At 47.2% G+C, this 141,021-nt stretch overlaps 3 protein-coding genes and 1 pseudogene across 10 annotated transcripts; 3 read left to right on the top strand and 1 right to left on the bottom strand.

Annotated features, from left to right (window-relative positions):
- Positions 1-42,280: 42,280 nt before the first annotated feature.
- Larp1 (La ribonucleoprotein 1, translational regulator) lies at positions 42,281-89,573 on the top strand. The gene is made up of 19 exons (XM_075992530.1): positions 42,281-42,917; positions 71,103-71,164; positions 71,373-71,438; positions 72,484-72,658; positions 73,466-73,594; positions 73,671-73,877; positions 73,977-74,139; positions 75,572-75,716; positions 77,648-77,822; positions 77,928-78,097; positions 79,684-80,076; positions 80,981-81,104; positions 81,199-81,404; positions 81,790-81,896; positions 82,633-82,784; positions 84,152-84,296; positions 85,677-85,786; positions 85,893-86,020; positions 87,130-89,573. The coding sequence occupies exons 1-19, from the start codon at positions 42,563-42,565 to the stop codon at positions 87,334-87,336; spliced, it is 3,219 nt and encodes a 1,072-aa protein (XP_075848645.1). The 5' UTR covers positions 42,281-42,562; the 3' UTR covers positions 87,337-89,573.
- LOC142859419 (cytochrome c, somatic-like) lies at positions 60,690-61,228 on the top strand (annotated as a pseudogene).
- A 1,325-nt stretch (positions 89,574-90,898) lies between the features above and the next one.
- Faxdc2 (fatty acid hydroxylase domain containing 2) lies at positions 90,899-117,447 on the bottom strand. 2 transcript variants are annotated; one of them, XM_075992531.1, is made up of 9 exons: positions 117,301-117,447; positions 104,283-104,330; positions 101,766-101,857; positions 101,569-101,672; positions 99,006-99,127; positions 94,190-94,395; positions 93,682-93,787; positions 93,271-93,437; positions 90,899-92,427 (listed from the first exon to the last, which is right to left on the bottom strand). In XM_075992531.1, the coding sequence occupies exons 2-9, from the start codon at positions 104,328-104,330 to the stop codon at positions 92,235-92,237; spliced, it is 1,038 nt and encodes a 345-aa protein (XP_075848646.1). In that variant the 5' UTR covers positions 117,301-117,447; the 3' UTR covers positions 90,899-92,234. The 2 variants fall into 2 exon arrangements, with proteins under 2 accessions (XP_075848646.1, XP_075848647.1); XM_075992532.1 differs by having other exon boundaries at positions 94,190-94,296; positions 117,301-117,445.
- Positions 117,448-124,692: 7,245 nt separating this feature from the next.
- On the top strand, positions 124,693-139,602 carry Cnot8 (CCR4-NOT transcription complex subunit 8). Of its 7 annotated transcripts, none has more exons than XM_075992537.1 (8): positions 124,693-124,914; positions 125,774-125,966; positions 129,576-129,782; positions 131,409-131,602; positions 133,919-134,080; positions 135,149-135,293; positions 136,552-136,662; positions 138,404-139,602. In XM_075992537.1, the coding sequence occupies exons 3-8, from the start codon at positions 129,666-129,668 to the stop codon at positions 138,551-138,553; spliced, it is 879 nt and encodes a 292-aa protein (XP_075848652.1). In that variant the 5' UTR covers positions 124,693-124,914; positions 125,774-125,966; positions 129,576-129,665; the 3' UTR covers positions 138,554-139,602. The 7 variants fall into 7 exon arrangements, with proteins under 7 accessions (XP_075848652.1, XP_075848650.1, XP_075848654.1 ...); XM_075992535.1 differs by having other exon boundaries at positions 125,736-125,966; XM_075992539.1 differs by having other exon boundaries at positions 125,736-125,966; positions 129,571-129,782.
- The last annotated feature ends 1,419 nt before the right edge of the window (positions 139,603-141,021 follow it).

Below are 141,021 nucleotides of genomic sequence, written 5' to 3'. Positions count from 1 at the left end.
ATCAGGAGTTTATGGTTATTGACTACACGGTGAATTTGAGGCCAGCCTGGGCTATATGATACCCTATCTCAAACAAACAGCCACAAATTCCTGAGGCTCTATAGGAATAACTTCAGTAGATGCCAACAAGTTGACAGAGGGGAAAGATCTGAACTTGTATCAAAATACTGATGCTGAACGCTGGGCAATGGTGGCACATACCTGTAATTCCAGCACTTGGAAGGCAGAGGCAGGTGGATCTCAGTGGGTTCGAGGCCAGCCTGGTCTACAAAGCGAGTTCCAGGGCAGCCAGAGCAACAGAGCTCTTATACAAAGAAACTTTGTCTCGATAGGTAGATAGATAGACAGATAGATAGATGATAGATAGATAGATAGATAGATAGATAGATAGATAGATAGATAGATGAAAGAAAAGAAAAAGAAGTACATAGATATAGACATACCTGCAGGCAAAACACCCATATGATTAAAAACAAAAGTATTGATTCCGAGACCAGATGTATAGCTCAATAGTGTTTGCCCTGCAAACATGAGATCTAGGTCCAATCTTCAACCTTGAAAAAATAATGCTTTTATTTATTTTCTGAATGTGCATACGATCTCTCCTACCTTGTAGGTCCTAGGGATGGCACCAGGTTGTCAGGCATAGCAGCAGGGGCTTTTACTGGATGAGCCATCCTGCTCATCCCCAAAGACAATGTGACTTTTCTTTTTGTTCTGAAATAAGGGCTAATGTAGCCTGGGTGGCCTTGAGCTGGTGAAGTGAAGGGTGAGCCTGAAGCTCCAGTCCACACCTTCTAGCTCTGTACTGTCTGGGATCACAGACCTATTTGCCTCTACTCCCCCATTTTAAGCAGTGCTGGGGCTCAAACTTGAGGGCTGCTATGCTAGGCTGACCTTTGCTCACTGGGCTACATCCCCAGCCTGGTATTTTGTACTTTGAGACAGGGCCTCATTATGTTGCCCTAGCTGGTCTTGAACTCCCTATGTAGCCCAGGCAGTCCCTAAACTTTGTCTCTGCCTCTGGAGTACATAGATGACAGATATTAGCCGAACAGGCCTGGTGGGCGCTGCTTTTATTTTATTTTATGGTTACTTTTCCCTTTATCAATTCTATAGATTTTCTGCTTTTATTTATTTTTTTTTACATTTTATTAATTCTCTGTGGATTTTATATAATTTACCCCAATCCCACTCATCTCCATGTCCCTTAGGATCTGCCCTTGCAACCTCCCCCCAAAAGTTAAAAAAAAAAAAGTCTCATTGTGGAAGCTGCAGTGTGACAATGAGTCACACAGTGTGTGGTCCATACAGCTTTACTTGCAAGCGTTCATTGCAATGAGTCATCGGTCTGGTTCGAGGCCTCTGGCTTCTGCTACACTGTCAATACTGGATCCCCCTCTTGAATATCCTGTTGCTGCTCTGTGTGGCGGAGCTCCTAGGGCTTTTGGATCTGCAGGACCAGCCCCTTCAGGCACTCCAGCAGGAAACCGCATTTTAAATAAACCTCCTCTGAAACTGGAGAGATGGCTTTCTCTTACAACTTCCTGTAGTTCAAGCTTCGGGGTATCAGATATCCTCTTCTGGCCTCTGCAGGCACCTACACATATACACATAAATAAAAATAAAACAAAATTAATTAATTAAGTACTTGAGCCTGGTATGATGACACACACCTGTGATGGATCCCAGGTCTTGGGAGGCAGAAAAATGGCCATGAGTTTGAGCCCAGCCTGGGCTACAGACTTCCAAGCCAGTTTGGGACACGTAGAATGAGATCCTGTTTTAATAAATAAATAAGTAGCCAGGCAGTGGTGGCGCACGCCTTTAATCCCAGCACTCGGGAGGCAGAAGCATGTGGATCTCTGTGAGTTTGAGGCCAAACTACAGAGCAAGTTCCAGGACAGTCAGGACTACACAGAGAAACCCCGTCTCGAGAAACCAAATAAATAACTCGTGGACCCCGTGACACTGAGGGCCACTGTGAGAGCAGAGTGGGTAGAAGGACTTGAAGCATGTTCACTTTTGCTGGCAGGAAAAGAAGCGGTGGGGTGGGGGAGGGCAGTATGCTCGGCCATCCCAGAGATGGCTGCGCTGAAGGCGTTCATTCTTGCTGGGAACCACTCAGAGTGTGCGCAGCTGCTCCTGGCTCACCGGCTATGTTTCCATTGTCCACAGAGACAAGAGGCTTTGCGTTCAGAGGCCCAGCCCCGGCTTCACTAATCTAGATTGTTTTCAAAATACAACAGAGACACCATTTTGATACCTGTTGGTGAAGAATTCGATATGAAAGGACCCAAGAAAACCATGACTGTGTCTTGGTGATTTCGTGGTAGCTAAGCGTCCTCGAGAGGAGGAACAGTGTTTTCCGTTATATGAAAAACTAAAGCACCAGAATGTTTCCGCACATTTTCATTAATGAAGGGTCCACAGCCTCAGAAGACTGGCTCATTAGCATATCATTTACATTGTAGATTTGATCTCCCTTGTGGGCTTTTCTAGCTGATCATGGGAAGAAATACCCAAAAGGGATGGCTAGTCTACCATGATTTAAGAGAAAAAAAGGGCCAACTAACAAATAGCCCACCCACCCCATAAATATTCATAATTAAAAATAGCACAATGGAGAACCCTCCGGACTGCACCCCATCTCAGGGTGGCCCACCCCAGTCTTTCTGTGTGTGTGTGTATCTCTCTCTCTCTCTCTCTCTCTCTCTCTCTCTCTCTCTCTCTCTCTCAAGCATATTTGCATATGCAGATTTTCTTCCCTGGTACCTCTGTGCACCACATGCATGCAGTCCCCAAGGAGACCAGAAGAGGACATCAGATACCCTGGAACTGGAGTTACAAATGGTTGTGCATCACAGTGAGGGTGTAGGGGAATTGAGCTCAGGTCCTCTAGAAGAGTACCCAGTGCTTTTTTTTTTTTAAGATTCATTTATTTATTATGTATACAGTATTGTCAGTATTCTGTTTGCATGTGTGCCTGCAGGCCAGAAAAGGGCACCAGATCTCCTTACGGATGGTTGTGAGCCACCATGTGGTTGCTGGGAATTGAACTCAGGACCTTTGGAAGAGCAGGCAGTGCTCTTAACCACTGAGCCATTTTCCCAGCCCTACCCAGTGCTTTTAAGCCCTGAGCCATCTCTCCAGGCTCAGTCCAACCTCAATCTACAGTGCCTGCTTTGATGAATGAACTTCTGCTTAAGCTGTGTCTTTCGACGGAATTCTTTCCTTCAAGTACTGAGAGATATCTAGTAATAATGTGATACACAGGTTTATTTTCTCCTCCAGACTTAGGCCACTCTTTCATCTCATAAAACAAAGAGTCTTAGTCAGTGTCTTGTTGACATGAAGAGACACTATGACAACAGCAACTCTTATAAAGGAAAACCATTTAACTGGGGCTGGCTTGCAGTTCAGAGGTTTAGTCCATTGTCATCACGGCAGAAAACATGGCGGCGTGCAGGCAGACATGGTGCTGTAAAGTAGCCAAATCCAGATCCAGGGGCTGCTGGAAGGAAGAGACACTGAGCCTGGCTTGAGCTTTTAAAACCCCAAAGTCAAGGCAGGGTGGGGGTGGCGTACACCTTTAGTCCTAGCACTCAGGAGGCAGAGGCAGGCAGATTTCTGTGAGTTTCAGACCAGCCTGGTCTACAGAGCTAGCTCCAGGACAGCTAGGTACACAGAGAAACCCTGTCTCAAGAAAACAAAAAATGAAACCCAAAGCCAAACCCCCAGTGACACACTTTCTCCAACAACACCAGACCTATACTCTAACAAGGCCACACCTCCTAATCCCTTTCAAGTATCATCTCTCCCTAAGCAACCTGAATTTAAGTCTATGAGCTTATGGGGGCCATTCCTATTCAAACCACCACACAAAATGAGTCAGGGCTGGGGATGTGGCTCAGTTAACAGAGCGTTTGCCTACTATGCACAGAGCCACTACATAAGATAGGTGTAGTGTCAGAACTCAGAAGGAGGAGATGAGAGGGTTGTAAGCTGCCCAACCTGGGTCCTAGGAACCAAGTTCTAGTCCACTACATGGGCAGCAGGTGCCCTCACTGCTGAGTCACCTCTCCAGTCCTCCATATTGACTTTTAGCTGGCCCAGGACAGCAGCTAGTCCAAAACAGTAGCTTCGGATGTGATGACAATCTGGCTTTGGTGCATGCCACCTCGCTGTGCACCAGGGTTCATCCTGCTAATCCGATTGGCTAGTCCTGTGGCCCTTCCTCCCACCTGCATCTGTGGATGAGGAGAAGGAGTGGCTTCAAGCTTCCCAGAAGGTCTTTGGTCAAAAGCATACATGTTGTTGCGCTCCCCTACCAGAACCTCCAAGCAAGCACCCCAAGTAGTAGCCCCTGTAGGTTTTATTTAACAAAATCCAGACATGGAGGTTTGGGGTCAAAGAGTGTACCCAAATTGCCCTCTGAAGTTGTAGTTATTTATTCTCCCAGCAGCTGGGGACCCACACCCCATCCTTTCCCAAATTGAGATTTGTCGGAGCTAGCAGATGTTAGCAGTTAAATAAGTGTGAATGAAGTGGTATAAATATATCTAACTCCTCATAATAAAAACCATAACGGAGGGAGCTAGAGAAATCGTCCAGAGGTTAAGAGTACATTCTGCTCTTTCAGAAGACCCAAGCTCGATTTCTAGTTCTCACAACTGCCTCTGACTGCAGTTCCAAGAGATACGGTGCCTTTGGTCTTCGTGGTATTACTCATACTCGATTAAAACTAAATAAATCTTGCCAGATGTGGTGGCGCACGCCTTGAATCCTGGCACTTGGGAGGCAGAAGCAGGCAGATCTCTGTGCGTTTGACGTCGACCTGGTCTACGTAGAGAATTCCAGAATAGCCAGGGTTACATAGGGAGACCCTGAGCTTTTGAGATCCTTCAGTGGGTAAGGGCACCTGCTCCCTAGCCTGGCAACCTGAGTCGAATCCCCAGAAGTGGTGGGAGGAGAGAAGCAACTCCCACAGACTGTCCTCTGACCTCCTCATGGGTGCTGGGGCACCTACATGCATAAGGAATATTTTTTTCTTAAAAGAGAGAACTAGAAATTCCAAGAAAAATATTTTCATGTCTTACACAAGCTCATAAGAAAAGTGTCTATTCAAATGGTATGCACTGTGATATATTGACCATAGCTAATATAACTGTCTTCCATGGTTAGACATGACAGACTTTTCAAGAGATCAGAATCCTTCAATGTTTGTTGTTTTCTAGGGTAAATGACAATCTTGGGAAAGTGAACAAAGCTGTGTTTATTTAGGAAAAAATTATGAAAATTATGGACAAATGGTATATTTGATGTCTTCCAACCTGTTGCAGTAATCTTTCTTACTGTTGTCCGGATCCTCTTGACTCGCAATGAGCATGTCTTTCTGTCCCTTTGATGTGACTCTGGCTTCCTTGATTGTGTCGTGTGCTGTGGTTTTCTGCAGCAAAGGTAGAAGCAGCTATTTCTTTCTTCTCAGGCAGTCTGCTGTAGTGGAAAAAACGTGTTTGGAGGAGTGTGTGCAGGGAGGTGCTAACCACTCACGAAAGGGCAGGCAGTTAGGGAATACAGCTAGCTGGGACTCTGCTTTCTGATGCACAGGGACGTTTCTGTGTCCAGACACCCTGGGTGTAGCCTGGGGGAGGCCCTGAGGTGCAACAATAACTGCAATTTGGTGATGGAAGTTAAATGGCTCCTTTAAAGCCAAAGGCAAACTTATTTCATTTTTTTTTCCAAGACAGGATTTTTCTGTGTAATAGCCCTAGCTGTCCTAAAACTCGCTGTGTAGACCAGGCTGGCCTCGAACTCAGAGATCCACCTGCTTCTGCCTCTGGAGGGCTGGGACTAAAGGTGTGCACCACCATAGCCTGGCTAAGAACAAGGTTCTGAAAGCAAAAGTAAGAACTCAGTCAGAATGCACTGGTGCTGACCCTTGTGCGTTCTCTCTCTCTCTCTCTCTCTCTCTCTCTCTCTCTCTCTCTCTCTCATGTAGCCTTGGCTGGCCTGAACTCTGTTTTCTAGAATGAGAGATGTAAGCCACCAAGCCAGGTTTATGATTTGGCCTGGGTATAGTCCCATGCCCACTCTCCCTCCCCTCCCTTCTCCCTCCCTCCTCATGTCCTCCCTCCCTGCCTCCATCCCTCTCTCCCTTTCTTTTCTTTTTTCACGCTCTCTCTCTCTTTTTTCTTTTTTTCTTTCTTTCTTTCTTTTTTTTTTTGAGACAGGGTCTTACTGTGTAGACGTAACTGTTCTGGAACTTACTATGTAGACCAGGCCCATCTGTAATTCACAGAGATAGGACTTGCCTCTGCCTCTCAAGCGCTGGGATAAAAGGCTTGTGCTACCAGGCTGGGCTCAGTCTTCCTTTATTAATACATAAGGAAATGGTTTAAGAGGTGAGTGGGTCTGTGCAGGACTGTCTCCTGCAAGTGTCCCCTTCCCTCCCTTATCTCTGTGCGAGGGAGAGAAATGAGAGAAGCTGAAGCCAAGAGCTGACTAGCACTAGCAGCCCAACAATCCTGCCCCAGTAGGCACTGCCGCAGCCTCATGCCCCTCCCACTCACTGCACAAACCATCCAGGGCTGGGCAGTGAGATCAGCTGGGAGAGTGCTTGCCTAGCAATAGATGGAGATGCCCCGAGGTGACTCCCCAAGACCTCACAGTCAGCAAGGGAATGTGGCCCAGGGACACTACATGGGAAGCACAAGACAGGGCTGTATCCACAGTCTGCCCTACACTGTCTGCTTTCTTCTCTAGTATCCTGCAAACTGGGCAGACCATGTCAACTCCTACAGCTGAATTTTTACTTTATTTGTATGTGTATTTGTCTGTCTGTGGTGTATGCATATTCGGGAGATGCACTGAGTGCAGGTGTCTAGATTTTGTGAGTTCTGACCGCGGGTCCTCATGCATGCTCAGGGAGCACTTTACTCATTAAGCCATCTTCCCAGACTCAAGGTCTCTATTTCACCATCTGTATTAAGAACAGGGCAAGCTGGGCAGTGGTGGCACATGCCTGTAATCCCAGCACTTGGGAGGCAGAGGCAAATGAATTTCTGTGAGTTTGAGGTCACCCTGGTCTACACAGTGAGTTCCAGGACAGCCAGGGATATATAGAGAAACCCTACCTTGAAAAAACAAACAAAACAACAGGGCAATAGCCTGGGCTGTGGAACTCAGTGAAATCTTCCATCTGCTCAAAACACTGTAGTGTGAGCTGGTGTGTGTGTGTGTGTGTGTGTGTGTGTGTGTGTGTGTGTGTGTATGTGTGTGTGTGTACAGTGTTTGTGTTTGGAGGTGAATATTTTTGTGTGTGAGGGGTGAAGGGGTGTCTATATGTGGTGTGGGGGCTGCTTGTATGTGTACAATGTAAAAATGTGTGTGGAATAAGAAGTTTGAGTGTTTGTATGTGTAATGTGTATGCTTGAACCAGGGTCACACTGTAGCCCAGGCTGGCTTGGAACTCATTATGTAGCCCAGGCTGACCCTGAATTTGTGGTAGTCCTCCAGCACAACCTTCCAAATGCCGAGACTGTAGGCACATACTACATAAAAGATAGCAGAAATTTACACTCTCTTTTTGGGGGATTAGTGGAGACCAAATACAGGGCCTTGTACCTGTTGGTAAATGTTCTATCACTGAGATATCTGCCCAGTTTTCTGTTTGTTTTCTTAAGAGGTCTCATTAGGCCAAATCTAGCCTCAGACTCGTTATATAGGGGAAGATGACCTTGAATTTCTGACCCTCCTGCCTCTGCCTCCTGAGTGCTGGAATTACTGAGATCAACTCACAGCCTTCTGCCGATTCTTTGCCCCAGGTTGTTGCTCTGTTGGGGTAGCTGTGAGGAAGGAAATCTGTGGGGAAGGCAGAGCCTGTCAATTACTCCCTGGAGTCCTGCTCTGCCCCCACCTGCTCAGGTGAAGAGCTGGAGGAGCCCCATCAGCCAATGAGCTGAGGCAGTTCTCTTAAAGGCAACTGGCAGCTGGCAGCAAAAGCAGTGTGACAACTGGTGAGCGCCAACCATGCCAGGAGGCAGCTGTGAGAGCCAGGAGTAAGGCGCTGTGACCCCATCGTGACCCTAGGACCCATTTACTCCTAAACGCTACCCCTACCTCATCCAGGGCTGGTTTCCCAGGAGGATCTCCTGCCGAGTCTTGGCTACCTCCCAGGAAGGAAAAGCTGAGTGGCCTTGGCAGCTGCCCCAGAGAAGGAGTCCACAGGTGACGTGGAGGAGTCATTTCCCTGTCCTGAGCCCCTTCAGCAGCTCTGGTGAGTCCAGACCCCTGAGCTTTGTGAGCCTCAGGACCGCAGGGTTTGGTGGATGATCTCTGTCTGGGGACAGAAAGCTGCCCTGTGGCCTGGAGTCATTTCAGCTCTCTGAGCCTCTGTTCCAACCTGGGAAAGGAGGAGGTTTTGCAGGTTTTCCTCTGTTGAACCGTGTTTGGAACATCTTTCCTGCCAGCTGGTACCTGTCACATAGCTGGCTGTTGTTGGCCTTTCCACAGCAATTGCCGCTCTACAGTAGTAGCCAAAGTGTGTTTCTGGTCAGTCAGTGGGAACCCAGCACTGAGCTGATGCAAGGTTAGCCAAAAGTAAAGAAATGTGGCATTTTAGTTTGTCTTCAAGATCTTATCAGGGGTCAATATTTGATTTTTACTTGACCTTGTGAAATATGAGAAAGAGCACTGTGAGGTTTCAGAGTGGGGGCCATGGGCAGGAACCCCTAGATGAAACGCATACAGGGTTAAAGGACACGGGCAGAAATAGCTTGCCACGTTGAGCCCAGCGTTGGTGTCAAATGATGCTGTCTCAGATGTGAGGGTCAGGGTGCAGCTTTGCAGGTGGGAGGCTAGGGCTGAAAGCCTCCTGCATGGGTGTAAATTGCTCCTCGAGGCCCCATAGCAGTTCACCCAACTTCTGCCCGGGGAATTTGGATGGGTACAGTGAGGTCTCCCTCCAGCCTATGCTGAAGTGTGGCTCAGAGACGGGTGGGACAGGCGACGGTCCTCACCACACTGGTGCTGATCAGGTGCTCAGGGCACCCTCAGTGAGTGGCCTGGGACTTCAGGACGGCTATCTACAGTCTTTCTACCTCTGCACCCCCTGCCTCTGACCTTAGGCAAGCTGCCTACCTGCTCTGAGCTTCAGCTCTCCGTCTGCAAACGAGAACTGTAACTGAGCAATGCTTTATCTCCAGGTTTATTCCTAGAGCTAAATAAAACAGTATATTACATGGAGGGTTAAATCGCAGGAATTTGAGGAAGAGGCAGGTGAATCTCTGTGAGCTCGAGACCCGCCTAGTCTATAGAGTGAGTCCCAGGACTGGCTCCATAGCTACTGAGAAAATTTGTCTAAAAACAAATAAACAAAAATTGCAGAAATTTGAAGATAAAGATGCATTTTAGCCAGGCAGTGGTGGTGCATGCCCTTAATCCCTGCACTCGGGAGGCAGAGGCAGGTGAATCTCTGTGAGTTCGAGGCCAGCCTGGTCTACATAGTGTATTCCAGGACAGTCAGGATGGTTACACGGAGAAACTCTGTCTCAAAAAACAAACAAATAAACAAAAAAACAAAAAACAAGCAAACAAACAAAATAAAAAATAAAAAAGGGACCAGGTGCAATGCCACGTGCCTTCAGTCCTAGAAGAAGTAAGCAGATCTCTGTGAGTTCAATGCCAGCTTGATCTACACAGTGAGACACTAGAAAATAATAATAATAAATAAATAAATATGTTTTAGAGTTGAAGAACTCAAAGTCTACAGGATACACCTGTAGTCCCAGACCTTGGTAGGAAGCTCACAGTGAGCTAGAGGCGAGCTTGTCAAACCCTGCCTCAAAACCTAACACATACAAGGCAGGGGCTAGAGACATGGCACTCTCTATGATCACTAATAATTGTGTTGTAATTTGTGCCTGTGATCCCAGTAGGAGGGAAACGGAGGCAGAAAAATCGGCAGTTCAAGGCCAGTTCAAAGCTCCCTTCAAGACAAAATAAACAAACAACAACAACAACAAATAAGTAAATAAAACAAAGTGAACGATAAGAAACCCCCCTCTGTTCAGTCAGTTGAGTTTAGCTGCTTGTCCCCTCCTCTCCTCCCATTTCCCATGAGTCTCAAGGCATGCGGGTTCTGAAGCTGTGGTAGGAGGGTGAGGGACAGCTTCCAGACACAGAAGGAGCTGCCCGAACACACAGGAGCAAATGAACTTCCAGTGGAACATTCTCTGGCCCCTGTAGAGTCATGCTAGCTAGTCCCCTGTTCCAGACCTAAGCAACACTGTTGAGTTGCACCCTAGGGAAGGCTTTCAAACATCTTTGCTTGGTAACCATAGCCTTGGCATCCCAATAATCCTCCCAAGGGGGTGCAGAGCAGTGTGTGTGTGCGCGTGCATATGTGTGTGCGTGTGTGTGTACACACACACGCATGCACGTGCGAGACTGCAGTGAGTATTAAGATTAGAGTTTCAGGTGCATTGAGCAACCAAACCTTGAAAAAGGTTGGGAGAGTGTACACAAAGTCCTGAGTTCATGTTCATGCCCCATAAACTGGACATGGCGGTACACCCCTATAATCCCAGCACTGGGGAAGTGGAAGCAGGAGGATGCCAAGCTCAACTCCTTTTCAGCTGCCTAGAGAGTTTGAGCTGGGTGCTCTGTAGGGGCTGGGACTTCCCCCCCCTCCGCCCCCTCCCCTCGGAAGCTTGGAAGCGTACTTCAGGAGTGGCTGGGTTAGCTGGCACCTGCTGGGCTAGCCGTTGCACGTAGCGTTGAACTCAGAATAGCTCCAGTTCATGGTACTAGTTGCAACACTGAGGTTCAAGGAGTGGCCCAAGACGTAGTTGTGTGGAGGAGCACAGGCCTAGTGCAAGGGGACCCCTGGGTTCCATTCACAGCTAGGATTTTGTTGATTTTGTTTGCTTATTTGTTCAGAGACTGGTTATTGCTACGTACTTTGCAGCCCTCCACCCCCGTTTGAGACATCCTGAAAATTTTCAATAACTTAATTTTTTTTTTTTTTTTTTTTTTTTTTTAGTTTTTCATGACAAGATTTCACTGTGAAGCCCTGGCTGTCCTGGAACTCACTCTAGACCAGGCTGGCCTCAAACTCACAGAGATCCGACTGCCTCTGCCTCCCACGTGCTGGGATTAAAAATGTGCGCCATAACTGCCTGACTGCCTTCAACTTTTCTAAAGACAGAATTTCTTCATCTAGTCACTGTGTGTGCCACGGGCCTAGTCTATAGCTTCCAGAGAGTCTCCACGTCACTTTAGGAGCTGCTTCCTGCTCAGGTCCTCAGGCTGGAACCCTGAGTGCTTTATCCACCCAACCATCTCCCCAGCCCTGAGCTGCTGTTTTGAATAGGGCACGTGACCTCTACTTCCCTCCTGCTCCACCACTTCCTGCTGCCCCAGCCCCGGGGGTCTTTCTCATCTTGGGAACTCTCTGCCCCGCCCACTTTCTCATTTAGGGTTTTCTTCTCTTTGCTTCTGTGGTTACCCAGCTGCCATGTGGCGTTCTGGAGCCCCCAGGCACCATGCTGACTGAACTGGCTGTCTCGTCAGCTAGGGGATGCGACCTCTGGCCTCCGTTCTGACTTGGGCTGGCCGCACTCTGAAATAACTCTCTAGTGTTACCTTCGAGGCCTCTGCGTGCCAAGACTCAGCTACTGATCATTTTCTGGTGCTTTTGCTGTGCTGTCTGCCTAATGATCCTTGCCGTGTAGGTCTCCTGGGGCCAGGAAGGGGTCCCACGGAATACTAATGCTCAACATTTTGACCAGAGAGGCTGGCTTCCAATGGTCTCCCTCCATCTGTTTTAAGTGCCCTACACCACCCAGGAAAGGCTCCCCTTCATTCATATCCTAGACACCAACTCTCATTGAGTCTGCTGCAGGGTACATGAGAGAAAAATGTACAGGCTAGCAGAGAGTATTCTCAGTTTCTCCGCAGTACCCCACCAAACACATGTGCACACGCGCACACACACGGCCTTCTGGTTTTTTTTTTGTTGTTACATGGTTTCTTTGTATAGCTTTGGTACCTCTCCTGGAACTAGTTCTTGTGAACCACACTGGTCTCAAACTCACACAGATCCACCTGCCTCTGCCTCCTGAGTGCTGGGATTAAAGGTGTGCGCCACCACCACCCAGCTCCAGAACCTTCTAAATAGCTCTTCACACCTGTCTAGTATCATATTTGAGTTCTGAGATGTGATCTTTATAAATTTTTATTTATTATTATTACTGTGCATATGGTGAATGCGTGTGAGTGGGGGTACACACGTCGGAAGACACCTAACAAGCAAGAGTCAGTTCCCTATGTCCACCTTTGAGATCCAGGGGTCAAACTCAGGTCATCAGACTTGGCAGCAATCGCCTTGCCCGCTGAGCCATCTCAGCATCCCCTGAGAGCGTCTCTGTAGAGATCTACAGGGTCAGAAACAGACCTGTGGGTGGAATATAGATGTAGACCATCTGCGAATAACGCCAACAAGTCGTTTTCACTATGTATTCTTTCATTAAAAAAGCGAAACTTTAAAATGCTTATATATGTCTGTGTCTGTGAGGATGCTTGCACATGCGTAGGAATGTGTGTGAGTCTTCCCTCACTCTTCACCCATTCCTTTAGGGCAGAGTCTCCTCTCCCTGACCCTGGGGCTGGTTTTTTATCAGCAAGGCTGGAAGTCGGCAAACCTGCTCCTCCTCTCCCCACCCCCCAAGTTAGGTGCTGGAGTTACAGACACTCACAGAACATCCGCCTTGTTATATAGGTGCTAGGATCTGATCTCTGGTCGCCACAATTGTGTAACACACGCTCTTAACTGCTGAGACATCTCTCAGACCCTCTATTTGCCATTTCCAGTGGATTAGTCAGTAGGACTAAAAAAGAAAGAAAAAAAGAAAGAAAAGACTTCCAAAGCTTCAGATGAGTGTGGAACGATCGCTCTCTAAGATCTATTGGTGATGTCTGCTGCAGATAAGACTGAGGGAGTAACAGCGTGCGCGCCAGAAATGTGTCTTTGAGCCAGTCAGCTTTCTCCTTAGACTCCTGGAAACGGACCTGAGAAGGGGAAAGGTCTGGTCTGAAACTCAGCACCTAGCCAGGCAGAGTAGACTCAGAGGCAGGATCACACTTGACCTTGAAGTCATCCTTCCTCCCACGACAGTGACTTAGAGAAGAGAAATTAAGCCTGGGAAGGGAGATGCTGGAAGCCAGCCTGGGCCCCAGGAGCTCTGGGAAGCCTGGCTGAGGTGGGGGTGAGGAAGCCGGTTCCATGCCACCAGACAGCAATTTACCAGCCGGTCTCCTCGGCTTCTGCTCCACTTCTCAGAATCCCTTTGCTCCTGTCCCAATTTCCTGTGTCATTTTCTTTGGCTTGAGAGTGCACACTGGAGCAGTGGGACCTCAGGGGACCGGAGCCCTAAATACCCTCCTTTGGCAGCCTTCAACTGGTTCCCCAGCTCCCCTTTTTTAGGAAGAGATGACCCAAGACAGAGGGTTTTAACTATACCAATGCCATAGACACTTCTGGCAAACTGATGAGGTCTGTTCACCCTTTTGCAGCATGTTTTCAAATATGTAAAGTAAAACAGATTTGGTGACACAGGCTTGTGAGTCCAATATTTAGGACGTAGAAGCAGGTTCAAGGCCATGGTGCAGCAGGAGGAGACCCTGCCATAAAACAAACAAGACAAACCCTTCCCTGGTCCTGTGCTCCCCATTCACACAACATAAAATGAAGCTGAGGCCACAGAAGCAAAGGGGTTCCCGCTGCTTCCATTTGGCGGCACCGCTGGTCCAGGAAGAAAAGAAGGTGTAAGCATTGGGGAGGGCAACTTCCCCACACCCCATCCTGTGTCCACATCAGAGAAGCAGTCTTTCACAGCCAAGTTCAGGGTTAAGAGTCAGTATTTAAGCTCCTGGCTCTGGCTCTGCCTCAAGCTTCTCATCTGCGAAACAGATGATAACACTTGGTACTGAGGTGACAGGAAGAGAGGATGCTGTCAGTACCCTCCCGGCAGTCACCTGTGGTGCAGCCTGACCTACAGGTGCGTCAGCCGGTCATCCAGCTTGACACCTACCTTCTAGATGCCAACCTGCTGGGGACTTCCCAGACACCTCCTCTTGGCTGTCACCATGACATCATTGGACTAGCCACACCTCTGGTGGCATCCCCTTCTCTTTCTAAACAAGTGTTCATTTATGGACACGTGTATGCCTTGGTCTACGATGGGAGATCAGGGGACAACTTGCAAGACCCAGTTTGCTCCTTGCACCTTGGGAGTCCTGGGATTGAATTTAGGTCACCAGGCAGAGTAGGGCAGCCCACATTGCTACCCTACAGGCTCCCTATGTGTCTCCGGCATCTCTACTTCCTTGTGCACAGATGTGTACCTGAGTGAGTTCATGCCTTCATAGAGCCGTGGGCACCTTTGGCCTTGCCCTCTGTGCCTTCTATGTTACCCAGGACAATGGTACAACTCCAGGGAGCTAGGAGCAGAGGGATAATTCCAGAACCTGAGGTATTCCACCACCAGAAGCTGGTAGGAAGGAACGAGGAACAATTCAGGGAATTCAGCTGGGAAGGGAGGGGTGGGGTGAATCTGCACTTTGAGTCAGGAGGAGTCTTGGTTGGGTAGTCCCGGGTGGCTGTTAGTGACTGAAGATGGCCTTGAACTCCTGATCCTCTTGCCTCGTAGGTGTGTGCCCACGTCGTCCAGGGGTGGAACTCAGGACTTTGCGAGTGGTAGTCCAGTGCTCTATCAACTGAACTGTATCCCCAGGCCCTCTTTTTGCTCTTTGTTTTGAACTGATCCTTCTGCCTCCACTTGCAAGTGCTGGCATTGCAGGGTTGTAGGCATGTACCATCACAGTCAGGCAGTGGATGACCAGCCCACGGTTCACAAGCACGGCCAGGGAAAGACGCCCACTCTCGATGCTTTTTTTTTGTTGTTGGTGGTGGTTTTTTGTTTTTTCGAGACAGGGTTTCTCTGTGGCTTTGGAGCCTTTCCTGGAACTAGCTCTGTAGACCAGGCTGGTCTCAAACTCACAGAGATCCGCATGCCTCTGCCTCTGAGTGCTGGGATTAAAGGCGTGCACCACCATCGCCCAGCCCTCTAGATGCTTTTTTAGAAGTAGGTCAGGGGACACAGCACTGTCAAGTGGTGTAGGAGTCACAGACCCCCCCTGATTCCTAGAAGGTCGCTCAGCTGCATTTCAGGAAAGGAGAGTGGGGCCTGGAGCTAGAGAGTGACTTGCCTGAGGCCGCAGGTGAAGCTGAGGCCATCCTCTAGAACTAACACCTGATTTCCTCCTGCTCTTCTGCTCTGGCCTCCTGCCAGGAAACCGGTTCTCTGGTCTGGGACTGACTGACCCACAGTGAGTTAATGCAATGCCTCAGGGCGGTGCGAGTCCTGGGTCTCACCAGGGCTGTCACACTTTAACCTTAGAATCTAACTGGGGGACAGTGACAGGTTATAAATCTGCTGAAATATAGCGTCTTCCCAACATGATGATCAGGGGATTCCCTAGAGACACTGGAGGCCCAGCCTCACTCCAGATAATTCCCTCCAGGCCTCATGTGACTTCTATTCAGTGTGCACCGTGAAGAGGAAGGTGGGGAGGTAGACGTGTTTGTCCTCACCCAAATCGCAACACTTGAGTAGCTGAAGCAAGAAGATCACAAGGTCAACACCAGGACTGGCTTGTCTATGAGGGCAAATGTTAGGCCTGGAGGGACCAGTGAGATGGTTTAGTGGCTTGCTGACACACTTCCCTACCTGAGTTTGATCCCTGGCACCTACATACTCTTGCAAGTTGACCTTTGACCTCCACGTGTATTGCTTTGGCATTAAAGAACACACACACACAGCCGGGTGATGGTGGCGCACGCCTTTAATCCCAGCACTCGGGAGGCAGAGGCAGGCAGATCTCTGTGAGTTCGAGACCAGCCTGGTCTACAGAGCTAGTTCCAGGACAGGCTCCAAAGCAACAGAGAAACCCTGTCTCGAAAAACCAAAAAAAAAAAATAAAAATAAAAAATAAAAATAAAGAACACACACACACACACAAAATAAATAAAATGTAACTGAAATATAGGGTTGGGGAGGTGGTGCAGTTGGTAGAATACTTGCCCAGTATGCATGAAGTTTTAGGTTTGGTCCCCATCACCACACCATAAAATGGTTATGATGTCTACTGCTGGTAATTCCAGGCCTCCAGAAGATTAGGAGTTCAAGGTCAGACCAGGCAATCTAAAGGAAAATGAAGAACAAAAACAAGAATAATTTAGGAGGTAGGGAGGTGAATCAGGTGGTAAAAGTGCTTGCTGCTAAACTCAACGACCTGAGTTCGATCCTCAGGTCCTACAAGGTGGAAGAAGCAGACAGGTTATACATACATGTAGACTAATGTCTACATATGCACCATGATGTATACCCCCTGCTCTTGCATAAGACGTGGGTTCAGTACCCAGCACCCAACACGATGGTTTGTGGATCCAGCATGACCTGTTCTGATCACCAAGGGCATCAGGCATGTATGTGGTATATAGACCTACAGGCAAAACACTCATACACATAAAATAAATAAATCTTTTATTTAAAAAAATAAATAAACATTTTAATATGAGGCTGGAGAGATGGCTCAGCAGTTAAGAGTACTGACTGTTCTTCCAGAGGATGCAGGTTCAATTCCCAGCACCCACATGGCAGCTCACAATTGTCTATAACTCCTGTTCTAGGGGAGCTGACATCCTCACACAGATACACTACACATGCAGGCCAAACACTAATGCACTTGAAATTAAAAAACAAAAAGATTATTTGCTAGGTGGTGGTGCACACCTTTAATCCCAGCACTGGGAGTTTGAGGCCAGCCTGGTCTACACAGCAAATTCCAGGACAATCAGGGTTACCCAGGGAAACCCTCTTTCAAGGGGAGAAAAAAAATAAAAAAGATTTATATGTAAGCCCAAAGATGGCTTTCTCTGGACTCTGGGTTTAATTCCCCCATGCCACAGACATGTCTGGAGACCATCAGGGGAAGGAAACTGGGGTGTTCAAGCCACTACTAGCTGAGTCTTCCTTCACCTTGACTGTGGGTAGAGAGGTTTTTAGCAGGAGGAATGCAAGCAGGAAGGCCCTCAGAGGATCCTAAGCGGTGAGCACCACCCCACTCCTGCCCTCCAGCCCTGAGATTATCATCCAGACTGGAGCTGATAGTTTGTGTTGCTTAATTTTGAGTTTTTTGAGACCGGGTGTCCTGTGGTCCAGACTAGCTCTGCAGTCCTGACACCATGGCCTCCACCTCTGAATGATGAGATTATAAGCGTGCACTTTTACACTGGCCCAGGTTTCTTGAGCACTGCCTGAAGGGAACCATGAATCCTTTCCTGAAGCACAGGGTGGTAAGATCTTACTTGGGGCTGCAGAACCTCCACACGGCAGGTAGCAAACTTCAGTGAGGACTTTGCTGTGTTAATCCTCCTACGTGCAGGTCCAGTTCCTTCGCCAAGTACTCTCTCTATACACACTGCCTCCCCTTCTTCCCAGCGGCTCTCTCTAGAACAGCATCACCATTTCCACACCACTTCAGTGGTTCTGTAGTGTCAGAACAAACACGTCAGCTCAGGTCAGCCTGACGCTAGAGCCCAAGCTGCTGCTGCTTCTTCTTCTTCTTCTTCTTCTTCTTCTTCTTCTTCTTCTTCTTCTTCTTCTTCTTCTTCTTCTTCTTCTTCTTCTTCTTCTTCTTTTTTTTCAAGACAGGGTTTCTCTGTGGCTTTGGAGCCTGTCCTGGAAGTAGCTCTTGTAGACCAGGCTGGTCTCGAACTCACAGAGATCCACCTGCCTCTGCCTCCCGAGTGCTGGGATTAAAGGCGTGCGCCACCACCGCCTGGCTTCTCGTTTGTTTTGAGACAGGGTCTCACTATGCAGTAGCCCCTGGCTGGGCTGGAACTTGCTATGTAGACCAGGCTGGCCTCCAGTGCACAGAGATGTACTTTCCTTGTCTCCTGAGGGCTGATGATACCAAAGGCATGTGTCAACACTCGCAGCTCACACAGGGTCTTGAACTCCACATGAAGTTCACATGAAAGCGACCCCGAAATCCTGGTCTTCCTGCCTCCACCTCCCAGGCTTGGTCACTGATTTCTTAGTGGGTCTTTGGGAGGGGGCTTTCAGCTGTGTTCAGAAAAAGACTTCCTCTGTCTACAAGTGAAAAAAGTTTACAAACTGAAGACTTTTAGATAGGAAGGAGGCAGGCAGCTTCCCTGCACTGAAAACACAAAATACACGCAAGCCCAGCAAGCATTTTCCACTTCCAGTCCATCAGAAGATACTCGAGAACTACAAAAGAGGCCAAATGTGGAGCTTCAGGTCTGTAATCCCAAGCAGAAGTTGAAAGCTAGTCTGGGTAATTTAGTAGGTCCCTGTCTCAAAGTGACAGCTTGGAGAAATGGCTCGACCATTAAGAGCACTGGCTGCTCTTCCAAAGGACCCAGGTTCAATTCCCAGTACTTTTATAACTATCTGTAACTCTAGTTTCAGAGGATCCAGTACCCTATTCTGGTCTTCACAGGCACCAAGCATCTATGTGAACAGCAGGCATACAAGCAGGCAAAACGCCCATACTCATAAAATTGAATCTTAAAGTTGAAATTAAAAGAGGAAAAAGAGCCACACATGACAACTACCAAAACAAACAGATGAACAACAACAACAAAAACAATGCTAAAGTTTACATTACATTAATGACCTGAAAATCAGTAGGAAGAATTTAAGGTAAGGATGCTCCTGTAATCCCAGCATTTGGAGGGGGAGTCAGGGTGGAGGCAGGAAGATGGGGGCTCAAGGACAGCCTCAGCTACAAACAGGAGTTCTAGGCCATGCTGGGCTATGTAAGACCCCATCTTCACAGGAAGCAGAGGCTCAGCTGTTATGAGCATTGGCTGCTCTTCCAAAGGACCTGGGTTCAATTCCCAGTACCAACAAGGCAGCTCACAACTGTCTCAAAGTCCAACATCTGACCCTGTCACACACACATACATGCAGGCCAAACACCAATGCACATAAAATAAAAATAAATAAATAAATAAATAAAAATTACTAGTTGGGAAGTAGTGGTGCATGACTTTAATCCCAGCCCTTGGGAGGCGGAGACAGGCAGACTAATGTGAGTTCAAGGCCAGTCTGGTCTACAAAGTAAGTTCTAGAACAGCCAGGACTGTTACAACAGAGAAACCTTGTCTCAAAACAAAACTGTAGTGAGCCGGACAGGATCGCCATTACAAGATGGCGCCGACATCCTGTCTTGTTGGAAATAAACAACTCCATATTTGGCTATGCCTTTGAGAGCATGCACTTCCTGCATGCGCAGTGGATGAGGATCCTTGAGCCTATCCCAATGCGGTCTGGTGTCAGCTGTTGGTGGCAGCCAATCACAGGGCGACCCGTGTGCCAATTCCCTATTTAAGCAGCTGCCTCAGTGCCCTCAGCCTCTCTCACTTTTCCCCTTCGCTTCATGCTCTCTCTCCCCCTCGCTCCCTGCCCTTCCCTTCCTGCCCCTCTTGTTTCCTGCTCCCCATCAATCAAAGGCACTCCAGTAAAGCCTATTCTGAGTAGAATCCTGATGTGGTGGTCGTTCTTTCTTGCCGGTCGAGAGGTTCGCCACACAAAACAAAAAGAATTACTTTAGCTGAGCAGTGGTGGCCCATGCCTTTAATCCCAGGCACTCAGCAGGCAGAGGCAGGCATACTTCTGAGTTCCAGGCCAGCCTGGTCTGCAGAATGAGTTCCGGCACCACCAACACTACACAGAGAAACCCAGTTTCGGGAAAAGGGGAGGAAAAAAAGGGAATTACTCTAAACCCCAAGTAGAATAAATAAAAAGGAAACCAACCAAGGGTCTTGAAGCTAGCCTGGTCTACAGGAACTAGTTCCAGGACAGCCAGGGCTACACAGTGCTCTCTCAAAAGACCCGGTGATCCACACCTGTGATTCCAACACTTAGGAGGTGGAGACCAGAGGAACAAAGGTTCAGGGCCATCCTTGTAGGATAGTGAATTAGAGGCTAGCCTGGGCTACATAAAGTCTTGTCTCAGCAGTAAGTAGGTCTGTTTCAGCAGGTGTTTAGAACTGCTTGTCACCAAGACTGACAACCTGAGTTCAATTCCTGGAACCCATGTGGTGGAAGGAGAGAAGTGACTTTTTTTTTTTAAGTTATTTATTTATTATGTATACAGTGTTCTGTTTGTATATATGGCTGCAAGCCAGAAGAGAGAGCCAGATCTCATTATAGATGGTTGTGAGCCACCATGTGGTTGCTGGGAATTAAACTCAGAACCTCTGGAGGTGCAGTCAGTGCTCTTAACCTCTGAGCCATCTCTCCAGCCCCAAGAACTGACTCTTGCAAGTAGTCCTCTGATCTCCACATGCATGATGCAGCAACCAAACAACTGTAATTAAATAAATAAATAAAAATGGGCTGGAGAAACGGTTCAGTGGTTAATTGAGCCTGTAACTCCAGTTCCAGGGACATCTCTGGCCTCCACGGACACCGTCATTTACACGCACATGCCCACACATGTGCACAAACGTACACAGACTTAAAAATAAAAATAACCAGCCTGGCGGTGGTAGAGCACGCCTTTAATCCCAGCACTCGGGAGGCAGAGGCAGGCGGATCTCTGTGAGGCCAGCCTGGTCTACAAGAATTAGTTCCAGGGGGCTCTAAAGCTACAGAGAAACCCTGTCTTGAAAATCAAAAAAAAAAAAAAAGAGTCAGCTTTCACCCATAGTGCTGTTGTAGAATCTGTGTGCCCAAAGAGTCATACCCCAGAACTAGGATCTAGATCTTTCTGAATAACTCTGATTTGTGCTTCCCTTAAGGGCCAGAAGGGGTTGCCCTGGCACGCTGTAAGGCCAGTGGCACCTGGAAGGAAGCATCTCTTGGACATTGCTGCAAGTGTGTCCACTCAGGTGCCAGGGAAAGCCAGTCTTATAGAAACGACCCGATGGAGACTCAGTGGAGACACATCCCGCTTTGGAGGGACTCACGGGAAAGTGCTTCTGCTTGGCAGTCACACTGGTCACGGTGCCCTGGGAAACTGAACTAGAGAAGGCACCTGTTCTCCAGGACATGGGTAGAGGAGAGCTACCTACACAGCTAGGTGCTATCACCAAGGCAGCCTCTCCTATGACTACAACTTCTGCTCACCTGTGTGCCTTTCTCTAGGCTGTTCCCAGTAGCAGAATTACTGGGCTATGGGTCATTGTCAGGATATATTATGATCTTTTAAAAAAAATCGAAACAGAGGGCAGTGGTGGCTCATGCCTTTAATCTCAGCACTCAGGAGGCAGGAACAGGCAGAGTTCCAGGGCAGTCTGGTTTACAGAAGGAATTCCATGGCAGACAGGACTACACAGAGAAACCCCCCCCCTTTTTTTTTTTTTTTGATTTTTCGAGACAGGATTTCTTTGTAGCTTTGGAATATGTCCTGGAACTTGCTCTTGTAGACCAGGCTGGCCTGGAACTCACAGAGATCCGACTGCCTCTGCCTCCCAAGTGCTGGGATTAAAGGTGTGCACCACCACTGCCCGGCTAGAAGAAACCCTATCTCAAAACAAGGACTTTGCCGGGCGGTGGTGGCGCACGCCTTTAATCCCAGCACTTGGGAGGCAGAGGCAGGTGGATCTCTGTGAGTTCGAGACCAGCCTGGTCTACAAGAGCTAGTTCCAGGACAGGCTCCAAAACCACAGAGAAACCCTGTCTCGAAAAACCAAAAAAAAAAAAAAAAAATCAAAACAACAACATTAACAACAAAAAAGAGGCAAGAAATTGAAACACAGAGGCTGGAGAGATGGCTCAGCAGGTAAGAGCACTGGTTGCTCTTCCAGAGGACCTGGGTTCCATTCCCAGCAACCACGTGGTAGCTTACAACTGTCTGTAACTCCAGTTCCAGGGAATCTGACACGCTCACACAGATATACATGCAAGCAAAGCAAAATAAAGTAAATAAATCATTTAAAAATAGTTTTTAAAAGGCAAAATATAAAGCTGAGCATAGTGGTGCATTGTGTGAAAGAATTAAAAAAATCAACAGCATGTGTTTGTTCTTGGAATGAAAGACTTCAGATGAAGAAGAAAGCAGATATTAACGTGGTTGATGGATAAAGAAAACAGGAGTGACTTTTCCTCTTGACATTCTGTGTTTCCCAGAATTGTGTCGTAACTTTGTACTTTTTATAATAATCAAAAGAAACATTTAATCCTATTGATCTCCAGAGTCTCACTCAAATGCCACTTCCTTTCAAGTAGTCTTAGCAAAATCAGCTTGTGCAGTCTGCCAATGTCTTACTTCTTTTTGTATAATATTATTTATTATTATTGTTATTATTGAGGCAGGGTTCTTACTATACTGATGTGGCTCCCCTGGACCTCTCAGTATAGAACAGGCTGGCTTTGAACTCACAGAGACCTGCCTGCCTCTGTCTCCTGAGTGCTGGGATTAAAGATGTGTGCATCTAAGATCAACCTATTTTAATATTTTTAGACACAGTATTATTTATGTAGCCTGAGCTGGCTTGGAACTCAAATTCAGAATGCCCTTGAAGTTCTGATCCTCCTACTTCCCCCTCCTGAGTGCTGAGGTATAGATGTGTATCACTATGTCTGGTTTAGGTAGTACTAGGAGATTGAACCCAGGGCTTTGCTTGGGCTCGGTAAGCCTTTGACCAGCTGAGCCGCATCTGTATCTGGTCATACTGTTCCTTCTGTGCACCCCTGTACAAATCATGTTTCTGCAGGAACACAGCACCGTGCCTAGGAAAGATTTCTCAAACATCCCATTCCTCTCTTCTTATCCCACAGACATTTACTTTCTTCTTTTTTTCCTTCCTTCCTTGCTTGCTTCCTTTTTCTTTTCTTTTCTTTTTTCCTTTCCTTTTCAAGACAGGGTTTCTCTGTAGCTTTGGAGCCTGTCCTGGAACTTCCTTTCTTTTTTTGTTTTGTTGTTTTGTTTCGTTTTTCGAAGCAGGGTTTCTCTGTGTAGTCCTGGCTGTCCTAGAACTCGCTCTGTAGACCAGGCTGTTCTGGAACTCAGAGATGTGCCTGCCTCTGCCTCCCCACTGCTGGATTAAAGGTGTGCACTCCCCACCCCCACCTGGCAATGCTCCATTTTCTATAGAGTGGCAAAAATTTGAACCCAGATGGCAGTCTCCATTTTTGCTGTGAAAGCTGATGTTGAAAGTGTTTAAACAAGCTGACTGTCATTCAGAAAATGCTTCCAAGTGGCTCACATGAGAGGAATCTAGCGCACTTGTGGATTCTTCAAAAAAGGGTCAGTGTGGGGATTAATAGAAAAATATCAGCCAGGCTGTGGTGGCGCATGCCTTTAATCCCAGCACTCGGGAGGCAGAGGCAGGCAGATCTCTGTGAGTTCGAGGCCAGCCTGGTCTCAAAGAGCTAGTTCCAGGACAGGAACCAAAAGCTACGGAGAAACCCTGTCTGGAAAAATAAAAAAAAATAAAATAAAAATAAAAAAAAAAAGAAAGAAAAAAAAAAAAGAAAAATACCAGGGCACCTTGGTATTTCACCTTTATTTTTTTTTATTTTTTTTTTTTTGGTTTTTCGAGACAGGGTTTCTCTGTGGTTTTGGAGCCTGTCCTGGAACTAGCTCTTGTAGACCAGGCTGGGCTCGAACTCACAGAGATCCGCCTGCCTCTGCCTCCCAAGTGCTGGGATTGGTATTTCACCTTTAATTCCAGCATTCAAGAGGAGAGGCAAGCAGATTTCTGTGAGTTCAGGGCTAGATATGAAGACCCTGTCTGAGAGAGAGAGAGGAGAAAGAGAGGAAGAAAGGGATGGGGGGAAGAAAGAGAGAAAAATCAAGATCCAAAAACTGGGGAACTTTGATTTTGTGATATGGCCGTGTAACTTTAGTCAAGTGAAATTGCCTGTCTGAAAAGCCACTCTTCTGTCACACTGTAGGAACGAAAGTGAGCGAAGTCCAGGACAAATAATAGGATTTGATGTGATTGATGGGTCGGTATATCCATGATTATAGTTTTTTAATCTCTTCCTGAGGAGAGGGCAGTATACTCCTGTAACCCAAGAACTCAAGAAATGGAGGCAGGAGAATTAGAAATTCAAAGTCAGGTTGGAGAGGTGGTTTAATCTGTCCTGCTCTTGTAGGGGTTCCAGCACCCAACTCTGGCAGCTCACAATCAACTGTAACTCTTTCCAGGAAATTCAATGCACATACTCATACACATACATCTAATTAAAAATAAAGTCTGCCAGGAGGTGATGGTGCACACCTTTAATCCCAGCACTTTGGAGGCAGAGGCAGGCGAATCTCAGTGAGTTCAAGGCCAGCCTGGTCTATAGAGCTAGCAAGTTCCAGGACAGGCTCCAAAGCTACAGAGAAACTCTGTCTTGAAAAGTAAAAACAAAACAAAACGAAAGAAAGAAAGAAAGAAAGAAAGAAAGAAAGAAAGAAAGAAGGAAAGAAATATTTAAAAGAGCCAGACTTGGTGGCTCATGACTTTATTTTATTTATTTATTTTTTTTTTTGATTTTCAAGACAGGGTTTCTCTGTAGCTTTTTTGGTTCCTGCCCTGGAACTAGCTCTTCTAGACCAGGCTGGCCTCGAACTCACAGAGATCCGCCTGCCTCTGCCTCCCTGAGTGCTGGGATTAAAGGCGTGCGCCACCACGCCCGGCGGCTCACGACTTTAATACCATCATTTGGGAGACAGGCAGGCTCTTTGAATTTGAAGCCAGCCTGGCCTATATAAAATTCTAAACCAGCCAGGATAACATAGCGAGATTCTATCTCAAAATTAAATTAAAATTCAAAAAATTAAAAAGACGTTCAAGACCAACCTCTACTAAATAGTAAATTTGAGGCCAGTCTAGCTATATGTCACCCTGTCTCAAAAAAACCCAAACCAAAACAACAGATACCTAAGAGAAGTCCAGGTTCCCTGGGAAAGAATGCAGGGTTAGATTAGTAACTCCCAACAGGAATGGGGATTTAAAATTGATATTATGTTTATTTGACATTCATCGCTAACAAACTTCACTTTGAGGTCCTTTCCAAGCAGCCTGGGCTCAGAGTGCCCAGAATGAGACCCATTCCTGTGTCTAGCGACCATCAGATTCATCCCGCAGGCAATTCTCTTAATTCCAAAGGGGAGGAATTTTAATTATCTACTGAAACCATAGACTGTCTCCAGCAGTGCACGTGATAAATATTTAAATATTCCTCACATCTCTCAGAGCTCCTGAGAGAAAGAAATGTCTGTGAACAAAGTATTAATTACATACCCCAAATCATTCTTTTGAGATAAATTATACATCATAATTACCATACTTGACAGCCTTCCCTGACTGCATACTGCTCTACCCTCAAGTTGAGGCTGGTCCTGGTAGATGGGTGTAGCCACTGGCCCTGGTAGCCAGAGGAGGCACATGAGGTGAGTGTTCTGGGCACAGTCCCTCAGTCCAGAATTCTCAGCTTCCTGGGATGGTCTCACTCTTGGTTCTGTCTGAATCAACTTAAAATATTATGCAGTTTTAAATTCCTGGAGAGAAGCCAGGCATCGGTAGCACATGCCTTTGATATCAGCATTTGGGAGGCAGAGGCAGGGGGATCTCTGAATTTGAGTGCAGCCTGGTCTACAGGGCCAATTCTAGGACAGCCAGAGCTCACAGAGAAACCCTGTCTCAAAAAAAAAAAAAAAAGAAAAGAAAAGAAAAAGGAATAAAAAGGAAAAGAAAGAAAAAAAGAAAAAAGAAGAAAAGAAAAAAATTTAAACTTTAAAAAAGAGAAAGAAATGGAGGATTGGAGAAAGATATAGATAAAAGAATTTCCAGGAGAAAGTTGGTTGGCCTTGGTATTATTTATTGATCGGTATAACACATAAGATATATTTACATGCACTGTCAATCTGTGGCTGTTGAAAGGACCCATGGTCAGGAAGACAGGTAAGGACAGGGCTTTGGTGTGGTGGCACTGCCAGACTCACTAACATGGGCTTTGGGGTGTGATTGCTATGCCTTTGATCATGTATGTGAGTTTACACAAGCTGCTCATCCTCTCTCTTCTCATCTGCAGCATGGGTGTTGAGTGAGCCAGCTTCCCATAGCTGTGACCCAAAGACCTGAAAAAACAACTCAAGGAGAGGAATTGTGGATTCAAGCTGACACTTTCAGAGGCTTCAACCCATAGTCCTCAGCTCCACTGATTTAGGCCCATGCTGAGGCAGAACATTCTAGGAGCAGGAACTGAGACAGATGCTGCTCACCCCATGGCTAGCAGGGACAGGACCGGACATAACCTTCAAAGACTCACTAGGCTGGCCATCTCACCAGCCCATACCATTTATAATCTTGTTTTTTTTTTGTTTTTAGACAGGGCTTCACCACGTAGCTCTGGCTGTCCTTGGTCTTACTATGTAGATCAGGTTGACCTCACAGGGATCTGCCTGCCTCTGCCTCCTAAATGCTGGGATCCAAGGTGAATGACACCACACCTGGCCTCATTAGAATCTTAACATGGGCCTTTAGGAATAAGTTTTCAATTAAAAAGAAAATAAAACCTCAAAAATGGAAACTCTGCTAATTCAACTTTGTGGCTTTTGAGACAGGCTGAATGGGGGAGAGTGGAGGGAGTGTAAAGTTTCGTAGCTATTTCAATAAGTAGCAAGATATTTGTTCAGTCGGGCGGTGGTGGTGCACGCCTTTAATCCCAGCACTCGGGAGGCAGAGGCAGGCGGATCTCTGTGAGTTCGAGGCCAGCCTGGTCTACAAGAGCTAGTTCCAGGACAGGCCCCAAAGCTACAGAGAAACCCTGTCTCGAAAAAAAAAAAGAATACAGATGAACAAAACCAGCTGTCATTCCTAAACAGCCACCATACTTTCTGAGGTATTCCAGAGAAAACAATTCATAAACATTTGAACAGAAAGAAGATGATAAAGACTTGATCTTACCAATGAGGCTACAATGTAGTGAGCTGATTCTCAGTGAAAACAGCAATGTGGGTTTTGTTGTCCTTCGTAGTTGTTGTTGTTGTTGTTGTATTTTTGAAACAGAGTCTCGGCTGGCCTGCGATGGCACCACCCTTAATCTCAGTGTTCAGGAGGCAGAGGCAGGTGGATCTCTGTGGGTTTGAGGCCAGCCTGGTCTACAGGGCAAGTTCCAGGACAGCCAAGGCTGTTTACACAGAGAAACCCTGTCTCTAAAAGAAAAAGAAGCTCCAAAGCTACAGAGAAACCCTGTTTAAAAACCAAAAACCAAAACAAAAAGAAAAAGAAATGAGAGTCTCAAGTAGCCTAAGCTGGCTTTGAAAATCTGAACTCCTGCTATACCCTCCAAAGTGTTAAAATTACAGGTGTGCACCCCTATGCCTGAGTTATGGGGTGCTGGGGATGGAATCCAGGGCCTCGTTTATTTTAGTTTTATGTGTATGGTGTTTGTATGTCTGACCCTATGTAACCCGATACCAGTGGAGACTCAAAGGCTACGTTATAGCTCCTAGAAATGGTGTCACAAAGGGCAATGAGCTGCCATGGATCACTGATCATTTGATCATGAGTCAAACCCAGGTCAGCTGAAAGAGCAACCAGTTCTCTTAATCGTTGAACCATCTTTCCAGCCCCCCCCCAATTAATCTAAAAAAAAAAAAAGAAAGAAAAGTAATCTTTAGTTTGAAGATTGACAGCAGCAGGGGCTTCTCCAGTAGTGGGTCCATAGGACAGGACAGGAATTGAACAAAGGTCACGTGAAACCCTGAAATGACTGGAGCCCGGGCATCCTCCTGACATGTGCAGAGTGAAGTCACCTCACGTAGAACCTGCCAACAAATTTCTGAAAGAAGAAGGAAAAAAAAAAGGTCAATAAACAAAGATGGCAGACAGGTGCCAAACCAAGATTTATTCCTTGTAGGCTTGTAATCAAAGCAGATTGGGGCATGTTGGTGTACACCTTTATTTAATCCCTGCCCTAGGGAGGCAGAGGCAGGTGGATCTCTATGAGTTCAAGACCAGTCTGGTCTACATAGTGAGATTCAGGCAGTCAGAGCTGTGTAGTGAGCTGTTATTTCAAAGCAACAGCAGAAACACACACAACACAAACTCTACTCAATGTTTTTTGGCCAAAGTACTGAAAGGAATGAATATTCTTAGTGGATTAGCTTTGAGTTCACAGCAAGTTCCGAAAACATATGGCTTGCCAAGTAGTTTGTGTTTAGCTCTCCTTTTCTCTTTTTATTTAAAAGCAAACTTACATTTATTTATTTATTAAAGGGGATGGGCATGTGCATGAGCCACCCTCACATGTGGAGGTCAGTTCTCTCCTTCCTCGAAGGGACTGCCACAGATATCAAACCCTGGTCCTCAGGCTTGGTGGGAAGTCCCTTTCTTACCTGCGGAGCCACCTGGCCAGCCCCAGAATGGCTCTGTTGCTGTCTAAGGCTCTTGTGATGTGCTCACAACACCTGGGCTTCATGGAGGGAAGGCAGCCCTTGCATGTGTGTGGTGGTGTTCATTTCCAAAGCCTTCCTGTCCATTTTACACTAGATCTTCATGCTGGCTTTGTGCAGGAAGCAGACAGGGTTGCACCCACTTGCCCCGTCATTCCAGATGAGATGCTTGCCACTTTGAAAGAGGAAGTGAGGATGTGTTCAGGTTGAGGCTCCCACCCTGATGTCCAAACCTCAGCCCTGGGTGTTTGGGCTGGGCCCCACTTTCCCTTAACAGCCAACCAACCAATCCAGAAAACATCTGAATTCAAGACCTTCAAAGCAAGGGCACCATTCAACAGACAGCATCTAACGGGGAGACATTTCCTCCCCCTCTGTGTGTAAACACTGGTTAGTGTCTCAAGTGTCCCAATACCATTTTCTCTGCTTGACAGACAGGAAGCAGAGGCACAGAAAGGTCTAAGCCTTCCTGTTGGCTCTAGCTTATGCAGTATGTCAGCCTGCAGAGCTGGGATCCTACCTGGGCAGCCAGGCTGCATACCCAGGCCTGTCACCTTCATCCCACACTGCCCTGCCCTGCCTCTCTGTACCCTATGCCACTAATGAAAATCTTTCTAAAGAAACAGACAGGCAAATGACTAGGTCCCTGTCTGAGCACTTTGTGTTAAGAATATCATTAGACAGCTGGATTTAAGGCAGCAGAGGAGACCAAGTGACCCAAAGGAGGTCAAGTGACCCAAAGATTCCTTCTGATCTTGAGATGGCAGGATTTGAAGACTTCTTTTCAAGAGTCTAGCCTTAGCTGGATGTGTTGGCACGTACCTTTGATCCCAGAACTAATCTCTGAGTTCAAGGCTAGTCTGGTCTACATAGTGAGTTCTTTCTAGGCTAGCTACGAAGTAAGATCCTGTCTCCAAAAATAACAATGAAAAAGATTCTGGTCTTTTAACTGAGGAAGGTGACAGACAAGTCCATCTGTCCTGGGGCTTCCAAGGTTGAACACAACACGCCTTCCTCTTTGGCACCCGGCACTGGGTTCAGTGAAGAGGGTGTTAGGAGGGTAAGGAGGGCAGATGACCTTGCCCAAGAACTAAGGAAAAGGAAGGACAGTGCTAAATGACAGGATACTGAGGCAAGGCTTCAGAAATGCAATATGACTTGATTGCTTGTGGGCCTGAGGTCTAGGCCTGCCTCTCGGGGACAGCAGACAGCCCTGCACCCTCAGCGACATGAACATCAACTGTGTCGTTTCGTTTAAGGAGATGCAAAGGCCCGGAAACATGAGGCCACACAGCGTACATTCAGTACATTTACTGAGTACCTACTCTGCCTAGCTTGGCACTTGGGATGCTAAGGGAAGCATAGAGCATCCATAGCAAAGGAGTTCATGGTAGGAAGTCACACAAAGTTGCATTGTGATCTAGCTGTGGAGGACAAGGGGTATATCAGCCAAGCCGCTCTAGGGAGGGCTGTCTGAGAGGAGCACTTTAAGTTGAGAGTTGAAGGGGAGATAACAAGGGTACAGGGAGTGAGAACAAGCTGGGTTGAGCCTCCTGGAGCTAGACTGGTAGGGATAAGCCTCAGGAGAGAGAATCTAGAGCTGGCTGCAGTCCATGAGAGATCTGTTTGTTGTGGTAAGTTTTTTTTTCTCTCCTCCCCCCTCCCCGGCACCCTCTCCCTCTCAGACAAGGTTTCTATGTGCAGTTATGGAGCCTGTCCTGGTATTTGTAGACCAGGCTGGGCTTGAACTCACAGAGATCCACCTGCCTCTGCCTCCCAAGTGCTAGGATTAAAGGCGTGTGCCACCACTGCCAGGCTTGTTGTGTTTTTTTGTTTGTTTGTTTGTTTTTTGTGTGTACGCGTGTGGTTATTTTGAGACAAGGTCTGGTGTAGCCCAGGTTGGCCTCAAACCTGATTGATGTGTAGCTGATGGTGAGCTTAAGCTTCTGATCTTCCTGCCTTCACCTTCTGTGTACTGGGGCTCTAGGCTTCTGCCCGCAAGCCCAGGTCCTAGAGTCAGTTCTTATAATAGGATGCTGATAGAGGGCTTTTGTTCCAGACATGCACACTGGGCATTTGGAAGGCTGAGGCAGGAGGATCACTGTGAATTCAAAACTAACCAGAGTTAGATAGCATGGTCCTGTGTCCAAAAAACCAGAAGAGAAGGAAGAGTAGAAATTGAAAGCAGAAAGGGGAGAAGAGAAAGGAGGGAGGAGGAGGAGGGGAGGGAGAGGTGGGAGAGGAAGTGGAGGAGCACTCAAAGGGGAAAACAATGGTATACCAGTCCCAGCTACCCATGCAAATGAGCCTGACTTCACTCTGCTTTTGTAAGCAGGTCTCTGTGTGCTTTACCCAAGTGGTAATTAGGTCACTCATTCAATGGCAGTTCCTTCTTTCTCCATGTATCTGGGGTGGACATAGAGATCCAAGGACCCAGGAATGTGCAAGCTTGGTGACCTCATGCTATTCACAGGTGCAGGCTCTCAGGTGCACCACAAGCTCCCTTCCCCTCACTGGGATCAAAGGCCATCACCAGGAATGGCAAAGGGCTGCGCTCTATGCCAGAGTCGTGCTTAATATTATTCAGCCCTCAATCATCTGATGCCCCAGGTGTCAGATTCACTGGAAACTGCTGTTCAGGGTCTGCAAGCTAGCTGCCACCAAACCTGAGGACCCGAGTTCAATAAGCGTGGAAAGAAAGGAGAGAACAAAGTCGTGAAGGTCATCCTCTGTTTCCACACCCATGCCACAGTAGATGAATGCACACATGCACGCACTTGCACACACGCACCACGAAGTAAATAGATAAAATAGTAGGGTTGGAATGTATCTTAGTGGTGACCTAGCACAGACTACGTCTACTATGTCTAATCCCAAAGTGTCGTCTTCTTCTTCTTCTTCTCCTCCTCCTCCTCCTCTTCTTCCTCCTTCTCCTGCTCCTCCTTCTTTTTCTTTTCTTTTCTTTTCTTTTTTTTTCTTTTTTGAGACAGGGTTTCTCTGTGTAGCTCTGGCTGTCCTGGAACTTGCTCTGTAGACCAGGCTGGCCTCGAACTCACAGCTATCTGCCTGCCTCTGTCTCCCACTGCCCTTCCAAGTTTTTAAAAAAGGGAGAAACGACTCAGCGGCGAAGAGCACTGGCTGTTTTTCCAGAGGACCTGGGTTCATTTCCAGCACACACATGGTAGCTCATAACCATCTGTAACTCCTGCACCTCTCCTAACGTCTCAGACATCAGCCACACATATGTTACATAGACACACATGCAGTCAAAATATGTATCCACATACAATAAATATATCTTTAAAAAAGATTGCTAGGAAGGGTAGAAACTTCTAGAATATGTAGGCTGACGTTCAGATGAAGAAAAGGACTTTTTCTTCTGGATTTCACTGGAAGCAGCAACAGGAGTGAAGGGTGATGGCAGAGCTCTCTGCAGAGGAGAGGCTGGGTGAGGACCCGACCAGTGATTCCCAAAACAGGTTTCGGGGAACCCAGGAAGCCTGTTATAAGGTGTATGGCCTTGGGAAATGCTTCAGTCTCTACTTCTTAGGCACTCGCCATGGGTGTTAAAGGTTCTGGGACGTCCTACAGCAATCAACTCATTTTTATTTAGTTAATCCATGTATTTTGCAGTACCTCAGTTAACCCAAGGATTTGAGCATGCTAGGCACGTGCTCCACCACTGAGCTATCTACCTCACCCCCGTTCACCCCAAGTTTCTCCAGGTGGTCCAAAGATGGACTATATTGTCATGGTTCTTCACATTCTGTGTAATTAGGCTCCATCCTCAACATAAAAGCGCCCTTTCCCAGCCTCTGGCTCGCAGTGACAGAATAGATGTTAGTCGTTTATCCTGTTACGGTGCCTGACGTAGGCTTTCCACGTCATACTTGGGGCTGTGACTTGACCTCGTCCACGGCCTCACCCTGCCCTGCTGAGAGTCTCGAGAAGGAAGCTGACGATCACTCAGTCTGTTCACAGACTGATACTGACTGGACCTCCCGGACAGCACAGCTTACCCAAGATAAAGGACAACTCATATCTTCCCTCATCTCTACCAAGACAAAGGCCTAGGAAGCCTTGTCAGGGAAGCCCAGAGACATCCTTCAAGGATGTCAAGGTTTGGAGACAGATGCCCCTTTCCTCGGATACCCTTTAAGTTAAAACAAATCCTCCATTATTTCAAATTCTCTCTCAAGTCCAACTACTTTCCAGGAGGCTTCCCGGACTGCCTCTTTCCTGTCCTTGTCTCCTGGGGTCCTCACCACCCCCAGTTCAGTCTCCAAGGACTTATCTGTACTCCATGACTAAAAAGATGGGGTCATCAGGGATCTGAATGAGGGCAGTGGGCTGGGGTCACATCAGAGGAAAGCAAAACCAAAGGGTCACTGCTATGTGTTAGACCCATTGATACATATTTAAATTCAATTAAAAAATAGCCGAGCGGTGGTGGCACACCACCTTTAATTCCAGCACTTGAGAGCCAGAGGCAGGCGGATCTCTGTGAGTTCGAGACCAGCCTGGTCTACAAGAGCTAGTTCCAGGACAGGCTCCAAAACCACAGAGAAACCCTGTCTCGAAAAAAAAAAAATACCGGGTTGGGAAGTGGCTCCACAGGTAAAGATACTTGCTGGCAAGCCTCATGACTGGAGTTTTATCCCCAGGATCCACATGGCAGAGGAGAACTGAACCCTGCGGGTTGTCCTCTGAACCTCCACATGTGTTACGTGTGCAGCATGCTGCACAAGGCTGTATAGTAACACACACACATCACAATTCATTTTATTTTTATTTATGCATGTGTGTGTCTGCATGAGCACATATCCCATGTGTACAGTTGTCTGAGAAAGTTGGAGGAGGACTCTGGATTCCCTGGAACTGCAGTGACAGGTGGTCCTAATCCACACAATTGGAGTGCCAGGAACCAAACACAGGTCCGCTGCAAGAACAGCAAGAGCTTTTAGCTGCTGCTAAATGTAATTTTTTTTTTTTTTTTAGTTTTTTGAGACAGGGTTTCTCTGTAGCTTTGGAGCCTGTCCTGGCACTAGCTCTTGTAGACCAGGCTGGTCTAGAACTCACAGAGATCCACCTGCCTCTGCCTCCCGAGTGCTGGGATTAAAGGCGTGGCCACCACCGCCCCGCGTAAATGGAATTTTTAAAAGAAATTTAAAGTTGCCAGGCGGTGGTGGTTCACACCTTTAATCTGAGCACTTGGGAAACAGAGGCAGGTGGATCTCAGTGAGTTTGAGGCCTACAAAGCGAGTTCTAGGACAGCCCAAGCAATTACATGGAGAAACTCTGAATTGATTAACAAAACAAAACAAAAGAACCAAAAAAAATTATCACAAAAATATCTCTAAAATCTAAATATTGTGTGGGATCTGGTGTACAGCTGGGACACTCCAAGTCTTCCCATTCTTTGACGCCCTTCTTTTTTTTTCCTCCATTTTGCCACTTTCTTTTTCTATTTATTTATTTATTTATTTATTTATTTATTTATTTATTTATTTATCATGTATACAATATTCTGTCTGTGTGTATGCCTGCAGGCCAGAAGAGGGCACCAGACCCCATTACAGATGGTTGTGAGCCACCATGTGGTTGCTGGGAATTGAACTCAGGACCTTTGGAAGAGCAGGCAATGCTCTTAACCTCTGAGCCATCTCTCCAGCCCTCTTTTTCTATTTTTTTAAATGATTTATTTATTTTTACTTTTTGTGCATTAGTATTTTGCGAGGGTGTCAGAACCCCTGAAGGTAGAGTTACCGGCAGTTGTAAACTGCCATGTGGATGCTGGGAAGTGAACCCAGGTCCTCTGGAAGAACAGCTAGTGCTCTTAACTGCTGAAACATCTCTCTAGCCCCTCTTTTTCTATTTTTTAAAAATAATTTATTTAACTTTATTTTATGTGTATGAAGGTATCGGATGTCCTGGAACTGGAGTTACACACAGCAGTTGTGAGCTGCTATGTGGGAGCTGGAAATTGAACCTGGGTCCAGCCAGTGCTCTTTAACTGCTAAGCCATCTCTCCAGCCCCTCCTATCCTTCCCCCCTCCCTTATTCTTTTGTTTTGTTTTGTTTTTCTCATCTGCCTCTGCCTCCTGAGTGCTGGGATTAAAGGTATGCACCACCACCACCACCCAGCAAACATTATCAAACATTTCACAGTCAAGAAAACTGAGGCAGAGAGAGTCAAGGAAATCCGCTGGACTGGGAAACTCTTTCATAAATAGTGGTTCATCTTATCTTTTAAAAGGCAGAAAGGAGAGGCAAGTGGATCTTTGTGAGTTCGAGGCCAGCCTGGTCTACAGAGTGAGTTCCAGGACTTGAGGTTCAAAACTACAGAGAAACCCTGTCTCAAAAAACAAAAACTAAAGGATATTGTGCCAGGCAGTGGTGGCACATGATTTTAATTCCAGCATTCAGGAGGCATGGCAGAGGCAGAGGCAGATGGTTCTCTGAATTTGAGGCCATCCTATTCTACAGAGTGAGTTCCAAGACAGTCAGGGCTACACAGAGAAACCCTGTCTCAAAAAACAAGCAAAACAAAAAAACTGAAAAGACAAACAATAAAAATTAATCTTTTTCTGATAGTGGTGCTGCATGCCTTTAGTCCCAGCACTTGGGAAGCAGAGGCAGGCAGATCTCTGAGTTTGAGGCCAACCTGGTCTACAGAGCGAGTTCCAGGACAGCCAGAACTAGACAGAGAGGTAGCCCTGTCAATGGTTGAGATGGGAGAAAACAAAAAACTTCCTGAAGGTGGGATATGTGTGTACTGTACTTCTGAGGTTTAGCAGTGCCTGAAACATTTTAGATATTCAGTTACTATGTGTTAACCAAGGAAGCAGTGAGTAGCCCAGTGCTTTACCTTTCTATATTTGCTACAATTTTTTCTTTAAATTGTATTTACTTATCCTCCCCCCCTGGAGTGTGCATTTTCTTGAGGGTGCTACTGTGTACAGGTGGAGGTCAGAGGACAACTTGCAGGAGTCAGTTCCAGGGTGGAGCTCAGATCATCAGTCTTGGTAGCAAGCATCTTTATCTTCTGAGCCATCTCACTGCCCACATGTTTATTCTTATTATCATAATCATAATTGTACAAATGAATGGGGCCCACAGTGAACACATCCTGCCTAATCAATATCAGGTCTGCCCATTTTTCTACTCCCTCCTGCCACCTAGCCCCCTTCCCAGGCCCTAATAATATTACCCTGGCCTGCCATTAGGTTGTCTTCTCTCCTTTGAGTACTTGTTTTTCTGTTTCTCCATCATTTTCTAAATGTTGGTGTTTTGGTTTCACTTTGTTGATTCAGTGAGCGTATGTGTAGATGAACATGCCAGGGTGCACAGGTGTGAAGGTCAGGGAGCTACTTGCATGGAATCTGTTTCCTCTCTCCACCATATGGGATCTGGGGATTAAACTCAGGTTGACAAGCTTGGCGCCAAGCACCTTTACTCTCTGCCTCCCTGGCCCCGTTCTCATCATTTTCAAGCAGATGGCCATGTTTCGCTCCTTCTTGAGGCTGGATGATGGTCCATCGCGTTTCCGCGCATTTAGCCCACGCTCTCATCTGTTGATGGATACCTAGGCTGATCTAGATCTTGGCTCCTATCAATAGTGCTGCAGTGCACACAGGACACGCAGTAGTCCCTCTTGTCTGTGAACGTCATTTCCTGATACATACCCAGGAGTGTCATAGCGAGGTCATAACAGTAGCTCCATTTTCCTTTTCTGCCAGCTGACAGCCCACAGTGGCTACACTAATTCACACTCCCTCGGTAGTGCATAAGGTTCCTTTTTCTCCACATCCTTGCCAAAAAAGAAAATTATTTTTTCTTTTTGGATGAGAGCTTTCCTAACTCAGGTGGAGATGGAATTTCTTTGTCTTATCTTTTGTGTCTCCTTGTTGGCTCAAGACTGGTCTGCTGTTGCTGGAGGGTAGAGAGTGTGGGAGGAAGACAACAGGGTGCGGAGGGAGGAGGCCAGGGTCAGGCTGTGCTCGTGAGAACACTGAGGTGCTGTGCTGAGCAGAGGTGGGGCCTATCAAAGTCCAGCAGAGTCAGAGAGCAGCCTGAGGGAGGCTGTGTGGTGAACATCACACAAGTAGGCTGGCCAGTAGGAAGTCCCATCAGGAGGAGAGCCTGGGACAGCCAATGTAACTAAACTAACTAGTGTGGCCTAGCTTAAAGAAGCCCCGGATTCAAGCCCCATCACTGTATGAAGTATGAATGGTTATGGTGCTTGCTATATGACCATGACCGGCCCTCTGGAGGTAGAGGGAGATTAGAAATCGAAGGACATCTTCAGCTTTGTTGTGAGTTTTAAGCCTGCCTGGGATACCCGAGACCTGTCCTGAGACCACCAAGGAAGGCAGTGAGATGAGATGCAGGATGGAAGAGAGTTTACTTAAGTAGAATTGATGAGGTGAAAGTTGGCTGGTTCCCCGGGGCCAGACTGGGGACAAATGTGTGGAAATCTGGCCTTCTGTTAGAACCCTTCTCCCCTGCAAACCATCTCAGCCTTCCTTGGAGCCTCTTTTGTGTGTTACTGGGGGCGCATCATCGTACCTGATAAAAAAATAACGCAGTGGTGGCGCACGCCTTTCATCCCAGCACTCGGGAGGCAGAGGCAGGCAGATCTCTGTGAGTTCGAGGCCAGCCTGGTCTACAGAGCGAGTTCCAGGACAGGCTCTAAAGCTACATAGAAACCCTGTCTTGAAAAACAATAAATAAATAAATAATAAAAAATTAAAAAAAAAAGGTTGCCCTAGGATTAGGTGCAATGACAAAAGTGTCTCTTCCCCACCCCCTCCCACATGACAGGTCACAGAGTTGATCTCAGCTGAGCCTCTTCCCAGCAGCTGAAGTCATTGTATTGCACTTGCCAGAGAACTTGTGAGTCTTTGGGGATGGAAAATGCTCCCCAGCTGGCATTGTTTGTTCTGGCCAAGGTCTCTCCCCCTCTTTACCTTACCCCCCTCCCCCGACGTTGACATAGGCAGTACTCTACCCAAGAGCTACCAGAGGAATTGAGTGGCTCAGCGCAATTTCTTCCAGAAACCCAAGGTCCTTTGGAAAATTAAACTCGCACAGGAATAAAACCCTTTGTCTAAGGCCAGGTGTGGAGGTGCATACCTATAATCCTAGGACCCGGGAGGTAGAGACTGGAGGATTATAAATTTATTGTTGGGGCTGGAGAGATGGATCAGCAATTAAGAGCACTTGCTGCTCTTTCAGAGAACCTGGGTTAGTTCCTGGCATCTACATGGTGGCTTACAAGCATCTGTAACTCCAATTCCAGGGGATCTGACACACTCTTCTGGCCTCCACATGGTACACATATACATATAGGCAAGACAACCATATACAAATAGTCTGGTGGCGCACGCCTTTAAGCCCAGCTTTTGGGAGGCAGAAACGGACGGATCTCTAAGTTTGAGGCCAGGCTTTTCTAATTTGATAACAGCCAGGGCTAAAAAAACAACAGAGAGAGAGAGAGAGAGAGAGAGAGAGAGAGAGAGAAGAAAAAGAGAAAAAAAATCTACTAAATCAATCAGTCAGTCAATCAAACAAACAAAACCAACCCTCTTGTGTGAGCAACTGAATTGTGCGCTAAAGCACAGGTGGGGTCACTCCTCTTCCACTCCTCCCTTTCCCTAAAATAAGACAGCATGATGGTCCTGGATGGAGGGGGGATACCCAAAGGCTCCCATGGTTCCAGAGTAATTTCTGATCTTCCTGGCCTCATAACCTGAATGCTGAAATTACAGGCATGCAATAACATTCCTGGCTGTAAAACAAGTATCTATATTAATTATTTGGTCCTGTCTGATATTTAGAAAAAAATTTCTGTGATTAGAAAGCTGTAGTATGCCTGGGCGGTGGTGGCGCATGCCTTTAATCCCAGCACTTGGAGGCAGAGGCAGGCGGATCTCTGTGAGTTCGAGGCCAGCCTGGACTACAAGAGCTAGTTCCAGGACAGGCTCCAAAGCTAAAGAGAAACCCTGTCTCCCGAAAAACCACACACACACACACACACACACGCACACACACACACACACACACCAAAAAAAAAAAAGCGGTAGTATATCAGGAATCAGAAGTCTGAGCTGGGGATGTAGGCTCAGCAGTCAAAAACTGGGACTGGAAAGTTCAAGGCCTTGAGTTCAATCCTTAGCACTGTGAATAAAATAAAAAACCTCTGGAATCATTAGCCTGAATTTCTCAGTGGTATTGTGGTATAGCATGTGCTAAGCATCCAAGAAGAGACTGATATTCAATCTTCAGTACTAGGGAAAAAAAGCCTAATGTCTCCTGCATTATAACCCAACTCCTTGTTACAGCGTTAGACATATATATAAAATTTTGAGACAGGGTCTTGCTATTTAGTTCCAGCTAGCCTGGTACTCACTCTGTATGCCAGGCTAGCCTCAAACTCTCTGCTGCAATCCTCTTGCCTTGGCATCACAGGCATGTGCCACCACCCCTGACTTGCCCATTATTATATTGTTGTTATATGTTTATTGCTTTGTTTGTTTGTTTTTTTTTTTGAGATAGGGTTTCTCTGTGTAACAGTCCTGGCTGTCCTGGAACTCACTTTGTAGACCAGGCTGGCCTTGAACTCACAGAGATCTGCCTGCCTCTGATTTACAAGTGCTGGTGTATGCCACCACTGCCCAGCTTTCTTCTTATTTATTTTAAGATTCTGCTATTTATTTATTTATTATGTATACAATATTCTGTCTGCATGTATGCCTGAAGAGGGCACCAGACCTTGTTACAGATGGTTGTGAGCCACCATGTGGTTGCTGGGAATTGAACTCAGGACCTTCGGAAGAGCAGGCAATGCTCTTAACTGTTGAGCCATCTCTCCAGCCCTAAGATTCTGTTTTGCCAGTGTGGTGGCACACACTGGAGGCAGAGGCAGGAGGATCACAAGTTCAAGGCCAGCCTGGGCTACACATTTTTGAGCCAGGCCGTGGTGGTGCATGCCTGTAATACCAGCACTCAGGAGGCAGAGACAGCTGGATCTCTGTGAGTTTGAGGCCAGTCTGGTCTACAGAGTGAGTTCTGGGACAGCCAAGGCTACACAGAGAGACCCTGTCTCAAAAACAAACAATCAAAGAAAAAAAACAACAACAAAAAAACCCCCAAAAATCCCCAAAAGAACGAAACCATACAAACAAATAAAAAAAACCCAAATATTCTATTAAATACATTTTGCTTTGCCTTATAGTATGTTTGTGTAACAATGGGTGCCTGGTGCCCAAGGAGGACATCGGATTCCATGGAACTGCAGTCACAGATAGTTGTGAGCCACCTTATGGGTGCTGGGAACTGAACTTAGGTCCTTTGAAAGAGCAGCCAGTGCCCTTAACCACTGAGACTTTTCTCTAGCCCCAGCCTACATTTTCTTATTTATTTATTTATTTATTTATTTAATCAAGGCAGGGTTTCTTTGTGTAGCCCTGGCTGTCCTAGAACTCACTCTGTAGACTCAGAGATTCGCTTGCCTCTGCCTTCTGAGTGCTGGGATTAAGAGTGTGTGCCCGTCCTGCCCGGCTTCCCAGCCCTCCATTATTTTAATGTAGGAAAAACTAGATTTTGTTCTACCTTGGACTGACCTTGTGCCCTCGGATAAGTATCTTGATTTCTCTGAACTCCACTGACCTCATCTTCAAAACAAGAAGATGAAGCAACATTCAGTTTATTTTCCCAGGGCTAAGTATCTCTAGTTGAGGAAGAGTCCTAAAGGGTCTCTTAAATTCTGAGCACCCCCACCCCTGCTTTTCCCTGGCCCAGAGCAGGGCCCAGAGCAACCACCTCAGAGCCCCAGGTCCCACCCAGCAGGACCTGACCAGCTTTGTTGGCACTGACACAGATTGCTGGGTAGATAGGCCAGCTAGTCATGTGCGGCACAAAGTCCCGCTATGCCTAAATGTTATATGGGCGTACATCTCCCCTCTACAGGGAATTATATAAGAACTGTTCCATGCTAGATGTGCTGTGACGAGCCTTTAATCCTAGCAGTTGGGATGCAGAGGCAGGTGGATCTCTGTGAGTTCGAGGTCAGCCTGGTCTACAGAGTTTTAGGACAGTCGGAGCTACTAAGAGACCTTGTCATAAAAAGAGTTCAAAGTCATGACCCTGGGTCATGTGGCTAGTTTGAGGTCAGCCTAGATTATATGAGATTCTGTCTCAAAACAAAACATGACCACTAATGATAATTATGTCAATGCTGACAGTCCAGAGTAGGTCTAGTATAAATACCACGTTCAGAAAGTGTTTACCAAGAAGTCAGAGTGCATCCTGACGGAGGTGTGCATTGCTGTGTAACACGGGCCACAGTTCTCTAAAGTCCTGCTTCAGATCCCGAGTTCCTTTAAACCTTAGGTTTTTCGGCACCTCTTCAAGCACTAGCCTTAGTGTGTTTTATAATAGGGACTTCGGCTGTTTCACTGACCCCTTAAGTAAGGCATTAATTGCCCTTAATTTTCCTCTGAGCGGAGAGCTGTCCCAGGCTTTCAGGCCAGTGGCTGGAGTTGGAGCTGCACATCAGATCGCCATCAGTTCTTCTTCCAGTATTCCTGATGTCCATAACACCAAGGTTTCACCCCCGAGAGTCTTCAGGAAGCCTGGCCCTCCATCCAGGGGACCACTTGCCCCTTAGTCCTTCTTTTGGAGAGGCCAATCTTCCAGGTGAGTGTGGGACTCCTGGGAAGGCCTGCAGTCTTAATGTCCTCAGGTTTCTAGAACCAGTCCCAGAACTTCTCCCATTTCCAGTATTTTGGGATCTGAGTTGAAGGAAACCTCAACAACTAAAGAAGTCAATCTTGTCTTCTTCATTATCTCGTGTAGTGACTACTGGACAGCATTTGCATCTCGCGTTTACTGTGCCTCCCCCCACCTTACAGTGTAAACTCCGGGAGGGCAGGTGCATGTTAGCCTGGTTTATTGGCAGACCTTTCTAAGAACTTTGCAGGCCCCTAGAGCACGAAGTCAGTAAATATTTATTATACCGAATGACAGTGAAACTTAAAACCGCCTGGAATAAATGGTTCCTTCATTTTACAATAAAGAAATCGAGCCCCAGGAGGTGGACCTGACTACTGCAGATCAGATGTCCTAAACAGCAAAGGGGTCAGGGTTAGGATACAAATCTCAGAGCTCTCCGAGTCCCCCAACTGTCAGTTCAACTCCACCTGAAACAATTCTTTAGAAAAACACAAGTTACTTGAAAGAAAAGCCATTTCCTGCCCATAAAACACTGAGATTCGGGGGCCTGGATAGGGTGGGCACTACTGAATCCCGTTCTCTTTCCGAGGCGTTCGCTGCCTCTAAGGGGTAAGGACTCACTTGGACCCACTGCGGGTGTTCTGGCCAGGCAGCATTTGGGCCAAGGTCACTGGAGTGGGCCCAGGAGTCATGCACAGGGGACAGTCAGAGAACCCTTTGCAGCATTTGCCAAGTCAGGGCCGACGCATTAAAAGACCCCTTCCCTGGAGTCCCGCAACCCACGTCGCCAGCGTTGTCAGGCCGTCTGGCCGCGTGGCCAGGCCCCATGTGCTCCACCTGCGGTAGCTCTTGGGCGCTGGCCCTTTAAGGCTCCTCCCCCACCCCCGCCCTCCCGAGTTGCATCAGGCACGTGCTCGCCCCCGTCTGCTTGCCGCGCCGCAGGAATGGACGCCGGGGGGCGGGGACAGGGCGGGGTCTTCCGTCGTGCGCGCGCCCGCCCACCGCCGCGCCGTCCCCGCCCCTCGCGCGCCGCGTCCCGAGGCGCGCGCCCGCCCGCCGCCCGCCGCGGATCGCGTGGTCTGGCTCGGCTCTCCGCGCCGCTCCCCCCCGGGCCGTCCGCACCGCTGCAGCCCCCCGAGCCGCCCCGGGCCGGGGGCGGGGGGACGCAGGCCGGGGACCGAGACCAGCTAGGCCAGCTAGGCGCGCCGGAGCCCTCTGCTGCCCGGCGCGCCGCTCCGCGTTCGCCCGCGCCGCCCCGCGTCCGCGCGGCCCGGGCCCCGGCGCCCCGCCAGCGGCCTCGAGCGGGGCCCGCGGCGCGCCTGGCCGCTCCGCGCAGATGGCCACTCAGGTAGAGCCGCTGCTGCCGGCGGGTGCCTCTCTGCTGCAGGCCGACGAGCACGGCCTGACGAGGAAGAAGCCCGTGCCTGACGCCCAGGCCGAGCCGGGCCCGAGCGACGGCGGCGGCGAGCCCGACGGCAGCGTCCGCAGGCCAAGGCCCGCCTGCGCCAGGCCCAGCCGCGACGGCGCGGAGCGCGAGAGCCCGCGGCCACCCGCAGCCGCCGAAGCCCCAGCGGGAAGCGACGGCGAGGACGGCTGCCGGCGTGACTTCGTGGAGGCGCCGCCGCCCAAGGTGAACCCGTGGACGAAGCACGCGCCGCCGCCGGCCGCGGTGAACGGACAGCCGCCTCCAGGTGGGTCTGCTTGTCGCGGCACTGGCCCGCGCGGTGACGCGGGCGTTTCCCTCGGAGCGGGGCAGCAGCGGTTGGTGGCAACGGCGCGCCTCGGGCCTAGCTGGCTGGACCGTGCCGGGAGGGGCCGCTCGGTGTGCTCCCGGTTTGCCCTGTGTTCCCTATGCGTGCTGCCACCCCGGGAGTGCGTGTTCAGTAAACATGTGTCACGGCTCTGAGCAGAGCCCGGCTTTGAACTTAGCAACTTTGCGCCTCGGGGTGCCGGGTGAGGCGTGGGGAGTGAGGGCTCCGGCGTGCTTCGGAGCCGGTGGCGGCCTGCGGCGACGCGAGGGGCGTGTGTGGTGGCGAAGGAGTGGCCGGGCCGGTGCGGGGCGGGCGGGTGACAGTTGGGCGCCCTACGCCGCGCCGGGGCTGTTCGCTGCGCTCGCCGGCCTGGGCTGCGCGCGGGGCTCCCCTCCCCCTCCGAGTCCGGACGGGAGGTGACTAGGGAATCCCAACCGAGGGCGATCGGCTTGGTCAACGACGGGCACGCGCCTCGGGTGCAGCCTTAGGGGCACAGAGGATTTCCGCCTGTGTGTTCTCGGGTGCCTCGTAGTGAGCGTGGCCGTGGAGTTTGACCGTCCGAGTCCCAATACTTTATTTTTTTAAACTCCCTTACACCGTGGGCACCGAGGAAGTCGGAGATAGCCGCTTTCAGGTTCCAGAGTGCTGGAAAGTGCAGGTCTGTCCCTGGGGGAACTCGGCATAAGCCCATTCTCAGCAGCACGTTGGTTGCCCTTTCGATTTCTCGTAGGGTTGCTTCATTAGGAGGAGGGCACATGGGGTGGGGGGGTGCTGTAGTACTAGTGTTCTCTTCCTCTCCTTCCCTTCCAGAATCCTCTTATGCAAGGGGCAATGCTGAAACCTCCATTTTCTTTCAGATCCTCGCTCTCCACCCACAGAGTGGGGGAAACAACTTTTAAGACGCTCTTTGGTCCTGCCCCTCTTTAAACCCAGAGGTATAATCATCCTCTAGGGAGCCGCGCTCCTCAGAAGTTTAAATGAGGCTGTTCACTCAGGCCGCCGCTCTTAGCTACTGGTGAACCTGCCTTGTGGGTTTTAAATCAGCTGTGACATCAGGCAGGATTGGGTGCCTGAGCTGGCATTTTGTGTAAAGCCAAAGGCCCTTGATAGCTTGCGTCACTGGGGGTTATTGATCGTGGGAAGAAGACAGCTTGACTGGCATCTCAACTTTCCCTCCGGATAAAGCCAGACACGATTTAAGTGACCAAAGAACAAATTCTATGTAGGGTAGATAAGTTCTGTTCCTCTTCATATAGTTTATTTATTATTTTGGCTTTTTGAGACTGGGTTTTTTTGCCTAGTTCCGTCCCGGAACTTGCTCTGTAGACCATGCTGGCCTTGAACTCACTTGAATTCCGCCTGCTTTTGCCTCTGGAGTGCTGGGATTAAAGGCGTGCACCACCACCGCGGGCCTGTCCTGGTTTTGTTTGTTTTTTATTTTTTTTGGGGGGGGGATCTTAAAACAAGAGAGTGACTACCAGTTTGCTTAGGATCTTTGAAATAGTCTTTTGGCAGACTACCGGAATTAATCCAGTAGCTTCTGAGTTTAAGCTTGTTAAGGTCTTGATGCGTTGTAGAGTGAATTCTGTGATTGGGTTGTCTGCGGGTAAGGTTTGGTCGTGCCCTTATTTCGTCAGCCAATGGGATCTGTAGGTCCTTTTTCAGCCCTGGTTTTATTTGCGGACTGGACACTAGTGGAGTGACTGTGTGGTCTTGGGATTTTTGTGTTCTGTGATGCATATGTTCTTGGGAGTCTACAGAAATGAGTGTCTCATAAGCAAGCTAAGCTTTTCAAAGCTTGCTGCAAATGCCTATTTTTAGCTTCCTTTTGGCTCAGATACTGATGTTTTAGTTCTTCAGAGACACAAGCAGTACTAGTAATAAAATGTTTTACCATTTCTTTCCTCCCATGTGGAGTTCTCAATCTAGTTTAAACTTTCAAGTCCTAGGTTTGTAGTTTTTTGGGGGGATGGGTGAGGGCATGGTCTTAATGTAGCCTAAGGTGGCATAATACTTATTTAATCAAAGGTGGTCCTGACCTCCTTATTCTCCTGCCTCTGCTTTCCCATTCATGAGATTGCAGGTATATAACACCATTCCTGGCTTAGGTTTGTAGTTTTTGTTGTTTTTGAGACTGGTTTCTCTGTAACTGCCCTGGCTATCCTGGGACTCACTTTGTAGACCAAGATGGCCTTGAACTCACAGAGATTACCTGCCTCTGCCTCCTCAGTGCTGTGATTAAGGGTGTACGGCGGGTTTGTAATTTTAAATTTTGGGATTTGTCCTTTTGGACACCCTTCCTAACAGTATTATTTACATTCTTTTACCCTTATTCAAGCCACATACCCTCTGAGTCTGTAGAGTGCCTGTGCGGGGAAGAGACTGCACGTGTTCACAGCGCTATCTGTACCTTCCCCATTTGTATAACAGGTTAATTTATGATGTACCTTCCTCAAAGAGTAGTAGTGAGCATTCACTGATAACTGACACCTGTGCGTGATTTAGTCTAGAGCAGTGGTTCTCAGCCTTCTAATGCTGTGACCCTTTAATAGAGTTCCTCATGATGTGGTGACCCCCCACCCATAAAACTATTTTCGTTGTTAGTTCATTACTGGAATTTTATTACTGTTATGAGTTGTAATGTAAATATCTATGCTTTCCAGTGGTCTAAAGGGACCCATGTGTAAGGGTCCGTCGATCCCCAAAGGGGTCATGACCCACAGGTTCAGAACCATTGGCTTAGTTAGTGCCTCGGAGATTATAGGACCTCAGGAACTTTTCTCTGGATCTCCATCTTTATTTTTACTTTTTTTTTTTTTTAACTTGTTTACTTGTGAAAAGAAAGCAGTTGCTGGGTGGTGGTGGCACAAGCCTTTAATCCCAGCACCCCGGGAGGCAAAGGCAGGCGGATCTCTGAGTTCGAGGCCAGCCTGGTCTACAGGAGCTAGTTCCAGGACAGGCTCCAAAGCCAGAGAAACCCTGTCTTGAAAAACTAAAAAGAAAGAAAGGAAGAAAGAAAGCAGTTAAAGATGCACGTGTTTTGTTTTTGTGTATAGCTCAGCACCTCCACAAGAAACACGGATTGTTTTAAGGTTAACCTTTGAACTGGGCATGGTGGTTTGCACCTATCATCCCTCATCCGACAGAAGGAAGGATGGCTGACTGACCGTTCAGAGCAAGCTTCTGGAGACAATTATTTTTGGTTTTTCTAGCTAGGGTTTCTCTGTAGCTTTGGAGGCTGTCCAGAAACTCTGTAGACCAGGCTGGCCTTGAACTCTGGTGTTCGGCTTGCCTCCTGAGTGCTGGGGTCAATGGAGACACTATCTTTAAAAAAAAAAAAGTAAAATAACTTTTGACTCAGTGAGTTGATACACCCTTATAATAAAAATTCATGAGCATTTTTACCCTTTCTTGTTTTTGAATGCAAAGCATATGTATGAACAGCTTTTTTTTTTTAAAAAAAAACCAACAACTTGTTTTGTGTGATGGGGTGCTGGCATGGAGGTCAGGACATCTTACAGGAGTCTGTCCTCTCCTTCCACCATATATGGGTCCCGAGGACTAAATTCAGATTGTCATGCTAGTTTGCAAGTGCTTTTACCTGCTGAGCCATTTTGCCAGCCCGTGGTATCTATCCCTTCCTCTTTCCTCTCAGTAACAGCCGTGGCTATCCTGGAACTCACTTTGTAAACCAGGCGGGCCTGGATTTGGAGACCTGCTGGAATTAAAGGTGTGCCCCCACTGCACCTGACTAGTAACGAGTCTTAAAGGTTGGCCAGTCCCTCAAGGAAATGACTACTTTCATTGTTGTTTGTTTGTTTGTTTTTCAAGATAGTGTTTCTTTGTGTGGTCCTGGCTGTCTGGAAATTTACTTCGTAGACCTGGCTGACCTTGAACAGAATGAGATCCTCCTGCCTCTGCCTCCCAAGTGTGGAAAATCAAATTTTTATCCACTGCAAGCTTTAGTTAATTTGCATCTCCAAGACCCTGGAAATCACTCAACCACGCTCTCCCTTGTACAGCAAGCAGCCTGTGTGAGTTTGTTGTCTGTCTGCCTCTCACTGGTTATACTGAGAAAGCTTATACCTGAGCTAGGGATAGAGTCTGAGACTTAGCTGCTTCCTTTGTGTTGTATGAGGCTCTGAAATGGAACTGATGATTGCAGAGTCAGGGTTCCAAAGCCAGCTAACTCAAGGTGGGTCCTGCCCTGTCCCTGCTGCTAAACTAGTTGGTCATCACTAGTATCTTACAGCATCATTTAAGTCTTCACACTCTGGCTCTGGAAACTGGGTTCACACTTTTGGTTCCTAGCTGCATTTCTAACTTGCTGGGTAGGTAATCTTGGCATTGTGCACCTCTCTGAGTCACTAATAATTTACTCCTAAAGGAGCGTTTAAGAATTGAAGGTGGCAAATGTTTAAAAAGCTCTTAGCACATGTGCAGGGCACAGTGGAAACCCGTAAGTGTTGCATATAGTAAACACAGTTTAAAATTATATTTGTGGGGTCAGTGAAATTGCTCAGCAGATAACGGCACCTAGCACCTTCTACTAATCCTTATGGCTTGAGTTGAATCCTTGGGACTCACATAGTTGATACCTGCAAGTTGTACTCTGATCACACATTTATAAATAAAATAAGTATATACACTTGTGATAGTTTTCATCATGTACTTATCCTGCTTTCGATTGAGACCCAGTCACATAACCTATGGTCTCTGTCTTGTTTCTTCTATGCATTTAGATTAGACCTAAATGTTTTAAGGTTCTAGTGTTAAAACTGTTTTCCCTGCTAGAACCCTGAATCCACTCCCCACCAAAACAAAACTGAAGCAGAGTTTTTAAAGTGCATGTTTCCTCAAATCTACCCCAAGTGCTGGGATTAAAGTGTGGCCACTCAAGTTTATCCAGTGTTAAACAAGAAAGTCTGTTAAACAAATGTTTTTTATCAGTAAAGAGGTGGACTTTCAGAAGGAGGCTGTTAAAGATGAAAAGGTTGAAGTCCTGTCATGCATTGTGGTGAATCTTGTCTAGATTTTCATTTGAACAAACTGGGCCATGAGATGTTTTGAAGCAGGGTATGGTGGCTCATGTCTGCGCTCTCATCACAGGGATACTGAGGCAGTACGAGTTCTAGGTCAGCTTGGGCTGTCTCAAGCAAGCAAACTCCCACACAAGTCTTTTTGATAACAAATGGCAGATTTGATCATTATAGATTATATTAGGTTATCCTGTTTGGTTGAGGTCATATGTTCATTCCCTTGTTTTGAGTTTGGTTGTTTTTGCAAATGAACACCAAGAACAGTTTGTGTGAGGCTTAAGGCCTTTTCACACTGGCTTGTGTCACTTTTTCTTCTGAAGAGGAAGGCACTTTTATGATTCTTTGCAGGGGAGGGGAGCAACCTTCAAGCTACCTGCCCAGCAAGGACAGGTGATTGGGAGGTGGCTCTGGCTTTTGAGATGGGGTAGGGACAACTCTTGACTGTGAACCTCCTGAGAGACTTTGCAGATTTTTGTCTGGATCTGCAGTGGGTCCCAAGCCAGAGTCAGCATTTTATGCTGTTACTCAGCTTCCAGTCTTCTCTGGGAAACAAGCAGAGAGAGAAGGAGCAGTGCCTCAAACCACAAAGCCCTCTTAAAAATGGAGAGCTTGGCAGATTTGGGAGTGCCCCTGTTCACAAAATCCAAGAGGAGCTCAGAGGGGTAATTAGGTGTTGGTTGGCTCTGGAAGGGTTTCTTCAGTCAAGGCTCACAGACCTCTGTTGGCTGGCCTAGGATGATCTCAGAGAAGTGGCCAGGAACGAGAATGACCTTAACCTCTTGGGATTGAGGTTTTGATAACAGCTAATGAAGTGAAGGAAGAAGCTGAGGAAATTTAAAGTAGAACCTGGGCAGAGCCTTTTTTTCTTTTTTCTTTTCTTCTAGACAAGGTTTCTCTGTAGCTTTGGAATCTGTCCTGGAATTTGCTCACCACCCGGCTTATCAGAGGGTTCTAAGCAGGAGTAACAGAAGAGAGTTAAAGAGGCTGATGGGGCAACCTAAGAGAGAAATGATGTCCAGTTCATACACTCAACAGAGTGGAAAGAAATATCTAGACCTGAGGCCAGGCAGTGGTGGCGCATGCCTTTAATCCCAGTGCTCAGGAGGCAGAGACAGGTGGATCTCTGTGAGTTCGAGGCCAGCCTGGTTTACAGAGCGAGTTCCAAGACAGACTAGACTCCAAAAACTATAGAGAAACTGTTTCGAACCGGGCGGTGGTGGCGCATGCCTTTAATGCCAGCACTTGGGAGGCAGAGGCAGGCAGATCTCTGTGAGTTCAAGACCAGCCTGGTCTACAAGAGCTAGTTCCAGGACAGGCTCCAAACACACACACACATATACATACATATGAAAAAAATCTAGATCTGGAAGCAAATTTTAAGGTCCAAAAAGATAGCACTAGTGAATCAGATGTGCTTTGACAAACACAAGAGAGTGCAGGATGGCCTTAAGTTTCTCTGCACACTTAGGATAGTGTTCAATCTCTTGTGAGCCTGTTCTTCATATGGGAATTAGGGTAGCAGCACCTGCTGAGACTACATGGTGACTTCAAACAGAAAAATTATGCAGGTTGGCTACTGTAGGATGCAGGAGCCTCTGGTGGTCAATAACTATGTGTGCTCATAGTACCCTAGACTAAGATGAAGATGCTCACCACCTGGCCAGTTTTACACATTTCATCAGAAGGCCCTCTCCTGAGTTCAGTCAAAAGACAAAGGTGTCAGTCACATCAAGCCTGTCCTTGTTATTACATAGAAAACCCGCAGGGAGATATCTCAGGTCACCAGCCACAGAAGGCTGGCCATCTCGAAAGTCAACAACTCCTGGCTACTCACCCTCATTTAAGAAAGGCACGGAATACCCCATCCCCAAGTCCTCAATTTACACAAATCTGGTTGTGGAATGCATCTTCTGGCTGTGTGCCAATTACACCAGTGTAAGATGTTGATTCTGAAAATCAGGTTGATTCTCAGAATCTAGGAAGCACTGCATGAGTCCAAAGTGCATAAGGAATGAAGAGGCTAGGCAAGCTAGGGAAGGTATAGAAGACTCTGCCCAGTGGTGGCGGCGCACACCTTTAATCCCAGTACTAGGGTGGGAGAGGCAGGCAGATCTCTGTGAGTTCAAGGCTAGCCTGGTCAACAAGAGCTAGTTCCAGGACAGGCTCCAAAACCACAGAGAAACCCTGTCTCGAAAAACAAAACAAAATAAAAAAAAAAAGAACCCTCTGATAGCTTCTCAGAACAGGAGTCCTTAGTCCATCCTAAGATTTCCTGACTTGGGTCCCCAACCCAGTATGCTCCAAACACCACTTTCTTCCTTCCCAGCAGTGTTGGAAAGTGTTTGACATGCTTTTGGTTCTGGAATGCTCTGTCTCTGGATTGTTGTCATGATGAGGCCTTCCCAGACCACCCTGGATAGTCTAGAAACCCTGGCCCTGGACTGTATCCCATTCCTCTGACTCTGCTTTGTCCTTTTTAGCTTTGTCTCTACTTGGTCAAGGTGTCCCCAGTGCTTTAGCCAAGGCTGCTAAGTTGTAGTGGTAGTGGGCGATGAACACACACCGATGAGCAAGTAAATAAACTTCAAGTGTGAAGTGTTGAGGATACTATAGTGGATAGGAGGACATGTACCCAGAGTTCATTGTGCAGGAAAATGCCATGTGGGAAGAGTGCATGTGATGTAGCAGGGACATCCAGTGGAGTTCAGCTCAGAGTTGCTGGGGAGCAGGGTTGAACTGGCATAGAAAGGGTGAGTGGCTACTGAGAAGAGCCTTTGGTCACTTCGTTTTTGGTTGAGAGCAGGGTGGGGCTCGGGAACTGAGTTCTTGTGGTTGGAGTGTAGCCAGCTACTAGAAAGGTGGGCAGTCCTGCTTTATAGGAGTGCCAAGTTCCAATTTAAGTAGAGGACCATGGGGAACCTTACGGGATTTTGAGTGAAAAGTGATGTCAAATTTTTCCTTTTTACAAGATGATGACCTCTTACATTAAGATAAATGGTTTGGGTTTTCATATCTGATCTTTTGGGATAGAATTTCCAGGTTACAAAAAGGAGCCCCTATGTTACACTGCCCCTCAGTCACTTTGCAGCACAGCCCTGAACTTTTCCAGGTACATTTTCCTGCGTGTCTGAATTCAGCTGAATTAACACCTGTGCTCAGGAACAAGACGTTTGCATTTTCCTAGACTGGCTACTAAGTACCTTCCTGAAAAGGCTTACCTAAGGAGGTAGGCTTTGTTATGGTAGGTGTGCCCTGGCATTTGATTTTCCTCCTCCTCCTCTTTGAAGAGAATGGGGATTATTAAAATTGGAAGGGGATGCAGATATGGAGTACTCCATTACAGGGTCCTTCACGGGTTAGGCTGCTGTGGCACAGCATGACACTGGCACAACTTAGATCAGGTGTTTGGGCTTTGGGTTTCAGAGGGTTCAGTCTTGTGCTGCTGGCTGGGTTACTTTGGCCTGAGACAGGTTGAACATAGAGAACAGAAAGACTATATAGAGGAGGAGACTGTTCATCTCTTGGTGGACGTGGGAACAGTGAGGAAGGACTGGGCAAATAATCAATAACCTATGTCCAGCTAGGGCTCCACTTTTCCTAAGACATTTCTAAAATCTTAGGTAAAATTATTCCACCAGCTGAGGACCAACCCTTAACATGTGAGCCTCTGGGGGACATTGCATATTCAAACCATAGATAGCACCCACCTACTAGAACCACTAGAAGATGGGCTTCAGTGAGTGTGTCTGGAAGTTCTCCACAGGAACCTGGTTCAGAAACTGGGGTTTTACTCTTGAGGTCTTGAATTTGGCCTTTCATTTTGCTTAACAATGAGGATGAAGCCATTCTTTTTCATGGCCCAGCATCCTCTGTCCCTTGATCCCTAGGATTTGGAGCTGAGCATTAAAAGGGAGGTAATTCATGTCACATCCTCCAGCTAGTTTTTCTGACCCTGCCTTTTACTGACTTATTGTAGAGGCGGATTTAAGGACCTTGTAAGAAACCCAAATGGAGGTGCTCTCTCTCTCTCTTTCTGGGTGTGGATATGTGTGCTTACGTGTTTGTCTGCTGCCTGCCTGTCTTCCGTCCTGTGTTTGGAGGTTAGAAGACAACTTGCTGGAGTTGGTGCAGGTGCATGAGTGTCCCAGCAATCTAATTCAGTCCTCCTTTATGTGCTGAGCCAAATTGTGGCTCTTGGAGTTTTTAGTGGAAAACAAGCCTGGATGCTTTGTGGTAAAATTGTCCATTTAGTGCTTTTGTGTCTTTTCACAGCTTTGGATTTGTTGCAGATAGCTCTCCTTTCCTGTGTGTGACAAAAAGATCTATTGACATTAGCAACACAGCCTTGTTTTGGGATTAAGTCCTATCATCTCAGTGACTTCATGGTTAAGTTTTGGTGCAGGTGTTGTGGGAAGCATTGGTGGATTTTGGCTTGGTTAGTTGGTAACTTTGAACAGTGTCCCCAAGTGAACAGAGAAGGTGCTGAGTTCCTTGCCCAGTAGCATTTGAATAGTTTAGATGGTGATTTCTTGAGCAACCTGTAGCAATAAACTGGCAAAGTTCTAGTTTGTTGATTTAGAAAATTTTTAGACTGTTAGCTGCCACTCCCTCCCTTACAATTAAATAGTAAGCAAGATAAATTCACCACAGTGGGGCTTTTATTTGGAAAGAAAGAAGTCACAGGTAGGCTAGGTGTGGTGATACACATCTTTAATTCTGGTTCTAGAGATGGAGGTAGAGGGATTGTTCTGAGTTTAAGGCGGGCCTGAGATACTGCAGCAAGAACCAGGCTAGCTGCGACTGCAAGCCACACCAAAAACAAAAGGCTGGGCACAATCATTGCCTCCCAGCCCATGAAAGGCCAAGGTGGATGGATGGATGGGTCTCTGAGTTTGAGGTCAGCATGGTCTACATAGGGAGTTTCAGGCCAGTCAGAAACACATAGTGAGATTCTGTTTCAAAATATAAAAACAAGCCGGGCGGTGGTGGCGCATGCCTTTAATCCCAGCACTTGGGAGGCAGAGGCAGGCGGATCTCTGTGAGTTCGAGGCCAGCCTGGTCTACAGAGCTAGTTCCAAGACAGGCTCCAAAAACCACAGAGAAACCCTGTCTCGAAAAAACAAAACAAAAAAAACCCAAAAAAACAAAATATAAAAACAAGTCACAAAGTGTCTGTTTGCATCTACATCCTTGTGTCTGGCCTCCTGGCAGGTTTCAAGTGATTTGCTTTAAGAACAATTTAAAGAAATCATCCATATTTTAAAATTGGGGCAATTAGGCTGGGTGTGGTGGCTTACACACCTTTAATCCCAACACCCAAGAGGCAGAGGCAGGCAGATTTTTGTGAGTTTCAGGCTGGCTTGGTTAACATATAGTGAAGTGAGTTCCAAGACAGCCAAAGCTGTGTGAAGAGACCCACCTCCAAATGAGGGTGTGTGTGTGGGGGGGGGGAGAGTATGGGGAGGAGAGAGTATCTAAAAGTTTAGGGATTTCCAACTTTGCTTTAAAGAGAAAAGGCTGCATAAAACTTTGCTGAATTGCTTGAGAGTACTGGGTGAGGGTCTGGAGTTAAAGTGTGTTGCCACTGACAGTTGGTGGCCAAAGCACAGCCCCTCAGGACTACTGGCTAGTAGCTGTTTACATGCAGGGCCTTGAGTTTTCATCTTTCATCAGACTTTCTTCTAGCATAAAGCCTGTGGGACTGTGTTCTGATCAAGGTATAAGCTGAAGACTGGCCTTGTAGAATAGTTGAGGAGTTATTGGATGAAACTGGAAGACTCTTCAGAGGGAACTACTTAATCTCCTGAGGGAGAGTGAGGGAGTGTGGTAAGGACGAGATACCAAGAGCACTGCTGCCTGAGGCCCTGGAGCAAAGCTATGGATGAGCTTGCCAAGGAAACTGTTGTGTTAGCCCCAGCTAGCCTTTCCTTCTTTGCCCCTTCCTGTGGACTGGGTATAAATAACACCAATGGTTTCATTCTCTTAAAGCCCCTTCTACCCCAGTCATCTCATAGGTGTGAGGATGACTAAGCAGAACTTAACTACCACAATGGAAAGGGGAAAGAAAAATGCCAGGCAGAAGTCTTGTGCAGTGTCCTTTTGTTTGGAGAAGGGAGCCAAGGTTCCTTGGAGTATTTCTCTCTGGTCAGAGGCTTCTCCCAGGCAGTGCTGTCCTGTGCTCTATGTAGGGGAAGGGAAGGGAACAGGCAGGGACATTGGAAGATCAGCTGTGCATCTCACTGAGATACTTGGGTAACCTTACTGAACTTCCCCACTTCCTTTCCAGCTTCCTGTGAACGGGAGTTGTTAACCACAAGGTCTATCAAGGCTCTTTCCTATTCGGATTAATTTTCACTGTATCAATTGAGTCAGAAGTTAAGATCCGCCCGGGCGGTGGTGGTGCACGCCTTTAATCCCAGCACTCGGGAGGCAGATCTCTGAGTTCGAGGCCAGCCTGGTCTACAAAAGCTAGTTCCAGGACAGGAACCAAAAGCTACGGAGAAACCCTGTCTCGAAAATCCAAAAAAAAAAAAAAAGTTAAGATCCTGATTGTCGAGATTTCATTCAGAGAATCTCCTACTCAGACTGGACCAGCTTTCTTCCCTAGAGCTAGGCTAAAGCAATGGGACTCTAGGTATGTGGTCTAGGTCAAGACTTCTGGCTCATGCTGGGTAGGGTGAGCTCCCATAGGTGCTGAGTACTTAGCAAGCAGATAGACACTTCTTGGAAGGAATGTGAGGATTCCTACATCCTGTGTGTGGTTTAGATTGCTTCATTACTGAGATGTCCTCTTCTGGTCTGAATATGTAGAACGTAGGGTTGGTAGAATCTGGGGTCCAAGTGTCAGCCATCTCAGAACAGAGGTGGACTAGGACAGTGCTCAGGTTTATCCAAACAGAGCCCATGTCTTGAACCTGATCTTTATGTGACAGGAACTGCTTGGCTCTCACCAAGTTGAAAAGTCACATAGTCAGCCATTGGTTTGAACAGCCTACTAAGAGATAGGCCCTGGGCCTTCTCCTGGGCCCTAGAGAGAGCAGCCTGGCCTTATTGTTTACATTCCCATAGGGAAGCAGTGAACTAACTACCAATTATCTGTCCCTGCCTAACAAATCACCTCCCAAAATAGCAGCTTAAAGAAACTGCCATCTTGAGGGTGTGTGTGCAGTCCTGTTATCCCAGCTACTTTGGAGGCAGTTTTGTAGAGAAGTACTGGGCAGTGACTAGGGGCAGGCATTGTTAAGGTGTTGGCATGATCAGAGTGATCATTCTAGCCAGAGAAACTGCACTCGGTTTCCCTCAAGGACAGAGATGGCTTGTGTAGAAGAGGAGGGCTCAGATGTTTAGGGGACTCTGCATTCTGTTGTGGACGCTAGAGAGCAATGACACTGGCAGTGACATGCTTTAAGATTCCTCAGGTTGGGGCTGGAGAGATGGCTCAGTGGTTGAGAGCATTGCCTGCTCTTCCAGAGGTCCTGAGTTCAATTCCCAGCAACCACGTGGTGGCTCACAACCATCTGTAATGGGGTCTGGTGCCCTCTTCTGGCCTGCAGGCATACACACAGACAGAATACTTGTATACATAATAAATAAATAAATATTTTAAAAAAAGATTCCTCAGGTTAATAAGCTGCATGGTGGTGGCACACAGGTTTAATCCCAGCGCTTGTGAGGCAGAGGCAGGTAGATGTTGTTGCATTTAAGATGAGGCCAGCCAGAGGAACTCTGTCTTGAAAAGCAGCAACAAAATGCTCAAAGATTCCTCAGGTTTGGGGAGAATGGGGTGGGGAGCAAGATGGAAGCAGAAAGGCCTACAGCAAACTTGTGCAAGACAGCAGTAGACATGAAGGAAATAAAGGCATAGCTACTTGCTGGAGATTTCTTGTTCCCTCAGTTAGACACATTTTGATACCTAGTAGCATAAATGATCCAGAAAATGATTGAGCCAAAATTCCAAGATGGTAAGGGTTAAAGGTTGTTTTTAGTTGCGTTGTTTCTTAGGGATTTTAAGCAGTCCAGAAGGTTGTTTTGTTTTGATCTAAAACAGGACTTTAAATCATGGTATTCAAGTAAGATTTCAATACAAAAATTTCCTTTGCCTTCTGTCAGAGCAGAATGTAGGCAATGTCTTTGTTTATACCTGTAGATCTGCTTTCCTAGGAAATGTGGGGCTGGAGAGAGGGCTCGACTTAGTTAATAGCACTTGCCGTTCTTTCAGAGTACTTCAATTCTGTTCCCAAAACTTATGTGGGGTGGCTCTAGTGTCCTCCTGGTCTCTGCGGGTACTGCACTTACAAGTGCATACACACGCACACAGCGCCATACATATAATTAAAAAGAAAATCTTTTGTTTTTTTGAGACAGGGTTTTTCTGCATGGCCCTATCTATGTCCTGGAATTGCACTCTGTAGACTTGGCTGGCCTTGGAACTCACAGAGACCTACCTCTGCCTTCCTAGTTCTGGAATAAAAGGCACCTGCCACCACTGGAGATCTCGTGACTACAATCTTTGGCTTCATCTGCTCTAGTATCTGATCAAGTTGGGGGCCCAGTGAAGCTCTGTGCCCTTAAAACACTCTAGGCAGCTGGAAAGTATAGAGTCTGTCCTCTTGCTTTCCTTTCCAGAGATATTGCAAGAGAAACCCCTATCAGAGGGATGTTTTCATTCCAGCACTGGGGGAGCTGAGAAGGAAAGGAATCTAAGGCCAGCCTTGACTGCACAACAGGTTTGGAGGCCAGTCTGGCCTACATGAGATGGCCATGCTGGACCTTACTGTGGGTTTTGACCAGCTGGATAAGACTTTTCATCAGTAGGTCTAGAGCAGGCTGAGAAAGCATGGAGAAGCCAGTTCTGACTTTGGTCTTTTTTTTTTCACAGTGGGTGTTGTATACAACACTTAGCCAAGCTGCTGTGCCTCTATTAGGTCTTAGCTCATTAGATCTGTCGCATGGGTGGCAAGGTTGCCTTATAGATTCTGGTTAAAGTGCTGGGATATGCTTACTTCTTACATGCTTATCAGAGTTCTGAATCTCCATCCCATTCATTTTTACCACAGTCATTTGGGGCCCAGTTCTGGGCATGATCCTTTTTTGTGAGAAAACGGACTGTCAAGATGATTCAGTGGTTACGAGCCCTGGCTGCTCTTATAGAGGTCCTGGGTTCATTTCCCAGAGCTCATGTGGCAGTTCACAACTGTCTGTATGTAACTCCAGTCCAGAGGACCTGCTATCTTCATAACAGACATACATGCAAGGAAAACATCAATGCACATAAAAAATAAGAATAAATCTTTAAAAGAAAAAAGAAAACGGAGCTCCTATGGGTTCAGAAATTAACTTAAGGTTGTGCAGTAGTAGTTAGTAGCTGAGATTTGCCTGTTAAACATTTACTCAAGTTACTACCTTACCTATTGCCTAGTCTGCATTCTCCCTAAGAGAAGAAAGAGAATGTGTGTTATATGTACATACATGCATATGCACAGAACTACAAAACTTAAGCTGTTTCTGGAAGGAGGGAGTCCCATTGCCCCTCTGGCAGGCTGGAAGCTGGGCTCTCTGGGCATAAGACTAGTGAGTGGGTTTGAGCCAAGTCTTGGGGACTTTGGATCCTGCCAGGGAGCCTTGACCCTTCTTCCCCTCAAGAAATGTTCTTTTAGTTACGTTAGGGCCTTACAGATCTGTTGGAAAGAGAGCTGATGACCTTGGGGATTTTTCAGGTCTGGCCTGAAGAGTAGGAAGGGTGGACTGGCTCTCCACAGGGTTTATGAAGTCCTCTGGGCCACCAACTATTATGTGCTGGGCCTTTTAGCCTTTTGAAGTGGAAAATTTGTTTAAATTACTCAGGCAATAACAATTCATCATCAAAAATGTCCAAAAGGAAAAACCTTGGCATTGTGTCCCACCAACCACCATGAGTACTAGTAAGCACTAATAGGATTACATCTTTCTCTAAATCTAAATAGTACTGCCTGCTAGAAATACAATACAGTGGACTGGGAATGTTACTCAATGTATAAGAGTGCTTGCTTAGCACGGATGAGGAAAGTTGTCTAGCTTCTAGCAGGCTTGGGAGAAGGAAGGCAGGAACTTTCAGTCAGTGCCAGACAGCTATAGAGGGAGGCACACACAACTGCTGCTTGTGGTCTTCACTCTCTTCCTGTCCCTTTTGGGACATGAGTCATGCTCAGAATTCACATGTGCACTTGTTCCTGCCCTGGCTGAGAGAACCCTGGCAGTATAGGCACACTTACCTTTGCTACAAGAACCAGTGTTCTTCCCCCTATACCTGCTGCCTTCTCAGAGTTCCCGTAGCCTGCCATTTGGTTTTGGAAGTAGCCATAGAAGAAATCAGTGGAGAGTAGGCCACTCTTTTGGTCTTGTCCAGGAAGTGTCTCCAAACTACCAGGACACCATTGGTAGATGCTGACCAACAGGGCTAGAGTGGGAGGGACTATGAGAGACTCCTTCACGGGCAGCTCTGCGCACTTCCGCCCAGCTTCCATGTGGAAGGCGTCCTCGTGTCAAGGTACACAGAAGCTAGTTTCCTTGTTGCTTTGTCCTCTCATTCCAAAGTGAAATGTTTTTTGGGCTGCCTCCAACGGTACTTTTGCCTGCTGCCAGACAGCTACCCCTTTGAAGGAGGCAGCTAGTTTGCCCTTGTAGTGACTGATACATGTGCAAGGATAGCATGAGTGCAGTGAGCAGTGTGCTTGCTGTTGGAGTTTTGCAGGGACAGCCTGTGAATTCTGTGCCCCGGGTGCCTTTGGATTGCATTGCTAAGTCAGGCTGTCTCTGCTCTGTTCCGTTCTACTACCCTGTCCATTTACAATGGACTGTGTGTCACCGTGTACTCTTCAGTCTGCTGCTGCCCCCACATGGATGCTGTGATGAAGGGCCTTTCTGGGGCAACTTTGGATCAGCCCTCAGGTGGAAAGGGTCAAGATTGCTGGTGACTGAGACTCTGCCAGCTAGGGAAGGCAGCCTTCTCCACACTTGACTCAAGCCCATTCTTTATTATCACCATCATGCTTGCTGCCATGAGCCAAGTCTGCAAGTTGGGAGGGATCTCCAGGGATCAAGAGGTGGCTTGCCTTGCATTCCTTGGAGTTCTGTTGTCCTGAGACAAGATGTTGCTCAAGGTGGCAGTGGCCTACCAGCTACAGTGTCCTGCTGGTAGCTGGAACAGGTATGAGCTAGGACAAATCAGTACCAAGTAGCTATCAGTCCACCATCAAGGTCTCCTTCAGAGAACTTGGATTGTGTTTTTGCATTTGTTCTTCCTGACTTGCCTTCATTTCTTGGGAAGAGCCCAGGCTTAAAGATTGTTTTAGGACAGAGTGGTCCCTGGATGGAGATAGTACTGATCCCACTGTCAGCCTTGTCATCTTATACCAGATCCTGTTTGTTGTGGTCTGGCCTTCACCGTTCCACAGCACATCATATGCACCCATAATTCATAGTTCATCCATTGCTGACTGGAATTGTAAGCACTCAGATTGGTTACTGTTGCCCTTCTGCCTATAATATAACAGGCACAGACCTCAGACTTTTCCTGAGCCTCTTGCTGCCTGAGATTCTGTATATCTCATGTACAGCACCAGGCAGTAGCATATGAGACAGTCACAAGTAGGCTAAAGAATAAAGTGCTGAGCACTAGGAGTGGGGATTGGCTGTTCATCATTGCTTTCCAGTGGCAGGATCCCAGGCCTGGGATCTGAAAATCAGTTTGCTGGAAACTGAACCCAGAACCTTAGGAGAATTGAGTGAGGGATTTATCACTGAGCCACATCCATGATCCAGTTCACTATTAAGACCAGTCAGGAAAGTCATGTCTCAGTTCTAGTGGGAAGGCAGCAGCTTATTCTAATGAGATAGATGGAGTGGTGGTGGGTTAGGAAGTGCTTATTAGCTCTGGTCATCAAAGGCCAGGAAAGGTAACTTGTTAGACATTTAGTTTTCCCCTTGGCCTAAATGCATATCCTGACTTTTCACCTTGCTTCCCCTTTCTGACATCCTTTTTGACATTTTGATCTGTGGGCTTTTTAGCTTCTTGCACCATCTGCCTCAATTCTGCTTCTGGAAGCAAAATTTTCTGGGGCTTTGGATTTTGCTTGAACCCAAGATATTGCTGTTTAGTAGGCCATGGGGCATTGCCTTTATTTATGATAACAAGAGCTTCAACTACCCCTCCACACATACATAGGTGAACCCTTTATTCATAGGGCTGACTGGTTGGTAAACTCTTTGTCCCTGGCTCTGTTTTCATCATTAAAACTTCCTGACCCCTCTCCTAATCACGTATGAACCCCTAGCAGGGCTGGAGGCCAGGCCCTTTTCTTTATGGAGGGAAGATTCCAGCATTGCAGACCTTCCTGGTTTTGGGGGGAGAGAACCTGTTTCTACCCCTCTTTGATCCTTTGACCACAGAAGTGCCATGGTTGCATTTCCACAACTGTGAGGTGAGGGTTTTCACTGTTTGCCTATCCTAAATTCAGATTTAACTGGACGTCTTGAGTTTCAGTGTACTGTCTGCCGGCCATGTCTGACTTCATGCTCATCATTGAGGTGTCTTTAGGACCCATCTTAGTCCATTGCTCCATGTTGAAGAGGAAATGTCATGGTGTTTAAGAATCCCTCCTTTAGAGAGCGGGACATCCGTCCTCGGGTCGCAGTGTTTGTGGTGTTGATCACCCGGGAGTGAATTAAAAATGGGTGATGTTGAGAAAGGCAAGAAGATTTTTGTTCAGAAGTGTGCCCAGTGCCACACTGTGGAAAAGGGAGACAAGCATAAGACTGGACCAAATCTTCGCGGTCTCTTTGGGAGGAAGACAGGTCAGGTGGCTGATTCTCATATACAGATGCCAACAAGAACAAAGGCATCACCTGGGGAGAGGATACCCTGATGGAGTGTTTGGAGAATCCCAAAAAGTACATCCCTGGTACAAAAACTATCTTCGCTGGAATTAAGAAGAAGGGAGAGCCGGGCGGTGATGGCACACACCTTTAATCCCAGCACTCTGAGTTCAAGGCCAGCCTGGTCTCTACGAGAGCTAGTTCTAGGACAGGCTCCAAAGCTACAGAGAAACCCTGTCTCAAACAAACAAACAAACAAACGAAAATGAAGAAGGGAGAAAGGGCAGACCTAATAGCTTATCTTAAAAAGGCTACTAATGAGTAATTCCACTGCCTTATTTATTACAAAACAAATGTCTCATGGCTTTTTAATGTGTTCCATAATTTAATTCATACCCCACAATTCAGATTATGAACGGCTAACAATGCTTTGTTGGACAGTCCTGATTAGGGAAAAATCATGAACGGCTAACAGTGTTTTGTTGGTTAGTCTTGACTAAGGAAAAGTGACTTGTAGAAAAGTGGATATGATCTTTTTAAAAGTAACGATTCCAGTTGCGTGATATTAAAGTTCTACTTTCCACAAGGATGGGAGTGACTCCTCAAACCTATTAAGTGGTTTTATAATTAAATTTATATAATTGGACATATGAATATGTTTAAAACACTGGGGAAATTCTGTCACCATCTCAGAAACGAGAAGACTCTCCTATGGTAAAGTTTGTACTCTCTGCTGTTACAGGCCATGGCTAAAAGGTCAGGAGGCAACTGTCTATTCTTGACTCAATGGTGTTGTTTTATTAGAATTCCCTAAGTCAAAGGATGCTGTCTTTTAATGTTGAAAGGCACTTACTGTGGTCTGTGTATAATATGCCAATTAAGGAATATTTAGCACATGCTATAGTTGATCTATTAAGTTAAAATGCCTTTAGAAACCAGCAGCTTAGACCTTACCTTTTAATTCTTTATTATCTAAAACTGAATTGTAATTCAGAATTGTCCTTAAACACCCTTTCAGAAACAAAACAAAACTGGAACTTCTATACATGTGTGATTGCTGGTGGCATTCTTTGTCAGCTTTTTATGGAAGGATTAAAATAAAGGAGATGTTTGCACAGTAATAAGGTTAAAAAGAAAAAGGGAATCCCTAATTTTTGGTCAGAATTCTGGTGCATGTGAGGAAGCAGATGGATAATAGAAACTCAGTCATTTGTGTGGGGAAAGCTGCTTCCTACCCTGTGAGCGGGAATGGGTGCACACAGTTTTTTGCTGGGGAGAGGATTGGCTTTGCCAAGTTGGAAAGCTCTACATTGGGAAGCTGCAATTTCATGTCCCAGGACCACTTCAACAGCAATTCACTGCTGATGTGGCCCTCAGGTTGCTTCCAAACCGCAGGCTCCCAGTATACAATGAATATTTTCCTCTTCAGTCCTGGCTAGGTTAGGTGTTATCAGTGTATCCACTCCCATAATCAGGACAGTAGAAAATAATTTCTTGTATAAACAGAAGCCTCTCCCAGTATCCAGCTGTTTGAGATTTTTGATTTAGGGCAGTAGAGGTGACACGAAGTTGTCATCTTTGGAGGCTAAGGCAGGGAGATTTGACAGCAGCCTGGGCTTTTTTTCTTTTCCCTTTATTATTAATTTATTTTTTATATGCATGAGGGTTCTGCCCACATGTATGTCAATGCCATCTGCATGCATTTTACTTTTGGTTTTTTGAGACAAGATTTCTCTGTTTAGCTCTGGCTGTCCTTGAACTTGTTCTATGGACCAGGTTGGCCTCAACTCAGATCCTCCCGCCTCTGCCTCCTAAGTTATGGGATTAAAGGTGTGCACCACCGCCACCACCCAGCTGCAGTCAGTGCCCTTGAACTGATAATCATCCCTCCATCCCCACCTGGACTTATTAGTTAGCCTGTTTCAAAGATGAACAACAACAAAAAAGTTTGTAGTACTGTAGGCGGTTGCTTATCACGACAGAAATTATCTGTGTTAGGGTAAGCATCATCTTGGGGACAGTGACAGTTGAATCCAGTTTGCAGCAGAGCACTCTTGTGTCTGAAGCAGAATGGGGCTTGGGAGTGACTTGGGAATCCAGAGGGCTGTAGCTTAATGGAAATGTTTTCAGGAATGAAATTTGAAGTTAAGAGTAGTGGTGCATGTCTTTGCCTTTGATCTCAGAACTCATGAGGTGGAGCTCTGACTTCCAGGCCAGTGAGGGCTATATAGTGAAAGGAATGAAATTTGACAGGTAGCACTCACCAGTAATTTTAGTAATTGAGAGATGGAGACAGAAGAATTGAGAGTTCAGACCAGCCTGAGCTACTTGAAACCCTGTCTCAAAAATCCTTCCTCAAATAAACAGTGACTTAACTAACAGTATCAGCCTGTGTAATTTTGCTGTTTGCTTGTTTAGGGGCTAAACCCCTCTTGGAGCATTAAGTCTGTGTTCAGGGCAAGGGAAGCACCCCAACCACAGGACTGGCAGTGGGTTATAGTACTGCCTGGGGGTACTTTCACGCTTTCCCACAGTTGGCCTTGGGTGCCTAGATTGATGTGAGAATCCAACTGCTTGGTCTCAATGGAGAGGGGAAACATAGGTTTACAGTGAGCTTTCAACACTAAGACTCTGGTTCTGGATGCTGGGGACCTGCGCTTGTAGAGCTCCCGGCAGTTCTCTGTAAGACACACGGCTAGCTTATGAGGCAAGATGTGCTTGGCAGAGACTACCTGCTAGTTGAGTGAGCTTCTCTGAACCTTGGTTTCCTTGTCATAATGATACCTGCTTTCTTGAGTGGTTGTGAGACATGAGTTAGCTGTGCACATACTAGAGTTTGGCATTTTTAGGGCGGGTTGAACTGGTGATGAGAAAGGTCTATCCCTCCTGAGTGAGATAGGTTCACAGATGCCAGCACTTGAGGGGTCATTGGGCACTTGGAATCCCCAACACCGTAGGCTGAGTTAGAACCTGATCTAGAATTGTTTACTACATAGCATCTTCCTGTTGGGTAGTGGTGGAGGAGGGGATTCTTAAGGCTTTTACATTAAGGCTTTACTATGGAGACCAAAGAATCACCCACTTTGCTTCAACATACTGTGTGTGAAAAGAAGTCTTTTCCCTCTGCTCAGCACTAGAAAGTGGCATCCTTTGGAAGAGAATCAGTGGCATCTCCTTAGAAGAAACCTACACAGTCTTTGCTTAAGTTAACACACAACTGAAGGTGGTAGTTGCTGATTTGACTAGAATCCAATAATCTCTTCAGAAAAGGCCAATCAGGGCGCTGGGATTTCAGCCCTTTATCAGGAACTGGTACCACCTGTGGGGGTGGCCATAGCCACTATTGAACTGCAAAGTCCCTGTCTGGACAGGAGTGGGAGCGCTGAATGCATGGGTTACCACAAGCTAACGTTAGTCTGTTGGGCTTGGCCAGGCTAGCAAACATCATGTAACTGCTGCCTAGACCCGCAGACTCATGCACTATAATACAAGGTGGGGGTGTTGGTCTACAACTTTCATTTCTGCAGGGTTTCAAGTGGTCTGATTTTCTGAAGTCTGCCCCCTCCTGCCCGCAGCCCCTCCTGTGTTTTATCTTCAGGCCTGGGGCCTGGGTAGGAAGGGTGGGTAGAGGGAGGCCTCTGAGAAATGACAGTCCAGGCCATAGAGAGCCCATACAAGGTATGGAGGCTACCTGTACATTCTTATTACTCTGTAGAGAAACTTCCTGTTGGGGTGTTGATGGAATTTGTAGGAATGGGACAAAGACTTGACCATCTCTAGGTTCTGACTCTTGACTACCTAGGCTGACCTGGGAAGGATAGACAGAAGTGGGTCACCTCCCTCCCTGTGGCTTTACTGACTCCCATAGTCAGGGCTCTTGGCAAGGGTGAGGCAGAACCCTGTGCTTTGGTCCAAGGTTTTGCTGAGGAGCCTTCCTGGAGCAAAGTTTGGTGGAGGACCTTGGGGAGGCTAGCAGATGATCAGGTCACTCACTGGCCCTCAAGGCCAGTGCCATTTGGTCTTCTCTGGCCCATAGCTTCGTTCCCACCTTTTCCTGGTGGTTAAGTCATGCTCTTTAATATCAGAATACGCACTCCAGGTCTTGTGGCTTGCTGACTCTGACTTTGGCAAACACTTGGTTTTTTGAGACAGGGTTTCTCTGTAGCTTTGGAGCCTGTCCTGGAACTAGCTCTTGTATTCACAAAGATCCACCTGGGATTAAAGGCATGCACCACCACTGCCCATCTGGCAAACACTTATACGCATATATCTTGATTTTCTTGTTCATGGGACCAGCAAAAGAAATGAATTTATCTTTATCTTAAAGGTTATGATACCCAGCTGGGGCAGTGGTGGTGCATGCATTTAATCCCAGTACTCAGGAGGCAGAGGTGTACGAGGCTACCCTGGTCTACATAGTAAGTTCTAGGACAGCCAGGGCTGTTACACAGAGGAACTAAAAAAAAAAAAGGTGTGAGGCCTATGTCATGTTTAACTGTAGCTATAATCATTAGCATCTCACACCTTGCTTGGGATGAGGTTTTTGTCTTTTTTGACTTTTCTCATGCCTGCAGAGCCCTATCAGCTTTTAGTGCAGCTGAGGAAGCTGCTGTTGCAGGGGTGACTGGCAGTGCTCTCAACAACTATGCTTCAGATAGAGTTAGTGCCTGGCCTTGGGCCCAGGGCCTCTGAGAGCCAGTAATAGCTAGGCTCAGGAACGCTCAGACTAAAGGCCAAAGGTTGGGACCAGAACTTCACAAGAGTCTGCTAGGGTCAGGCCTTGAGCTAGGTTCTATGCTTGCTGCTGCGAGAGTAACCTGGTTCTTGTACTCATCAGGAAACCTGTTGTCCGGAGAGACCACTAGGTAACTGGGTAGATAAATGTGTACTATGTCCTGAGAGCTCCTGGATTTACTCGGGTTCAATAAGACATTGGTTTTGGCCTGATAGGAGAGCTGGGTGTAAGGGTGGGATAGCTGGCTGGTTTGTGAATCTCAGCCTGTTAGGTATTGGTCTGTAAGATATAATAACCAGCACCAAGAAATCTTTGACCTCCCATTCTGGTTCCACACTGGCCAACTAATCCTTCCTGTAGACTTACCAACTAGCCCATCCCATTCCTCCACCCATACTGACCCATGGTTTCAATCCAGTATTTTTTTCCCCTACCCATTCCTTATGCCATGGCCAGACAGGGTTGGGTCACTATACCTTCACCATAAAACGTTAGTTACTTTACATGTGGTTGAACCAAGTCCTCGGTGTAACTCAGAAGGTGTTCCAGCCCCCGAGGATAGCCTGTGTTACAAAGTGTTGGTAGCTCTTAGGTTTTCTAGAACTGGACAATACAGAAAATACTTGGTAGTCTTTGTACCAGGTGTTCATGGGTTTAGCCCTTTTGCTGGTCCGGAGGGATTCCCTGAGGCCTGGACTTTTCTTCCCCTTCTTGAGTGAAAAATTGAATTTTGGAAATTTAACTGAAGGGGAACCCTAGGCCTTCTTCCTCTAGCAGAGCAGAGCTTTATGCCAGCTGTGGGGTAAGGAGCCGGGTTCCCTATCTTTTCTTATTTCAGCTGTAGGACTCAAGAGATTTTCTCCTTTCCTGGGGGAAACACCCTGGAGCCAAGTTATCTCTTGTCTGTGGGGTAGTGTGAGGATATTGGGGCCCGCTCCCCACAGGTCTCTTGCCTAGGGGACAGGATTGGGAATCTGATTTATAATCTGGGGTGGGAACTGAAGCATACTATTCTAGAGAGCTCCTGGAATGGTGGTCCTCCCTTTTGAGAGATGGCTTGGTGACCTTTTTTATTGCTGAAGGTGAAGATTATTATTAATAAATACTTCTTGGGGTGGGGATCAAATTGTTGAGTGTTCTAGGCATTCTTCTGTATGTGGTGACTTAAATGTTCCAGTGGGTCCTTTGACAAAAAAATACCATTTCACTTCTCATAGAGGAGGTCTAGACTCATGTGCAGAACTGTGTCCTCTGACTTTCCTTGCTGTTTGACTAAAGGGCCATGCACTGGGAAGTGGAGGCTCACAGATAGAACCCAGATCAGCCCTGCACTGTAAGCACCGTTCCTCCTCCCAGCCACTTGTCTTTTGTTTCTATTCTTCCTCTGAAATAATGGACTTTTCCTGTGCCCTCCACTCAAAAACAATCATCGTTTTTTAAAAATATTTATTTATTATGCATACAATATTCCGTCTGTGTGTATGTCTGCAGGCCAGAAGAGGGCACCAGACCTCATTACAGATGGTTGTGAGCCACCATGTGGTTGCCAGGAATTGAACTCAGGACCTTTGGAAGAGCAGGCAGTGCTTTTAACCACTGAGCCATCTCTCCAGCCCCCAAAAGCAATCATCTTAAAATAACTAAGTGAAAAGATTTTGCCGTGTGGATAGCTTTAGGAAATGATTCAGGTGCCCCCTTCCAAAAGTATACTATGGCTTGCAAAGGAATGTTGGTATTCTCTTGCTATTGTTTAGGGTGTTTGTTGTTGTTTTTATGTACTATTTGTTAAATATTTTAATCTTTTATTATGTATGTGTGTGTTCATTGCCCGTGGAGACCCAAAGTGGTTATTCAGTCTCCTGGGAATGGAGTTAAAGAGACAGTTTATTTTTTGAGCCTCCATATGGGTACTGGGAATTGAACCCAGGTCCTCTGGAAGATCAGCTGTTACTGTTAATCACTGAGCTCTCTTGAGCCCTTTATTATTTGTGTGAGCACAGCACACTTGTGAAGGTCAGTTGCAGTAAACTGTTCTCCTTCTTCAGTCCTTTGGGTCCACTGGGTGGTGGTGCTTTTAATCCTAGCAGAGGTAGGCAAACAGGCCAGCCTGTACCAGGGCTGTACAGAGAAACCCTGCCTCAAAAGACACCTCCCACCACCACCAGGAAAAAAAAATATGGGTCCTAGGGACCAAACTGAGGTGTCAGGTGTGGTAGTGAGCACCTTTACCCACTGAGCAGTCTGACTGACCAGCCTTGTGTGCTTTGTGTTTAACAACACATACATACCACTACTTCCCTAGAGTTGACTCGGTACTTGTCTGGACCTGGTCATCTGAGACAGAAGGTGTTCCCTGTAGCTTCTAATCATTGAGGAGGAAGCTGTGCTAGGGCCTGGGCCTACCATGTCACACTGACCCCTCTTCTCTGGTCCCAGACTATGTTAACTAGTTGGGAAAAATAGGGAAGAGCCGTAAATAACAAAGAAGGGGCCTTTTACTGGTAGTGGCTATCTGGGAACCCATGGGGTTCCTCATAGGTGGATAGGAGCCCTTGCAAGAAAATAAAGCCTTCTAGTCCTTAGCTGGTTCTATGAAAATCCTTTACATATTTCCTATCTGCAAACAGTGGGATCAGATCTGCCTTATAGAGCTCTTTTCTTGTATAAGTGACAGTGGTGTGTTCTGAACTTGGCTTGGTTTGGTGGTGGCAAGTGCAGGTTTTAGAAGGCAAAGATCGGAGAGCTGACTTGGCTTGATGCAGGATAACACAGTATCAGCATAAGCACAAAAAAGTTGTTTTTCATTGGAAATTATTTTAGGTGTCAAGTCCTGCTGGACCAGTATTTTGTCTGTCTTTGCCACCTAACCCCTGCACACATGTACATGCATACGTGCGTGCTTGTGTGCTTCTACACTGGGTGGCTAGGAGGGGGGCAAAGGATGATAAATGTATGATTGAGGTCAAATGCAATATTGCCTAGTTCTCTTTCCATTTCTCAAAGAGCACTGGTGGCAGCTCATGAGAACATTGCTGGATTTTCCCGGGTCTCATGCAGTTTCCCCTCCCCAACTCTGAGATTTGTTGGAGTCAGTCTTAGGCTCTAGTTAGGAGCAGGGGAAAAATAGGACACCATAGATCCTTTTGGTGAGCCTTCTGGGGACCGAACTTTCTAACAAACTTCAAATAAGACTGATTTAAGACTGTTCTGTGTGACCCGGGAAAATGTAAGATCACTTTTCCTCTTCCTTAGCCCTCAGACAGCAATGAGCAGAGTTCTTCAGGCATTCTCTCTGTACTGGAGACAGCTTGCAGTCTGTGATCTGGTTCTGCTGAGATCTCAGGGTGATCCCAGCAGTACTGCTCAGATTTGAGAGTTTTTGTTTGTTTGTTTGTTTTATTGTTTTAAATTAGGCAGTGGGGCATACATCTGGAATTTCACCACTTGGCAGTCTGGGGCAGGAGGATTGGTAGAACTTTGAGGCTGCTTTGGGCTGCATAGCAAGACCCTTCCTTTGAACAAACATTTATTTGCGGGAGCTCCACAGCATGCTTGTGGAAATCAGAAAACAGCTTGGAGTTAAGTTTTCATCTTCTGGGAAGGTACATTCACCCAGACCAAAAAACTTAAAAAGTGTCTTGAAAACTTTTGCCCCTTTTCAAATACATCTTCAGTCTACCTTATTCCTAGTCCTCATGTACTTCCTGTTAGGTAAACTTTGTCACTAGCCATGCCCAATAGCTGTTATCTCAGCTGTGACTCAGGTGGGCACTAGCCTGGCCTTGGACTGAAGCAGGTGAAGATCTTTTTTATTCTTTTTGTAACAGAGCCACTTTGTGTATCTTTGGCCATTCTAGAACTTGCTATCTAGACTAGACTGGCCTTAAATTCTGAGAAATCCTCCTGTATCTGTCTCTGAAGTGCTGACATTAAAGTCATATGTCACCACACGCAACACAGGTGAAGATGATGGGTAGCTTATCTGGGTCAACCTGTGGGTCACGGGACAGTGGTTTTCTTACAGTGGAGATTTTCTAGTATTCTGCTTCTAGTGCTAGAGAGTGAGAGTACTATGGGTTGGGTTCTACAACTCCAGCTACCAGAAGGCAAGTAGCTACCTACCATTAGGGACAGTGGCTCCAGTAATGGGCCAGAAGCCAGGAATTCATTGGCCTCACATTTAGGAATTGGGCAAGGACACTTTCTGCTCATTAAAGGACATGGTCTGATTTCTGTGCTTGGAGGCTGGCACAGTTCCTGACCTGGCATGGCAGAGGAGGTAAGTGGGTGAACAGAATCCCGTGGATCTCTAGAAGAAGGAGAGACAGGTACCCCTGGCTTTAAGAACTGTGTTGGGAAAGTGTGTGGGGTTGGGGGGGGGGGGGAGTGCGCGCGCAAACTAACCAGAGCCACTTCTTTAGAAAAGACATTGCACACTGTGTTCTTTAAAAGCAATCTTTGTCTTTGTAGATGTACTCTTCATTTTCTAACATACATCCTTCCAGAGTTTGCCCTGTGGGTGTATGAATGTACACATTCTTTTTTTTTTTAAGATTTATTTATTATGTACACAGTGTTCAGCCTCCATGTATGTCTGTAGACCAGAATAGGGCACCAGATCTCATTACAGATGGTTGTGAGCCACCATGTGGTTGCTGGGAATTGAACTCAGGACCTCCTGAAGAGCAGCCATTGCTCCTAACCTCTGAGCCATCTCTCCAGCCCCGAATGTATACATTCTTATCTCTTCTATAGAAAACATTATTTTGTGACTACCTTCTTTCATTGTGTCCATCTTCACATAATTGGAGACCATTATATTTTAATGACTGTTGTGAAGTAGACAGACCTAATTTGGCGATTTCAGTACTATTAGAGCTAAAATTGTGCATAGCCTTTTTGTCTCACTTGTATTGCTGGGGTTAAATTTAAAAGATGGAACTGGCTAGGCCTGATGGTGTGAGAGGGAGTCTCCGAGTTCAACAGCCTGGTCTGCATGGCAAGTTCCAAAGCAGTAAGAGATATACTATGAGATGCTGTCCAAATAGACATAACTGTAAAGTCAAAGTGGAGTATATGTTTTCTTTAGGGACAGAGAAGCTGGTTCTTGCCTCAACTATAGGTCAGTGAGGATAAAGTAGGCCTTGGTATGGCCCTGGATTTATTTATATGCCTTCAGCTTCCCTTTCTCTGTTCATGCAGAAATTTATAGAAGGTTTGATTTCTTTTCCTTACAGATTTTGCAATAGTTTTGGAGGCCTGAGTTAGAATGCAGATTTGGCCATGGGCCTCAAGCCACAGTTGGCATCTCATAAGAAATACAGACTTGGACTCTAAGGGCTTTCCCACCTCAGAGTAGGGCGCCCAGGGGCAGCAGAGCTTTCAGCACATGTTCTTGCCCTCTTCAATGGCTCCTCTGGGAACCTGCAGGTACATGATCGGATGGGCATGGTGGTGACACAGGCTCTAAACAGCTGTTTGCTTTCCTTGTTCCAACAGAACCTTCTGCTCCAGCCAAGGTAGTGAGGGCAGCTGCTCCTAAACAGCGCAAGGGCAGCAAGGTAAGGAGCAGGGTGAGTGATACTTTTGGGTGATTCCTCTTCTTGTTCTTGTAAGCACTTCTGGCCCGTCTTTCTGGGTACCTGTGCTTGGTGTCGTGAGTGTGCAAGATGAAGTGGTCCAAATCTCTCAGAGAAACTAGAGCTTGGGTGTGGGGCGAAATGACCTAGGCAGAGTAACTCTGGGGTCTTCATAGACTATGCCTTGCAGGTTGGTGACTTTGGAGATGCAATCAACTGGCCTACACCTGGAGAGATAGCCCACAAGAGTGTGCAGGTGAGTGTGGGGAGGGTCTGATGGACAGGTTCAGATGCTGTCTTTATAAACTCAGTTGGCGTTTGTCCAAGAGCCATAAGTCTTGCCTTTCTTGAGTTTTGAAGAGTAGTTGGCAGGATATTATAGTGTACCTCTGTAGTCCTAGCTACTCAAAAGAAGGATGACTGTTGGGCTAAGAGGTCAAGGCCAGTCTGGATTAACATAGGATCCACGCACACACCCTCCTTCCAATCCTATCTGAACAAACAAACGGAGACTGGTTATATATAAGGTGGGCAGCAGGAGAAATGGCTCAGCGGTTAGGGACATTGACCATTCTCCTAGAGGACCCAGGTTCAATTCCCAGCACACTCACATGACACCTCACAGCTGTCTATACAGTTCCAGGGGACTGGATACCCTTACACAGGCAAAACACCAATGCACATAAAAATGAATATTTTTAAAAAGTGGGCAGCATTCAAATAATTAGGAATGGTAATTCATCATGTGATCCTTTGCCTAGTTTCAGGATCTGCCAGGCACTGTTCATTTCCTCTTTGCCTTCCAGTGATCTGATCCCCAGAAGTTAGTAGTAGCTCTTGATGGTTCAGTAAGTTAGGAGACAGCTATTGTAGTTTTCTAAAGTCCATAATTTTCCATTACAGTGCCAGGATTTTCTGAGTGATGAGGGGATCAGATCAAGCATGGGCTCCAGATTGGGAAAGTATATTTAGCTCCTCTAGACCCAACTGAAGAGACTCTTGGTCAGTTCTGTTCCTCTCAGTACTTTTGTTCTGAGCTAGTGAGCACCTCAATGTGTCATATCCTTACTGTAAGGTGGTACAGACAAGCTAGGGTCAGCATCTCTTCCACCCCACAGATTTGGGTAGGCTAAAAAATGAATTGTTCCTCCTACTTCATGGTACATGTGGCCATGTCTTGTCATGAAAACTAGGCCTTGGAATGTATACAGTGTAGCCTACTGTAACACCTTCCCAGTGATGAGGTGTCCTCCTTCAGCCCAGGAGGCTCTAGTATTCACTCTCTCCCTTGCCTACTGCAGCCACAGTCCCACAAGCCTCAGCCTGCCCGTAAGCTACCACCCAAGAAAGACATGAAGGAGCAGGAGAAAGGAGATGGAAGTGATAGTAAGGAGAGTCCGAAAACAAAGTCAGATGAATCAGGGGAGGAAAAGAATGGGGATGACGACTGCCAGCGAGGCGGGCAGAAGAAGAAAGGTAAGTTCCTGCTTGGGCAGGACCTGGGAGCTGTGGCTTACAGAATCTTTAAATGACATAAGTCTGGGTGCTGCTGTGGAGGGTCTTGAGGCTGGGAGGTGACTCACTTCTTAGAACAGCTGTATTTCAAGCCTTGGTACATCTACTCTTAAGTGGACTTTTACATTGCTCTAAGAGTTTCTCAAGCTCGCTGAAATGATACAGGCTTGACTGCTTTTTCTCAGACCCACAGGCCAAACCTGACTCATTCTCACTTCAGTACAGCAACCTCTCTCCATCAAAGATGGCTCCTTGGCTCCTGCCCATTCCACCTAAACTGGTCCTTCACAGTTCTCACAGAGTGACATGACTCGTGTGTAAAGGGAGCCTGGAAAGTTAGTCCTTATTCTGTGCAGGCAGGTGTCTGGCTCCAGAAAGTGGTTCTTACACTGAGACCACTGGCCTCCTTATTTTATTTTTTTATTTTATTTTATTATATTTTTTTTTTTTTTGGTTTTTCGAGACAGGGTTTCTCTGTGGTTTTGGAGCCTGTCCTGGAACTAGCTTTTGTAGACCAGGCTGGTCTCGAACTCACAGAGATCCGCCTGCCTCTGCCTCCCAAGTGCTGGGATTAAAGGTGTGCGCCACTACTGCCCGGCCTGGCCTCCTTATTTTAGAGATTAAAAAGAGGCACACTGTTTGGAAAGAATGTGCCTATGGATACCAACCAGATGGATAGTTTGGGGCCAAAACTTTGGGGGAAGGGGAAAAAAAGCCATGTAGGAGGGGCCTGCCATGCCTCTCTCACATGCCCATGCTGTCCCTCAGGGAACAAACACAAGTGGGTTCCGTTGCAAATAGACATGAAGCCTGAAGTACCGAGAGAGAAATTGGCCTCACGTCCCACTCGTCCGCAGGAGCCAAGACACACACCTGCTAGCCGAGGGGAGATCAAAGGTATGCCCTGCCTGCTATGGAGAGCCTGCATGAGGAGGATACGCCCAGTTTCACCTTGTGTTCCTTCTCACCACAGGATCTGAACCTGTCACCTACATGCCTGTGTCTGTGGCCCCACCCACCCCAGCCTGGCAACCAGAGACCAAACCAGAGCCTGCCTGGCATGACCAGGATGAGACATCGAGTGTGAAGAGTGATGGGGCTGGCGGGGCACGGGCTTCCTTCCGTGGCCGTGGACGGGGGCGTGGTCGTGGACGGGGCCGAGGACGGGGTGGTACTCGAAGTACGTGAAGCCCCTTCGGGCTCTGGGATGTCCAAGGGAGTGCAGCAGGGGTAGTAGGCGGGAATCTTCTCTCTCTAATGATGCCCATTTCTCCTGTAGCCCACTTTGACTACCAGTTTGGCTACCGAAAATTTGATGGTACAGAGGGGCCCCGCACCCCCAAGTACATGAACAACATCACCTACTACTTTGACAATCTCAGCAGCACTGAGATTTACAATGTGGACCAGGAGCTGCTCAAGGACTATATCAAGCGCCAGATGTGAGTGTGGTGGCTCTTCTGGTCTATGCTGGAATGGGGCTCAGAACAGGGTCTAGTGAGTGATAGTTGTAGTAGCCCTATTTAAGCTGTGAAAGATTACTTTTCTGCTTTCACAAAATTCTGTTCATTACAGACATAAGACCATATTTACCTTAAGGAAAGTAGAGACTACCACTAACAGGTGAGCAGCCTGGTTCCCTTCTGTACTCCTCTAGTCACAAAACAGCCCATCAGCAGCATGGTGGATGCTAGCAAGCATGTTCTTATTTATTTATTTATTATGTATACAATATTCTGTCTGTGTGTATGCCAGAAGAGGGCACCAGATCTCATTACAGATGGTTGTGAGCCACCATGTGGTTGCTGGGAATTGAACTCAGGACCTTTGGAAGAGCAGGCAATGCCCTTAACCGCTGAGCCATCTCTCCAGCCCCAGCAAGCATGTTCTTTAACTGTCACTGTGGCCAGGCTCTTTGCCAAGTGATTGCAGCTATAACTTCTGCATGCTGGAGTCCTATGAACTCCTGTCCCTATTTTATAGGGGAACAGGCAGGCCAGTAATTCCTCCAAAGTCACAGTAAATAACAAAGCACAGGATTAAAGCTGTTTCTGTATAAATCTTTTGTGTCCCTATTCATACTAACATGCTGGCTCAGAACAGAGATCTTATACAGGCAAACAGGCAGTGTAGGGTTAGTGTTTTAGGGACAGAACAGTGCTGGTTGGAACTGAGTTTCAAAGGATTTGTTTGTTGGGTTCACCCTGTGGTAGCTGAAATACACAAAGGGTGATTTGGCTGGGCGGTAGTGGTATATGCCTTTAATTCCAGCACTTGGGAGGCAGAAGCAGGCATATCTTTGAGTTCAAGGCCAGCCTAGTTCCAGGACAGACTCCAAAGCTACAGAGAAACCGTGTGTGTGTGTGTGTGTGTGTGTGTGTGTGTGTGTGTGTGTGTGTGTGTGTGTGTGTGTGTGTGTGTAATTTGACTCAGAGAAACCGTGTGTGTGTGTGTGTGTGTGTGTGTGTGTGTGTGTGTGTGTGTGTAATTTGACTCAGAGTAGCAGGGCATCATTTCTTTTCAGCTCTACACTAGGGGTTCTCAATATGCCTCACGCTGCGACCCTTTAATAGAGTTTCTCATGGTGTGGTAACCCTCAACCATAAAATCATTTTTGTTGTTACTTCCTACGTGTAATTTTGCTACTGTTAGGAATCGTAATATAAATATCTGTTTTCTGATAGTCTTAGGTGACTCTTGTGAAAAGGTCAAGTTGTTTGATCCCCAAAGGGGTTGTGACTCACAGGTTGAGAGCCTCTGCTTTAAGCTGTACTGCAGGAAAGGAGTGAGAATGCCAGAGATGTGAGGTTGCTGGGGTGGGTAGGAAGCAGAGAAGGCCCATAGCCCTCAGTGATGCTTTTTCCCCCTACTTAGTGAATACTACTTCAGCGTGGACAATTTAGAACGAGACTTCTTCCTGAGACGGAAAATGGATGCTGATGGTTTCCTTCCCATCACCCTTATTGCTTCCTTTCACCGTGTACAGGCCCTAACCACTGACATTTCACTCATCTTTGCGGTATGTCTTCTCCCAGGGGTTAGGGTGGGAACATAAGGTTGTCCTGTGAGTCCTGAGTTGATGGGCTGAACTCTGGAAGAGTCCCTGCTAACTACATCTACTGAGTCCCAAGGGGCCAGCATGGGACAGTGAACACTTCACCAGCTACAGCACAAGTGAACGACAGCTGGTCTTGAATGCGTACCCCTCTTCTGCTTTCATTTATACCTTTCAGATCTTCCTAGAAAATCTAGCATTTCAATAGCCACAGTATCACTATCACACCCACAAATATTGACAATTATTTAATTACCAGAAACCTCGTTTTAGATTTTCCCTAATTGCTGCCAAACATTGTTAAAAATGATTTGTAGAGATCAGAGTCCAGATCAGATCTGTGTGTTCACTTGCATCTGTCTCTCAACCCTTTGGTTCTTCTCTTGCTCTTTATTTGTTGGGTAAATTAGTCCCTGTCTCCTATACAAGACTGCAGGTCCAGTGGCACAGAGGCATCATCCCACATACCCATCTGAGTCCTGAGTTTGGGTAGCTTCATGTTCTCTTCTAGAGACATGAGAATTGGGGTTTTAAATGACTAGTGTCTTCTTTTGGGTGGCATGTGACAGTCTATCTCCTGAGATAAAAACTGTTTTGGTTATCGCAGAGACAATTTCCTTAGGAGTTGCAAAGTAGCAGTATTCTAATCCTTTCAGTCAACCTTTGCTTACCTGATCCAAAGGAGGAGACACTTCGTATCCGTTAGTTGTTCACTTACCAAGAGGTAGCACAGGAAGGACAGATCTAGGAACAACTTATAGATCCTTCAAAGGTAACTGGTAACTTCAGGACTTTCTCTTTAGCACTGTATAAATTTTTTGTTTTTTTCTTTTTTTGGTTTTTGAGACAGGGTTTCTCTGTGGCTTTGAAGCATGTCCTGGAACTAGCTCTGTAGACCAGGCTGGCCTTGAAATCACAGAGATCTGCCTGCTTCTGCCTCTCAAGTGCTGTAATTAAAGGCCTGCACCACCACCGCCTGGCTTTTTTTGCAAGGAGTGGGGGAGGTAACTGCTTGCAATTATTTTCTGATACACAAACAGCATATGTCTATAACATATGGCTTTGTGTGTTTAGCTTTTTTGTCCTTGGCATAGATTTCTAGAAGTAGGGTAACTGATCCAAAGGTGAATGCAAACTAATTTTAAAGACACTGCATAACCCTTTCTAAAAGTGAATCCTGTGCATTCCCACCCACAGTATCTCTGTTCCTCTTCCCTAGACTGTAATGACAGTGTTACCACGTATTGAGTTTTCCCCTTCCTTCTTTCCCTTGACAGATTTCAAGAGTTCACATAGAAAATCTAAGCCAGGTGTGGTGGTACACACCTTTAGTGCCAGCACTTGAGAGGCAGAGACAGGAGAATCTCTTGAGTTTGATGCCACATTGATCTACAAATTGAGTTCCACGATAGTCTGGGTTGCACAGAGAAACCCTGTCTCAGAAAAAGAAAGAGAAGAAATGTAGTCTTCACTTTTGTACCCAGAGATAACAGCCCATAAGAATTTGCCCCGTGCCTCTTAACAACAGTTGTATTATATTGATCTCAGGTTTTCTCTAAATTCAAATGAAAGAATTCTTGTCTTAGGATTTAAATTGCCATCATGGTGGCAGGTGCTTTTACTGTGACAGTCACTGTGAACAGCCTTTGCCTACGTCTTAGACATTGGTCTCCTTTGGGCAGGTGTTGTCTGGATATCTGGACGTTAACTTTCAGACTTGTTGAATAACTTTGATTTTCATGTTTGTACCTTTTATGTGGCTGTCAGTCAGGGAAGATGTGGCCAGATATTTACTACTGCTGCTGGTCTAAATCAGGGGTTTAGGGACCTGGTTGTCTCCAGATCTCTATTTGCCCTAGGTGGTCCTCTTCAGTCCTATCGCTCCCCCTCTGCAGGCTCTAAAGGACAGCACGGTGGTAGAGATCGTTGAAGAGAAAGTTCGCAGGAGGGAACAACCTGAGAAGTGGCCACTTCCTGGTCCGCCAATAGTGGACTATTCACAAACAGATTTCTCTCAGCTTCTCAACTGTCCAGAGTTTGTTCCCCGTCAGCACTACCAGAAGGAGACTGGTAGGTGTCCCAGTGGGGGCTAGTTACCTTCTTACCCTCCAGTGTGGAGTCGCCGCAAGTCTGGAAAGGACTAGGATGATGAAGCCCTGCTTTTCCTCTCTCCAGAGTCAGCACCTGGCTCTCCCCGTGCTGTTACACCAGTGCCAACCAAAACAGAGGAGGTCAGCAACCTGAAGACTCTTCCCAAGGGCCTGTCTGCCAGCCTCCCAGACCTGGATTCTGAGAGCTGGATTGAAGTGAAGAAAAGGCCCCGTCCCTCCCCAGCACGTCCCAAGGTGGGTCAGGCCTGGCTTACTTCTGAGGGTCTAAACTGAAAACCTAGGTGCCCTGGATTTTCTGGTGTAGGAATACTGACACAGCCTGTTTCTATTCTTTGGGGACCTCTCTTAGATATCCACCTCAGTTCGTGTGTGACTTTCGACAGAATAAGACCACGCAGGTGTGACCTAGGCTTCTTGTTTGTAGCTATTCGTTTTTCATTTCCAGGGCCTTTTGCCCATATCTGTCTTTGGTCTTCTGTATGTAAGTCCCTCTGGCCTTAGAGTTCGTGGAGAGAAGTACAAGTCCTGCAGTGATGGCTAGTGACTTTGGGAAGTTGGTGCTTGTATCAAGGTCTCAGTTTCTGTCTTAAGATGAAGAAAGTCAGAGTCAACTACCCTAGAAAGAGGAAAGCAGTACGTGTGTTGACCACAGGGAGATCGCTGCCTTCTTTCCAGGCACCACATTTATTTCCTTTACTCTGCAATCTCAACTCCCTCTTTGGAGACCTTTGTTCTGGGCCTTGTAAAGTGGCCTCAGAGTTGACCTTGGACTTGTCTTCTATATAATTCTGTCCTTCTATATGTGCTTGCCACTATGTCTGGCTCCCTCATCTTCTTTCCTTCTCCTGTCTGCTCATTCTCAGACTTCTCACTGTTCTTAGCTTCAGCCAAGAGAAACATTGTTGAGTAGATAAGCACCTTCTGAGGTCCAGGCTCTGGATGGAAAGATGGGAGGGGGGTAACCCCATTCCTCCTGCATAGCATATCTTAAACCTTAAAAGACATGGTTTGGAGTTTCTGTGGGAAGTGCTTGGCCCATCAGAAAATTGCTTCTTGGATATGTACTGTGTGGGAGACCTACTTCTGGTGTCAGGTACAGTCTGTCACCACTGAAATGTTTCACCTTGCCTTTGGCACATGCTGTCTTTTCTGCATAGCCCACTCTGTTCCTGCCTGTATCCTCTAGTGGCCTGTTCCCGGAAGCTTTTCCTAACCACACTCCACTCTTTCTCGTTCAGCACCCTTCTTGTGCTTGCTAGACCTATTTAGAGCCTTTACTGAACTAATCTACAATGACTGCTGGTTCACTTTCTCCTGCTGAGCTGTGAAGTTCCTAAATACAAGGTCTTGCCCATACAGGCTTTCATACAGAGCCTGGTACTATTGGCTGGGTGCTCACTCATAACACCTTTGCTTATCTGCTGTGGCCGGGATCCAGTCTAAGTACTGAAACGAGGCTATTTACCTGACACTTCCTGTCTGCCAAGGTATTAAGTAGATATGATGGAAGAAGGTTCAGCTGTGTTTTGTGTCTGCTTCCAACAGTCAGTGTGTAGGTTATGAAGGTAAACAGAGACAATTGTTTATGAATGACTGTATAACTGAGTAGAGGAACTGGGCTCCTTTGGGGTGTTTCCTTCTCTGTGAAGCTGAATCCAGAAAGGGTACCTGTGATTTGCTGGTGTTGCCAAGGTTACAGTTGTGATGTTTCTGTACTGAGAGACCAGAGAGCCTCTTGGGTAGTTAGAAAATTTGGTCCAAAAGGCTCATTCATGTGTCAATCCCAGGTCATTCCACTTTGGTGTCTGTCTCTATTTCAGAAGTCAGAAGAGCCCAGATTTTCCCATCCAACTTCTCTGCCTCAGCACCTTCCCTCTCAACAGCTGATGTCAAAGGATCAGGATGAGCAAGAAGAACTAGACTTCCTGTTTGATGAGGAGATGGAGCAGATGGATGGGCGGAAGAATACCTTCACTGCCTGGTCCGATGAGGACTCTGATTATGAGATTGATGACCGGGATGTCAACAAGATACTCATTGTCACTCAAACACCACCTTACATGCGTCGGCATCCTGGGGGGGACCGCACAGGCAACCACACTTCTCGTGCCAAGATGAGTGCTGAGTTGGCCAAGGTCATTAATGATGGGCTCTTCTACTATGAGCAAGACCTATGGACTGAGAAGTTTGAGCCTGAGTATTCACAGATCAAGGTGAGACTCAAGCATAGCTTTGGACAAGGGCCTGAGGTTCTTGTAACATGGAGAAGAGGAAGGTTGATTGGCCATGTGACTTTGGGCAGGTACCTTCATTATAGCCTTTTGTCTTTATGTATGAGGGGAAGATTGATGATTGCTACTGTGACAAGAGGAAATATGTACGTGTACAGTGTAAACATAGAGGTGACTAACTGTCCTAGCTAACCATTCATTTTGATGTCACACGGTTGGCTAGGCTCTTGTGTAAGATAAAGTAAAAATTTCAATGTTAACTCTAGTCTTAAGTAATCAGACACATAAAAAAAATCTTTTTAGGCCAAGTGGTGGTGGTGTGCACCTTTAATTCCAGCACTTTGGGAGGCAGAGACAGATGGTTCTTTGTGAGTTTGAACCTGGTCTAAAGAACTGGTTCCATGACAGCCAAGGCTGTTATACAGAGAACCCCTGTCTCGGGGGGGCGGGGGGGGGGGGCGGGGGTGGTCTTTTTAGGAACACTTATTAGTGGAAAATGGAGAAAGAGAGGCTCTTGTGGAGGAGATATTTGTCAGTTTGGGAGTGGCTGTGTTTGGTACTGGGTGGGCCTAGTGGTGAGCTTGTGCAGTGAACAAGTAGTAATGTAGAGATGAATATCAGCTGGCACTGCCCACACAGTTGTAGGAAGACTCAGGAAGTGTAAGAGCAGTCTGATGTCTGGAGAGAGAAAAACGGTTAGCATTGACCTCTCTTAAATCAGTACCCTCGTGCCAAGGTACCTGGGCTGAGGGATGGTGATGGAGACTAGAATTCTGTGTATAGTCAGGGAAGCTATCCTCACCAGTTTTCTGCCAGTCTTGATTCTGAGCCAGCCAGAGCATCTTCCTGACTAACAACAGCTTCCCCATCTACCTTACATCTACAGCAAGAAGTCGAGAACTTCAAGAAAGTGAATATGATTAGTCGGGAGCAATTTGACACTCTGACCCCCGAACCCCCTGTGGATCCCAACCAGGAGGTTCCTCCTGGACCACCTCGGTTCCAACAAGGTGAGGGAAGGGCTCCTGAAGCCCAGTGTGAGTGAGAGGCAATAAGCCCTAGCCAGAGATTTCCTTGCACGTTGACCCTATTCTGCCTCTGCAGTTCCTACTGACGCCCTGGCCAACAAGCTGTTTGGTGCTCCTGAGCCCTCCACCATTGCCCGTTCTCTACCAACCACTGTCCCAGAGTCGCCAAACTACCGAAACGCCAGGACCCCACGCACACCCCGGACCCCTCAGCTCAAAGACTCTAGTCAGACATCACGGTTTTACCCAGTGGTGAAAGAAGGACGGACCCTAGATGCCAAGGTAGGTACTTCAGCTGGGTGGAGTCCTACCTGCTTTTCTGCCTTGTCTGAGCCAACAAAGGGCCAGGATCCCCACAGGCAGCATCCTCAGACTGAGAGCTCACAAAGTAAACTTGAGTATAGGCATGGTCTGCAGAGACTGAGGAGGGCAGACCAGATGCGAGGCCTCAGGAACGTCTCCCTGCTCTTCCATCTCACCCGTGAGATAATCAGAAAATGCTTTTGTAGTGTTGGGGTTATAGCCCTGTTTTAGTGCACAAAGCCTTGTGTTCAACCTCCAGTTGTACCAAAATAAGAAAATGCTTTTGTACTAAATACTAAGAACTGCTTCATGTATGTCATAGTCGTAGATGTGTAGATAACAGGTTCTGGTTTCATCTTTACAGATGCCTCGAAAAAGGAAGACAAGACACAGCTCGAACCCCCCCTTGGAAAGCCATGTGGGTTGGGTGATGGATTCCCGGGAGCACAGGCCCAGGACTGCTTCTATTAGGTACTATGGCCGGGCCAATCTGCCTGCCTGTGGGGCACTCACCACATGAATCTAAATCCACACAGCCATGTGGGAAGCGTAGCCCAAAGCCTGAGAACTGGAAGCTTCTTTACGTTTTGTTCTTTCATTTTATTTTAAGGTAGGGACTTAACTGTGCAGCCCTCACTGACCTGGAACTTAGTTATGTAGATCAGCCTGGCCTTGAGTTCATAGAGATCCACCTGCTCACAAGATTCTGCCTCTCTGTTGCTGAGATTAACGACATGGTATACCACCATAGACTACCACCATATCTGATTGTAAAGACACATTGTCATGACAAGACTGGGTACCGTCCCCAGCACCACAGTTCAGTGACTCAGCTACTCAGTGTGGGCTCAGGCACTTTTTAAATTTTCTTTTGCCAAATCTAAAAGTAAGGTCTGGAAGTCACCAGTCTGTGTGCTTGGCTTCCCACGGAGATGGTGGACACTAGACATAGGTGAGGAATTAAGGAAAGTATAATACTGTGAGGTCCTTGGCATTGATAGATCTCTGCCACCCCTGAACCAGTGTCCCAAGTCCTCTCAGAACCTCTCCCAAGGTAACTGTACAGAGTTAAAGCTGTAGGTTAAAGCTAGTACAGTACAAGACTGCGCCCTGGCTGGTAGGTCAGAAGGACCTCTCCTAAACTTAGGGGTGGGGCTGAGTGGGAAATTTCTGCCTGGTGGTGCCATCATTCTTGTGACTTCTATAGCTCCAGCCCTTCAGAAGGAACACCTGCAGTTGGCAGCTATGGCTGTACCCCCCAGTCATTACCCAAGTTCCAGCATCCTTCCCATGAGCTGCTCAAGGAAAATGGCTTCACACAACACGTCTACCACAAGTATCGGAGGCGCTGCCTTAATGGTAAGTCAGGGCTAGCCTAGCCCCTGGCAATGCTTAGGGACTGATCCAGTGCCCCAGAGTATAAAGGCTGAAAGGGCAGAGCAGGCAGCAGGCTACTTTGTCTTTTCTCCCTTCCCTCCCCTCCTCGCCTTGTTTTTGATGCTCATGATGTTTGTTCAGATCCTCTGCAGCTAGCCTATTGCTACATCTCACTCTAGGTAGAGGTTTTGTAGTATTTTTTTTTTTTAAATATTTTTTTGAGTCAGGATCCACCTATTTTTGAAGACCCTTCTCACTAGAACCTGAATCTCATAGATTTGACTATCCTGGCTGCCTGCTAATCTCTAGGGATCTGCCTGTGCATGTAGTTCAGACCAGTCTTTCTTTTTTTATGTCTTTATTTCTTTTTATCTTTATTCCTTTTTATTTTGTATGTATGAGTGTTTTTCCTGTATTATGTTTAAGGGTTGGATCCCCTGGAACTGGAGTTAAAGAGATTGGGAGACACATGTGGGTACTGGGATCAACACACAGTCCTCTGCAAGAACAGCCAGTGTTCCCAACCATTAAGCCATCTCTCTAGCTCCTGTATATTTTTTAAAATATATTTTTTATCTTTTTTTTTTAATTTCTTTTTTTAAAAATATATTTATTATGTATACAGTATTCTTGGTATTCTGCCTGCATGTGTGCCTGCAGGCCAGAAGAGGGTACCAGATCTCAATACAAGTGGTTCTGAGCCACCATATGGTTGCTGGAAACTGAACTCAGATCTTTGGAAGGGCAGGCAGTGCTCTTAACCACTGAGCCATCTCTCCAGCCCCCAAGCCAGTCTTTCTAACTAACTTGAACTGCTGCCTCCATCTCCCAAGTGCTGTATTTTATGTATACGAGTATTTTACACACATGTATGTCTGTAACATGGGCATACCTGGTGCATTTGGAGTCCAGAAGAGGGTGTTGAATCTCTTGGAACTAAAGTTACAGATGTTGTGAGCCACCATGTGAGTGCTGGGAACCACATTGAGGTCCTCTGCAAGAGCAGCCAATGCTCTTAACTGCTGAGCCATCTCTCCTATATGTATACTTTTATGTTAACATGTTCTACTTGTTAATACTAGTTTTACTTTGTTGAAAAGTGATTTGTGTAGCTGTGAGGCAGCAAAATAATTCTATGGTTGGGGTCACTACAACATGAAGAACTATATTAAAGGGTCGCAGCATTAGGAAGGTTGAGAGCCAGTGCTCAAAGTGATAGCAGGTGAGACTCAGAGCTTGGCAGATGACCAGGTCAGAGGCCAGTGCTGCCAAGGCCTGTGGAATAGGCAGTTCTGAGTGAACAAAGGGCAGTCTGGCCTGACTCTATCCTCTCCTGTCTTTCCCATCAGAGCGGAAGCGCTTGGGTATTGGCCAGTCTCAGGAGATGAACACCCTTTTCCGCTTTTGGTCGTTCTTCCTCCGAGATCACTTCAATAAAAAGATGTATGAGGAGTTCAAGCAGCTGGCACTGGAGGATGCCAAAGAAGGCTACCGGTGAGTGGGCCAGTGAGTCAGCTGCCAGAGCTGAAATTGGAAATTTAAAGATGAGCAAAGTATTTACATACTCGAATTTCAGAGCTTTAAAGGTTATGTGGTGTGTTTGTGTATACAGGTTTCCTTATTCTTTACCCCTTGGCTCCCTGCTTTCCTCAGTTTTGTCTTTATGCCACAAGCAAATCTATCTAAATGAGACCAGGGATGCCTTAGCACATAGGGTAGGCTCTTGACTCCTGCCAAAAGCAGAGGGTCCTCTACAGAGCACTGTGAAACACACAGTATTTGTAAATGTGACCAGTCATTCACTGAATTCCCCCCCCCCCCCAAGACAGAGTTTCTCTGTGTAGTCCTGTGACATGTGCCACACCACCCCCCCATTCAGTGAATTTCAGTGGGAACTTTTAATAATATAAGCCCACTGTAACAGTTACAGAGTTTTTCTGAACCACTTCTTTAGAAGTTTCTGTTTGGCTTAATAGTGCTTCTGTGAGTAAGCAGTTTCTTTGTGTCCCGGCAGCTACTCCCAAATAACCACTCAGAGACTTATTAAATGCTCAACCAATAGCCCAGGCTTGTTACTGTCTAACGGTTACATTTTAGATAAACCCATGTTTATTATCTACCCTCTGCCATGTGGTGGTACCTTCTTTCAACACCTTCATTTTGCTTCTCTCTGTGGCTGCTTACAACTCCTCAGACGCCGCCCTTCTTCCAGCATCCTCTATGTCTTGCTGTCCCACCTGTACTTCCTGCCTGGCTGCCGGCCAGTCAGCTCTTTTATTAAACCAGTCAGGCGGCACCTTGACAAAGACGCATCTTCTCAGTGTACAAAAAGGCTGTTCCATAATAACTTTCAACAGTTTTGTGTTCCTGTAAGATAGAATTCTGTATTTTTGTTCATTTCTTTGATATCACATTTCTAGCGGTAAACTTTCTGACTGAAGTAAATAAAGAAACCTGCTAATTGGTATGGGTCAGAGAGCTGGTACAGGGATGGGCACATGTTCCTGTGAACATATAGACAGGAAATAATTTTGACTTCGTGGGCTGTAAGTCTGTTGGGGCTACTCTTCCTGCTTTTGGAGCAGAAAGCAGTAGTTAAGAGACAGAGCAAGCAGGTCAATGTGAGTGTAGGATGTGGTGGGCAGAATTGGCTGAGCCTTGGCAGATTGAACACTGTGGCTCTTCAGGGCTGGTGTTAGTGCACTGCTGAAGGATTTTCTGTGGGCCTGCCATGTTTCCGGTCCAGGATAGTTCACTGTCGGAACTGTTCCAGAATTCCTTTGCTAGGCCAGCAAGGTGTGTGCTGTACCACCCCCCCACCCCCCATGCTACAGGGGTCATTGTGCCAAGCTCACTAGCTTTTGTCCTTTGCAGATACGGTTTGGAGTGCCTTTTTCGATATTACAGTTATGGTCTGGAGAAGAAGTTCCGACTGGACATATTCAAGGATTTCCAGGAGGAGACTGTGAAGGACTATGAGGCTGGTAAGAGTCTGTTAGAGCTGCGCAAGCCCTCCTGGGTCTTGTTGTGTTAAGGCCCCACCTCTCCCTTCATCTCAGCCCAGCTCCCCACCTCTGCCTTTCCTCACAGGCCAGCTCTATGGATTAGAGAAGTTCTGGGCCTTCCTGAAATATTCCAAAGCCAAAAATTTGGACATTGACCCCAAACTGCAAGAATACCTCGGCAAATTCCGACGTCTAGAAGACTTCCGAGTGGACGTGAGTGAAAGCTTCTCTTCTGGCTCCTAATTGTCCTGTAAAGAGCAGCGTCCCTCTTGTGAGGTCATGGTGAGAGTGGACAGCAGGTGCTCGCTAGAGTTGTTGGTTCCCAGCCTCCCTCCTGTTGTCCTTCCCTTCGTGTCACAGCCCACCTGCTTCCCAGGCCTGCTACTGCTAGCTTGTGTCAGGACCAGGACCAGCTACCCTGATAAAATGTACTTGTTCCTTCCTGGAAAAGTTCAGAAATTTGTAAATTAATATCCAATTCTCCATTGTTTGGAACAGTGCCTGAACAGTGCCATCCTGTGGTGAGTCTGGGTATTGCTTCCGAATATCAAAGCCTGTCTTAAAAGTCAGCTTAAGTGACTCATGATTGGTACCTGTGCTAAGGGGTGCTGGGGGTGTACCTCAGTGGTAAGGTACATGTTTAGCAGCATTCAAGGCCCTGGGTTGGCTGACCATCACCAAAGAAGACAGAAAAGACTTTAACCAAAGTTTATAATGTAGCACTCTCTGTTGTTCTCTTGAGAACTTTGAGCAGAAAGTGGTAGGTGTAAGTAAGTAGCAGCAATAGCCGTCAGTTATTTTTCAACTGATACTGTTTGCGGTGTTCAGACTAGTAAGCCCACTAGGCTTGTATTCTTACCCACTCTTTGGGGGAGGAGAGTATGTTCAGAGAACCTATAGGTAGCTGGGTACTTTTGGTGACCTTTAGTTAGGGCAGACAGTCTTCATTGTTGACTTGTGGGCTTAGTGAGGGCTGGAGTAAGACGGACCCAGTGTGTGTGGCCCTGTGGAGCCAGTACATGCGCCATGCCACATGCCACAGGTCATCTCCTAAGTAAGAGACCCTTCATAGAAGGGGACAAAACCTGGTCTTTAGAATGTAGGCCTAAGTATAGGAGGTCTTTGACAAATTACTTGATCTGTTTGGTCAGTTAACCTTATTTCTGGTAGTGTCAACATGAAAGGACAGGATGATCCCTACTTCATTTGTAAATCAAACCATTGTCTACATTTGGAGGTCCATGGAAAGGAGGCCTCTGATTGGTCCTGGAAAGTGGTGTGACTAGTACTCTCTCTGACCACTTGTGACTCCTCTATTACAGCCCCCCATGGGCGAGGAAGGCAACCACAAGCGACACCCAGTGGTAGCAGGAGGCAGCGGTGAGGGCAGGAAGCGGTGCCCTTCCCAGTCTTCCAGCAGGCCTGCCACTGGGATCTGCCAACCCCCTACGACACCTACTGGCCAGGCTACTCGGGAAGATGCCAAATGGACAAGCCAGCACTTGGACACACTGACTTTGGGAAAGTGAATGCCCAGAAGCCCCCTGGGGTTTGGGATAGAAGGGGTGGGGTGGGCGAGGATCCATGGGGGTGCCCAGTCCCAGGAGAGTGGACAGAGAAGGGACAGGCCTGGAGTTACTAAGATAGGCCTTTGCACTAAGTAGCTGTGTACACCATTTGGGCTATTAGTGGTGCCCCTGGGCAGGAGCCTCCAAGTCTCCCCTTCCCCTTTTGTCTCCATGACTTCCATCTTAACTTCTAAGGGGGGAGGGAAAGGGGGGAGATTTTTTATATATATATATATATATACATACATATATATATATCAAGTTTTAAATTATTGATAGTTTGTCTGGATTACCAAAATCACTCTTCAGCCCTTTCTTGCGGCTGTTAGCCGACCTGTGTCCCTGCCTCTTCCCGCTCCCCTCAAGCCAACTATGCAGCCCACCAGAAGGCTCTGGCGGTGCCCATGAGTCCCAGAAGCACCAACCCCTTGATCAACTGGGGTTTGCCATCACCGTGTCCCCTGCTGTTCCGCATACCCTTCTGCCACCTCTGGGGGAAGGAAACCAAAGGATCTCAGAGTGGGGGTCGGGGAGTTTTAGCCTCTCCTGCCCTCCCCCCCTCCCCAGCCCAGAGACGCTGCTCACACCAGAAGAGACTATTGAAAGATGATTTATTTTATTTTTCGTCTGATCTTTCCATCCTTGGGAAAACAGAAAAAAAAAAACAAAAAAAACAAAAACAACCCCAAACCAAAAAAACAAAAACAAAAAAAAGAAAAAAAAAAGAAAAAAATCGACCATAAAAAAATGACAAAAAAAAATCAGAGCCCACCTAATCCATAGAAAGTGATGTCTTTACCCCTCCTTGGAATTTTTCTTCTGTTCTGTTTTTGAAAATAATATTTTTTTAAAAGTTGCCTTATTGTGGAGCGGGAACCTGAACTAATGCCCAAATGCCTGTTTTCCTCCTCGAGCCTCCGAAGAGCTCCACCTGCCTGGGATGCCCCTGGGCTTGGACTAACTAGAATTTTCCTTGGGACTGAATTGCATGTACGGGGCCTCCCACCTGGAGGCAAGAGAGTTGGGGGCAGCTCAATCAGAGCTGTGCCCAGGACACTCCTGCTGTTTCATCGTCTCAAGCTGATGTCCTGTGTCTGCATAGGCTGTCCTTGTTCTGCTTGCTGTCGTCTGACCAGGCTCGCCCTGCCCTTCCTCGGAACCCCAAGGCCAAGTTTGCTTCAGACTGTCATAAACAGAGTTGATCTTGTCTGGCACACATTTGTCCTCAGCCTGAGTGTCTCCCCAACCACAGGGCAAGGAGGTGAGCGTCCACTGATGGCCACAACTTAGATCTGTGTCTGACCTCGAGGAGGTGTATCTCACAATGTGGAGAAAGGTGCCATTCTTCAAGGGTCTGGTGTGATCTTCCCATCTTAATACCCCACAACCCCCAGCAAGCCATCTCTACCCACCCTCTCACTGACCCTGCCTGAGATCAAGGGGTGAGAAGAACCGAGGGCTGGGGGATCCTGCCTTTTGGTGAAGTCCTGTGGCAGGAAGGTATATGCGGACATAGAGTATACCTGACTTCTCTTTTTAAGCCACCATCTGCCTGAGCTGCCCTGCACATGCTAGAAGAGTGGCCGGAGGCTGCTGCCATCAGGAGTCAGGGAGGGTGATGAAGAATACAAGCTGGGGGAGCTGAATGCTCACCCCCCACACTGGGATCCAGGCAGTGCTAGGGCGGGGGGTATATGTAATCTTGCTCAGTTACTGAAATTTGTGTGGTCCTCCTCGAGCTCCTCTGTTGTCCCAAAGGCTGGGACTAGGACACAGCATCCCAGGCTGGCAAGAGCTTGCCCTCTGTTTTTGGGTACCTTGTTGATTTAACTTGTGCCCTGGCCCACTCTGCCCTCCCGGTGCTTAGTATGTGCGAATCCCATGTCAGCTCCTGTGACTTAGTTGTCTCAAACGGTATAGGAACAGGATCTGCTAATGGGATCTGAGACCTTCCCCAAAGTCTGGTACCTGCCCTATGGTACACCTTCACCAAATAGTGGGCTTCCTTTCCTTTCCCCTTTCCTTTCTCTGCTCAGCCCTGTACTGTATCCAGTACCACAGAACCTCAGGGCTTTGAGGCCCAGGGTGGGGGAAAGTTGTTCCCATCTAGACTATCCAGGCTAGGTTTGCCATCTTCCGGATCCTCTCAGGCCCTCTGAGGGAGGAAGCCCCTTTGGGGCAGGAAGGCAAGGCTATCATCTCAACACAGGCTGAGGAGGGGTGGGAGTGAGTGAGTGAGTGTGTGTGTGTGTGTGTGTGTGTGTGTGTGTGTGTGTGTGTGTATGTATTTGTTGTGACATGTTAGGAGTTGACGTTGCAGAGTAGTTTACATCTTCACCTTCTGAAGACACTTGAATTTAGGACCGATGTATCTGTGACAAGTATTCCAGGAGTGGCAGGGGCCAGCAGAGCAAGCCACTTCCCCATCACCATCTTCCCATGGGATCCAAGACCTAAGAGAGGCAGCCTGCCAAACTGAACCTCCTTCATCCTCTGCCTGTACAGGGTTGGTCATTGGCCTGGGCCCAGGCAAGGGGCAGATTGTGTTCTGCCCTCTGAGCCTCAGAACAAATGCACTACTCGAAGAGAAGGCTGCATGGCCCTGCTCCAGCCTGGACCCGGGTTCAGACAGAGGTGCTGAGCCCCATGTCAGATTGTTAGATGTTTTTGTTCTGTTGCTCTTTCCCACTCCTTTCTGATGACATTTACAAAGGAAAGCAAGCTGCTTGGAGGGTCTGGAAGCAAGGGAAAGGGTGTGAAGATAAGGCTAATGGTGGAGTGTACCAGAGGCTTGGGTTACCTGGTCCTTTGGATGGGAGCCCCAGAATACCTCTCTTGTTAAAGGGCCCCTGGACTCTCCCCAGCCCCACTCTCTCCAGCTGTGGTGATGGCAGAGGCAGAAGAGAACTCTCAGCTCAGTTCTCACAGGAGAGGAAAACTCGTCATGGGCTTTTCAGAGAAGGTTCCACCTTACGCTCGTACATTGTCTTTACCATGTGCTAGGATATCACATTCAACAGGACAAAAAAAATGTAAAATACTTGAATGAGCTTGTATCATAACATTAATATTATTGAGAGTGTCTGCTTCCAAGGCTGAAGTGATTCATTCATTATTCTGGTCCTGCTCTAGTCCTTTGTAATTGGTGATAATTATTATGCTTTTCTTTTTAATACAAAAAAAATGTATAAAAATAAAAACTTGAAAAGGCAAAAAAAAAAAACTGGTTGGTCTCCCATCCGAAACACTGCTGTTGGGTGTCAGAGTGCAACCTGGTGTATGCCCCCAGGTAAGAAGCCCACACTATCTCTGCATGAGCATAGTTGTTGTTGTTTGTTTTTTAAAAGTTTCTTACTGTCCGGTGGGTGGGTGATAACTGCCACCAATGGCCTTCTGTAGATTGCCAGGTGAGCCATGCTCACCTCAGTCATTAGGGATGGCCTTGTCAGCTGGCTCCTCAGTTGTGGGGCTTTACTTTCTAGTGCTTTACAGTGTGTGTATGGGGAGGGGCCAACACAATCTGTTAGAGTTTTATAGAGACTTTATTTACATGCTTTGTCACGCTTTTATGAAGAATTTAAGACCTTATTCACCAATATTAGGCCTTATAGAGACAGGCCATGTACTCTTGACAGTACTTCATCATCTTCAATTTTTAATTGGCCCTGCCCCCTTGGATGATACTGCAGAGAGTATTGCTCATGAGAAAGGGAATGGCTGTCATCCAGCGATGGGGGTAAAGTGGAGGAGTGGGTTTGTATTTGAAGGAATCCAAGAGCACAGGTTACCAAGGCCAGAGGAGGCTGGGACTGCCGGCAAAGTGCTAGGTTGGCAGCTGACCCAGTCTTGTGTTGGCCTCAGCATCATGGGATGAAGCCCTGTTTTGGAGAACTGGCTTACCGGACATTGATGTTTTGCTGCGTTTGTCTAGGCTGGCTGTGAACTGGATCTCCAGAGCAGCTGTGAACTACAGTGCAAACCGCTGTACTGTGTTGTGTGGATTTTTTTTAAGGTATATTTAATCTACAATAAGGAGTCTTGACTAACCTTGAACTGAACATGTAGGACTGGCACAGTTGTGCAGAGATTTAACAAATGGTAATGGTGGCAGCCTTCCAGATCCACCTTAACAGTTGCCAAGTTCTTGGGATCCCAGGGTTCCCAGTGACGAGCTGTCAGGAGAAGAAACCCTGCTGCTATAGCTCACCGTTGATTTACCATTTAAAGATTGAACCGTGTGTTCTCAGGGTATTTGTTGGGGGGAGATTTTTGGGGGATTAGAGAGCACTGACTTGGGTCCTCTCCCACATGAGATCAGCCTCAGTTTAAAACAGGTTAAAGCACGGGCCAGGATGCACATCGCGTTGAGAAGCTCTTGTAGGCTGTTGTCCCTTCTAAGCAATTTGTATCTTTGGAGAGCAAAAGTATCTCAATGCTTTCATGGTGGGAAGCGGGGACCGCATCTAGCATATCAACGCATTTGACCTGTGACTACCAGGGTGCCCTGGCTTTGGGTATAAGAAAAGTTTTTTTAATTGGTAATCTTCCAGTCCTACTGTCAGCCCATTGTCCCCCGGGGGAGCCAAGTGTGGGAATTGGAGCAGAGGACCAAAGGAGACCACCAGGTTCTTGGTGACTTTCCTTTGACTGTCCTCCAACCCAAATAGCTATTTCTTTTTCCCTAAGTCAACTCCTGGGCCCTAGGTAACATGAGAAGTAGTTTGGGGGAAGCTCATATCCACCCTTTCATGGCCTTGTCCTGGCAGGAAGCTTGTATTTTTCCTGTACCTTAATGGTACAGTCCTTAGAGTATGGTAGCAAAAGGAGGCATCATGGCTCCCAGGCAGTCTCCACACCTTCTACTTGTGAGGGAACAGTTGGGATGGTCCAAGCAAACTCTCCATCTTCTTGGGAGGATCAGGGATGCTCTCTGAAAGTGGGGTGAAGCCCAGCAGGAGGACATGTCTCTCATAGGCCTTGGTCTGCTTAAAGATGATGTCAGTCCCATGCAGGTGATCCAGCACTCCCAGTACCCCATAGCACTGGTTGAACCTGAAGGAGGGAAGAGAATCTCCCATTTGAAACTGTTGGGAAGCTGTGCTTCTCTCAGCCCTCCTTTCCCATGCTTAGCATCACCATGTTGCCCAGCTGTAACAGTAGAGCCTGGAGCATTTGAAGTCTGTTGGAAGGTAGTTTAGGGTTTTGTTATTGTTCTTGAGACAGTTTCACCAAACTCAACTGAAATTCACTATGTGCAGCTGGCTTTAAACTGACACTATTTCTGCCTCAACTTCCTCAGTGCTAGGATTAAAGTTGTGAACCACTGTGTGATTATTTCTGAACTGGAGAACTGAACCCTGGGTCTTGCACATGCTAGGCAAGAGCCTGCCAGCCCTCTTCTGGGTATGATGCATGATTACTTAAAAAAAAAAAAAAACTCAAGCCAGGCTGTGGTGGCGCACGCCTTTAATCCCAGGACTTGAGAGGCAGAGGCAGGTGGATCTTGGTGAATTCAAGGCCAACCTGGTCTATAAGAGCTAGTTTCAGGACAGGCTCCAAAGCTACAGAGAAGCCCTGTCTCGAACCCTCACCCCCACCCTGACAAAAAGAAAAAAAACTCAAAACCAAGAAAAGAGCCCACATTCCATAAGTGTGCCGAGTTTTTAAGTACATAGGTTCTGAGATGATTTAAAGCTCGAGAGATTCAGCAAACCCAAAACCCAAATAATGGTTAACATGAACTGCAAGAAGAAACCTGATGTCAGGAAAAAAGATGGTGGCCCTACCTAGTCAGCATCTTCCTGTAGTCAGGTATACTCCCTGACTGGCTCACATTTAGATGGAGACAGCACTGCCCACAGAGACAAGAATTGAGAAAGGGTGCTGTTGGCTTACTTGAGATGGTGGTAGTCATGGAACTCAGGTGAAGGCAGGAAGGGCAGATGGTAACCACAGTGCGAGATAGTGGTGATGATGAGAGCAAGGGACAACCACACAGTGATGGAGGACAGATGAGAGCCCATTGCTAGTGGACCCACCATAACTGGCAACATGTTGGAAACCTGTAAGAAAAAGGATGGTCCTGGAGAGAGCCAGCTGGACGTTCACTCTGCCCTGATTAGATAGCTCAAGTTAGTTTCACTTCCTCTTCAGCAGAGTCAGTGTGTAAAAGGTTGTTGGGGAGAATAAGAACACAGTGGGCACCTGGCACAGCCAAGAGATGGCAGCTATTCAGTGGGAAGAAAAAAAATAAAAGGGCAGGGAACTACCAGCCTCCACTTCTGGGACTCCTGGGGCTGTATTTACCACATGTTCTATAGGGTGGGCATAAATCGAGATCACACCAATGGGTGCTGTCCATTCGTGATGTTTCTTGTGAATTTTCTTGTACAACGTTGGGTGGTGAAGGAGCCTGGAAAGATAATTTATAGTTGGTAATTGCCAGCTCACCCTTCTCCCTCCTGAGCAGATAGATCATCAGAAAAGAAAGGTGAGAATGAGGTTTACGTCTGTGGAGCTGGCATCTACTCCTTGCCTCTAGTCTGACTGGATGATGAGGCTGACCTAAGTTGCCTGACAACCCCAGTGGTAAAGTAAACTGATGTCTAGAAAGGACTATCTGAAAGTGGATGGGAACTGACCCATTCTCTCATACTAACGGCAGCTTTCCCTTCCCTTGGCATTGTGTCAAGTTGGAGAATCAGTTGTGTGTCTAGCGATTTTGGAGTAGGGCCTGAGGACAGAGACCACACGGTTTAGTGACTACTGACCAGGGAGCTGTGCCAGGGTGAGGCCAGCTGTGCACATAGCTCACCGGTGTGAGTAGTAGAACAGGATTTCCTCCACGAGGGTGAAAAAGGCCAACTCCACAAGGAACCAGTGAAAGGTGGGAAGCTCTTGGCAGCAGGGGTCTCGCCTCCACTTGAAGAAAGGATAGAAGATGACCAGCATGGGAAGAGAAATCATAGTCTGGTTGAAAAGAACTGTGCAGATAGACTGACGCAACTTCACGGGGTCAACCTGCCGGAGGACAGAAGGAGTGGGGAGGGGGCACACATGAGAAGTAGGTTTCTACCTAACCTGCTCAGGGTAGGCTTCTAGGAGTCACTGGGGTAGTCCATAGGTGGGCTGGCAATGCTGAATGGTACAGTTCTGTCCTCGAGAATGTCCCGCCAGAACACATGCTCTGTGGGCCAGGGTCCACCACTGCTGAGTTCTGGCCCATAGAACACCTAGTGCTGTGCTTGCTCTACAGGGACAATGAAACAAATACCAGTTAAACACGGAGAGATAAGCAGCGATGGTGGGCTCGGCTGTTTGTTTTTGTTCTTGTTTGTATTTCAAGATTTCAAACTCATAGAGATCCACCTGTCTCTGCCTCCTGAGTGTTGGGGTTAAAGGCGTGCGCCACCACTGCCTAACAGGCTCAGCCATCTTGAAGCATTCCAGAAGAGGTCTATGTGACCTCAGAGCTAGCTGGACTGCCGAGCTTCACAAAGGGAACAAGGCATCTGCATGGGTGTGAGGACAGCATGGGCTGGTCCCCAACCTCAGCTTGCTCTATTGTGGCCGACCCAGAGAGGCTGAGCAGATGACAAACTTGTCCCAGGAGAAAAGACTGAATGGTTGCTTTGGATTGTCTGCCTAAATGGCAGCCTCCACCTAGTGCCCCGGTGTCTGCAGGATCACTGTTGGGAATATATGACCTGAGAATTGGGCTGACAGAAACAGGAATGAGGCAGCAGAAGACTAGAAAAAATAGTCATCCATTGTCTCAAACTTGGAACAATTTGGAGAAAGTTATACAGTTTAAATGGTTGACTCTGAACTATGTAGATGAGTCTATATTTTTCCTACATTTCTCTCTGTTTAAAACTCTCTTACTATTAAATGCTTGGGGGGCTGGAGAGATGGCCCAGTGGTTAAGAGCATTGCCTGCTCTTCCAAAGGTCCTGAGTTCAATTCCCAGCAACCACATGGTGGCTCACAACCATCTGTAAAGAGGTCTGGCGCCCTCTTCTGGCCTTCAGGCATACAGACAGAATATTGTATAATAAATAAAAAAAATGATTACCTTTAAAAAAATAATAAACAAATGCTTGGGGAAGAAAAACAGCCAAGAGGAAGAACAGAGACTGCATAGCTAGTTGAGGGGCTGCAAAGATGACTGAGATGGTATAGACAGCTCTGAGTGTGTAGACTGGGGTAATATAGACAGCTCTGAGTGTGTAGACTGGGATAGTATAGACAGCTCTGAGTGTGTAGACTGGGATAGTATAGACAGCTCTGAGTGTGTAGACTGGGGCGGTATAGACAGCTCTGAGTGTGTAGACTGGGGTAATATAGACAGCTCTGAGTGTGTAGACTGGGATAGTATAGACAGCTCTGAGTGTGTAGACTGGGATAGTATAGACAGCTCTGAGTGTGTAGACTGGGATAGTATAGACAGCTCTGAGTGTGTAGACTGGGGTAATATAGACAGCTCTGAGTGTGTAGACTAGGATAGTATAGACAGTTCTGAGTGTGTAGACTGGGACGGTATAGACAGCTCTGAGTGTGTAGACTGGGGCGGTATAGACAGCTCTGAGTGTGTAGACTGGGATAGTATAGACAGCTCTGAGTGTGTAGACTGGGGTAATATAGACAGCTCTGAGTGTGTAGACTGGGGCGGTATAGACAGCTCTGAGTGTGTAGACTGGGATAGTATAGACAGCTCTGAGTGTGTAGACTGGGATAGTATAGACAGCTCTGAGTGTGTAGACTAGGATAGTATAGACAGCTCTGAGTGTGTAGACTGGGATAGTATAGACAGCTCTGAGTGTGTAGATGGATCTATCAGAGTGCTTGCCCTCAATGGGGAGCATAACAGGTGGCAGTGTGTATTTTTGGTAAGTGGGCGGGGCTGGGGAAAAGACTGAGTGGTAAGGAACACTGTTTTTACAGAGGACCCTGTTTGATTTCCTCCATGCATGTGGCAGCTCCAGACTGTCAATCCGATAACCTGTCCTGAACTCTGGGTATGTGTGGTACACAGACATACAGCAGGCAAAGCACCCGTACATATTTTTAAAAATCTATTTTCCTGCCTCCTACTCAGATGCTGGGATTCTAGGTGTGTGTCAACACACCCAGCCAAGGTTTGTGTTTTAATTTTAGAGTTGGAACAAGCAAAGCATTTATTTGATAATGCAGAGAAAAAATAAATGGGTTGGGAGAGAGACAGAGTAGTAAGAAAGAGGGAAGAATGCTGAAGCCATTTCCTGGGTCAAAAAGGACAGGAGCCAGGACACATGGAAGGCACAACCCAGGACAGAGCGTGAGACCCAGCGCTATGGGATCTGAGCATGGGATTTCATTCCATTTCCTCAGTACAGTGGGGTCCAGACTAGGAAGGAGGAGTTGGGAGGGCAGAGGTGTCCATAGACAAGGAGGAGATAGGGGTGTCTCTGAGCAGGCTGGGATCCTAGGAATGCCTGCCACCCTCAGCTCCCTTTGTCATCTGTTCCTGGGATCCTGTTAAGTCGGCACCTCTGAGCCCAGTGGTGGTGGTGCACACCTTTAATCCCAACTCTTGGGGGGCACAGGCAGTTAGATCTCAGTGAATTCAAGGCCAGCCTGGTCTACAAAGCAAGTGCTAGGATAACCAGGACTGTTACACAGAGAACCCTGTCTTGAGAACACCCCCCCCCCAAAAAAAAAAAAAAAAGACGGGACAAGAAAAAGAGAAGAGCACCTCCTACAGCTAGCCAGAGACTAGACTTTCCCAAGGTCCTTCCTGAAGTGTCCTCAGAAAGTCTGAAACAGCTGTGCTGGCCTTGGAGTGATAGGTTGAGCTCTCCCTGCCTCTGGAGCCTGGAAAGTTAAAACTTGACCAGTTCCCCCACCTCCAGCCCCGCCTACTGCTCTCCTGTCACTGCCTATAGGAAGGTTTCTAGGTGCCACGTGACATTCAGAGCTGTAGATTGGGGAGGATCCGTTGGAGCCCTGGAGCTAGAAAGGCCCAGGGTGGGGCTGAGATGCGTGTCAGTGGGTAGAGTGCCTTCCCTTGGAGTATCCTTGGAGCCCTGGGTGCAGGATAACCCGGTGAGGTGGTGGGAGGAAGATCAGGAGTTACCATCATCAGCTGCATTGCAAGTTGGAGGCCAACCTTGTTTGGGGTAGGAAAGAAGAAAGAAGTTCTGGTCCATCTCATGTCCTACCCAGGGCCCATGGCAAAGCCTTATCTAACATGAAGGTCAGTGTTCACAGTGCTCAGCCTCAAAGATGAAGGCATGAGTCAGTGGTGGCTGCTTTGGAGACAGCAGGCCTACTAATACGGACACAGAGGGCTCCAGTCTGTTCTGCCAGAGTAAGCTGCAGGAAGCCCTCCCAGCTTTCTGGCAGCTGCCATCTCAGGAGGAGACCACTTCAGAGGACTCCATCAGGACTCCTTTCAACCCTACTGCCTTTGGTGCCAGGCTGGGCAGACTGCCTTGAGAGCAGAAGTGACTCACCGGGCACCTGGGCAGATTAAGAGCCAACTGCCAGGACAGGGTTTGGGTGGGGCTGAGGGAACAGTTTGTTTTCAGAATCAGCCTCTGTCCTGTTGTGTAAGATCGTCTCTGCAGGTTGTCAGAACACGGGGAAGGCTGGTCCAGACTGCAGTGTGGTGATTGAACCCCTACAGTGAGCAAGTGCTGGGGCTGTTCCTGCCTTACTGGGGTTGTCTTGACAACACACACTATACTGGTTGCCTTGGATGATGGTGGCTTATGCCTTTAATCCCAGCTCTCGGGAGGCAGAGGCAGGCAGATCTCTGAGTTCGAGGCCAGCCTGGTCTATATAGTGAGTTCCAGGACAACCAGGGCTACACGGAGACCCAGTCTCAAAAAAAACATTAAAATAAAAAGGATTTGCTAAAACGACCACCTTATACACCCAGAGTCTGCACCATCCCCAGCCACCCTGGGGATGACTCCCTTGGGACAGTAGATGTCTGGTTTCAGATCCATGGTCTCAGTGCCCTGGGTAAAGTGCTGCTGGCATCTCGGAGACAGCCCAGCCCAGGTGGAGGCAGTCATTCCTTTTCCTAATATGCTAAGCAAGGTATCATGAAGCAGCCTGTGGTGGGAATAAGGAGACCAGGACATTGGTCTAGACTGGCTACTGGCTGAGTGGCCTTTCCATTTGATATTTTTTTGGTTTTGTGTGTGTGTGTGTGTAGATGCCTCTGAGCCCAGAATAAATGAAGCTGGTTCTCTTCTGACACTGTGGAGTTCCAGGGATCAAGCTTAGGTCTTCGGGATTGGCAGGAGATGCCCTTACTTGCTGTACCATGTCACTGGCCTTTTCTTGTAGACAGGGTCTCATGTACCTTGATACCTTCAGACTTCCTATGTAGCCAAGGACGACCTTGAATTTCTAATCTTCCTGCCTCCACTTCCCTGAATGCTGCACGCATGCACGTGTGCACTGGTGATGGAACCCAGGGCTTTTCCTGGGCTAGACAAGCACTCTACCTACCAAGCATGCACACACACCCAGTTTCCTTCTCTTTAACCTTCTGGATTTGGGTCGCCTCTAAGGTAAGTCTTTGTCTTGCCCTGACTGGTTCCTGCATTCTCAGCACTCAGAGCAGCAGTGACACTTACCGGCTCATTCTTGCCCAGTTGGATGCGGTAGCGGGAGATGAAGGTGGGTTTCCCTGTTGTGTCCACCACCAGTAGAAGGCCATTGAAGCCCCAGAAGCACAGTGCAGGCACGAGGGCAGCCCCTGAGGCAGGGAGCAGAGGGAGTTAGAGCAGCCCCAGGTCACACAGTGGAACTGAATGAACCCCTGAATGGACCTGTCCCCTGCCTGGTGACTGTCCCAACTATGGAACCTGGAAAAGTCACTATCTGTTCTGTCTTGTCTGTCCGTGTGTCTGTGCTTCCCCCTCTGTGTGTGTGTGTGTGTGTGTGTGTGTGTGTGTGTGTGTGTGTGTGTGTGTGTGTATGTGTGTGTTTGAGACAGGGTCTCACTGCATAGTCCAGGCTGACTTTGAACTCTATTATAATAGATTTCTCCCCTGCCTCTGCCTCTCAAATACTGGGATTAAAAGTGTACATACCTGGGGTTTGGGGTTTTGTTTTTTACTTGTTTTGAGACACGGTCTTACTCTATCCTAGTCTAGTTTGAAACTCTTGTATAGTCCAGACAGACCCCAAACTCATGGCAATCCCCCTGCCTCAGTGCTGCTGGGATAATAAGTGTTTCTGCTGTACCCTCTCAGCACAGTTACTGCTGGTGTGCCCTTTTGTTCTCACACGTGTTGCTATTTGGATGCTGAAGCGATTTGCCTGATCCATTGTCCCCAGTGCTGATGCTCTATAAAATATTCTAGAAGCCGGACTGTGGTGGCGCACGCCGTCAATCCCAGCAACTGGGAGGCAGAGGCAGGTGGATCTCTATGAGTTTGAGGACAGCCTGGTCTACAGAGTGAGTTTCAGGACTGTTTACACAGAGAAACCCTGTCTCAAAAAAGAAAACAATTTTAGAAAATACTGATCGAAGGCAGGAGGCTCGGAAGCTCAAGGGTCATAGGCCATTCTTGGACATCCTGGGATACATGAAACCCTATGCCAAGAAGAAGAAACATAGACCTTGGTGGCTTAGTGGGTAAAGCTCTTGCTAGATAAGCCTGATTTGTCCTCTGACCTCCACACACGGACTGTGACATGTGCATGTCCCCGCCCACATCACACACAATAATAATAAGTAAAAATTAAGACAACACTGACGAAGACACATTCGTCTGGCTCTGTTTCACCTCCCACATTCTCATGTCATCCAAGGGATGTCATCCATTCAGCAGTCACCCGAGGGACACAGCGGAGCTGCCCAACTGCTGTGGCCTCTTCTTGGATTGGGACTCCTGAAGGACACACTTTCACTGAGCTCTGTCTCTGTCCCCTTCCTCTAGTGCTTTCCTTCCCCTGGGGTAGGAGGGATATAGGAAGGACTTGGCCAGGGTGAGAAGACCACTGGTAGACCCATTCTGCGGGATAGTTGGGAAGACTTTGAAGTGAAAAAGAAAAAGATAGAATGCAAATACACGAAGGGTTATGCATAGACGTGCTGATACATGATCTTCAGGAATAACAAGAAAAGCCGGGCAGTGTGGTGCAGGCGTGTAATCCCAGAGGTAGGCGGATCTCTGTGAGTTCAAGGTCAGCCTGGTGTACAAGCGAATTCCAGGACAGCCAGGGCTACACAAAGAAACCCTGTCTCAAAAAATCAAAGTCACAGGAAAATCTGGGGGCTAGAGAGGGGGAAGCTTAGCAGTTAAGATCACTGGTTGCTCTTCTAGAGGACCAAGGTTCAATTGCCACTCCCCACATGGTGGCTCACAACCATTTGTAACTCCAGTTCCAGGGAAATCAATACCTTCTTCTGACCTCCCAGGTCCTGTATGAACATGGTGCACAGACACACATGAGGCACGCACGATCACACACACACACACACACACACACACACACACACACACACACACAAAGTAAGTAAACCTCCCAGCTCCGGTATGAGCATGGTGCACGCATGAGGCACGCACGCACACATATAAAGTAAGTAAATAGTTTGATTTATGTTTTTTGATTTTTGGTTTTGTTTTTTTCATTTTTGGTTTTTCTTGACAGGGTTAGGAAACACCTAAAGTAGCCGAAATGTCCATTAGTAGGTAGTGAACTAAGGAAGAGTCTTTCACATGACAGAACAGACCCGGCACCTTAGAATATTAAGCCCTTGCTCGTGTGACAAGATGGCTACAAGCATTCAGCAAAAACCTTGGTTAAAACAGCAGATTGGGCAGATAGTGTTGTGTGCTGCAATCCCAGCACCCAGGAAACAGAGGCAGGAGGATCTCTGTGAGTTCAGAGATAGCCTGGTCTACAAATTGAGTTTCAGAACAGCCAGTGCGACATTTCCAGACGGGGCCCATAAGATAGAGCAGCAGGTCAAGGCGCTTGCGGCAAGCCTGACAACCTGAGTTCAACTCCCAGGACCACATGGTAGAAGGAGAGAACCAACTCCCGCAGGTTGTCCTCTGACCTCCACATGCAGGTGAAGTAAATATGATAATAATATAACAACAGTAGCAATAAATGATAATAGAGCGGTGTGGGAAAGAACGAGAGTGGAGTACAACACACACAGCCTTCTGGCTGCAACCTCACCTATAAAGAATAAGAGCCACTCGTTGCCTTCAAATGTGGACAGCAGTTTCTCCCACTGGGTCTGCCAAAAGTAGCCAGAAGCACCCCAAAATCTCTGAAGATGCCTTGGAAGGAAAAACATTTACATGTCCAGGAAGACTGGAAAGCCAGCTCGTTCATGCCGCGCCTTTCACCCCAAAGATCTGGGGCACACTTACCATGTGACTGAGTTCCAGAAGGCTACAGACAAGAGCAGCCCAGAGCCCAGGATGAGAGCCGTCCTCCTCATGGAGCCCCAGATGTGTCCCTCCTGCAGGAGTGGAGCGTGTCAGGCCTGTCGGCTCCTGCTAGGAGCAGCTTGATGACCTTTCTCTGTGGGTGGAAGGTCCTTCCCACCTAACGGCCCTGGGCTGTATCTGAGTGTGTTTGTGAAAACCAGAACTCTTAGACTGGGGGAGGGAATAGGATTGCCCCAACTCCAGAGAAACTGTTGAGCAATGTTGCCGCCCAGATCTGGATAGGAAAGGCATTTAACAGCTGGGCCATGTGTATGTCATCAGACCTCTTGGCAAAGGGAAAGAGCCACTCAGTGTCCCTTTTCAGTATAGTCAGGGATGGTGGCACACAACTGTAATCCCAGCTCTTGGGAGGTGGAGGCAGGAAGGCCAAGAATTCAAGGTTTGCCTAGACAACCACTCAACTCTTACAGAATCTCCAAAAAATTCTCTTAACTAGAGGTCACAGAAGGCACCAAGAGCAAATAGCAGGGTCTCGGGCCTCTCGCAGTGGGACACCAACATTCCTTGTACACAGTAGACATGAATGACAAATGTCACACCACACTCCTCCTAAACCTAGCTGGGCTCTCCTTATATTCCTTCAGAGGACATAATTGACTGGGTAATAGAGGCGCACACCTTATATCCCAGCACTTGGGAGGCAGAGGCAGGTAGAGCTCTGTGAGTTTGAGGCCAACCTAGTCTACAGAGTGAGTTCCTTATCATCCAAATCTACACAGAGAAACCTTGTCTCAAAAAAACAACAAAAACAGAGGACATAATGGAGGCAGTAGGTCCTATGATGTGGCCTCACTCCAGCTAATCAATGGGGCAGGTATGGAGCGTTGAGGAAGTTGACCTAAGAGGACTCTACCTTCTACCAGGGTAAGACCTGAGGGGCATATGGTTTCTGTTGGCCCATTCCCGGAAACCTGAATCTTCAAGTCAGCTCTTTGCCCTGTCCATTCTACTCTCCATCAAAAGATAAAGTCCTCTTCATGGCCACTGAGGGTACACATGCCCGTCAGGGCCAGACTCAGGAAAGTGCTCTCTTGTCTCCCTTTTCCCGCTCTTCAATATCTTTCTCTACCTGCCCTCTGTCTAGACTGGACTGCCCCAGACCAATAAGAACCTGTTCTCTCTCTCTCTCTCTCTCTCTCTCTCTCTCTCTCTCTCTCTCTCTCTCTCTCTCTCTCTCTCTCTGTGTGTGTGTGTGTGTGTGTGTATACATACGCACACACCAGATGCCAACCTTGGGTACTGATCCACAGGAGCTGTTCACTTTTGCAACAGAAACTCTTCCCTGGGACCCGAAGCTCACTGATGAGGCTTGGCTGACTGGCCAGCAAGCCCGAGGTCTCAGACTTTGTTTACCTCCTCAGAGCTGGGATTAAAAATACATGCTGTGGTACCCAACTTTTACATCCCTTCTGGGGATTGAACTCAGGTCCTCATGTTTACATGGCAAGTACTTTACTGACCAAGACATCTCCCCAGCCCAAGACTTGTTCTCTGACACTCATCACCCTAACTTTGACAAGCTTCTTTGGATTATTCTAGTGAGTCCCTTATGTGTTCTGAGGACAATTCAGCAACTTTCTGGACTGTTAGGGGAATCTATCTTTTTGTTTGTTTGTTTATTTGGGTTTTTTTTGCTTGTTTGTTTTTTGGGTTCTTTTGTTTTTTTGAGATAGGGTCTCATTATATACCTCTTGCTGGCCTGGAACTCCCTATGAAAACCAGGCTGGCCTCGAACTTACAGAGATCTACCAGCTTCTGCTTCTCAAGTGCTTGGATTAAAGGCGTGCGCCACTACTACCCAGCCAGTTGTGGGATTCTTAAACTTTTGGATTCAATAAATTGACTTAGTCAATGGAAGTTGAATTTCAGAGCTGGGCATGGTGGCACATACTCAGACATACAGAATAAAAGAAATCCTTTAAAAAATCAGAAGAAAGGCTAAATTCAATGTACAGGGTTGGATTCTTTCAGGTGCAGTTCCTTTCTCTGCAGCAAGGCAGATAAAGGTCAACGGTCCCCTTGGGGTGCAGGGAGCAGTGCAGAGCTGGGCTGGGTCAAGAAAGGTCCCTCCACCTCTCTGCACAGCAGCTCTGTTGTTTCTACAGCAGTTGAACAAATGGCAGGTTCCAAAGCTCAGGGTGCTCTCTCCTGAGCACTAAAATGAGAACATCACATTGGAGCAGCCATCCCTAAAGCCCTGAAGTGTATAGGAAACATCATAGAGCCAGGTGGTGGTGGCACACACCTTTCATCACAGCAGAGACAGAGCAGGCAGATCTTTGAGTCTGGGGTCAGCCTGGTTTACAAAGCTAGTTCGAGGCCAGCCAGGGCTCTGTAGAAGGACTTTATCTCAAAGAACAAAAGGGAATGGGAGACAATGGAGCCCTGGGGGGGGGCGCTCCCTTTAACCAGCACAGTGGGAGAGCACATGCCTACCTGGTTGGACTTCTCCTGGCGTCTTGGGCTCTCCATATCTCCTGTCATCTGGAAAATAAAGAACGTGTTTTGGAGTCCTTATCACATGCCACTGAAGAGGGGGCAGTGGAAGAAGACAAGGCTGGCACCAGACAAACTGATCCTAAAATTTATGCTGGGAAAATAAACAGTTAAATAGCTAGAAAACATCCAGAAAAGAAGGGGCAGAGACAAAGAATGTGACAATATCCAGCAGCAAAGGCAGAGCTTCATTCAGAACTGATTTGAGGGGCTGGAAGAGACGGCTCAGCAGTGGAGAGCCCTGGTTGCTCTTGCAGAAGGCCCAGGTTCAGTTCTCAGCACCCACATGATGGTTCAAACCCATCTGTAACTCCAGTTCCAAGAGATCTGGTGCCTCTTCTGGCCTCCTTAGGTACCAGGCATGCATGCAGTGCATATGTGCGTGCGTGCGTGCGTGCGTGCGTGCGTGCGTGTGTGTGTGTGTGTGTGTGTGTGTGTGTGTGCGTGTGTGTGTGTGTGTGTTTGCAGGCAAAACAATCATACATTAGATTACGTTTAGGTGGGTTTTTTTTCTGTCATAGGTACTGCACATGAATGCAGGTCCCTGTGGAGACCTGAAGAGGGTGCCTCACAGAGTAACTGGAGGTGGAGCTACAGGTCATTGTGGGACAAAGAATGGTTTCTGGGGCCTCTTGAAAGCGAGGACCACTCTTATCGTCCGAGCCACCTCTCCAGCCCTGCCCTTTCTCTTGATTGCACTTCTTGGTTGTTTTATCCTCTTTAATTAGGAGTGTACAGGCGTTCTTCTCAGTAGCTGACTAGGAGTCACTGTTCTCTGGGAGGGGTCAGCCTGGGACTGTGAGGGCATGCGAGAGGCCCTCAGGGTCTGGTGCCTGCCTGCCATGATTTGCCCCCAGCCTGGCTAATGACTATCCTGTTTGTTTTATGACAGAGCTGTCACTGGCTAGGACAGCTACTGTGAAAATGGAACACGAGGCTGGCTTAGTGACAGGCACAGGCGTGTGGTACTTAGGAAGCTCTGATTTTTAACCCCAACAGTAGGCAAGGCAATGCAGGAATAACTGTAATCCTGGGGTTCAGAGGAAGAGAGTTTCGTTTGCTTATTTTTAAAGATTTATTCATTTATTTATTATATATACAGTGATCTGTCTGCATGTGTGCCTGCACACCAGAAGAGGGCACCAGACCCCATTACAGATGGTTGTGAGCCACCATGTGGTTGCCGGGAATTGAACTCAGGACCTTTGGAAGAGCAGCCAGTGCTCTTAACCTCTGAGCCATCTCTCCAGCCCCCAGAGCCCAGAGAAAGAAAGTTTTGTTTTGTTTTCGGTTTTTTTTTTGTGTGTGTGTGTATTTTTGAGACAAGGTTTCTCTGTAGCTTTGGTGCCTGTCAACCAGGCTGGCCTCGAACTCACAGATCCGCCTCCTTCTGCCTCCGCTATGCTGGGACTAAAGGTGTACGCCACCACCACCCGGCTTTTTTTTTTTTTTTTTTTTTTTTGGTTTTTCGAGACAGGGTTTCTCTGTGGTTTTGGAGCTTGTCCTGGAACTAGCTCTTATAGACCAGGCTGGTCTCGAACTCACAGAGATCCGCCTGCCTCTGCCTCCCAAGTGCTGGGATTAAAGGCGTGCACCACCACCGCCCGGCTCCGGCTTTTTTTTTTAATGCAATTTTTTTTTTTTGAAACTAGGTTTCTCTGTATAGCCCAGGCCATCCTGGAACTCACTCTTCTGTCAACCAGGCTGGCCTTGAACTCACAGAGATCCGCCTGCCTCTGCTTCCCAAGTGCTGGGATTAAAGGTGTGCACCACCAAGGCCCAGCTTGTAAGAAAGTTTCAGTTGGACCCAGGTGTGATGGTACACAGTTGTCATCTCAGTGCTGGGGTGGCAAGGACAAACGTACATCTGGGGCTCATTGGCCGGGCGGCCAGTCTAACTGAACCAGAAAAATCCTGAGTGATTCTGCTTCAAAAACAAAGGTGGATAGTCTGGCATGGTGGTGTATGCCTTTAACTTTTAATTACAATATTGGGAGGCAGCCAGGCTACACAGTAATAATAAGGTGAAGAGCAGTTGAGGAAGACACCCGACTTCAACTGCGGACTCCACAGTCATATATACACACTTGGGCACACACCAACTCTCACTGAAAACTAGGGAGCCATTTCTCCTTGTCTCGTCTCTGAATCAGCACAGTCTGATTCAGCTAGTTACAAGGCTAGCAGACCCGCCCAGAGGAATAGGTCACCCCTCAACCCGGTGCCCACCCTGTTGTCTGGAGCCATACTCAGCTGCAGGGATTTCAGGTCTCCTAACCCGAAGTGGAACAAGGGGAGGAACCTAGACAAAGGGCAACGAGGATGCTTGACGTGGGGTAGGCTTCTGGGCTGCTTATCCACCGCCCATTGGGGAGCTCTCCTGAAGGTGCCATGCAGGGATGAGGGAGCTGGTGATAGGACCTTGCAGAGTCGTATCTATGCCATAGGAAGCCTTGGGGACCCTCTTCAATGGCACTACAGGACTGAAGCCTTGGTCCAAAGCTGAGGTAGATGCATCTGGCCATCACGTCAACAAACTGGCATCTAGCAGGAATGTGAGCGAGGCTTTTGAGGCAGGGCTTTAGTAGCTTGAGACAGCACTAAACAAACCTTGAACTTCTGTTCCTCCTGCCTTTGTCACCCTCGGACTGGGATTCCAGGCAGAAGCCACCACCCTTAGTTTGTGCAGTGTTGGGGTCAAACGCAGGGTTTCATTTTTGCTAGGTGAGCCCTCTCTATCTGAACCACATCCCCAACCCAGGCGTTTTTCCTTTAAGTCACTGTTTTGTTTTGTTTTTTTCCTGTTGACCTGAGAAGGCTCTGTGATTCTACCCTGGTCTGGTCTTGTCCCCAAATGAACAGGGAAGGCCAGAGAAACTCCCTTCACACCCCACCAGGACTCTGAGTAAGGTAGGTCCTTCCCAGCCCCATAGTTTGCTGCCTGGGCATCTGAAAAAGTGAAGCGCAGGGCGGCAGGAGTGTGGGAACTTCTGGACTGAGTCTCGTGACAAACACTTCAAGCTGCCGGGTGGGGGTCGGTGTCGAGTTGGCTGCTGCAGCATAGCCCTGGCTCACAGTTTTCTCTCTGGTGCTGTCAGGCAGTATGAGGTGACCAACACAGACAGGATGACCCTCTCACTCCGGAGGAGGCGGGAGGTAGGTTTGGAGTGTTTGTTCTTTGAGCTTCCAGGACTCTTGCAACACCACACAGGGAAGTCAGAGTCTTCCCTCAACATCCTCCCCAGCTAATCAGCGCCATTATCTTCACCAAGAGCTTGTGAGCTGTGGCCTTTGACCTTCCAGAGTTCATCCACACCTTCCGGAAGCTTTTGTGAAGGACTCACTGCAGACTGACGGGGCTGTGGCAAATCCTGGAGGTGTGGACCAAGGCCAACCTTCAATTTAGGCGTAGAGGCCCATTCTTTCCAAAAATCTCCTTCAGGGGCTGGAGAGATGGCTCAGAGGTTAAGAGCATTGCCTGCTCTTCCAAAGGTCCTGAGTTCAATTCCCAGCAACCACATGGTGGCTCACAACCATCTGTAATAAGGGCTGGTGCCCATTTCTGGCCTGCAGACATACACACAGACAGAACACTGTATATATAATAAATAAATAAATATATTTAAAAAAAAAAAAAAAAAAAAAAAACAAAAATCTCCTTCAGAAGAGTCAAGCTAGTGGCTAGGTGAGACACACCTGTCTTCCCAACACTTGAGAGACTGAGGGTCAGTGTCAAGGACAGTCTGGTCTGCATAGTGAATTCCATGCCAGCCTGGACACAGTAAAACTCTGTCTCAAAAAATTAAAAACTTCTGGGCAGTGGTGGCGCACACCTTTAATCCCAACAGAGGCAGAGGCAAGTGGACCTCTGTGAGTTCAAGGCCAGCCTGGTCTATAGAGTGAGTTCCAGGACTGGCTCCGTAGCTACTGGTAAAGCCTGTCTCGAAAAACCAATAAACAAATAAATAAGTAAACAAACAAGCAAATATTGAAAACTGGGGCTGAAGAGATGACTGAGCTGTCCAGCCAGAGCTTGCTGGCACAGGGGCCTGCTACTCCGGCGCTGGAGGAGCCCTCTTCTGATCCTCCCACGCCTGTGGGCATGCATGCCCACAGAGAAGCAAATAATTAAAAGCAAACAAATCCTTTTCAAGCTTTCCTTCTTTTTTAAAGATTTCTTTATTTATTGTGTATACAGTGTTCTGCCTGCAGGCCAGAAGAGGGTACGATATCTCATTGCGGATAGTTGTGAGCCGCCATGTGGTTGCTGGGAATTGAACTCAGCTCCTCTGGAAGAGCAGCCAGTGCTCTTAACATCTGAGCTCCCATAAATCTTTTTCAAAAAATGATGAATTAATAAATGACTTAAAAGCACTCGGGAGGCAGAGGCAGGCGGATCTCTGTGAATTCGAGACCAGCCTGATCTACAGAACTAGTTCCAGGACAGGCTCCAAAGCCACAGAGAAACCCTGTCTCGAAAAACCAAAAAAAAAAAAAAAGAAAAAAAAAACCCTCAAAAAATAAGTGGACCGGTGCTAAGAAACTGCTGAGGGGGCAGAAGCCCTTGAGTGCCCAGGGTTCTCCCCACCCTTAGACATACGCCTCCAAGCCCACAGAGAGCTGGTTCCTTCAGATGGCTTGCTACAAACTCTGTCTGGCTTCAGCCTCCCGAGCACTGGGGTTACATGTGTGTACTGCCTCGAGTGACCCAGACTGGGTTTTAGTGTATACAGTGGAGTCTGAGCTTTAGCCAGGCCCCATCTGTGGCTTCAGTCAAGATTTAAAGGGGGTAGTGTAGCCGAGTGGGTAGAGTGCTCATCTAGGATTGGTAGTTCAAGGTCATCTTCAGTTAGTTAGGGAGTTTGTTGGCCGCCAAAGCTACAGGAGACCTTACAAGATAGATGTAAGATTCAGCTGTGTGAATGTGGTGACTACCATTGGAGATATTCCTTCCTGACATTTTCAGTTTCCATGGAGACACAGCGCACTCTGAGGACACAGCTCTCCTCTCTGGAAGCTTTTCGTGGGATGCAACTGAAATCAGTTTTTTTAAAATATCTTTTAAGATTGTTTTATGTGTATGAATATTTTGCATGTCCGGTGCCCATGTAGTGTAGAAGAGTGTGTCAGATTCCCTGGAACTGGAATTAGGGACGGTTGTGAGCCACCATGGGTGTGTGTGCTGGGAACCAAACCTAGGTCCTCTCCAAGGGCAGCCAGTGCTCTTAACTGTTGAGCCATCGCTCAGTCCCTCCAGTTTTTTTTTTAATGTATATATTTTTGTGTGTGTCTGTATGATGTGTGTCTGTGAGTGCACTTCTTATTATAAATTTATCTTAGATGCACCAGTGATTTCCTTCATGTATAGTCTGCACCGCATGCATGCCTCCATTGCACTTCTTCAGATGTTTTTGTTCTCTAACATAATCTCGTATACGAAATTCTGTATATAAAAAACGAGCCAGGCATAGTGAGTCTTGAACCTCTGCAGTGGCAGTGCTGCTGAACCCAGAAAGCCTGACATCCCTTACCAGGGAGCCTGGCTGGCAGAGCAGCAATCTGCAAGGACTTGGATTCAATGGGGTGCTGAGGCAGCGTAGACTTTCAGATGCAAGGTTAGCCTGACCAGGAACGGAAACCTTCTGTCAAACTGAAGAAATGGAAGGGAAGCTCTGATGGACGAGTTCCTTTAGGGTAGGAGCCTGATTGATTGGTAGCGGAAGTGTGAGCGCAAACCAAACCTCATTAGTAACAGCTCCGTTGCTTCAGTGGCCACCGAAGGCAGTGCCACTGTTTGGGAGTCACTGAGATTTGTAGAGTTGGAATGTCCAAGTGTTTGGCTTCTTTGAGCCAGCTGTGTAGTGTTTTATTTGTGAGTTAATTAAAATAAAATGACTTTATTCTAGAAAAAAGCAATGCTTTTTTTTTTTTAAAAAAATAAAGGGAGTGTGGGGTGCAGCTCAATAACAGAGCATTTCTCCTATATATGAGATCCTGAATTTAATCTCCACTATTCCACTCACAAGGAAGGAGAGAAGGAAGGAAGGGACAACTTAATTGTTCGTCAGTAGGGAGTGGACAAATCAAAACCGAGACAAGGAGAACCCTATCATTCTCAGTAAGAGGGATGGGATGACTGGAGACCACTATGTTTGGTTTTAAAAAAAGCCCAAACAGGAAGACAAGTCCCAGGGTCTCCCCCAGATGGAATCTATCAAAGTTGACACCATCATTTGCGAGGATGGTGGTTCCGAGATGGGGAAAACAGAAGGAAGGACCCAGGGGAGAGGTTATCACAGGGCCTAAATTACATTTGGATAGAAGCGGACTCTCTGGGGTGCCGATGGCTACTGAGACCCCCATCCCTGGGGCTGTGGCAGCTATGGTCATTTAAGAGGCAGAGCTGAGTTTGGGGAACCAGGCACTGCTGGGAGAGAGGGAAGAGGAAGTGCTGAGGCTGGACTCGGGCAGACACACTTCAGGACAACGGCTAAGGCTTTCCTCCTGTGTGGGAAGGCCCTGGGCTATGAGAGCAGTGGAGTTTATCTACCGACCTGCAAGGGTTTCCTAACGTGCTGGTTTTTGTTGAGCTATGCCAATGCACCCACGAACTGTGGCTGGCGGTGACCGGGTACCAGAGTCCCTGAGGATGAGGCATATTTCATGGTATTTATGTCAAGCACTTTGCTTCCTGAACCCTACTCTGCCTGGTACAAACAAATTTTAATTTTATGAGGGCAGAGAAAGTTTCTAGGGACAGGCTCCCAGGGAAGGAAGGAAGCTGGGGGCCCTCGAACACAGAATGCCTTTACATTGTTTGTCAACAATTCAGTTCAAATGAGGAATTTTGACAAATAAAATTATAATATTTATAAATATTTAAAATTTCTTTTCTTCTTTCTTTCTTTTTCTTTCTTTCTTTTCTTTTTCTTTTTTTTTTCTTTTTTTGAGATAGGCTTAACTATGTAGCTCTATGTGACCTGGAACTCACAGAGATTCTCCTGCCTCTGCCTCCTGAGTGCTGGGATTAAAGGAATATGCCACCATAACCAGCAACATCTCTGTTTAAAAATGTTTCCTCTCTTCTTCTTGATGGCTAAATTATTTTTCTTTACTTTTAAGTTAAAAAAAAAATTATTGCCAGGTGGTGGTGGTGCATACCTTTAATCCCAGCACTAGGGTGGCAGAGGCAGGCGGATCTCTGTGAGTTTGGGGCCAGCCTGGACTACAAGAGCTAGTTCCAGGACAGGCTCCAAAGCTACACAGAGAAACCCTGTCTTGAAAAGCAAACAAACAAATAAATAAGAGTTAATCCAAGTGGGGCCTGCCAATCACCTGGTCAGGAAACAGCCCCTGTCCACTTGTCTGAAGACTTTAAGAAATAGAAACAAAGCCTGGCTAAAAATATCCATCAGCACAGTGGTCTCTCTGGCATTGCACTCTTTAGAGTGTTCAAGTCTACCATCTCTCCTAAAGAATGCTTTGATGTACTCTGTCTTTGGTAGCCCCTGCATCTCATCTGATTCCTTTTCCTGGTGATCAAATGGATTAGGGATCCAGTAGGAGCCCAGGAAGATCCAAGTTGGACTCCAATTTGACAGAGATTTAGTGGCAGAACTTGAATTCGGTGTTTATCGTACCATCTGACCAAGTATAGAACTTCTTGAAGGCAAGGGTGAATGTCCCGTACTGAAAGGTGCGCGGGAGACGGGCCTGCTGGCCATGAGCAATGCACTAGTGTGTGTTGCATTAGCAAAGAGCATGCTTCTCTAGCGTGTTCATCATTTTGTTCAAGCAATGTTGTGTGTCAGGGCTGGTGTGTTGTGTGTCAAGCAATGTTGTGTGTTCAGGGGTTGAGGGCCTTAAATCCTGTATTCCAGCCCTGGTATTGTGTATATTGGGTGTAGTGGCAAATGTCTATAATCCCAGCACTTAGGAAGCAGAGGCAGGAGGATCACACGTTTAAGTTCAGCCGGCAAACTGCTTGCTGCTCAAATGTAATGACCTGAATTCAGATTGCTAGAATCCACCTAAAAGCCAGACACAACAGTGCACATCTGCAGCCCTGGAGACAGGGAGGGACAGTGAAATCCCCAGAAGCCAGCCTGGGGTATACAAACAATGCTGAAAGATAAGAGAGACCCTGTGTCTCACAAGGTAGAAGATGAGCTGGACACAAGGTCGTCCTCCTGCACACCCCCACAAGCTCAAATACACATTAAAAACAAACAAACAAAAACAAAAAAACAAACAAGCCAGGGTATGGCAAGCACTTGGGAGGCCGAGGTGGGCAGCTCTCTGAGGGTGAGGCCAGCCTAGTCTACAGAGTGAGTTCCAGGACAACCAGAGCTTCACAGAGAAACCCTGTTTCAAAAACACAAACCAAATTGGAAAAACAAAAACAAAGATAAAACAAACAAAAGACCTTCAAGGTCAGGAGTGGCTTATCAGGTTTGAGGTCTGGGACAAGCAAGACCCTTTAAATTTAAAGAAAGACATTCCTTGTTCGTAATTTACAAAATAGTTTTATCTAACTTTTCCGGACACAGTGTTTAGAAGAGTGAGCACCATTTAGGGTATAGGACACGTTCTGGAAAGAGAGGACAAGGCACAATAATATGCACTAAAAACTGAGGTTTCTGGTATTGGTTTTTAGAGACGGGTTTCTCTGAGTAGCTTAGGAGCCTGTCCAGGAACTCGCTTTTTTTTTTTTTTTTTTTTTTTTTTTTTTTTTTTTTTTGGTTTTTCGAGACAGGGTTTCTTTGTAGCAGCTTTGGTGCCTGTCCCGGGACTCGCTCTTGTAGACCAGGCTGACCTTGAACTCACAGACGTCCACTCGCCTCTCCTACCCGAGTACTGGGATTAGTTAAAGGCAAGTGCGTGGGACCACCACCCGGCCAAGATGATTCTAGAGAACTAGGCTTGCAATTTTTCCAAATTTAATACTTTTAGCATTGGTGTATAGAGAGCAGATGGTGGGAGCTGTGCTGGCTAATTTAAACAAACAAACAAACAAACTCAATTTAGAAAAATTATGTCTTAAGAATCTAAGGACTAGCTGGGGTGATGATAATGTAAACAAATGATTGCCAAGCCTAAAGGGAGGTTTCTGTTTACTAGAAAAACAGCGCCCCCACCCCCACCCCCAGGGTTTCTCTGTGCAGCCGTAGCTGTCCGGGAACACACTTGGTAGACCAGGATGGCCTTGAACTCTGAGATCCACCTGCCTCTGCCTCCCAAGTGCTGGGATTAAAGGTGTGCGCCAACACCTGGCTTCTAAAAACAGATATTTTAAGGGGCCCCTATTGTTAAGTAAAATTAATAAGGAAAGGGCAGCTCCACAGGCGCAAGAAATCCAGTTAGGTCAAATCAAACCAAATCAAAATGCCCATCTTTTTATTAAGATGCTCTCGGGTGGATGGCCGAGCGCTTGGCAGGGAGCCCATGCGGATCCCAAAACCACGTGTTTCTCCTCTGGGTGGTCACTTAAATACCCTGTGGGAGTAGTCCTGACCCTCTGGCGGGGGGGGGGGGGGGGGGTGTCAGGACCTGGCGTGCTGGGATTTGGAGCAAAGCAACTCCCTGGCCAGGGAGGCTGGAATAAATGCCAGGGGCTGGGGGCTGTGCTCCCAATTTAACACCTGTTTGCTAGGAACCACCCTTAATCCTCCAGGGCTGTGTTAACCTTAACCTTCCCCCCAAAGGTCAGCTACCTCTGTAGCAGCTCAGGTCCCCACCCTGCTAAAGGACGCTGCCTTATCAACCGTTTGTTTTTCCCTCTGCCCCGCTTGATCCCCAACAAATCTTTCTTTCTGCCCACAGAGTGGTCTCCCCGCAGCATGGCTTATGTAGTTATGGTGTGTGCTGTCCTGTTTAAGTGGATATCATTTATATTAAAATGCTCTATTACATTTTAACTAACATATTTGTGTGTGTACGTGTGTGTACGCGCACGTGCAGGCCACAGCGCACACGTGGAGGTCAGAGGGCAACTTTCGGAGTCAGTTCTCTCCTTCTACCTTGCGGATTCTGGGGTCGGGCTCGACTATGAGCGCCTTTACTAATCAAGTAAGTTCCAAGTTTTACGTCTCTTATTTTAGTCATTTTTACACTTTTTGTTTGTTTGTATTCAAGATGGAGTTTCTCTGTGTAGTCATGGCTGTCTTGGAACTTGCTCTGTAGACAAGAACCAGGCTGGCCTCAAACTGCCTGCCTCTGCCTCTCAAGTGCTGGGATTAAGGGATTAAAGGCGTGCCCCACTACACTAGACTTTCTTTTTATTTTTAATTACATATATGTATGGGTGCATGGTTTCCTTATGTGAAAATAATGCCTGTGGAGGCCAGAAGAGGGCGTTGGATTCCTCTGAAGCTGTCCGACGTGGGTGCTACAGAGCTCAGGTCCAAACAAACAAACAGAAAACTAGAAGGACAACGGAAGACTGCTTGTGGGCTGGCCCCCAGGGGCCCGTCCTGTTCCTTCTGTCCCTTCCTCTGGGGAGGTGCAGTGACAGCCCAAGTCTTGAACTGACTCCTCTGCCTCCACTTATGAGTGCTGGGATCATGGATGCACAGCACCGCATCCAGCTTTGTCTTTGCAATAGGCTCCTCGTAGCCCAGGCCAACCTCATCCTGAGTGCCGGGGTCACAGGTGTGTGCCATCACACCGGGCCTAATAACTTACTCTTACAGGCAATAACAAAACAAAACAAAGCAATAACAGTCTCAACAAAATTACTGGCCTTGCCTCATACCTCAAGGGAGGCTGAGGTGGGAAGACTGGAAGAGTTTCAGACTAGCTTGGGCTATCCAGTAAGTTCCAGGTCAGGCAGTACTGGCATCTCATGTTAGAGAACAAAAACAAGCTGGGTGTGGTAGGGCGGGGCAGGAGTCAGGTGTTCTAAGGTAGCCTTGCCTAATGAGTTTGAGGCTCGTACTACCGGTAAGAACCTGTCTCAGAAAACAAAGCAAAACAAACAACCAAACAACAACAAAAAAAAAAAAAAAGTCAACATCTGTAGAGGGCCGAATTTGAACTGCATAGAAACTCTGTACAGGAATGACTTGAGGTAGCATTCTCTGTGTAGTCCTGGCTTGATCTGGAACTCGCTCTGTAGACCAGGCTGGCCTCGAACTCACAGAGATCTGCTTGCTTCTGCCCCCCGAGTGCTAGGATTAAAGGTGTGCCCCGCCACTGCTTGGCCAGAAATGGTTTTTAAAGTGATTCACTGCAAACCCTACAAGGCTCCAGTGGAAGCCAAGCTTCTTAACATTTTCTCTCAGGCTGCATGATCTTTAAGAAATTCTGTTTTGGGCTGGAGAGATGGCTCAGTGGTTAAGAGCACTGCCTGCTCTTCCAAAGGTCCTGAGTTCAATTCCCAGCAACCACATGGTGGCTCACAACCATCTGTAATAAGGTCTGGTGCCCTCTTCTGGCCTGCAGACACACAGACAGAATATTGTGTGCATAATGAATAAATAAGTAAATATTAAAAAAAAGGAAAAAAAAGAAATTCTGTTTCGCAAATGGGGCGATGAGAGAACCAGCAACTGACATGGCGCTGTGCCAACCCCCAGCCTCTGTGCAGGCTGTTTGCATCCCAGAGAAGAGCCAGCCAGTCAAGAGGGCCTCCTGGCCAGTAACCGGCCTCAGGAGCAGCAGCCTAGGTGAGCACTTCTGCAGAAGAGGGCTCACAAGAGCAACAGCAGCCCTGGTCTGAGAAGAGCTAGAGGAAAAGGTGGCTGATATTGAAGAAAGGAGTTGAAGCGCTCTCTGGAAGGTGAGACTCGCCTTGGGCAGTGTCCTTTAAGAATGTCTGGCCAGCTGGGTGTGGTTGTGTACCTCTGGAATCCACCTACTTTGGATCCCAAAGCAGGAAAATCACAGTTCATAGTCATCCTGGACAACTTGGCAAAACCTTGTCTCAAAATAAAACTAAATGAAAAAAAAGAAAGAAAGAAAGAAAAGAAAAACGGCCGTGGCTTGACTGTAGAGCATTGGTTTAGCATCGGGAAGACCCTGAGTTCTATCACCCACAGCCAGTGTATGCCTGCTGTGTCTGTAGTGGTGTCAAAGCACCAGACACAAGCTTGGCATCCAGCCCACATTCAGGACGCACTTGCTGAATAAATGAACACAGGGCCCCAAGTAAGAAAAGTATTTTTTGTTTTGTTTTTGGCTCTCAGAATGCCCCGGGGCTTGTGGGTGAGCACTTCTATGCCCTTCCTTCCTGCTAGTGACTTGCTGGGTAAAGGCAGCAGGAGACCCTCTTGGTATTTAGTTTATCAAATTGACTTGATCTGTCACAGCCAGTGACATCTGTTTGGAATTGCAAGAAAAACTGACAGCAACTCCCACGCGGCAGCATCCTGTCTCGCCTGGCTTAAGCACCTAGGACACACACACACACACACACACACACACACACACACACACACACACACACACACACACACACCCTCAGCACTTCTCCGCTGCTCCATCTCTCACCAGCGGCTTTGGTGGGAGTCCTTCCTTTGGACTATCGGACGTTCTGATCATCCGTCCTAAACTTGACGCCACTGTTGCACTGAAGGCGCCTTGACCTGGCTGACCAGCTCACAGCCCACGCATCCTTCCAGAGACTCAAGAGTGCGGCAGTTCGCCGCGTCCTTCTAGGACGAGGGTTGTCTCCCTGCAGTCTCTTCCAGTTTCACTTCCGTTTTGGGAGCTGTTCCCCTAGCAGCTTTGGAAGTAGCCCCGGTTCATTAGAACTACGTCAGTTTTGAGAAAAGCAACCTTAGGGAGGAGACGGAAGGTGCAGACATGGGTAGGAGGTGCTGACTCTGAGGAACAGGTAGGGAACAACCCAGGCACACTTCACCTGCGGAGGAGGGGGAGAGGACAGGCTGATGGCAGAGCGGGATGTGATGTATCCTGGCTTTCCCAAATAGTCCCCTCCCAACAGTTCCCTGCTCACCTCTGCAGAGGGCCGTTCCCAAGCGTCTCTGTCTCCGAGCCACAGGTCTAGCCTGTAGAGCGCTTTTCTGTTTTTCTGTGGCTGCAGCGTAGCTCAGTAGGCTAACCTTATTGTCACCCCGCTCTGCTTGGGTGGGTCGGGAGGCTGGCCCTGGTGATCGCATTACAGGGCTGCCGACTGGCTCTGGCCAGGCACGTGATGAGAAAAAGTTTAGGTCTGCGTGGGCTGGAAACAGATGCCTTTCTTTTGGAAGGACTTGTCCTTAATCAGAGAGGACAGCGCAAGGAAACAGGGCACGGGTCCAGACTCTGCTCCCCATTGCACTTTTTTTTTTTTTGCCTTCTCCAATTTTAGAACATGTTAACACACGGAAGACAGGCTGAGGCAAAGGTGTGGGTAGTAGACGATGGCACACAGTTATCCAAAGATTCTTCAGATCAGAGGTCTGACGGATTAGCTTTAGTCCCTTCTCCCTCCCTTCTTCCTCCCTCTTTTAAAAATATGTAGAAATACATAGTGTATGTACTTAATTTTTTGTTTGTTTCTGTCCTGGAACTCGCTTTGTGGCCTCTGCCTCCTAAGTGCCGGGATTAAAGGTGGGTGTGGTAGCTCCCACCTTTAGTTTCTTTTTTAAACTTACCTGCTGTATATCCCTGTGCCTACTTGTCTGTATGTACAGCACTTGACTGCAGGTACCTCCAGAGGCCACAAGAGGGCGTCTTATCCCACAGAACTGGATTTACAGGTTGTTGTGAGCTGCTCCATGTGGATGCTGGGAACTGAATTCTGGTCTTCTACAAGAACAGGAAGTACTTGTAACCTCTGAGGGATTTCTTCAGCCTTAAGTAGCCCAGGCTGGCCTCAGACTTACAAAGAAGTCAAAGCCAGTCTTGAATTCCTGATCCTCTTACTTCAGCTGGGTAAGGATGTTGGAATCACGGGCATGCACTATAATCTGGCTACAAATTACTTAAAAAGAGACAACTATTAGGACACACTCACCTGCCACTTTATGACAGGGGCCATTCTTTTTTCTTTCTTTGTCTTTTTGGTTGACAGAGTTTCTCTGTGTAACTCCTGTTGCAGACCAGGCTGACCTTGAACTCATGGATACCCGCCCATCTCTGCTGGGATTAAAGGCATGTGCCAGGCTATTTTATTTTACTATTATTATTATTTTTCAAGACAGGGTTTTTCTCTGTAGCTTTGGAGCCTGTCCTGAAACTAGCTCTTGTAGACTAGGCTGGCCTCTAACTCACAGAGATCCGCCCATCCCTGCCTCCCGAGTGTTGGGATTAAAGGCGTGTGCCACCACCGCCCAGCAAGCTATTTTTATTTATATATATATATTTTTTTTCGAGACAGGGTTTCTCTGTGGTTTTGGAGCCTGTCCTGGAACTAGCTCTTGTAGACCAGACTGGTCTTGAACTCACAGAGATCCACCTATCTCTGCCTTCCGAATGTTGGGATTAAAGGCGTGTGCCACCACCGCCCAGCATGCTATTTTATTTTTAAAACTGTGTGTTTGGGGGCCGGAGAGATGGCTCAGTGGTAGATGGCTCAGTGGTTAAGAGATCTGGCTGCTCTTCCAGAGGTCCTAGTTCAATTCTCAGCAACCACATGGTGGCTCACAACCATCTGTAATGAGATCTGGTGCCCTCTTCTGGCATGTGGTCATACATGGAGGCAGAATGTTGTATACATAATAAATAAAATCTTAAAAAAAAAACAAAACTGTGTGTTTGTGTCACATGACTGCGATGCCCTGGAACCCAGAAGGGGTATCAGCTTCCTTGGTGTTAGAGTTACAGAGAATGGTGAGCCACTCCATGTGGGTGCTAGGAACCACCTCTAGACGAGCAAGCATCTTAATCACTGAGTCATCTCTCCAGTCCATTCCAGTTTTCTGAAGGACAGGTCCTCACGTAGCCAGGCTGGGCTTTGACTCAGAGTTCCTGATTCTCCTGACCGCCAATAGTGGTGAGATTATAGACATATACCAGAGTTGGTTTCTGTGGAGTTGAGGTGGAACACGGCCTCACGCTTGCTAGGCCTGGACTCTGCAAACTCCTTCAGAAGCAGAGCACAATACTGCTTTTAAAAATATCTTTTACTATGTGTATGTGTGCGCATCTGTTTGTGGGAAGGTACACACATGGTACAGGGGCCTGCAGAGAGCTGGACTTACAGCTGGAGTAGCTGCCTGATTGGGGTGTCTGGAACTGAACTTGGCAAAAGCAGCAAAAGCTGAGCCATCTCTTCAGTCCTGTTTTATTTATTTTTTTGAGACAGGGTCTCAGGTAACCCAGACTGGCCTGGAACTCCACCTGTAGAGGATGACCTTGACCCTGGTCCTCAGGCCTCTCCCTTCCCCAGCCTGGTGTGCTGGGATGGACCTGTAAGCCCAGCGTGGAGACAGGAGGATCAGGAGTTCACATCTGAAGCTAGCCTGTGCTGTGCGAGACCATCTCACAACTTTGTCCCTCAATCTCAGACAGCTCCTTCTGTCTTCCCGGTGCACTAGAATGCAGTCTCCCAGGTCTGCTTCTTCCAGTGCTGGGATTACACCTTGATTTCTCACACTTGAACGTGGAGAGTTTTCCTAATAGGCCCCTGAAGAGTCGCGGTGCTTGCTCGCGAGCCCAGCATTCAGGAGAGGGAGGAAGACGGAGCACTGGAGGGCAGCCAGGGTCACCCAATGGGGCTGTGTCACAGATATGTCATACAGTCTTTAGCCAACAGGAGATCGTGTCTTAGTCATATTTTTCTTGGACCAGTTTGTCGCGTTACAGTCAGGGCTCAGTAAAACACTTGCTTAAAAATTAACTTCACGGTTGGCTACAACTTGTTCAGGGTTTCCCTCATCTCTGAGAGACACCGACATACTTTCCTCCATTCTTTGGCTATTTACATAATGAGCCTATTCTGTGCACTGATCAGATGTGGTTCCTGGATGGCCAGGGTCCTGGCACTGACAGTGTAGCTCAGTGGGTATGGTACCCGCCTACCATGACAGAGGCCCTGAATTCCAGCACCACCTAAACTTACTCGGGTTCTTTCCTGTAACTCTTGCTACAGGGGATTCAATACCTCTCACTTCTACAAGAGCATGCATTCACAGGGACATACACACAAATACACATAATTTAAAAAGTCTTTTAAATATTTATTTATTTATTATGTATACAATATTCTGTCTGTGTGTACATCTGCAGGCCAGAAGAGGGCACCAGATCTCATTACAGATGGTTGTGAGCCACCATGTGGTTGCTGGGAATTGAACTCAGGACCTTTGGAAGAGCAGGCAATGCTCTTAACCACTGAGCCATCTCTCCAGTCCCAAAAATACAATTTTTTTTTTAAAGATTTGGCTACAATATGGGTGACTGCGTTTGGTGTGTGCATGGAGGGCAAGGGGACATCCGAGTGGCAAGAGTCCAGCAGGTAGGGTTCCCTCTCGCTAGCCTCTTTCCTTTGGCCCGTGTTTCCATCGGTCCAGCTCTATGTAGGCCAGGACCAACTTTCTTCTTTGTGCCATATTCACTTCGCAGTGTGACTAGATATCTTCACAGTGCCCTTAATTCTCAGTCTGCAAAACCCATCTATCTTATGGGAAAAACTAGCTACCTATTTAGACCAAGTTTAGTAGAATTCAAATTATTTATGTCTTTATATCAATAGAGATCCAAGTCACATCCAAAAAACAAACCAAGCCGGGTGTGCTGGGACGCACCTGTAAGCCCAGCGTGGAGACAGGAGGATCAGGAGTTCACATCTGAAGCTAGCCTGTGCTGTGCGAGACCATCTCACAACTTTGTCAATCTCAGACAGCTCCTTCTGCTGAGTGGGAATGCCAGGACTTCCCGGTGCACTGGAATGCAGTCTCCCAGGTCTGCCTCTTCTTGCCCTGAACCTCTACGGTCTCCCGGCTCACCTCTCTGCATCTCTCTGGCCTTTCATTACCTTGGCACAAAAGAGCATCTTTAGCCTCTGCTTGAAATGTACTTGCCCAACTTCTCATTTCTCTGTTTAAATTTCACTTCCTCAGGGAGGCCTTCTTCCCTGCCTGCCTGTGAGACTCCCTGCGTATGTCTCCCCCTCCCCTGCCCCACTCCAGTGTATCCAGTGGGCTCTTTCATGATAACTATCACAGTTTCTCAGAATCATATATATATTTTTTTGGGGGAGGGTGAGGGTGGAGAGACAAAGTCTGATAAAGCTCAGGCTGGCCTAGAAATCAATATGTAGCCAAAGGTGGCCTTGGTCCTCTTGCCTCAACCTTCTGGGTGCTAGGGTATAGGTGCACCACCACAGTAGCTGACATCCCCCCCCCCCCACTTTTTGAGACAGGGTCCACTCTCTATGCAGCTCTGGCTGGCCCAGGACTTGCTGTGTTCACCAGGCTGGCTGCAAACTCACAGAGATCCTCCTGCCTCTGCCTCCCACGTGTTGACATTACAGGTGTGTGCCGTACATTGCCAGTTCTTGAATGCTTGTTTACTTGTTCATCGGTCTCTGTTTCATTCACCAGTGTCAACATGGATCCACAATCCCAGCAAAGGCTTTAGGAGCAAAGCCTCCATGAGGGATGAGCCTTTCATCCTGGCTGAAGAGTCAGACGCCTCCACGAGGGACGAACCCTTCATCCTGGCTGAGGGGTCAGTGGCCTCCGGGAGGCAAGCCCCTCAATCAAGCTAAGCATCTCTTCCTTTCTGTGAAATCAGATGATGCATAAGTTGGAACACTTTTGAAATTAACTTGATTCTTTTGAGGTAGAGGCTTACTACATAGCCCAGACTGGCCTTGAACCTGTGCCAATTCTGTTGCCTCTGCTTCCTGAGTGCTGAGATTATGGGACTGCATTTCCCGATCTAATGCCAGGTGTTTTGAAGTTTAAAGGTCTCTGATTAGTCTAAGGAGATTTGAAATGTGACTTTTAAGGGAAAGGGAAATCTAATGCAGGTAAATAAAACAGATTTAATACAGGTTTCCAGGAGTGAACTGGAGCTGACTCAGGACAGGGTGTTTGCTGGTGAGGGCCTGGCTCTGCCTTCACTACACAGAAACCTGCAATCTTTACACAGCAGGCTTTTTTTTTTCTTGGCTACAAACTGAAATGCTCAAATACTTAGAATGGAACATGGCATGTATCTAGAAGCAGAAAGGGAGTTTAACCAAAACAGCCATTTGGAACGTGGGAAGTAAAAATTTCTCCCGTCTTTGAGGGCACTGACCAGAGCATCAGGTTTAAACAAGGACTGGGTCTAGGGGAGGGCTGGGCAATGATGCAGGCTTGATGTGGGTGGTTGGTCCTTCTCTAGGGGAGAGGCCTTTGTGATGAGGCAGGTGCTAAGTGAAGGTAGGTGCCAGGATTTTATTTTATTTATTTATTTTTATTTTTTATTTTTTTTGGTTTTTCTGTTTTTCTGTTCCAGGACAGACTCCAAAGCTACCCAGAGAAATCCTGTCTCAAAAAACAAACAAACAGGGCGGATCTCTGTGAGTTCGAGACCAGCCTGGTCTACAAGAGCTAGTTCCAGGACAGGCTCCAAAACCACAGAGAAACCCTGTCTCGAAAAACCAAAAAAAAAACCAAACAAACAAAAAAACAAACAAACAGGGGCTGGAGAGATGGCTCAGTGGTTAAGAGCATTGCCTGCCCTTCCAAAGGTCCTGAGTTCAATTCCCAGCAATCACATGGGGGCTCACAACCATCTGTAATGAGATCTGGTGCCCTCTTCTGGCCTGCAGAGATACACACAGACATAATAAATAAATATTTAAAAACAAACAAAAAAGATCCATGTTATAACCACTGTTTCTCTGTATTTCCAAAACTATGCTTTCCAGTGGAAGTGTGTTTAAACCTTACTTTCTCTCTTTTGCAGTTTGAAAGCCATTGTTTAAAGTGTAGAGAGTCCACCCCACCGCCTCCTGAAATACAATCGTGTTCTGTGAGAAGCTCTAGGTGAAGTGGGTGCGTGTGGGGAACCAGGTGTTTCCTGTTGATCGCTTTCACTGCGCACCAGGCCTATTGGTGGCAAGAAAAACAAAATTCCAAGAATTTCAAAGGTTGCTCCTCACATGACTAGCACATGATAGGCCCACCCCTTCCTGAATCGAATTACCAGTAGGTGAACAGCACACGATAGGTCCACCCCTTCCTGAATCGAATTACAAGTAGGTGAACAGAACACGATAGGTCCACCCTTTCCTGAATCGAATTACAAGCAGGTGAACAGAGTGTCTCAGCCCCCACTGCCCGTGAACTGACTGAGGGAAGTTGACACCTCGAACAGGGCTGGTCGTGCAGCAAATGCCATCAACATTGTTGCAGAGAGAATCCAGGGCAGCTACACTTACTAGCTGCTCAAACCTCTCTGTGGTGCCACTGTTGATGCTTTATCTAAGCTTTCATCCTCATCACAACTTTGAAAGCCCTGTCTCTATTTTACAGATCTGGAGAGGAGAAGAAGCTAAGGCTGGGGCTCAAACTGCCCTTGGCATTTCTACTCCGAAGGCCGGCCGTGGGATTTCACTTCTCTGGAAAATAGATTTTGGCAATCCCGTTTGAAAGGCCAGCTCTTATTTAGCCAGGAAGACATATTTTTGGAATTAAAATGATAAGGGTAGAGTGACTAGGAGATGGGATGTCAGAAGGGGACACCTGCTGTATGCTTACCTACAGCCCTTTGAAGAGGAAGTACCAGGGATGGGGGCTGGAGCCGCACTAGGCTCCCCAGTCCCTCCTGGGGAAGGAGCGGGGCGCCCGCGAGGCCTTAGTCTTCTTGCCTCTTGGGAGAGCACGAGGCGACGGTGCATCCCAGGTTGGCCTCGCTGCCAACAGAGCCCTGTCCCCAGCAGGACAGTGGCTGCCGGGTGCTCTGCACTCGCCCGCCGCGCTATGAGCCGACTGCGCAGGCCTGAGTGCTGCACTGCATAGGCAGTCCGGTTGCCATGGCAACGCTCCAAGTCAGGTCCTGGGAGGCCGTACTCAGCTGACCTCATTCAGGACTAGGTTTGGTGGTGCTCCCCCATCCCCATCTAATGGTCTCCCAGAAGGGGTTCCATGGGTGGATGTTCTGTGAATGAGGAATCCAGGGCGAGACAATCGGTGTCAGGACACCCCCAGATGGGCCATGCCCTCGGAGCCAGCTTTAGATTCCGTCTCCCTCCGCGGCGTGACTCAGGGTACCCGAAAGCCCAGCAGCGGTCGTAAAGGATTAGGCACGGACGGGCCTGCGCTTGTGCACGCCCACGTTATTCTGCGCAGGCGTCCTCCGACTCCGCCCAGCCCCCTCATCCTGCGCCTGCGCAGAGAGGCGGGGCGCTGTCGCCTGAGCGCGCACCTGGGGCGGGGCGGGGCCGGGCGGGCGCGTGCCCGCCTGGAGTGACGCGAGAGAGTAGGCGAGTCGGGAGGGCCGAAGGGTAGAGCGGCGCAGTCCTCTGGGTTGGTGCACATCGTCGGCCTTTCTGGGCGCCGGGGCTCGCGACTCACTGGCTCGCTGGGTTCCTCGAGCGGATCCGGGGCAAGAGGGAAGAGAACTCCGGGTCAAGGGCCTCTGCTGCCCGGACTCGGCCGCCAGCCCGCGCTCGGCGGGGCAGCCTGCCAGGGTAAGCGGGCTGGGTTGTTCAGGGTAGGAGCGTGGGGCGGAAGTGCCTCTGTGGTGACCCATCCTACACACGGGAACACTGAGGCGCAGAGGCCACGGCGCTCCAGGTACCCGGAGTCCAGCTTGCAGGCCTTCAGGAGTGGTGGGGCAGGCTGGAGGCCGCCCTGCTGGGATCTCGGGGCGCTGCAGCTTTGCCTGGTAGGGTCACCCTGGGAGAGCCAGCAAGCTGCTTGGGGCGCCGGCTGAGTACAGGGATGTGGCCTGGAACGCTCCTGAGGGGACCTGTTGCCATTTCTTCTAACGGGCCGCTGCTTCCTCCTGCGTTCGTCTTGCACGGCAAAGTTCTTTGTTTAGTGTTCGAAACAGGGAAGTGAAGCTTATTGTTTCCCTGACGTTCTGGCGAAAGCAGAACCGGACGAGCAGGAGACACTGAGCTCAACGGTCTGCACTGCCGGCAGGGAGAGCATGTTTCTGGCTTTCGCAGTACTTGCTCTTCTTAGCTCACCTGGATTGTACAGGGACCTCTGCTCCGAAGTTTGAATAATTAAAAGCGGTCTAAACAGATTGCTCTGCAGCCTGCACAGGGCAGAGGGAGGGAGAGGTGTGTGTGTGTGTGTCTGTCTTTATGTGAACACTTTAACCCCTTTTGCAGTTTCAGATGTAGTTGGTGTGGGGATCAAGTTTTATTGAGGCTAACATTATGTAAAGGGGTTGGGACTGGAGAAATCGCTCAGCTGTTAAAAGCGCATTCTGCTCATGCAGAGGATGGGGTTCGGTGCCCAGCACCCACATGAAGTGGGTCACGACCACCTATAACTGTAGCTTCAGGGGATCCTGTGCTCTCTTCTGGGCCCTGCCAGCACTGCACTCATATGCACATAACACCCCTTCAACATACCCGGAAGTAAAAGAAAGAAAAACAAAATATTAAAGAAGAATGCAAGCTGGGCTGGAGAGAGGACTCTGCGGTTAACAGCACTTGCTACTCCTCTAGAGGATCTGAGTTCGATTCCCAGGACCCACATGACCGCTCACGGCTGTCTGTAACTCCAGGTAGGGGATCCATTACACCAGGCATGCATAGGGTGTATATATCAGTGTATGCAGGCAAAATAAATACACATAAAATAAATCCCTTTAAAAAAATCTTTTTTTTAATAAAAAAATAGAACGCAGACTCAACCTCCGAGCCCCCCCCCCAAGGAATTTTGAAGGATAATTTTTTTTTTAGAGATTAATTTTATTTAAGTGTGTCTCTTGGATGTCACGTGTGTTGGTGTCAAAAGCAGGCAGAAGAGGTGTCAACATTCTCTGGAGCTAGAGAGTTACGAGTCGACCCACATAAGCACTACAAACCAAACTCTGGTCTTCTGAAAGAGCCCCAAGTGCTAAACCATCACTCCAGCCCCATTGTTTTCTATGCTATTATATTGTTATTATTATGTCTTCCCCTTTAAGCATATTATTATAATATTGATATTATATTATTATATGTTGCAAATAATAATAATTGTGTGTATACATGTGCCAAGTCGTGATAACTTGAGGGTTAAGTTCTTTCATTGAGTGAGTCTGGGGCTCAAACTTAAGTTATTAGGCTTATTAGGAAATGCCTTTACCACCAAGCTTCTCTGTTTTGTTTTGTTTTCTTTTAAAAATGGGTCTCAGCCAGTTGTGGTGGTGCTAGCCTTTAATCCTAGCACTTGGAGGCAGGTGCAGGTGGATCTCTGAGTTCAAGGTCAGTCTGTTCTACAGAGTGAGTTGTAGCACAGCCAGGGCTACAAAGAGAAACCTATCCCAAAGAAACTAAATACATTGAAATAAAAGCAGGGTCTTCCTCTGTATCCCTGGCTGGCCTCAAATTAGTGGTGATCCTCCTTCCTCAGCCTCCTGAGTGCGGGATTGCCATCTTATTTCTGAGTGTATCCAGATTAGTATGTCAGTTTTTCTTTGAGTTGTGAAATCCATTATTGCTCTTTTGATAGTAACTTCAGTAATGAGGTTACTGTAAGGCTGTTATACTAATAACTGTACTTGAAAGCATAGACTCGTTCTGCTCCAAGATGTGAGGGAGAGCCTGAGCTCCTGGCTGGAAATTGGAGACCTTGTCCAGGAAGTTCACTTGCCCAGTTAAACGTGCATTGTGTGATCCCCTTGTGTGCCTAGAAACCCTGTGGCTCTTTCTGTGAATGACAGGCCCCAAAGCCAAGGCTGGTCTGTAACTTCCAGTGCCTTAGCACAGGTTGGCTTCTGGAGGCATGGGTCAGCACTCTTCTCTTGGTTCTTCATCAGAGGAAAAGCACTGCCTTTCTGGGCTGGAGTCTGCTGTTCATTTTCTCACAGATTTGCCAGGGAAAGGTTTGCTGCAGGAATGTCTTGCGAGTCTTTGTCAGGTGATGTAGCAGTAGCTCTGGAAGTGGGTGACATCCTGAAACAAATTTCCTTTGAAACAACTTTAGGCAGTTTGTTTCTTTATGCCTTTTTACTTTAATGGAAACATATTTTTTTTTCTTTGAGACAAGGTTTCTCTAGTTTTGGTGCCTATCCTGGAACTAGCTCTTGTAGACCAAGCTGGCCTCGAACTCACAGAGGTCCACCTGCCTCTGCCTCCCGAGTGTTGAGATTAAAGGTGTGCACTACCACCGCCCAGCATGGAAACATCTTTTAAAAGTTCAGGAGTGGGGGCTGGAGAGATGGCTCAGCGGTTAAGAGCATTGCGTGTTCTTCCAAAGGACCCGAGTTCAATTCCCAGCAACCACATGGTGGCTCACAACCATCTATCTGTAATGAGGTCTGCTGTCCTCTTCTAGCAGGCATATATGCAAACAGAATATTGTATCCATAATAAATAAATAAATATTTAAAAAAAAAAGTTCAGGAGTGACACCCACTTACCTTCTGTAGTTTATGGCAGTGACGGGGGAGCAAGGTCGTGGCACCTGTTTCACAGTAACGGGGCATGGACAGTGACTGCAGCAGCCAGAGGTGGCTCATGCCTATAACACTTGGGCCAACCTGGGGAACTCCTCTCAGTTGTCAGGAAGTTGCATTTACTGCAGTTCATTGTGAATGTGCATCTTTCTTGTCCTCCGCTCACTTGCAAGCCTTCATTGACAGAATGACAAAGCAGGAGAAATGGATGGGCCTTTAAAAAGTAGCTGCCACATGTATGTTGGGAGCCACCACACAGTCACGTAAGTTTTTAGTTTCAAGGAAGCATCTGTGAAGTGTAGACTGCCTTGAATGAAAGGTTTTATAAGGAAAAGTAGACAGTATTAGGGACAATCCTCAACTGGGTGTTGGCGCACGCCTTTGATCCCAGCCCTTGGGAGGCAGAAGCAGGTGGATCTCTGAGTTCAAGGCCAGCCTGAGATCCAGGAGAGCCAGGACTACACAGGGAAACCCTGTTGTCTCAAAAAAAAAAAAAAAAAAAAAACCCAACCCAAACAATACAAAACAGAACAGTGATCCTCGCTCTCTTGTGGAGTTTCTACTGAACCTGTCAGTTCTGACGTAGAAAACAAAGATTTCCCTTGTTCTGGTCTTTAGAAACCCCTCTATTTCCTTTACTGTTACTGAATTGTTTTGCCCTTGTGCACTGGAGCCCACCTTAACATACTGTGTTGAGGATCCATACAGTGGGTTTGCATTAAAAGAAAGCTTTTATGGGCAAGAGAGTTAGGTCAGTGGTTAAGGGCACTTCTTATTGTTGTGAAAGACCCGGGTTCAATTCCCAGCAACCACATAGAGGCTCATCACCTCCTTAGACACTAAGCACACATATGGTGCACAGATGCAGACAAATAAAATAATAAAAATAAATCTTAGAGAATATTTAAAAGAAGCTCTTATGTCATTGTGTACACCCCCACCCCAGCGTTTCCCTGTATTGCTACACTGGCCTCTAACTTGTGTTTAACTTCCCAAGTTAATGCCAGGGCACCTTGTCATGGGATGTGTGTGTTTTGGCGTCCTGATCAAGCCTGAGGTTGTTTTGTGAAACATGAGCTCTGTGTTGATTTGCTGTAGTGACAGTATTATTCAGAGCTCATACTTGCCACCTTCAGTTCTTCTTCTTTTTTTTTTTTTAATTTTACTTTATGTGAATGAATTTTGCCTGCAGAATGTGTGTTTACCATGTGTCTCTTTGGTGCCTGTGGAGGCCAGAAGAGGGCATCAGACTCCCTGGAACTGGAATTATAGATGGATGTAGACTACCAGTCGGGTCCTAGAAACTGAACCTGGATCCTCGGCAGTAACTAGTGCTCAACTGCTGAGCCATTTCTCCAGTCCCACCTCTCTGTTCTTATGGTGGAGTTTGTGCTTAGCCTCACAGGGCTGTGGAGAGGGCTAGGCAGCCAAGAGCATTTGCTGGTCTCCTAGAAGATCCAAGTTTGGTTCCCAGCACCCATATATGGTGCCTCACAACCATCTCTAAGTACAGTTCTGAGGGATTTGATGCCCTTTCTGGCCTTTGTGTGCTGTACATACAGTAGGTAGGTCAGACTGGTCTTAAATTCCCCATCCTCTGCCTTGGCCTCCTGGGCGTTAGGATCATATGTCTGTGTCACTGTATCTGTCTAAAATACAGTTTTGATGTTTGTTTTATTGGCAACTTAGATCATATGTAAACTTACATGATTTCAAAATCTTTAAGTCTAGATTGGACCCAGTGTGGACGATCAAATCCAGCAGGAGGAGGTGTGTTCGCTTGCCTAGTTAATGCACAGTGGCTCCTGAGGCGCCTTCAGGATGCCTGCGGCACTAGTGGAAAACAGCCAGGTCATCTGTGAGGTGTGGGCCAGCAATCTAGAGGAAGAGATGCGGAAGATCCGAGAGATTGTTCTCAGCTACAGTTACATCGCCATGGTGAGTAGGTCTTACCACCAAAGGTTAGACTGATGGAAATACACATTTCTTCTGTCAATCAAGGTAGCCAGTGTCTCTGAGGAGGGCATAACCTCTGATAAAAGTTTTTGTAACGTTCCTGTTTGAAAGTCTTTTTATATTTTTATTTTTGTTTATTTTAGGGATCTGGATAGGTAGCTCTGACTAGCCCCGCGCTCCCTAGGTAGCCCAGGCAGGCCTTGAAATGAACCTGTCTGATCTTCCTGCTTCTGCCTTGGCTGAGGTTATAGGTCTGCGCCATTGTGCCCATTGTATGTGTGGTGCTGGACAAGCGCTGTAGCATCTGACCTGCCCCGGCCCCATAGGTGTATCTCTTCACACATGTGATTTGGTCGTGTGGTATTTATTAATTGAATTTGGAGACATGGTTTCATGTAACACAGGCTTCTCTTGAACTTGCTGTATATCAGGAGGATGACTTGACTTTCTGATCCTCCTGCCTCTGTCTCACAAGTGCTGGGATTACCGGCGTGTGCTAACAGGCCTGGCTTCTGTTTTCAAAATATTTAGATATTTTTTTGCTTGGCACTCAAAAGTCAGGATATAGCAAATTCCAGATCTGGCATTTCTGGGTAAAGTGGGAAGAGGTATACTCCGTTGCTTACTTTCCTGCCTGACCTGAGCAAGCAGGGGCTCTGTTCCACTCCAGGCTTGCTGCTTGCCACTATGTGGCTACAAACCCTGCTTTCACTACTCTGAGAAGCATTAGCCTTACAAGCTCTCCCAACAGACTAAGATCCTGTAATCCCGACACTTGGGATGGGGGTTCAGGGCACTTGTGGGGAGATCAGGGGTTCACAACCAGCAAGTTTAGGTCAGTCTGGGCTTTATAAGGGAAAAGTTTTATATACACAGCAATGAGACAGTCACTCAAGAGAAAGAACTGCTGCATTTGTCCTTGATGAGAGCTCTGAATAGCAGGCCAGCAGCCATGCTGCTCTCTCAAGTCACACACAAAGAAACTAATGTGAAGGAGCAAAGGTCTTGTGAGCCATCATATCCAATGTGGCTGTATTTGTATTTAACTCATATTAGATGCTCTTAGCTGGAGAGATGGCTCAGTGGTTAAGAGCACTGACTGCTCTTCCAGAGGACCCAGGTTCAATTCTTAGCAACCATATGGCAGCTCACAACTGTAACTCCAATTCCAGGGGACACAACACCTAGGGCAAAACAGCAATGCAGATAGATAGATAGATAGATAGATAGATAGATAGATAGATAGATAGAGAAACTCCTTTGGAGGGATGGCTCAACAGTTGAGAGCACTTGTTGCTCTTCCAGAGGACTCATTTAATTCCTCATACCTATGTGACAGCTCACAACTGTCTGAAACTCCAAGTCCAGGGAATCCAGCATCCTCACAGACATATATGCAGGCAAAACACCAATGCACATGAAATAAAAATTATTTATTTTAAAAAAAGGTCCTACCTGACTTCCCATTTCCCTTCAGTTACCAAGTCACCTGTCCCAGGTCCTGTTGTATTCCAGACCTTGGGGGCTTATCTTGGGGCTTTTAGAAAATGAAAAGCAATTTTGAAGCCACTTTGGTGAGACTTACTGGTGAGAGGCTTTTGTTCCTAGGACACAGAGTTTCCAGGTGTTGTGGTACGACCGATTGGTGAATTTCGAAGCTCCATAGATTACCAGTATCAGCTTTTGCGGTGCAATGTTGACCTTCTAAAAATCATTCAACTGGGCCTTACATTCACAAATGAGAAAGGGGAGTACCCTTCTGGAATCAACACATGGCAGTTCAACTTCAAGTTCAACCTAACGTAAGTGTCTGAGAGACCCCTCGGTGTTATTCTTAGATGGCTGCATTTGAGTGGACTGAATCGATTGCCATAGGTTTTACTTATCAAAGCTTTATTTTCCTTTTTTTGGGGGAGGGGGTCTTTATTACGTATCTCTGGCTGTCCTGGAACTTGCTATGTAGACCAGGCTGAACTTGAACTCATAGAAATCCACCAGTCTCTCTCTCCAGAATGCTGGGATTAAAGGTGTGTGTTACCACACATTAATTATATTTTTATTTCATTCAATATACATAGGTGTTAGAATAGTTAAGAAGAGGCATTTTCCTTTTTTTTTTTTTTTTAAAGACAGGATCTCTAGGGCCGGGCAGTGGTGGCGCACGCCTTTAATCCCAGCACTTGGGAGGCAGAGGCAGGTGGATCTTTGTGAGTTCGAGGCCAGCCTGGTCTACAAGAGCTAGTTCCAGGACAGGCTCCAAAGCTACAGAGAAACCCTGTCTTGAAAAACCAAAAAAAAAAAAAAAAGACAGGATCTCTATATAGCCTTGGATCTGTAGACTAGGCTGGCCTCAAACCTGCAGAAATCTGTCTGCCTCTGTCCCGAGGGTGCTGGAACTAAACCACAATGTCTGGGAAGCTTGGTTTTCTTTAAAGAACTTGTGCAACTTAGCCTAAAAAAAATTCCAGGCTGTTGTGTAGCTCAGTGGAATAGTACTCAAATAGTATATTTGAGGCCCAGGGGTTTATTCCCCAGTACCACAGAAGAGAGACAACCCAGTTAGAAACTGGCAAAAGATAGGCTGTCGTGGTGCACACCTTTAATCCCAACGCTCAGTAGGCAGAGGCAGAGGCAGGCAGAGGCAGAGGCAGGCAGATCTCTGTGGGTTCAAGGCCAGCCTAGTCTATATAATCAGTCCCAGGACAGCCAGGGCTACATAGATGGAATTTGTCTCAAATTCCTTACCTTAAAACAAAAAAGCTGACAAAAGTTCTGAATAGATTATAGCTGGTCTTTCTTGTCAGACTGTCTTTGGACTGCCAGCTCCAAATAATGACACAGAGACTTATTACGAAAGCTTGGCCTTAGCTTAGGCTTGTCCTACTAGCTCTTTTAAATTCACCAGTTTCTGTTAATCTGCGTTCTGCCACGTGGCTCTTTACCTCTCCTCCTTTCTGTACATCCAACTCCCTTTGTGTCTTGCTGGCTAATTCCTTGTGCACCTGAGTTCCTCTCTCTCCTTGGAAATCCCTCCCATCTTCTCCTGCCTAGCTTTTGCCTGTCCAGCTCTTTATTAAACCAATCAGAATAAAACATAGTGTGACCAAATACTCTGCAACAGTAGATTTTTTAAGATTTTTAAATTCTATTTTATGCATATCGATATTTTGCTTGCATGTATGTCTATGCATCATGTATATGCCTGGTGTCCACAGAAGTCAGAAGAGGGCATCAGATCCCCTGGAACTGGTGTTATAGATGGTTGTGAGCCACTACGTGGGTGTTGGGAACGGTTTCTCTGCAAAAGTTCTTATGTACTGAACCTCCTCTCCAGCCCACCTTATTTATTTATTTTTAGAATAAACTTGTTTTAGTTCTGTTTCATTTGTTTTGTATAATTCTATTTTAAATGATACAAAGGAATAAAAATTTGAATAATTAAAAATTTAAAAAAGGGGGCTGGATAGATGGTTTAGCGCTTAAGAGTACCAGCTACTTTGCCAGAGGTTGAGTTCAGTTCCCAGCCCCCGCATGACAACTGTCTGTAATGGGGGTCTGAATGCCCTCTTCTGGTATGCGAACATACATGCAGTTAAAATACCCATATACAGCTAGGCCATGGTGGTGTACGCCTTTAATCCCAGCAGAGGCAGAGGCAGGTGGATCTCTGTGAGTTCGAGGCCAGCCTGATCACAAGACCTAGTTCCAGGACAGCCAGGACTACTATACAGAGAAACCCTATCTCGAAAAACCAAAAAAAAAATAAAAAATAAAAACAAAGCAAAATAAAAACCCACCCATATATGTAAAATAAATAAATCTTTTAAAGAGATTGAAAACAAAGACAAAAAATGAGCTGGAAGGGTGGCTCAATGGTTAAGGCATTGGCTGTCTTCCAGAAGACCTGGACTTGATACCTAGCACTCACATGGTGGCTTACAACTCTTTGATTCATTCATTTAAAAACAACAACAACAAAACAATCCAAAGTGAGAGGATGTAGATCCTCTGTAGGAAATGTGTATATTGGTTTGTGGAGTTCTTCGGGGATGCTGGTGATATTTGCCCTGCTTCTGTGTCATACCCACCAACTCACACTGATGCCTTGTTTTTTTCAGAGAGGATATGTACTCCCAGGATTCCATAGACCTCCTTGCAAACTCAGGGCTGCAGTTCCAGAAGCACGAGGAGGAAGGGATCGACACACTGCACTTCGCAGAGCTGCTCATGACGTCAGGAGTGGTTCTCTGTGACAACGTCAAGTGGCTTTCATTTCACAGGTCAGTCCCTGGGCACAATGGCCTGTCTCTTCTTTCACTGTTTCTGCCTGCTGACTTTGGCTGGATTGGAGAGGAACTGAATTCTTGTGGATTGGAGTTGTACTAGCACTTTGGCAGCAGCAGTGCGAAGCTGGAGGTGGTGCTGGTGCGCATGTGTCCAGTGTGTAGGGAACATTGGGGCCATATAGACGTTTTGCTTTATATATCCTTCCGTGATGTATTCCAGGTGGATAGGTGGATGGAGTCTGCTGTGTGCTTGGCTGTTTTCAGCCTGGTGTGGATTGTCCTTCTTAACGTCTTCAAATGGCAGATATTCTTTCAATACTCTTGGAGATTTTTTCTTTTTCTTTTTTTTTTTCCCCTCTCAAGACAGGGTTTCTCTGTAGCTTTGTAGCCTGTCCTGAACTCACTCTGTAGATCAGGCTGGCCTGGTACTCACAGAGGTCTGTATGCCACCACCGCCCTGGTGGCTGGCTGGCTGGCTGGCTTGCTTACTTATTTATTTATTTATCTATCTATTTATTCATTCATTCATTCATTCATTTATCTATTTATTATGTATGCGGTGTTCTCAGTATTCTGTCTGCATGTATGCCTGCAGGCCAGAAGAGGCACCAGATCTTATTATAGATGGTTGTGAGCCACCATGCAGTTGCTGGGACTTGAACTCAGGACCTTTAGGAAGAGCAAGCAGTGCTCTTGACCACTGAGCCATCTCTCCAGCCCTGGCTTTTTGTTTTTAAAGGGGTGTGTATGTGTGTGTGTGTGTTTTGACCCTTTGGAGCTTACTTTACAGGAATTTGTGAGCTATCTGATATGGGTGCTAGGATTTGAACTCTGATCCTCCTGATTACTTTTAGCTGATCCTTCTCTATGGCCCCTAAAGCCTTACTTTTGAGTTTTGATGAATTAAATTCACACAAACTCTCAGGCTGTTATTTGCTTCCCATAGTAGCTTGCCCTAGGAACTTACTGAATGGGAAGTTGAGATTAATCAAGTCCCCAGCCTCAGGTGGTTTCAGGCTGGTTTGGAGCTGCTCTCTGACCCTTGCTTCCTTCTTCCCTCAGTGGTTATGACTTTGGCTACATGGTAAAGTTGCTTACAGATTCTCGATTGCCAGAAGAAGAACATGAGTTTTTCCACATCCTGAATCTATTCTTCCCATCTATTTATGATGTGAAATACCTGATGAAGAGCTGCAAAAATCTTAAGGTAATAAACAACATTCTCCTTAATATTTATAATAAAACAAGCAAACCCTAAACTCAAGACATGTTTTGCTTTACTGATATATTCAGCTTTTTTTGAGACCTGCCGTACTTCTCTAAAGAGGGTGCTGATTGGGCTGAGTGGCACAGGGCTTCCTGTAGCTGCCTTTGTTGGAACTTGGCACCAAAAGAGCCCTATTTCTTTTCTTTTCTTTTCTCTTCTTTTTCTTTTCTCTTCTTCTTCTTCTTCTTCTTCTTCTTCTTCTTCTTCTTCTTCTTCTTCTTCTTCTTCTTCTTCTTCTTCTTCTTCTTCAATATTTTTATGATTTATTTAACTTATGTGCATTGGTATGAGGGTGTCAGATCCCCTGGAACTGGATTTACAGACAGTTGTGAGCTGTCATGTGGGTGCTGGGAATTGGTCCTCTCTGGGCTGGAGAGACCCGCCGAGCTGTCTGTCTCTCCAGCCCAGAGCCCTGTTTCTTGCATCTTGAGTCTGGCTGCTTTCCTCTTAGGTCTGAGAACCTCAAAGTAGTTGGTGACAGGAAGCCATGTACAGTATGTTATGACAGTTGTCCTACACTGTCCCACATTCTTTGAGGGGTTTTAACATTCATTCATTCATTCATTCATTCATTCATTTATTTATTTATTTATTATGTATACAGGGTTCTGCCTGTATGTCTGCCTGCAGACCAGAAGAGGATGCCAGATCCCATAACTGATGGTTGTGAGCCACCATATGGTTGCTGGGAACTGAATTCAGGACCTCTTGAAGTGCAACCAGTGCTCCTAACTGCTGAGCCATCTCTCTAGCCCATAAGTTCAAAAAGGCCAGACAGTGGTGGTGCACCCCTTTAAGCCCAACATTCGGAAGGCAGAGGCAGGCTGATCTCTGTGAGTTCGAGGCCAGCCTGGTCTACAGAGTGAGTTCTAAGACAGCCAGGGCTACACAGAGAAACCCTGTCTTCAAAAAAACAAACAGTTGAAGAGGTTGGGCCTGTGAGATGGCTCAGTGGGTGAAGGTGTCTCTGCCAACCTGGTGGACCTGAGTTTGATGTCTGTAGCCTGTGTGGTAGGAGAGAACTTACTTGGGAAAATCTCATCTCTTCATGCACATTCATGTGTTTTGTTTGGGAAGAAGAGAGTGAAGATCTAAAAACAGCTACTGAGGCCTGTTCTACCGCTGGACTCTCAAGTAGACTCACCTGAGTCCAGGAGAAGAGTGTTGGTGTGTGATGTCTCTGCTTTCTGTGCTCTAGGGAGGTCTTCAGGAGGTGGCTGACCAGCTGGATCTGCAGAGGATTGGAAGGCAGCACCAAGCAGGCTCAGACTCCCTGCTGACAGGGATGGCTTTCTTCAGGATGAAAGAGGTAATGCTCCAGTGGGAGCCCCCGGGTACGAGGCCTGAGTTTCCAGGCAGCTTCTCCTTTATCTTCTGCTTTTTACACAAGGAATGTTATTTGTTAGTCTACCCACTGGACCAAGGATTATTTCTCTAATGAAGAGTAACTTTCTCTTGGAGTTTATTTATCTACTCTTTAACTTTTAAAATGTTTGAAGAAAAAGAACATGCTTTGAAAAATTATAATGAAAGCTAGGCAGTTGTGATGCATGCCTTTGATCTCAGCCAGTGCTTAGGAGGCCGATGCAGGTGGATCTCGAGTTCAAGGACAGCCTGATCTACAGAGTGAGTTCCAGGACAGCCAGGGATACACAGTGAAACCCTGTCTCAAGGAAAAAAATTACAACTTTGTTGACATTTTTCTTTTATTGTTTTTGGTTATCCTGTCTCATTGTGTAGCCCTGGCTGGATTTAAATTCTTATACAGAGATCTAACTGTTTTGCCTCTTGAGTGCTGGAATTAAAGGTTTTTGCAGGTCTTTGAACCCATGGCTATCCCCTTGCCTCAGTCTCCTAAAGACTGGGATTACAGCTGTGAGCTGCCATACCTGGTTAGTCAGTGTCTCTCTCTCTCTCTCTCTCTCTCTCTCTCTCTCTCTCTCTCTCTCTCTCTTTTGGTTTTTCGAGACAGGATTTCTCTCTGTGACTTCGAAGCCTGTCCTGGAACTAGGTCTTGTAGACCAGGCTGGTCTCGAACTCACAGAGATCCACCTGCCTCTGCCTCCCGAGTGCTGGGATTAAAGGTGTTGTCACCACCACTCGGCATTATATTTCTTTTTTGCTGCTTTTAACCCTATTAATGAGTTGAGGTGTTTATTTAACTACTTTACTGTGGCTTTGACAAAATCCCTGAGCCATCAGCTTCAAAAGACTAGTTTACTTTGGTTTACAACTTGAGAGATTTTAGCCACTGGTTGGCTGACTCTGCTTTGGTGAGCTAGAGCATCAGAGTGCTAGGGCCTGGCAGGAAGTCTGTTCCTCTTCTGGTGACTTGGGAACAGAGAAGAGTCTGAGTATGGGAGGTGGTCCTGACGACTTCACTTACCCCCACTCAGTTTCACCTTAAGGTTTTGCCATTTCCTAGTAACCCTACAAATCGGTGCTAAGCCTTCAACACAAGGACTTCTAGGAACATATTACATCTAAATAGTAACAAGTGTGTTAGGTTGGTGGTTGCCAGCTGGCACACTTGGTGATGCCTAGGAGATGTCTGTTATACTTAGCAGAGGTGGTGCTCCTGGCCAGGCTGCGCTCAACATTCTGTGATTGGTCCTGACAGTTTCTGCTCAGCGATACTAAGGTTGAGCTGCGTATTGAATGCTCACTGCCCATGATCTCCTAAAAGTCACTTTCTGCCTCAGCTCTCGGGTGCTAGGCTTACATGTGCGCCTCTTCCATCTGGCTTTCATGACTTTTATAAATAAGGAACCATGAATGGAATGGAGTTGAAATGACTTGGCAAGCCTCAGTTCTTAATCACTGCCTTGTCTGGCAGCCGCTCAGGGTTCCCAGCAGAGACAAATCATAGGAATGCCAAGTCTGTTTCAGAAGCAGAGCCCCAGTGTAGAGAGACGAGCAGGAAGAGCCTATGCAGATGTTTGGTGTCATTGCTGAGTTAGTGTCCAGTCTGCTGAGTGTCAGGGCATAAGAAGCTGGGAGGTGGCATGACTCCTGGCCCCAATCTCAGCTGGTTCTGTCCTATTCTGCAGCTATTCTTTGAGGACAGTATTGATGATGCCAAGTACTGTGGGCGCCTCTATGGCCTGGGCACGGGAGTGGCTCAGAAGCAGAATGAGGATGTGGACTCTGCCCAGGAGAAGATGAGCATCCTGGCCATGATCAACACCATGCAGCAGTGATCGCACGTGCACCGTGCTGCCTGTGCCAACCGCCCCAGCAGTGATCGCACGTGCACCATGCTGCCTGTGCCATCCGCCCCAGCCACTGACCTGCATCTGCTCTGAGCAGAGACTCTGGGTTTCTGTTTAAAGATGCCTTTATTTTAGATCCAGAAGGGGGTTTGCTCTGAATTTGTAAACAAGTCTTCCTTGTCCTCATGCCCACGCCCCTCTGCTGCCTCTTGCCACCAGCATCCATGGCTCCATGGACGCCTTTTTAAACCTCCAGGATGTCTGAAACAAACCAGTAAAATGTATATGACTCTTAAGTGTTGTCATTCTTTTTCTTTTGGCTTTGCTGCTCTGATGAAGATTCTCAGATGAGCTGAGGCTGCCAGGGAACATGGTGTATGTTCCTGAGAAGTAGGGCTGCACCAGCAGGATGTCCTGACAGTGAATGACTGCTCTGCTGCAATCTGCAGAGTTCAGAGTCTCCTTTTTGTGGTGGTAAGGTGGCACCTGAGCCTCCCCAGTCACCTTTCCAGATGAACTGCCCTAGGAGGTCATGCTCCAAGTCTGTTTTGTTCCCAGCAGGGTGATCTCAATCAGCTGTGTCCTCTTAGCTTCCATTTATTTATTTATAAATGGAAATAGCAAGTCTGAGCTGTCAAGAGGTGGTAAAGCTGAGCTCTGGAACGCTGTCTTTGTAAAGTCACAGGAATCACTTGTGAGCAGGGCAGCAAGGGAATTCACCCCAGACCTTGTGGAACCATCCCCACAGCTGTGCTCAGAAGCCAATGATTTTTTTTTAAGGTTACATTTAGGAGCACACTGTTTTTTTAAATGGCTATAGAAAGTACAATTTTGAGAAAGCAGAAACTTCTTTGGGAGGCAGAGATAGACGGCAGCAGCTCATCGAAACTGGAGTGGGCTTCCATTTTAAAAGCTTATGGGAAACTGAATTTGAAATGATTACAAAATGTCAAGTATTAAAGCTGGTATTTAAGATGCTTGTAAATATTATTTATGTTTTTAATTTTGTAAAATAAAGATTGCTTTTTAACCATTGGCATGAGGTGTGGAACTGGTATCTGTGACAGGAATGGTATACCTCAGAACCAACCAGCTTTGGAAGGAAGGTCTCATTGAGGGAGCACACCTTCACACTCCACTGGTTGTTGGGCCTTACTAGGACAGAGTAGTTTTAATTGTATTCTCCCTGGCCACTCGTATATAGTGGGTTAGGCTCAAGGGGATTATGCAGGACATCTTGAACTTAAGTTTTTTTTCCAGCCTTTTCTGTTGGCACAAAAAGGTAAGACAGTCAGGTATTGGGGTCCTTCTAGTCAGGGTCTTGTGTTACATAGGCTGGCCCTGATCTCCGAGTTGTCCGCCTGAATAGTGAGGCGTATTGGTTTGCACCACTGTACCCAACAGATCTAGAACTTCGGCTGGTAGGTTTGCACTAAGATACCAGTGAGGTCTGTGGTGAAGGCAGCAGAGTGGCTCTCAGTAATGGTGCCCTGGTGTGTTCCTGGGTCTTAGACAGTGCGGGAACATTCCACTTTTCTCAGACAGACTCAAACTGCTGAGAAGTGGGACTAAGTACTACATAGAAAGGTGCTGGAGGACGGGCACACGGTCTGTGAGAACTGTCATGTGAGCTCACAGGGCTGAACAAAGTGGGGGGTGTCCTCTGGAGGTGGTGCTAGCAGAGATGAAGAGAACTGCTCTTGGTCACCAGAGTTCAGCCCTTTGTTCTGTTCACAAGGCTGAGCAACCTTAGCCTTTTGTCAGCCAATGCAGGCATTTAAAGAGCCCTGTGTTTGCAAATTACTAGTTTCTCAGCTTATTCAGCCAATGAACTTTCACTAAATATCTACTATCTCCTTAAGTGTTGGAATGAGCAATTGAGGACAGTCCTCACTGCAGGTAGCCTACCTGTAGCCAGACAATAAATGACTTACACACATCTAGCCTGAACTGTATAAGGGCACTGAGATTAAGGGATAGGGAGTGGCAGCAGCTGGACAAGACTTGTTGCAGGGCGAGGTGCTGAGAAGAGGCAGGAGGTGAAGGTGCAGAAAGAAGGGAACACAGTCATTGCTGGAGGAGCAGCCGCAGAGCATGAGGGAACCAGTAGGAGGTGGAAGAGGGCTCAGTGGTGGTGCACTCCTTTAATCCTAGCACTTGGGAGGCAGAGGCAGGCGGATCTCAAGAGTATGAGGCCAGTCTGGTCCACAAAGTTTGATGACAACACAGAGAACCGTGTGTCAAAAAATCCAAAAGCCAAACCCCTCTCTCACCAAAAAAGACAGGTGGGAGAAGGTAACTGAATGGGTCTAGCCCCCCCCCCCTAGATTGCTCAGTAATATATGCTTTCTGCTAGAACTGAGTGAACACCTTTCCATCTCTGAATTTGTGATTCTCATAAGTAGGGATACAGAACTAATAATATCCAAATGTTAGCAGGTTGATAACATACATTA

The sequence above is a fragment of the Microtus pennsylvanicus genome, chromosome 11, assembly GCF_037038515.1.
Source record: "Microtus pennsylvanicus isolate mMicPen1 chromosome 11, mMicPen1.hap1, whole genome shotgun sequence".
NCBI lineage: Eukaryota > Metazoa > Chordata > Mammalia > Rodentia > Cricetidae > Microtus > Microtus pennsylvanicus.
The sequence above is the reverse complement of the archived record's forward strand: the minus strand, read 5'-3'. Positions and strand labels throughout refer to the sequence as shown.

What these genes read in the sequence shown, in the direction of transcription:
- Cnot8 (XM_075992534.1), top strand. Translation starts at nt 129,666, where the DNA reads ATGCCTGCGGCACTAGTGGAAAACAGCCAGGTCATCTGTGAGGTGTGG. An exon ending in AAGTGGCTTTCATTTCACAG is followed by an intron (nt 134,081 to 135,148) that starts GTCAGTCCCTGG and finishes TTCTTCCCTCAG; the next exon opens with TGGTTATGACTTTGGCTACA. An exon ending in AGAGCTGCAAAAATCTTAAG is followed by an intron (nt 135,294 to 136,551) that starts GTAATAAACAAC and finishes TCTGTGCTCTAG; the next exon opens with GGAGGTCTTCAGGAGGTGGC.
- Faxdc2 (XM_075992531.1), bottom strand. Translation starts at nt 104,330, where the DNA reads ATGACAGGAGATATGGAGAGCCCAAGACGCCAGGAGAAGTCCAACCAG. An exon ending in GCCAGGAGAAGTCCAACCAG is followed by an intron (nt 101,858 to 104,282) that starts GTAGGCATGTGC and finishes CCACTCCTGCAG; the next exon opens with GAGGGACACATCTGGGGCTC. An exon ending in TTCTGGAACTCAGTCACATG is followed by an intron (nt 101,673 to 101,765) that starts GTAAGTGTGCCC and finishes TTTCCTTCCAAG; the next exon opens with GCATCTTCAGAGATTTTGGG.
- Larp1 (XM_075992530.1), top strand. Translation starts at nt 42,563, where the DNA reads ATGGCCACTCAGGTAGAGCCGCTGCTGCCGGCGGGTGCCTCTCTGCTG. An exon ending in AACAGCGCAAGGGCAGCAAG is followed by an intron (nt 71,165 to 71,372) that starts GTAAGGAGCAGG and finishes TATGCCTTGCAG; the next exon opens with GTTGGTGACTTTGGAGATGC. An exon ending in AGGCGGGCAGAAGAAGAAAG is followed by an intron (nt 72,659 to 73,465) that starts GTAAGTTCCTGC and finishes GCTGTCCCTCAG; the next exon opens with GGAACAAACACAAGTGGGTT.